General features: G+C 45.1%; 2 protein-coding genes across 3 annotated transcripts; one reads left to right on the plus strand and one right to left on the minus strand.

Annotated features, from left to right (window-relative positions):
* Positions 1 to 38,243: 38,243 nt before the first annotated feature.
* On the minus strand, positions 38,244 to 114,560 carry DNAJB12 (DnaJ heat shock protein family (Hsp40) member B12). 2 transcript variants are annotated; one of them, XM_088475734.1, is made up of 9 exons: positions 114,365 to 114,560; positions 61,042 to 61,201; positions 59,717 to 59,862; positions 51,309 to 51,488; positions 51,007 to 51,086; positions 49,047 to 49,156; positions 43,644 to 43,816; positions 41,922 to 42,073; positions 38,244 to 38,854 (listed from the first exon to the last, which is right to left on the minus strand). In XM_088475734.1, exons 1-8 carry the CDS (start codon positions 114,495 to 114,497, stop codon positions 41,952 to 41,954), a joined length of 1,104 nt encoding a protein of 367 aa, XP_088331860.1. In that variant the 5' UTR covers positions 114,498 to 114,560; the 3' UTR covers positions 38,244 to 38,854; positions 41,922 to 41,951. The 2 variants fall into 2 exon arrangements, with proteins under 2 accessions (XP_088331860.1, XP_088331859.1); XM_088475733.1 differs by lacking the exon at positions 114,365 to 114,560 and adding an exon at positions 114,174 to 114,256.
* A 17,006-nt stretch (positions 114,561 to 131,566) lies between these two features.
* DNAJC9 (DnaJ heat shock protein family (Hsp40) member C9) lies at positions 131,567 to 138,891 on the plus strand. The gene is made up of 5 exons (XM_088475735.1): positions 131,567 to 131,881; positions 134,990 to 135,130; positions 136,183 to 136,437; positions 137,358 to 137,444; positions 137,535 to 138,891. Exons 1-5 carry the CDS (start codon positions 131,699 to 131,701, stop codon positions 137,658 to 137,660), a joined length of 792 nt encoding a protein of 263 aa, XP_088331861.1. The 5' UTR covers positions 131,567 to 131,698; the 3' UTR covers positions 137,661 to 138,891.
* Positions 138,892 to 144,179: the final 5,288 nt, after the last annotated feature.

Genomic DNA, 144,179 nt, shown 5'->3' on the forward strand with positions numbered 1-144,179 from the left:
GCAACATGCCTGCGCTTGAGTCGCCATCACCCCCCATTGCCACCCACAAACGGTCCCTGCCTGTCAATCAGTTTGCGAATAAATCCTCACTGCAAGTGACATTAGTAATGAAAATTGATGCATACGCAATGCGACTCAGATGCATGTACAGACCATCGATAATCGCTCAACTGTGTAACATCGGCAATGCGTCCATCTCTGATTCAGACCCGCTGTGAGGAAATGGCGTCTCCATTACAGTCACTTTAGGCTTGTACGTGGCAAATGTAAAGATGCTGCCAAGCATCTCATGTTCTGTTAGGGTAAAATTACTTTTTTACATATGTATTGTTAATTATTACAATATCCGTTTAATAAGCTAATGTTAGATTTAGAGGTCATTTAATGGATAATTCCTCCCAAAAGACAGACTGGGGAATAACTGTTAAACCTTCTTAAGAGTAGAAAATCAAACAATTTGAGAAGTTGCCCATAGCAACCAATCGGCTTCTGGCTAGCATTTATCAAGTACATTCTATAAAATGATGGGTAGAGGCTGATTGGTTGCTATAGTCAAATTTTCCACTTCTCCACTCTTTAGAAGCTTTGATACATCTCCCCCAGAATTTAAGATACTTGTAAATGTTGATTTACCAGCTGAAGCTTTTGTTATAAAGTTGCGCCATTCTCTGATTTCACCCTGCTCCCTTGACGATTTGAAAGCTCTAATGGCTCAATGGCTGCCATCGTTGACACTTGCTGTTTAAGTTGTGAATTGGATTTATTGGGTGTTAACCATCCCATTGTGGCTGCTACGCTACTCAGTGTTATACAGCAGCAGCCGTCCATTACTTACACCTGCCTTCCTGAGCTTCCTGTCCTGGTGTCGTATCGTTCGCTCCCTTCAGTCTTCTGACCCTTCATATACATTCACTTTATACATTCATTGAGATTGCGCAGGAGCAATTTACTACGGAGGACTAAAGCTGCATACACACACAACGATTTTTTTAATGAACGATTTTAGTAAACGATTTTTTCCCTTGAAAAAATTTACTAAAATCGTTTACTAAAGTTGTTCATTTACTAAATGTCATGAACGATTTTTATGAACTACAAACGATTTTTGCATATTCCCTTAATGAAAATCGTTGAGTTGACAAGTCTGACTGAACGACAAACTACAAACGACAAACTACAAACGTGAACGCGCATGAACAATAATCGTTCATCGTTTGACTCAGAAAGTGAACGATTTTTGCAATCAATTATCGTTAAACGATATCGTTTAACGATAATCATTAAAAAAATCGTTGTGTGTGTATGCAGCTTTGGTTATTTCTGCAGTATTACATTTATTACAGAAACCACCATTCGATTTTCGCATACTTTACTATTTATATGATATGTCATTTTTATTTATGGCTGCCATTACTCTTTAACCTGGTAATACTCCTTTACATTAATTCTTTTAGGAAAAACAAAAAAAGCCTGTGTAATAAATATTCCAACTTCCTCTGCTACATTCCCTTAAACACGTACGGATAAATAGATCCTCGCATGTCTATGGATTGTATAGTGTTGTACTTTCAAAGAAAACACCAGTAATTATTATGGCTCAATGTTTGCAACTGCTGTAGGACAGTCTGGGTATTGTATGTCTAATATGTGAGCAGGGGCCCAAACAAGAATGTATTTTAGTCTTTACTCAACAACACCATGTCACGTAGCTCACACACTTTAATAAGAGCCAGCTGACAATGACACAAGTAGTGCTCTCACAGCTGGGGGCTAGTTGCTGCAGTCAGCAGAATTAAAGTGCTGAAAGTCATTGGGTGTTCTTTCCTGTGCCTAAGTGAAGTGGTTCTCCCTTCCAAATGTACGTGTTTACATAGCGTGTTTTAGAACCAAGGCACAGTTATTGTGGTGGTAATATGGCTCTGGATGCACATAATTGTAGCATTGCTCTGTACTCTATACAATCCACACACTATATAAATGTTTTTCACTTTCTATTCTCAATCAACCCTCTGACCCAAGACCAACAACGTTGTGTGACTGGATCACTCAGCCCACTAACTATTTTTTATCTTTGCAATCTGGCTCGACCAATATGCAACATATAGTAGGGCTCTCTTATTTCTCTGTCTGACTGTTAATAGTAGTACCCTGTCTCATTTTATTACTGTGCTTATTTCCAATTATAAAGTGCTACCGAATATGCTGGTACTATGTAAAAGAACTGTAAAAAATAAATTGTAAATGAATAAGGTAGAAAATGTCAATTGCATTTATTTTCTTAAAAGCTAATTGTCCCACAAAACTAGAAATTGAGCTAATACAGTATATTAGTTAACTACGCGCTGGCGTTCCATCCTATGTGGAGGGTCCCCTAATGTCTGCCACAGTCCGACAATGCTCACCTTGGTAATGCGAGCTGGGTGTTGGAATCAGGTGCAATGTTGGACCCTAGGTAAGGAATATTCTGCATTAATAAGAATAATTTTATATATAAAGTGCATTTCTCCAGCAGGATTCAAAGTTGTTTTACAAGCATCAACAGCATAGCACAGAGGTTTACTATTACAAAAAAAAAAAAAAAGAAAAGAAAACTAAACGAAAAAACAATGAACATAGGGCCTAATTCATTAGTGAACCCAAGTGCAATTATGCACGCAACGCACATCGTGCGAAAGTTTGCCATCATTGCATGTGTATAAAACTCATTGCGTGTGCACAGCGAACGCATTGCAATTACGGACGCAGATCGCAATCCATTGCAAAGTGAGTGACAGGTTGCCAGCATTTGGCGGTGGTGATCAGAAAAATGCAGACGTGTCTGTACGTTTGAACGCTGTTCCATGGGAATGCATAAATTAGCCACTGCGACTGCATACGCAGCATAAAAGTTCTCTGTGTGCGAGGAGACCTGCAATGTCTGTGGCTGGTCAGACCTGTTGTAACTGCTGCCTGACTGCCCGATGTGCGTCAGTGGTACCAATGTTTACACAGAAGAGTGACATTGGATGGATATGAGAAAGCTGTAGTTGGCGTCTCTATGCTGGCTGTGCTTTGGCAAGCATTAGCATATTTTCGCAGCTGTGTTCCATGCAAAATCGCAGCTGTGATCACAATTGCGATCACTGCTGAATTGAACAGGGCCAATGCACTTAATGTAGAGTTAATGCCAACTGGTGTCTGTATCCTAACCCTGTCGGGATGCCGGCGCCGGGATTTTGACCACTGGGATCCCGTACTCAACGCATCCGGTGTGTGCTAGGGATGGCCATCGACCATCAATGGTTAACAATCATCGAATGTTAACTACTGATTGCAGGACCGTAACTATCGTGGTGCAGCCGGTGCCACCACACAGAGCGCAGTATGCCCTGGGGCGGAACCGGCCGCCCGCCGCGATCTCTATTTTGCCGGGTGCCCGCTGCTGTGTATATCAGTAGCAGTGCGCCCCCTGGCACCTTTCTTCCAGACCTGCCTGTCAATTACAGCTCTGCCTCCCCCATGGCTCCTGCACTCTGGGAACTCCCTGTAGGGACGGGAGAACTGTGAACATACTCCCAGGAGTGGAAAGAGACTAGTGAGATGCTGTTGGGTGCGCAGAGGCAGCAGGGCTGGACCATTACGCGGCCACAGCTGACATGCTATGCCGTCACCAGTGACAGTGAGCCACTGGAACTCACTCAGTCCTCCGCCCGCCCTGGACACTGACTCCTCTTATTGGCACACAGCTCCATGTGACCCTCCCCCGGCCCTGTGCGTCTCCTGCTCTGTCCCAACGGCCGGCCTGCTTGCTGGGTTAGGCCTATTTCACACTTGCCGGTTTTAATGGTAAGAAACCGGCGTTGGCCGGACGAGTTTTTTCAGGTACTCAGTGCCTTTCGCAAGCAGCGGCTTTGAGCCACTTTTAATGTGTTGTGTTTTTTTTTTAATCTACTGTGCATGTGCAGCAGCAGCTAGCCCATATGTGTGAAGGAAACATAGGGCCTGATTCAGAGCCGGACGCAATTAGCGCTCGCTCGTCCAGAAAATAGGGGTGGCTATTCAAATGAACCGTTCGCTGTTTGCGGTCTGTTCACGCCTCTAGGTCTGAACGAGCGTACAAAACTTGCGGTCGTTTTTTGGGAAACTACGCCCCCTGGCCGCTCGCATCCTACGTCATGTCCGCTATTTATTAGATTAATCGAGTACATCGAACAGGGTATGAACTGCTGGCTATTCTTGTGGTTGGTTTTTGCTACCACAATTTTGCGAGCAGTTTTGGCTTAAAAAAAACCCGGTGATCAATGACGCTGCTGTTTTAAATATGCACACCCATAAAACGCCCGTTTTGACCTTTAAGCACGCCTGCGATCGGATCTCCACTCCCCGTTTTCAAGCACCTTCCCCTGTTACCACCCACATACGCCTCTTTCTGTCACTCAAATTAGCAGGCATTCGCTATTTTGCGAGCACATGAATTTCGGCCGCACTGACTGGTTCGCGCATGCGTATAACGATCCGTACGCATGCGCAGTTGGGAAACATCGCTCAGAGCGAACGAGCTGCCGCTTACGAGTGGCTTTGAATCAGGCCCATTGTTTCCTATACACCAGGCAGAGAGCTTGGGAAAGGTCACAGCAGGCCGTTTGTTATGTTGTAATGGCGTATTTGTAATTTTAATACTGTAGCAGCTTATCAGTTTCCAAAGTAAGTTTGGTCTCTTCTCATGTAGTTTTCCTTGCCATTTAAAATCTGCCTATTTATTTCATGCCATTCAGCCAATACATACCTTGACTGTAGATCAGGTGTTCAAATACAGGTTGAGTCTCTTATATCCAAAATGCTTGGAAGCAGGGGTATTTTGGAATTATGGCATGCTATAATGATATATTTTGGGAATGGGACCCAAATCTAAACACAGAATGCATTGTTCTATATACACCTTATACACACAGCCTGCAGGTAGTTTTATACAATATTTTCAGTCATTTTGTGGCTCAAAGTTTGTTTACATACATGAGATTCATTTGTGTTTCATAAAATCTTATACACACAGCCTGAAGGTAATTTTATACTATATTTTTAATAATTTTGTGCATTAAACAAAGTTTATGTACATCGAACTATCAAAAATCAAAGGTTTCATTATCTCTGTCATGCCAATATGGATATATATGGCTCTCCGCCATCGATGGCAAAACCACTGACAATCAGTCATATATATATATATATATATATATATATATATATATATATATATGACTGATTGTCAGTGGTTTTGCCATCGATGGCGGAGAGCCTTGGCACAGAGCAAGGCAATGCTCTTTTTTCCTTGAATTAATTCACTTTGTAGGAGATGCTGGCTCAGCTGGTACAGGGGGAGGGAGTGTTTGAGCAGTTTGTTCAACAGGATATTTAATGGTGAGGAAGTTGCAGCCTCACATTTGCAAAACAAACTTTCAATGCAGACTATTCTTGCAATGAAAAGCATCAGGTATAGAAGATGGAATTAAAGTACAGATAATAACATGCAGGAATCACACAGGCACAGCAAAAGTCATGGAACAACCCCTCAATCAGATTGAACCCCAGAGTCTGATATTAATCTATCTTATACCTCTCTGTTTTAAAGCCAGTCTGAGTGTTTTATGCTCCTCTCTACATTGTCTGAATTCAGGGTTGCCTAATCTTACCCAGCCAGTCTTGTGTTATGGTGGGGGCAACATATGGTGGTCATCATTTGCTTTCTCAGTTATTGTTATACCACACAACCTCCATAACTTTAGCTAATGGATGGATTATGTGTTACTCTAATGTGGAGATGCTTCAGGGACTCTTCATGTCTGACACTTGTTTCCTCAGCAAGTCCATGGGCTATAGGGCCTGATTCGGAGCCGGACGCAATTAGCGCTCGCTCGTCCAGAAAATAGGGGTGGCTATTCAAATGAACCGTTCGCTCTTTGCGGTCTGTTCACGCCTCTAGGTCTGAACGAGCGAACAAAACTTGCGGTCGTTTTTTGGAAACTACGCCCCCTGGCCGCTCACATACTACGTCATGTCCGCTATTTATTAGATTAATCGAGTACATCGACCAGCGTATGAACTGCTCGCTATTCTTGTGGTTGGTTTTTGCTACCACAATCTTGCGAGCAGTTCTGGCTATAAAATAACCCAGTGACGTGGTCAATGACGCTGCTGTTTTAATTATGCACACCCATAAAACGCCCGTTTTGACCTTTAAGCACGCCTGCGTTCTGATCTCCACTCCCCGTTTTCAAGCACCTTCCCCTGTTACCACCCACATACGCCTCATTCTGTCACTCAAATTATCAGGCATTCGCTATTTTGCGAGCACATGAATTTCGACCGCACTGACTGGTTCACGCATGCGTATAACGATCCGCACGCATGCGCAGTTGGGCAAACATCGCTCGGAGCGAACGAGAGGCCGCTTACGAGCGGCTCTGAATCAGGCCCATAGTCTCATGTCATATTTACCTGCACTTTCCTAATGTGGACAGCTTCAGCTTCATTGTTCCCACATCATGGTACAGAGCAGTGACAGTTTTCTACAGCCCCCATTGATTGGTTGGTTATTGTATGACTACATGTGCAGGATCAGGGGACAAAGCAGCATAATCACTTTATATAGACTTATTATACATGCTGCCCCTTCATTGGCCAACGCTTAGACACATTATCAAATACAGTGTTTCCCAACCTCGGTCCTCAAGGCACACTAACAGTCCAGGTTTTAGTGATATCCAGGCTTGGGCACAGATAGTTAAATTATTTTTATTATCGTTTATTTATATGGCGCCACAACTGTTTCGCAGCGCCTTACAAAGTACATAAATAGATTGATTTACAGTGACTTACAGTACAATACAATACATTTCAGGGCATGGATAATATACATTGCTGCATTCGCGACCATAACACCCAGATAAGCAACAATGCAAAGCAACCAAGTGTTAGGTGCCATGGTAGAGAGTAAGAAGTAGATGAAGGTAAAGTAAGGAGAAGTACAAGAGGGTAGAGGGCCCTGCTCAATCAAAGTAACTGAGGTACTAATTAAGACACCTGTGCTCAACTATGGCTATCCTCAAAATCTGGACTGTTAAGCTGGCCACACATCTAAAGATTATCTGTCCAACCAGCCAACTAGTTGATTGGTTGGAATGAAAATCTGGTAATGTATGGGAGTAACTGATGATCAGCAATTTGCTCCTAAATGCCAGAAAACAGATAAAAATGGTCGTTCAGACAAGTTTGTTAAATGTTTGATCTAAACAATTTGTTCAAACAACAGTTTCTGTCCATTTTACGGCGTTTGGGAGCAAATTGCTGATTGTCATTTGCTTTCATACGTTACCAGATTTTCATTCCAACCAATCAACTAGTTGGCTGGTTGGACAGATAATCTTTAGATGTGTGGCCAGCTTTAGTGTGACTTGAGGACTGTGGTTGGGAACCCCTGATCAAATACAATCATACTGGAACATTAGTAGTTTAAATATATTGTACAAATAATAGTATGGAATTTAAATATTATTTATTTTACATTTGTTAAGTTCTTGTTTTAAAAAAAAGTATTTTACTATACTCTGGATGATGTATATGAACCAAATAAACATCTGCACCCGCGCACGCAGGGGGGGTTTCCGAGTACCTAGAAACCCCCCCTGCCCGCCACTCCATCGCAGCCCAGCTTAACAATATATTTTGTTTTTGTGTAAAACATGCGAGCCCAGCAACTGTCCCTGGCTGAGCTGCCTGTAGGGGGAGCTGCAGCGCTTGCGCACAGCTCCTCCCGGGCAGTTCCCATAGAGCACAGCACACCAGCATTGTTGGAGGCTGAGTCATCGGAGCCTGCTGCGTGACAGTGACCAGCGCTCTCTCCGCACCACAGGTGGGTGTAATGTTTGACATGTGGGGGGAGGGTGATCTTTGTCAGTGTGTGTCTAGGCTTTGTCAGTGCAGTGTCTGTCAGTGTATATGTGTGTCAGTGTGTGTGTGTATAGGCTTTGTCAGTGCAGTGTCTGTCAGTGTGTGTCAGTCTCTGTGTGTGTGTATAGGCTATGTCAGTGCAGTGTCTGTCAGTGTGTGTGTGTCAGTCTCTGTGTGTGTCTAGGCTTTGTCAGTGCAGTGTCTGTCAGTGTATATGTGTGTCAGTGTGTGTGTGTATAGGCTTTGTCAGTGCAGTGTCTGTCAGTGTGTGTCAGTCTCTGTGTGTGTGTATAGGCTATGTCAGTGCAGTGTCTGTCAGTGTGTGTGTGTCAGTCTCTGTGTGTGTCTAGGCTTTGTCAGTGCAGTGTCTGTCAGTGTATATGTGTGTCAGTGTGTGTGTGTATAGGCTTTGTCAGTGCAGTGTCTGTCAGTGTGTGTCAGTCTCTGTGTGTGTGTATAGGCTATGTCAGTGCAGTGTCTGTCAGTGTGTGTGTGTCAGTCTCTGTGTGTGTCTAGGCTTTGTTAGTGCAGTGTCTGTCAGTGTATATGTGTGTCAGTGTGTATATGCTTTGTCAGTGCAGTGTGTGTATAGGCTTTGTCATTGCAGTGTGTGTGTTAGTGTGTCTGTGTCAGTGCAGTCTGTGTCAGTGTGTGTATATATGTCACTGTGTATGTTTGCGGTGCCGCCTTTTTATTTCTTCAAGGAGCTGAAAAGCTCCATATAAATATAGTCAAGTAGACTCCAAATAAAAAAGTTCAACACGCGGGGTGCAGATCCTAAGAACTAAGCAGACCGCTCAGTCTTGAACATACAATCACATGCAGGCAGCGCTCCTCAGGTACTCAGTAATCCAAGCTTGTTAATCCATTACTGTGCAACGTTTAAGATGCAATTATTACATATTTCGTCAAGGCATTGATGAAATATGTAATAAATTCATCTGAAACGTTGCACAGTAATGGATTAACATGCTTGGATTATTGAGTATTGATTATTGAGTACCCGAGAAGTGCTGCCTGTATGTGGTTAGATTTTTTGCCATTGGTTTTGTAACCAAGTATTGGAAACACAGTGACAGACCTTGAAGTGGAAGATCTATAGATGTCCCACATAACCCAGTGTGAAGTACAATGTTATCAGGGGGTTATGTCATAAAGCACTCAGGCAGGCACACAGATGAGATAGCATCTGTCCTGATATCATACACACACTGAGTGGTAGGGAGCTGTCAGAGCTGGGTTTTGAAGCATAGAGGGAACTAAGGAACTGTGGAAAAAAAAGTGACATTGCAGGAAACAGACACATATAGACTCAGGTCACTCGGTGACGCAAATCTCTGGCTCTTCTATCTGCAGTCTCAGAACTTGGTGATAGTATCAGTGTGAAGTTTAGCACTGTGATGCATTGAAGCTCTCTATAAAGCAATTGCTGTTTCCCTTTGATAAAAGTATTTGTTTGGTGTGAGGATGCCTGTGCAGTATGGCTCCCCAGATGGTTTTGAGGTACCAGGCCGAGCATTTTGAGAGACTGAGTTGTCATTCACGGACACCCGTTGCTCATACTTACTGTAGGCTGTATTCCTGATAGAAAGCAGAATTAGGTCATAACAAGTTGTAGAATTTAAATTTTTTTTAAATATTGTTCAGTGTTAGATCATCTTAAGGTGGGTACACACCTGACAGATATATCTGCAGATCGAGTGTATGGTTAGCCAGTTGGCGCATGCGCGGGCACCTTCTCACTATTATTTTTTACGTAAAATACAGTGAGAAGACTGCGGAGGGGATTCACAGGGACAGAGCTTTATTACATCCCTGTGATATTTCATAAATTCACAATGTGAATATCACACTACAACCACATTTTAAATAGAGATGTGCGGGTTCGGTTTTATTCAGTTCTTATCACCAAATTATCGCAAGTTCAGATTAGTTCGGATTTATCTTATTGGATATTCAAAACACGTGAGACCGGATAACCAATATAATACTGTTTTTTGAGATCCGTACATATCCGAGTAATTTTAAATACGAATTGTAGTAAATAGGGCCCTATGACTCATGCAAGTTCATATTAAATCCAGAGTTAGTCCTTTAAAGTGACCATATATATTAGTCAGCCCTCATGCAAGGGCGTAACGAGAACTTTGTGGGCCATATAGCAAGATCTTAAAAGGGCCTCCACAGAGGTAAGACAAACACATACAATTGCCCACACAGAGAGCCCATTCAGGTTATGCCACACAGTAGTAAACTTTATACACATTATGTCATGCAGTAGTAGTGCCCCTTATATGTCATTCCACACAGTAATGCCCCTTACACTACACAGTAATGCCCCTTGCACATTTTACCACACAGTAATGGCCTTTACAGTAGTAGTGCCCCATATAACATATTATTCCACACAATAGTAGTGCCCCTTACACATTATGCCACTATGCGCCGGTGCTGTCTGTCCATGTCTGCCAGTGCGCCAGCTGTGATTACCTGGCAGCCCGGTCCCAAATCCACATTTGCTGGCTGTTGATGCCACACAGGGGGAGGCGAGAGACTACTGGATGGACATGGGGAAGTGAGTTGCTGGGGGGGGATAATGTCTATGGGGCCGCCATGGACACCAGCAGACATGGACAGACAGCGCCGGTACAATTTGGGTCTGGTGCCAGTCGCAAGCCAATCAGTGCTCGAGGACCGGCAGCCAATAAGCAGCTGCAACTGCTGATTGCCTTGTGACCGCTGTCTCTCCAGCTAGTATTCACATAACAAATATTGAATAACTATGCATGATAAAGTAGGGGCTCTATTCCATTGATGTATTTTTATTTTCAGTGTAAAATCTGTGTCAGCTTGGGGAAAAAGTACTCTTTAAAAGTACTTTTATAATTATTCAGAAGTACATGAACATTTTCTGCATACATGGTCAGCCTCATTAGACACAGCAGGACAACATGCAAACAATAGGCATATTCTTTCCGATGCTTTCTAGGGGTATAACACTGCATAACCAGGCCCCATTGCATAATTTTTCAGGACGTCTGGAGATGCTGGTCTGCCTGCACAACCCTTGATCTGCTTTCTGAATTTGTGCAGTGAAGCCCCATTTGGGCTATTGGTTCTGTATTCACTGTGCATGTCTCAGAAATGGAGACCAGGGGCTGACAGACCACAAAGCCACACAGCTTTACCAGTTCTGTCACTGGTAGGGAAAGAGATAACTGTGTGTTTGTATGTTCAGAAACATTGTGTTTGATGTTTATTTAGCTTTTAAGATTAGTTGTTATCTGATTAATAAATACAAGGCCTTCTATGGCCTGTCCAACTGCACCATGGCTGGAAGACATGGAAAGCCTTCTTGGGAACGATGAGAGAAAATAAATGTATTACCCTCTGAGGTGTAGCCTGTAGTCATGGCATCCGGAGCATGTGCATTCCAGGATGAGATTCTTTCTACTTTAATACACAGTGATGTGTATCTAGACATCTCCACCAATAAATGTAAAATTCACAGGGATTAGCATCAACGCCCATTTGGCTTTATTTGAGTTGAGAGCATATAGGGCATATTTAGTTAGGTGCGAGAATAGCAAACATCCCGCACCTCCGGGGTTTTCCTGCAGGTGCAGGATTTTTGCTATTCAATTAGATGTGTTTTTTTTTTTAAGTTTTGGAGCGCTGAGAGTTTTTTTCCTGGCACCTCCAGAGCAAGTCTGATTTTTCCTAAAATCGTTAATTTTACGAAAAATCAGTGGAACTTGCTCTGGGACCCCGGTGGCAACTCCCCCTGAAGATTAATTAAGCAATTAGAAGTTTCCAATTAGCTTAAATTGTCCTTAATTACTCAACTTCCGCAACACTGTCTACAGCATCGGGAGCCCGGTCTTCTGGGGTGAGTATGTCAGTGTGAGTGTGTATAAGTGAGTGTGTGTGTGCGACCCCGACCCCCCCCCCCCCCCCCCATAGCCAGTGCTGGGAGAACTACATCTTCCAGCAGCCCTTACAACCCTCGCAGCCTACCAGAGAAAAAATTGAAATATTAGTCTGTAATTTTATTTGATTACACGTCCATATAATTTTATTTAAGAAACACCAAACATTTCAATTCATTATGTTAATTATTGCCTCTGAGAAAGCTGTTTAAGACAGAGAAACACGTTAGACAGAGGATCCTGCACCCCTGCTACAGCACTGCCACTTTTGTACCAGAGACAGACCTTTACCGGGGATTACTAGATTATCAGCAAACACAATTGTTTGACTGACAGCGCATTCACCCTGAGCGAGATCCAGATCCAGCTTACACTCCGAGGACTCCCTCCGTGACACTAGCGTGATGTGGGCGTATTGAGACCAATTGGGCCAGCGACGGTCGGTGTTTCCCTGGGATAACCACATTACCAGACATCACATTCCACCGACAAAGAACAGGATATCAGTGCACCTCCGGCATTATCCTCCGTGTTACCTATACATGTCAAGCTGCGGGTGAGTTGGAATACAAACACCACCCACTGACACTTCTTCCCGGAGTGGGACATTACAATCTTGCACTGTTTCACCCAAATCGGTGCTGAGAGAGACATTGCCGCATCACACTCCTTTTCAGTAAATGTGAGTTATAACCTACCGCACACCGTTAATGACATTTCCATCACTGCTGAGCCCACATTGTCCCATTCACGGAGCTACATTTTGCAATACTACTTCCACTAATAAAAATACCATCGGCCACCACCGTCTCCATAGTGGTTGTATTTTATCCATTCAGTCATCTGGACATAAATATTGAACTGAATGAGGCAAAAATTATACTGATTGTGTGTGTGATCTCTGGTCATTTTATTTTAAGCTACATTAGTAGCTAAATTCTACCTGAATAGGAATTTTTATATTGTATCAGGATTGTAGCATGTGCATGGATCTTAAAGTTGCAGTACACTGATAAATGTTGTGAAGTAATTCCAGCTGTACCAACACATTTTTCTATATTGTGGTTTATTATATACAGTATGTGTATTTTTAACATTTTATGTGAACAAAATCAAAAACATTAATGATAAACATCTACACGGCTCTTTTTAGTTAGTTCTCTAGTCTTGGATTAGGTCTGTTCCCTATATTTCATTTCTTATTTATATTTCAACAGGATTGTGTAAACTTATACCACCACTATTTATGTGTTTTTTCGTGTTCATTATTGGGGTCAGATAATTAACATTCCAACTCGACACGAGCGCGACGACAGCTGATCCGAAAATCAGCTGTCTCCCCGAGCCTTTTCACGGCTCCTTTCAGAGCAGGGAAACTAGTGCACCTGCATGACCTACAGGTCACGCAGGAGCACAAAGGCCCCGATGTCTGGCAAAAGGAGCCGGACAGGGGCGGAGGGATTGGAAAGGATCCCTCTTTGTAACCTGGAACTCCTTCCCATATGGAAGGAGCAGGTTGTGGGAGCAAACGCACCTGAAGACGGCGCATGCTCCCGCAGTCAAGCTCCGAAAATATTGAGTCGATGTTGCAACTGATGGGTCCGATCTCCCCTCCATCAATGCATCACCAGCACACTTGAGCATTGCTCAGATGTGCAAAGTGGGCGTCGCAGGGTTTGCGTAGTCCGCCACAAGGAAGTACACAAGAGTAATGCTTAAACTGGCATTGGCATATTTTTGCACTTGCCAATCTATGAGAAATCTCAGTCGCACATGAACTGCATGCACCCCTGAATCAGGCTCTAAGTTCCCTAGTAGCCATTGATGGATAAAGCAACAAGGTTCCATTTTATCCAGGTTAGTATAAGGGGACTTCAGTATAAAAAATGATAAAAAATAGTAAAATAAGAAAGAAGAGATCAGGTTAGTTTTGTGTTGTATGTTATCAGGTAAATATCTGTGTAATTATATAGCCTGTCATCTTGCTTGTTGTTCAAATACAGTTCTTGTAACAAAACTACTATTTATGGCTTAAAGTGATACGATCTATACAGTTTATCTGTACATAAGTAGCTGCAATATTAGTGTATTGTTGTATTTCCATGATAGATAAAAAGTGTATAAATAATATGTGTGTGTGAAGGGGAAGGTTGGGGGCAGCCAGAACATCTGGTCACATTTTGTACTTTTTTGTTAGATCACAAAGGGGCATAGTTATCACAATCCGCATTTTAATGCAGATGTGATGAATATTTTTTGCCTCAATTTGCAATGTAAACATTTATATTTTCACACAAATATACAAAAAAAGCTCTAGCTGGCAGACGGGCTCCAATAAGAGTCTTTCCCAGCAAAGAGCTAGAAGCAGAGTGATACTCAGCGGCGCCCCCCTGCAGTGTGTTTTATGTGCCACAGTGCCTGTGGCTGGTCAGAGCTCCCCCTGCTGGCTGGTGTGACTCTCTGATTGTCAGTCTGACTGCTGCTCACTCCTGGTGCTAATTTATAGGTGAGGAGGACTGAGAGGGGGAGGGAGGTACAAATTATAGTATGCGATTAGCCAAAGGAACCAGTCCTGTCCTTAGTATTTGTGGGTATCCCCCGAAAATGGGTGTTTTCGGGGGACAACCAGCATATTGTTTAATAAATATGCCCCAAAATGAGAATAAACATCTGAAGAGTCACTACAATCATTTGCTGCACTCACTGCTAGTATTCGTCTGCTTAATTTGTACCACAATCATTTCACAATTGTGACTCCTTATCACACTTTTATTAACAGCATATAAAATATTTGCAAATCTATGAATAACATACAAGCCATGGGTATGCTCATTGCACACTTTATTAATGCAACCATTTCTTATGTTGGTTCTGAGTCTATAGAACTTTTTTTTTTTTTTAAATAATAATTTCTACTTTTTCACCAACTGTTTAAGAGGTTTTGTAGATGATTAGCGTTTCATGCTGAGCTGTCTTTCTACTCAGACTTGTACTTCAGGAAATCTCCTGATATATTTGTACACCCTCCCCCAGTAATCCCTGGCTCTTTCAGCAAGAAGGATGGGCCGGGCTGTTTACTTATTAGAACTAGTTTTGGCCGCTTCTGACTTATATTGGAGGCTGCCAGAGTTGGAGTCTGTATGGTAACAGTTAGAATAAACTCACCCATGGCAAAGCTGTCATCAATCATCTGGAAATGTGCTGAATCTGCAGTTATGTGATCCCCAGGCCACTGAGTGCCGGAGAGTTTTCATATTGGAAGTGATAAAAGATGTCTATTAGTGATTCCACAGATTTTGGTGCTCGCTAACTTCAACTCTGCTACTTACATTAAAATTGGGGCTTATTTGTTGTACATTTTAGCATAGGTTGCATAACAAATGGTGCTATCACTGGGGCTCTGCAATCTGTGTACAGCATACATACATACATGCATAGGTACGGTCAGGCGAAATAATGGTTTTACATCTAATTAGTCACTTATTAGCAAAGACAACAATTTACCAGTTCACACCCAAAGCCTTTTATTTTATTCATCCTGCCATATAAATACCCATCGATTGTCTTATCTGTCTGTGGGCCTAATTCAGAGTTGTACGATATTGCACAGCAGCCGCAGGGAAGCGTACACCTCGTGTAAATGCAGCAGGAGGTGTTGGTGTGAATAGACGCCTCCTGACTGCATCGCAGATCCCAGTGCAGTGTCCCAAGAGGGTGCATGGGCTCTTCTGCGATGCCATCGGCAATCTGAGTAACCCTGAGGTTACTTAGATTTTCCCACGCAGCTCCGGTGCCGAGGCCAGTAACTCTGCATCGGAAGACGCAGACCCTGGCCTCAGCAATCCCAGAAAACGGGGGTGATACACCCCAATTTCTGGGACGGAGGCCGGCACCACCCACTCCACGACCCCTAAACGGACAAAGTCTGCAGCTTAGGGAAACATGCACATGAGCAGTACAGATCCTTCCCATGCGCAGCTCTCCCAATCGGAGAAGTATGCAAACAATACTACTCTGAATGAGGCCCTGTGTGCGTATGTCCAAGATCATGAGATGTACCAATGATCCCAGCATTTTGCATGCATACATCCATTCTTGCAGAGCTGCTAATCATGCATTTACATACGGCAGATGCTGAATTCTTAAGGCATGAGTAGCGTGGATTTTATACCAATTTCACTTTTATCATTATTATGTAGTTTTAAAGGGGGTGTAATCAAAAGGTCGACAATGACAGTGTCGACGTTCATAATGTTGACAGGTGTTATGTCAACATTCTAACATGTTGACATTTTATCATTGATTAAATATGTCAATATGGTCAACATCGACATTCTTATGTCAAGTTGATTAATTTCAACATAGTACACCCATTTTTAGGTTACAGTAAACGCAAAGGGTTTAGGGCCCCATTTACAAAGGAAAAGAAACCCCTTTAGCGCTCGCTAAAGGAGTTATGCCGCTTTTCTGTATTTAGATGGCGAGAGCGATGCGGTCCTCATTGCCAGCAATGAAGACCTGGCGGTGCCTTTCTGGCTTCAGCGAAGCCTTCCAGGTACTGCCGGGTCGCCGTGCCAGGCACATGTGCAGACGGAACGTCGCGCATGACACTGGAGCCCCGTCACAGGCAGCGTTAGGGTGCCAGCAGCCCAGCAGAGGACCTCGTCAAGGACGAGGATTCCACTGGACTTCGCAGGACCTCGCCGGTGGGGTAAGTATTACTAAATACCAATGGAATTTTCGTTTGTATCACAGTGATACTAAACGAAAATTGCCGCTGGTATTTCCCTTCGTTTGTAAATGGGGCCCTTTAATCTTTTAAAAAAAAGTTGTTTTCTATCTTTGATGTTGGTTAGCTCTACTCTAGAGCTGGCGAGACCTGATAGGCCGGCTCTCCCAGAAAGGTGTTAATCAAAGTAGCCAATTCTGCATCAGTCCCTGCCCCAGGGGAACTTACCATCTATATTCCCTAGCACATGTACAGTATGTTTTTAGATTGTGGGAGGAAACCGGAGCACACCTGAGGAAACCCATGTTAAAACAGGAAAAACATACCAACCACAGACAGATAGGGCCTTAGATGGGAATCCAACCCAAGACATCAGGGCTGTGAGGCAGTAATTCTCAGAACCGTAACTAGGGGTGTGTAAGTGTGCCATCGCCCAGGGCCCGGGAGTGGGGGCGACACCTTTGCTTCCCCACAGCACCTGCATTTGGCTTGCAGGGTGCGTGGAATGGCAATCTACAGCCAGTAGTGTTGCTGCAGTGCTACCCAGAGCATCCTTTGGACACTTCGGGCATGCACGCTGCAGGGCAGCACTGTACTCTCCGGTGCTGGTGGCCCTGCCCCCTCCACGTGACGTCATTATGTCTCTACGCCATTCTTGCTGCCCCGTAATGTTTCAGTGCTGATTTCTTTATAGAGCAATATATGAATAATTAATAAGGGTCAGTGGGCATCACCCTTCCTCCACAAAGAATCTTTCTAATAGTTACCTGTTAGTGCATGCTATTTCTCACTGTATAAGTGTGATATCTTCTGACACTGGAAAAGTACATGAGTATTATACCCCTGTCTGTAAACATTAGTTACCTTTATTGGAGACATCACAGTCCATAAACATGAACCTTTGTCTCCATAGATCTTGTTTCCAGATTACACACAAACCTACTGAATACCCCCATTCACTGGTTTATCAACCTGTGTTCAATTACAAAGATCCTGAACACCTGCACTGTTGGTGGTCCTCAGAGACTGGAAATATGGAGCAACTGGTCTAAATATTAGCCTTGTGTGCTGCTTTTCTGGAAGAGTGGGTTACTTTGTAATCATGTAATGTATGGATTAGAATTTATCACAGTCCCATATAATGGAGAAAAAGTATAGGAATCAGCAGATGGAAGTAAATTGTTGTTACTGCAAAGTGATGTTACACATACTTTACATATATTCCTACACTTTTAGGGGCCTATGTCTCAAAGCTTGATGAGAGATAAAATTGTGAGAGAACAAGTATTAACCAATCAGCTCCTAACTGTCATTTTTCAAACACAGCTTATAAAATGTGAGTTAGAAGCTGAATGGTTGGTGATTTATATCTCACAATTTTCTTTCTCATCAAGCTTTAGTACATAGACCCCTCAGCTTCAATGCTGGTAAAAATGGAGAACATGTACCTAAAATATCAAGTTTAACACTTTTTATTCTACCACAATATATCCATGTTTGATATTAAAGGCTCAACATAATGATTTTGAAGCACAATGATGTTGGAGCAACCAACAGCCTTCAGTGGGACACTGTTCAGCTACCCCAATTTCTTTTTGTTGATAAATTGCGGTAAAGAAGTTTTTTTTTATGGGGAAACAGGCCCTACTTTGTTGGAGGGGCCTGGGTCAGCTACTCAGGGGGACAAATATCCCCCTTTGCAGTGCGCGGCACATTGCATAGTATTTTTTTTTGGAGGGGGGGTCAAGGTCACATCTACCGTATTTGGCCACGCTCCCCAGTACCCCTGACAATGAGTAGCCAGTGAAAAATGTCTACAAAATGCGCTTAATATAGATGGCTGCCAGCATGTGCTATTGTGCAGGGTGAATCAGCTGACACCTGGTTGATGATGGTGGTAAACACTGTCTAACTATTGTCCCACATTATCCCGTAAATAAACGTTTTATTGGGTTGAGATCTCGTGCTTGAGAGGGACATGACATCACCAGCTACTACACCTACACTTGCAAGCATTCATGAAGGGGTGTTAGCCCACAATAACCTCTCTGCTTGCATCTTTGCTCTTTGGTAATGACACAATATCAGTTTGATGCTCGTTGAACCATTGTGCAATGTTATCATGGAAAACAGCACTCCTGCCTTGGAACAAACACTGCAGCATAATGTGAAGAAGATCACTCAGTATAATTAAGCATTAAGCAGCCATTAGTAGTGACCTCTGTTGGAAATGATGTGTGTGCAGGTGCTGATACTGCAGAGTTATGTAGGCGCGCACACAGCAGATGACTAAAACTATGAACAGCTCAGTTACTGTACTTAACCAGTGGTGTTGGTTTATTGATAGATAACAGGTACAGCCGTACACAAAATTACATGTACACTGGTAATGGAGCGAACCTTGAACAGAATGGAGTCCCATACAGCTCACCTGCCTGTGAGGTTTCTCACAAGCTAAGCAGGAGACTTCTGTCTCCCACCATGTCATTGTACACAGTACTAAAATGGCTGCAGTCACATGTGCAGAAGCACATTAGGTTGGAGGACGGATCTCCCTGCAGACTCTGGGTCCTAGTGCCCAGAATTTTTGCACAGTGAGGAGTGCAGGAGCGTTATGCTTCCTAACAACCTTATGTCCCAAGGGATTGTCCGTCATCTAGTTCACAGGTTCTCAAACTCAGTCCTCAGGACCCCACACAGTCATACTTGCCAACTCTCCCTCATTGTCAGGGAGACTCCCTGAAATAGCAGCAATCTCCCTATCTCCCTGAAGAGTCTAGCAATCTCCCTCATTTCATCTTACCCCCATTATGACACTGTTATATTAAAGAAAAAACAGATATATACATTCAAATGGGATCATTAGTATAATTTCCCTGCATTGGTTATAAGACACAATAATCGCTATGGTTACATGCATTTTCTGAGAAGTATCAGTGTGTTTTCATCAACAAGTAGATCTTACTAACTGCTTTGGGGCTCATTTACATGTGGATGTAAATCAATGTTATGACACGTCTCTCAGATGTAGCAGGACATGCCCACTTTACCGCTGCGCTCATAGGTGCTGCTTTCACAGTCTCCCTGAAATGCTTTTTCAAAAGTAGGCAAGTATGCACACAGTGCAAGTTTTCCAGGTCTCTTCACAGAATAAAATGTGAAATAATTAGCTCCACCTGTGGATCTTTTAAAATGTGTCAGTGAGTAATGACTACACTTGTGCCCCTGCTAGGTGACCTCAAAAACGTGAACTGTTTGGGGTCCTGAGGACTGAGGGCCTGATTCAGAGCCGGACGCTCTGACCAGAGCGCTCGCTCTGAATCAGGGCCCTCCTCCATGAAAATGGAGCGGCCTCCTGGCCGCTCGTATAGCTGTGGGTGACCACCCACAGCATATGCGAGCGGCCAAAAAGATGGTCGCGATGGTCAAGACCGTCGCGATGGTCAAGACGGAGACCCTACGGTAGGGTCTCCCTGCCACAAGCCCTGGAGTGATTTTAGCTCTATCAGAGGCAAAATCACTCCCACTGACATCACTAGTGATGTCAGTGGGGCCGGCTTCAGACGGTAGGCGTTCCCATGGGAACGCCTCCGTCTGGCAGGCACGCCCACCAAAGGGGGCGTGCTGTCAATCAACATCGACAGCACGCCCCCTTTGGTGCGAGACCCGGAGCGATGGAAAGCCCGTCGCTCCCCGGGTCTCGCGCATGCGCACGATGGAGCTCCCTCCGTTGTGAGCATGTGCAGTGGGGAACATCGACCCGCTTGTGAGCGTGCTGCTGCTCGCGAGCGGGTCTGAAATGACCCCCTGAGTTTGAGAACCATTGATCTAGTTGATATTACTAAAAGAAAGAACCTGTGTTGAAATTGTTTCCGAATGTTTTAACCAAGCACAGCTCAGATTGGTTCTATAGTAAAATAAAGAAAGCATGCTTTGATTGGTTGGAGTGATGCATTATAATGTTTCCTCCAGTATGCACAGCAGGCCTGCCAATCTTCCAAGACAAGCCTTCAAACTGCAGTCTGCTCTCCCTCCATACGTAACAGCTCTCCTTGTATGCATTCTTCAGGAAGTTTGTCTGGAAGCAAGCATGGGGTGCTGAACAAATTTCTGTTTCCTAAGCCAAGGCACTAGCAAATAAAAAAAATAACATATTCAGGCATTACTGTAAGTATAAATATCATCCAGTGCTATCTTGGGGAGCGTGAAACAGACAGGAGGTATTTTTTGGGAAACAATGAGAGTAATAGAAGTAGTTCATATGACTGAACAGCTGCCTCTTGTGGCAGACAGTAATGCAAAAAGTGGGTCAAGACATTTTCTGCAGTATTATTTATTTAGCATAGCAACGTAACAGGAATCTAAGGAATATATAAAATATGCAGTCAGCGGGTCTCTAAGGTTTTCAATCTAACAACACTAAATATAAGTGCATATGTTATAGCAGTGTGTGTAACCCCTATGTATTGTCCAGTCCAAAGTGTAGTTAAAAAGGTAACCAGATCTACAATGAGCAGCTATTTATCATATAATGCAAAGCTGGCCAGTTATGATCACAATAAAAAAAGATGAACTGAAACATGCAAGACCCCACTTCACACCCTAAAATAATAATAATATAATATATATATATCTATATATATATATATATATATCATTATATATACATATATACAGTCAGGTGCATAAATATTGGGACATTGACAGAATTTTAATATTTTGGCCTCTATTCACCACCACAATGGCTTTGAAATGAAACAAACAAGATGTGCTTTAACTGCAGACTTTCAGATTTAATTTGAGGGTCATTACATCCAAATCAGGTGAACGGTGTAGGAATTACAACAGTTTCTATATGTACCTCCCACTTTTTAAGGGGCCAAAGGTAATGGGACTATCAACTCAAAAGCTATTTCATGGACAGGTGTGGGCTATTCCCTCGTTATTTCATTATCAATTAAGCAGGTAAAAGGTCTGGAGTTGATTCTAGGTGTGACATTTGCATTTGGAATCAGTTGCTGTCGACTCTCAATATGAGATCCAAAGAGCTGTCACTATCAGTGAAGCAAGCCATCATTAGGCTGAAAAATCAAAACAAACCCATCAGAGAGATAGCAAAAACATTAGGTGTGGCCAAATCAACTGTTTGGAACATTCTTAAAAAGAAAGAATGCACTGGAGAGCTCAGCAACACCAAAAGACCCGGAAGACCAAGGAAAACAACTGTGGTGGGTGATAGAAGAATTATTTCCTTGGTGAAGAAAAACCCCTTCACAACAGTTGGCCAAATCAAGAACACTCTCCAGGAGGTAGGTGTATATGTGTCAAAGTCAACAATCAAGAGAAGACTTCACAAGAGTGAATAAAGAGGGTTCACCACAAGATGTAAACCATTGGTGAGCCTCAAAAACAGGAAGACCAGATTAGAGTTTGCCAAACAACATCTAAAAAAGCCATTACAGTTCTGGAACAACATCCTATGGACAGATGAGACAAAGATTAACTTGTACCAGAGTGATGGAAAGAGAAGAGTATGGAGAAGGAAAGGAACTGCTCATGATCCAAAACATACCACCTCATCTGTGAAGCATGGTGGTGGTAGTGTCATGGCGTGGGCATGTATGGCTGCCAATGGAACTGGTTCCCTTGTATTTATTGATGATGTGACTGCTGAGAAAAGCAGCAGAATTAATTCTGAAGTGTTTCGGGCAATATTATATGCTCATATTCAGTCAAATGCTTCAGAACTCATTGGACGGCGCTTCACAGTGCAGATGGACAATGACCCGAAGCATACTGCAAAAGCAACCAAAGAGTTTTTTAAGGCTAAAAAGTGGAATGTTATGCAATGGCCAAGTCAATCCCCTGACCTGAATCCGATTGAGCATACATTTCACTTGATGAAGACAAAACTGAAGGGAAAATGCCCCAAGATCAAGCAGGAGCTGAAGACATTTGCAGTAGAGGCCTTGCAGAGCATCACCAGGGATGAAACCCAGCGTCTGGTGATGTCTATGCGTTCCAGACTTCAGGCTGTAATTGCCTGCAAAGGATTTGCAACAAAGTATTAAAAAGTGAAAGTTAGATTTAGGATTGTTTAGTTTGTCCCATTACTTTTGGCCCCTTAAAAAGTGGGAGGCACATATAGAAACCGTTATAATTCCTACACCGTTCACCTGATTTGGATGTAATTACCCTCAAATTAAATCTGAAAGTCTGCAGTTAAAGCACATCTTGTTTGTTTCATTTCAAAGCCATTGTGGTGGTGAATAGAGGCCAAAATATGAAAATTCTGTCAATGTCCCAATATTTATGCACCTGACTGTATATATATATATATATATATATATATATATATCTGCTAGAAAACTCTTTTGATCAGATTTTTTGGGTATGAACGACAGTGTCCAGTACTCTTAATCCCCCCAGCACCAAACAAGCCTGTTTTGCCAGCCGTAGTGATGAAAAAAAAACTAGGTCTGCAATTACTGCTTCCTGCATAGCCTCTGCCAAGCTCTTTGTCTGCAGTCTTTGTGTTCCTACCATCAGCGAATGACCCTACTGAAAACAGCACAGACACACACGCTTCACCGCTCTGTCTTGTTTAATGGAACAGCTGAAATCTGTAGCCCTATTTCAGCATTAATTCCATGTATACAGTCAGCATTAGGTGGTGACACTGGACAATGCCATAAAGAAAACACAATTCTGCAGTGAACATGATGCGTATTGTAATTGTAGAATTGTCTCTAATGCATAAGTGAATTATCTGTTAATTTTGTACATTTAAAAAGATATTGTCCTGAGAAGGTATTAGGAAAACAATGTTTTGTATTACAGTATTCTGATTTAAACAATCCAGAAATGCATTTTGTAAAAAGATATGACTATTCGGCACAGCAAGCAGTTTGTCTGGTAACATCTCAGTGATAACTATAAAAAGAAGGGGATGTAGTTATGATCCCTGCGGTCAGAATGCCGGCACCAGAATCCCGACACCAGACAGAATCTCTGTGCCAGCATCCCGACCGCTGACATCCTGATGGTAAGTATGGGGGTTAGGGTTAGGCACTAGGGGGCGAGTAGGGCTATAAAGCTGCGGAAAGGGAGGGCTAAGCTGCGGGAAAGGAGGGTTAGGTTTAGGCTGCGGGCAGGGCTGTAGAGAGCTCTGCTGGGCCCAGGTACAGAGGGGGCGTGGCCTAACCGTGGGAGGCGTGGCCATGCCCCCTTGAAAAATAAATAAAAAGAAACAATTTTCCAGTGCCGCTTCACACGCCGGGGAGGGGGGTGCTGTGAGCCCCTCAGCCCAGCGCAAAGCCAGGCGGGGGGGGGGGGCGATCAGTGTGATCGCTCCCGTCACAGGCATAGGAGACTGCTGTGGCTGCTGCTCAGCAGCCACGAGCAGTCTCCCACTGCAGCTCAGCACACGCTGTGTGCTGAGCTGCTATGTGGGAGAGAGAAGGGAGGGGGGGGCGGCACCGGACCTGGGCCCCCGCCGGGCCCCTCCTGAAATCCGGGCCCGGGAAAATAGTACCCGTCCCCCCCCCTCTCGGCGCCCCTGGCTGCGGGAGGGGGGGGGTGTTAGGTTTAGGGGTAGAATTAGGGTTAGTGTTAGGATACCTTCCTGCAGGTGTCATCTAGCTTTTGTTCACAATATGTCCACAATCACTGCACACATAGAGAAGACCAAGTAAAATGTACACCGTGCTTGCAAATGCCGTTTATTTTACCCTGTAACAATATACCAGACTTTTTTTTAGTCTTTTAAACTCTTAATGCAATATGGTGACTATGAACCTGATGTCACCCTGTGCCATACTACAGCATGTCATCATACAGCAGAACCATGCTGCAATTAAATATTTGGGCACAAACTGGACAATAGATGCCCTTCTGCACCCAACTCAGATACACAATCTGGCAGCCCTGGCTTGCCTTGCCAAATGTGCTACCATTGTAAGCTATGCTAATATTATATATTTTATTACTACAAGACCCAGCTCAGTAGGGATTTCTATGTGCTGAATTTTGGGAAGAAGTATCGGAGGTGATAAGACCTTCTGGTCTGTTCTTGTTATGCTTAGGAAATGGATCTGTTCTAATCTACTGTTAGGAGAAAGCCCCATTGTTCCTGGGGAAATTAATTTCCTGGTTAGACTAGAAAATTAAAAAGTTACACCTAGCAAACATGGGTCTGGTAGTAGAAGTACATACCACGTTCAGTCATGAGGAGGTTAATGATACTTGATAAAACCTTTAAAATAATTAGTTACTGTAGATAATGGTGATTTAAATGTACCACATATTTTGCCTCCACCTTTTAATAAATAAGCATTTGTCAGGTGTGTTGGAGGAGAAGTAATTCTGGCTTGGAGAACAATGACTGGAGAGCGGGCTGTGACCACTTACCAAGCTGACTGCTCGATGTTTGTCTGAAAAGGTTAAGGCTACTCAGACAGTTATTTCCATGCTGGGCATCTCATTTTATTTACGAACAGTTATTTATAGAGCCCAGAAACAGAATTTTGCTGAGATTTAAAGAGAAAATGTTAGTCATTCACATGAGTCCTTGTCCCAGTGGAGCTTACAATCTATGGGCCTGATTCAGAGCCGGACGCTATTTGCGAACGGTCGTTCAGAAAAAGGGGCCGGCTATTTAAATTGAGCGCTCACTCTTTGCGGTCTGTTGACGCCTCTATGTCTGAGCGAGCAAACGAAACATGCGCTCGCTATTTTGTAAAGACGCCCCCTGGCCGTTCGCATCATACGTCATCTCCGCTATTTATTAGATTAATCGAGTACATCGAAAGGCGTCTGAACTGCTCGCAGTGCTTGTGGTAGGTTTTACTTCCCGCAATCACTGCGAGCAGTTCAGGCTAAAAGACAACCAAGTGACGTGGTCGATGACGCTGCTTTGTTAATTATGCACTCCCATTAAATGCCCGTTTTGACCATTTGGCACGCCTGCGTTCAGATCTCCAATCCCCGTTTTCAAGCACCTTCCCCTGTTACCACCCACAAACGCCTCATTCTGTCACTCAAATTAGCAGGCCCTAGCTGTTTTGCGAGCGCACGATTTCCGACCGCAATGACTGGTTGGCGCATGCGCATTATAACCCATATGCATGCGCAGATGTGCGAACATCGCTCGGAGCGAGCGAGCGGCTCTGCATCAGGCCCTATATTCCCTATCACATGGGCACACATAAATACTAAGATTATTTTTATTTTTGCCACCTTTTTATCTCAGCAGCTGCAACAATTCACAATTACAGAGCTTTTATGTTCTTCACCCAATCTGTGGAATGCCCTGCTTCGCACATTAAGACTTTTGTACTGCTTTCAAACATTCAAGTGTTCCCTGAAAACTCACCTCTTCATGCAATCTTATACCCCTTTTCCACCAAAATTCCGGGTCTGACCCGGAGTTGGAACAGAGTTCCTATCCTGATCCAACCCGGAATTTAGCCGGCACCTACTCGGGATATTCCCGAATTGGCGCCGCTCACACCGGAGTCGGGTCTGCATAGACCCGGCTTTCCCAGCGTGAAAGTGGACGCTTGGAGATAACGTCATCTCCAAGCACCACTGAAGCTGGACCAATCGGCCGGCTAGCAGCGCACTCCATTTCATCGTGACCCAGAGTGTGCTGTTCTCACGGGCTACGCCCGTGTTAAACCCTGCTATTTACCTGGGTTGGATTGCCGGGTCACTCGACCCGGTGATCCAACCCTCTCCCCTTTTACACCAGGGAGCTGCCCGGGTTAACCCTGCAATAACCCGGGTTTTAGCTTTGGTGTAAAAGGGGTATTATATTCCCAAACTGTCCTCTTAATCTCACTAGTCTATTATTTCTGAATACCACTGCTCTAAGTAGTTTACACAAAACTTACATGTGTTCTCTTTCTATAATCAAATAAGCCTCAGACCACCATTGCTGTGTGCCTGAATGCCCAATAAGCAATTATTACCCTTGCAATCTGGTTGAACCATTATGCTCTATGCAGCACTTAACTTCATGACACATATTGTCCTATACATTATAAGCTTGTGAGGAGGCGCCTCATACCTCTTTTTCTGGCTGTTAATACCCAGTCTTGTTTTATTACTATGTTTGAACATACTTTTATAAAATACTATGGGATATACTGGGACTATCAAATAAATAGATATATGATGGCTTACTACAAAGGGTAACCTGGCTTAAAATCTCTACTCTCCAACTCATGATGTACATTTTTATTTAAAAATAAAATATAGAACCCTCTTATATATTATACTTATAACAGTTCACTGGGGAAGAAAACATTTGTATTATTTTTAATGAACAAGTCACATCTGTGTAATCACACATCCCAAATTGTAATCAGTGAAAGGGATACATACTGTATCCCTAGGCGAGGATACATATGCAGTAGTGTTACATCCAGCCTTGTTCTATTGCCCACAGGCATTACACGATGCTAAAGGTTTCTTAAACCTGAAAGTGTTGTTCTATTAATCTTTATGAGGAATGTACTGCCCTAGACTCACTGCAGTTTATACAACCACAGGATACACCCTGGTCCATCCATCGTTTGGATAAAACTTAGGTAATACTGTACAGGCAATGCATGCCTCATAGTCATGCAAGTCAATGTAACATGTACGCCTGTCAAACTGCCCTTGTGTATGAGCCCTACATGTGGATAAGTGCAAACAGTGGTTTTTTTTCTATGAAGAACAGTATTTGTACTCACCAAATATACAAGATTTATAGTAGCTTCCATTCTTAAAAAATATATAAAAAAAGGGCTGTTTTGCACAGCATTTAGTTCCACCAGGAAAAAAACCCCAAAGCTGGGTACACACTAGACGATATCTTCAACGATTTGGCAGATTCCGACGTATCGGAAGACAAATCGTTCATATCGTCCAGTGTGTATGCTCTATCACAATGCTGATGTGCGTTCCCGAGGGTCGTCGGTCGCATCTTCAGATCTTTTGTACATGCAGGAAGATCTGTAAATCTCGTTAACGATTCCCATCTGATCATGCAGTGTGTACGCACTACCAAACGATATGTCGTTCCGACCTGGACGATGTGGGCGTCATTTGACAGGCATTCCCTGGACACTCTCCTCCACATGCTTCATGCTGGCAATATGAATTACATAGATGCATGCACGGTTCTCAATGATCTGTGTAGGTATCTGTGTGAAAATAGCTTGTAAAGTGTTAAGATAAAATAAAAAAATGAAGTGGGGTCCCCCCTAAATGCACAACCAGCACCAAACTTTTTCAGAGCCAGTCCTGGTTGTGAAAATACAGGGGACAAAAGATGTAGGGGTAGCCTGTATTTTGCTCAACCAGCACAGGGCTCAGTTGACTGGTCCTGCTGGTTTTGGAAATACAGGGGACAAAATGAGTAGGGTCCCTTGTATATTCCATAACCAGCACCAGGCTCTTTCTAGCAGGGGTGTAATGCCACAGTCAGGGGAACCCTTTCACTGGGTCCCCGGCCAAAGAATGACACCTAACCGCTTGTCAGCCAAAGTCGGGGATCCCTGGGGAGCTGGGGACTCCCCCAATAAAGGGGTTCTCCCTCTCCAGGGAACCCCAGGCCTAGGCTGAGCCCAGGGCTATCCCTGGCCGGTGGGTGCTGGGTTGATCCTGTAAAGTGTATGTAAAAAAAATAGATGTACTAATATTGTCTTTTGCTGGAGAACTACAGGTTCCAGCAAGCCTCCCCCGCTCTCAATTTTGGAAACATTTCTGTGCACATCTACTCATAGAAATAACTTAAAAAACACTGCATTCATGCTCTAGCAATAATGTACGCCTTTTGTTTTTTTTGTTTGTAACCACTTTTGAGAGAGGCATGCATGGACAGGCAAGCTTAGTCATGTATTGCACTGATCTGGGGGAGTTAAAGAAACAAAATGTGCACGCATGATAAATTATATAAGAGATAATCTTCCACTAGATTATGATTGGTGTACTGCGCTGTAGTAATATAATCTTGTATTGTATTACCAGAAGATACTATATTATGTGGTATATTATAAATAATGCATTCTGGAGTACTCAGTTATGTCTATCAAACAGTGTTAATTTTGACAGGATTTTAAATTTAGTTTTAGTCTAAAGCTGGGTACACACTAGATGTTCCCGCGGATCGGAGCAATATATCGGGTACATCATCTAGTGATGATGTGTACGCTCCCACGGGTCGTTAGCGACATCCCCGTTGGCCCTACTCAGAGGCGTATTAAGAGAGGAGGGGGCCCATGTGCAGTCTCCATCCGGGACTCCCTCCTCTCTCTCCAGTGGCTGCCAGCGCACTGAGCGCAGCGCCACAGCAGTAGACTCTGGGCACTAGTCTGTACCCAGAGTCTACTGAGCATGCACAGCTCATCGGGAAAATGGCGTGGCAGCCATATTCCCTGCGATTTCCCTACTGCACATGCTTAAAACATTTTTACAGCATCGATAGCGCAGCCATGGGACTCCGGAGAGGTAAGTATTAAAAATTTGGTGCAGCGTGTGCGTTGTGGGCCCCCCTGGACCCAGGGGCCCGTGTGCCCCACACACCCTGCACCGATTATAGATATGACCCTGGCCCTACTGATGTACACCCAGCTTTAGTTGCTTACTGCAAATTGTAGTTGGTTTATTTAAAGTCACATTTTAGTCTCTTTTTTTTTCTTGCTTTGTTTTAGTGAAGATTTAGTCAGTGGACCTCCGTTTTCATTCATTTTTGTTGCCATACTTTTTGCAAACAGTTTAATGATAGAGAAATGTTCTTCAGTAAAATCCATTACTGTAACAATTCCCTCGAGATGTTAGCATACCATTAACTATGTGTTTAGTAATCTAGGCTCAGTAGGCAGTGTTACATACTGACTTACCGTATTACTCCCATACATGGCTGCCATCAGAAATTTTGGGGCCCGGTACTGACAAAATAGGCAGGGCCCCCCGTGGTATAGGGCAGACTTGAGTGGAGTTGTGGATAATGTGGGTGGAGCTACTTCGGCGGTGGTGCATCAATTGGTGTATAAATCAGGGACAGCTAGACATAGTGAAGGGGGGGCACAGGGTAGAGAAGACTGGATAATAATGGGGGGCACAGGGCAGGGAAGGCTATAAAAAGCAGGTGCACTTGGCTAGGAAGACTGGATTGGGGTGGCAAAGAGCAGGGAAGACTGGTTTGGTCTGGGGGGTGGCAAAGGGCAGGGAAGGCAGCTGGACTAGGGGAGAGGCAGGGCAGAGAAGGCTGGCTAGACATAGGCTGGCTGCAATGGGGTGGTGGGCAGGGAAGGAAGGCTGGCTGGACTGGGGAGGTTGGCTGGTTGGACTCGATTGGGGGCACAAGACAGGGTCAACACAAATACACAAGTACCTGAGAAAGGGGCCAGGGTGGCAGCGGCGAGTAACGTACCGGGCGGCAGGCGGAGAAAAACTATCTGCGTTGCTAATTTGAACTATGGAGCCTGCCGCGAGCCAATCACAGCTCGTGGAACAGCAGCCACTTACTCGCGGCTGCTCCCGAATTGGCTGCCGTTCCTCAAGCCAATCACTCGCGGCCGGCTCCATAGTAGTTCAAAAGCCGCAGCACCGAAGCTCTTCCTCGCCGCTGCCACCCGGGCCCCCTCTCTCTCCGGGCCCGGGACAGGAGGCCCGGCCGTCCCCCCCGGTGGTGGCCCTGCTCCCATATATCATATACTGTACAAATTAATATCTTATCATATTTTCTTCATAGGTCATATTTATTTTCTGCAAACACCTAGAACACATACTTGCATAATGTGCATAACTGTATAAAAGACAGTATGAAAAAAATACAAATTGTCTGTTTACAGCCTAATAGCTAAAACTGCAAATAAAGAACATAAAATTTAGCTAAGCTATGATTTTCTTCACCTACAGTTTATGTAATACAGTTTACTTACCTCGGTTTAGGTTCTATTCGCTGCCTCCAGAGCTCTGGCGGTGTCAGCGGCGCGCATTGATCCTGGGCTCCAGAGTTGCAAATGACTCGATCTGGTTCTCCACGCCACAATCCATATCCCAGCATGCGCAGGCTGTGTGTCACGATGGCTTGGGTCACAAAGTGCTTCCTGGGTATACCAGTCACCCAACTATTGCGGTCTCGCAAAATCTCACGATGTGGAGGTCCGGGGCACTGGACTCACCTCACCTGGGCGGGGGGAGGGAGACTTGGGATGAAAGGCTGCGGGAGAGGATGGTTAGGGTTAGGCTGCGGGGGGGACAGATGGGGTTAGGCTGTGGGAGAGGACAGTTAGGGTTAGGCTGCGGGAGAAGGTTAGGGTTAGGCTGCGGGAGGGGACAGATAGGGTTAGGCTGCGGGAGGGGACAGATAGGGTTAGGCTGCGGGAGGGGACAGATAGGGTTAGGCTGCGGGAGGGGACGGTTAGGGTTAGGCTGCGGGAGGGGACAGATAGGGTTAGGCTGCGGGAGGGGACGGTTAGGGTTAGAATACTTACCAAAATCTGTTGGGATTTTGACCGTCAGGATGCCGCAATCTGTATACTGACCGTCGGCATTGTGATCCAGTACCCCACCAGTGGTCAGCTCTAGTAAATGGAGTTAGCAGCATTGGAAATACCACCATGGACACGCAAATGTTAGCGGGTGTCATTGTAAACAGTGTGTTTAATTTGCCATTATTATTGTTTATTCCCATAGCCGTTTACATGCTTTTAGTAGTAAAATAAATCTGCATTAGAAGCATGTACAGTATTCTGGCGCCAGAGATAAAGTGCTGTAATTAGTATTAGAGCCGGCACCATGCTCTGGGCTGATTCGGAGTCACAGGCAAAGTGGCTGTAGCTGCAGAAGCCAGATGTACTAACGTATGCTAATGTACATAACCCATTAGATAATGTGGGGGTTTGTGTGTGTGCAAGCGGAAACCTGTGCTGTCCATTGATTTTATGCTGCAAGTATCATTATTAGTATGTGCACGTGCATCAGCCCAATGCTAGATGCAAGACATACGTCAGAAGCAGCCTTCCCTTCCCTGTACGCATGGCTCAGAAGTGCACGGAGCTTTAGATAAATGTCCCTGACACTCCCATTAATCAGGGTGGTTACGTGCGATCGCTCTGCCAGTGCCCAGTACCCGCTCTGTAGCTCCCTATTTCCCGAAAAGACCAATTTGGTCAAGTTCTGTTCAACTCAAAATAAGATGGACAAACACAAAAATAAGTAGATTCACATCTGCAAATGCACTGTATGCAAAAACTCGCCATCTGCGTCCGTATAAAGAGATTCACCCAACTCAGAATCAGCCCCTCTATGTGCAGTGCATCATTGTTCCTACACCGACACATAGCAATGAATGGAACATCAGTAGTAGCAGCACGGCATAATCTCTATGAATAGTAACTTACATATACCCTTTTATATCACCGCAAAAACCTGTGTTATTGTCGGGTTAATCCGGGTCGCAGCTCAGTGTAAAAGGGTTAACCCAGTGACCCGGATATCCAACCCAGCTAGCTACCCAGGTAGGTCTAAGAAGGACCCGGGTTACAGGGCAATGTGATCGGGTAACCCGGGTTCCATTCACTGCATAGGGAGAGCCTCATTCTCAACGCTTGGAGATGATGTCATCTCCAAGCGCTGGCAGAGGTGAGCCCCGGCAATATGCCAGGTGCAGCCTGCGGTGTAAACAGGATTCATGCCGATGTGACACGGCTTAAAACCCATGTTCAGTGTCCCAGGATGGGCCCAGGAATTAGGTGTAAAAGGGTTATGTATGTGTCACTGGATGAAATCTGGTTTTGTTTTTTTATTTGCTGGAAAATCAAAACAAAAACTTTATTATACATAAATACAAATTGCACTATTTCTTGCATACTAATATTTTCCTACTCACATGAGGCGTCTGGGAAACATGAATTTCATGAATCATCCTGTCCACATTCCTAGTGAAACAGGCGGGATGGTTATGATGATGGGGTTACACCATCATGGGGATGCTCCCTCTGCAAGATACCTCAAACTGCAGCATTTTGCAGCGGGTATGAGGGCACACTATGAATCTCTCTTCAGTGATCTCTGTGAGGAAATCAAAAAAAGGTAGGCACGTAAGCCCTGCTTGGCATTGTGTTTTATGGGGAGAATAGATCATACTCATATTTGTTTAACATTGTTATACTTCTATAGGTCCTCTGAATGCATAATAGACTAACCGCTATTCACATTGTATCACAGGTACTTCGTTTTTGGAGTACAGCATAATGATAATAAACAATGCTCTTTATTAGACTTGTACCTGTATGTTTGGGGTTTAATGTGGGTGTATTTCTTTTCCATCAGTTAATTGATGATCGTCTGCCAACTGTCAGTAAGGTGTTGGGAAGAAGAGCCACATCATCATCATCATGTATAGTCTAAGCATATTCTATTTATGGTTATTTCATGTCAGGTGACTGAAGTCATTTCAAGAGCTGTAGAGCAAACACTAGATGCTCAGGTGGTGTGACTGTCTCCTTACCACCTCTCGTTCAACCACAAGTGTGGTTACCTCCTACACATGGAACTGTTCCAGCTGTATGTACAGTTACATACTTTGTCTCAAACGATTTTCCACTTGCTATATATTTAGGTCTCAAGCTTGAATTAATATCATGCAGTTCAAAGCATTTCAGTAAAAATAAGCAAAAATAGAGCCCAGTGTATTGCGTGGTCCCACTCCCTTTTGTGTTTTCACATGCAATGGTCATTAGTGTCATTGCAGTTACCTGGACTCTTTCTCCATTTCCCTGCATTCAAAAAGTCTATTCATATCAAGGGGAGCGGACTGGGAACATTCCCACCCTGGGGCTCATGCTGAGTTGATCAGACTCTGCATCTAAATCCCGCTTGCCTACTTTTTCATACTCCTCTCCGGGAAAAGCCAGGAGGGGAGATGCAGACGACCACTTTGGGGGCAGGGCCGGGCTCTTTAAGTTATTAAAGTACTGCAAATTGTGGTTTCATACGGAGCAGGGGCTAAAAATGGAATTTGCATAATTGTAGACCCACCCACTCGCTACGGACCCCCGATTCCTGGTATTAAATCCCCATCCTGCCCACTTCACGAGGAAGTGGGTAGAATGTGGGAAATCCACCCACTCTTCTGGGGTGCAGGGGCTACGCAAAAAATTGAGTCTCCTGCACCTCCAGGGAGAGTAGATATGGTCTTAATTGACAAAACAAAATAAGCCACGTTATAATTCACCTTTTCCTTAGCTTGCAAACCTGACTGTAAATGCAAGGGTAGCATATGCACCTCCTTTACGCCAAGAGATCGCGCACCTGGTATACGCCAGGTGTGGCTTCATACTGGTGATAAATGCTAGAAATACATTACACAATTCATACACAATATAGTTCATATTGGGACATTAATAACTGAATAAGTAACATTCACTCTGTAAAAGGAGACTAAAAACTTGGTATTATTAATTTTAGCTACATGTGATGCCTTCTGAAAGTGAAATATGCACTATTGCTGCAGACATATGCGATCATCACTGTAATAATGAGCTAGATTGCAGCACATTACTATATTATTTGCATAAATGGGAGGGATACATATGTATTCAGTCAATCAGAAACAGCAGATCTGCATCAGTCGCACCAGCAAGTGATCCGCCTCCAAACAGACATGGCCGTACTCTACTTTGGCTGCACTTGCATGTCCCCTCTACCACCCTCTAAGGCACGCGGGGTCTGTCCTGCTGAAATCACACATACTGTAGTATCCACAATTCAAATTACACCACAAAGCAGCACAATCTTATTCACATTACACTACATACAGTAGCAGTGTCCCTTATTCATGTTAAGACACACAATAGTGCCCCTTATACAATGCCCCCTGCAGTTGTGCCCCTTATGCAATGCCCCCAGTAATCGTGCCCCCAGTACTAGCTCCCCTTCCCAGTGCAGAACAGCCCGCCCACATCCTTGTGTAAAAACGTACCTGTCTTCACACTGGCACTGCTCCACGCCATCAGGGCTGCTGAGGCCCGCTGATGCTGCCTGCTGGATCCAGCAGGCGTGCACGCTCCTTACATCATGTACTGCATCCCTGGGTACGCTGGCCTCTGAAGCAATCAGAGACTTCTTTAACCACCGCTTCAGAGGCCAGCATTCCCAGTTGCTGTGATTAAGTTGGTCACGAGCTACCGGTTGATTGCAATCGTCATTTTGGCCGGGCCTGATCTACATGAAAAAAGTCGACAATTTCTAGATGGACACCAGATGTTAGACAGACAATAGGTCGAGAGTGACAAAAGGTCGACATGGAGGAAGGTTGATGGGGGTCAAAAGGTAGACATGAAAATGGTAGACACTATTTTTTAGGGTTAAGCACGTACCCCTACAGTTAGTGTTAGGCACCATGAGGGAGGGTTAGGCACTAGAAGGGACTGTAATGGATTTGTTGTCAAATATGAACGATAACGATTTTAAAAATCGTTCAGATCTGAAAGAAAATCTGACATGTGGGCCTGCAACGATGAACGATGCGTGTTCCCGCATGTCATATAACGATATCTGACATGGTCTGTGTTTGCAGTCAGATTTTGACGATTTCATTCATTTTGATACTGTCTAAAATCGTTCAGTCGTTGGTAAAATCGTTCAAATGACTGGTAAAAATCGTTCAAATGACCGTGTGTATGCACCATTAGGGTTGGGCACCAGGAGGGAGGGATAGGGTGAAGATTAGTGTTAGAAAAAAGAAGCATGTGTCAACCATTTTCATGACAACCTTTTGACCAGTCAACCTATTGTCTGTCTAACATCTTGTGTCTATCTAGGCATTGTCGGCCTTTTTCATGTAGATCTGTGCTATCACACCTGTTAAATGCATTTGTCAAAATTAAGTTTATTCTAATAAATATTTATTTAGCAATGGTACATTCAGGGACTTGTACACAAAAATGGATTAAAACAACTTAGTGATTCAATATTTCAGGTTTAATAAACTTTCTTCTGGAACTTTATTTAAACTGAAACATTGGGTCACAAATTTGTATAGAGTGCCAACTCCCCACAGAGAAAACTACAATCATTCCCTTTATATATAATATTGTTATTCAGTATTGAAAAATGGCATTTGTGCATCATAGGACTTATCAAACATGATGCAGCTTCTGGTACATTTATAGAGATTATTAGATGTATGTTATCTTATTGGGAGATTAATATGTTCCTTGTAGTAGGCAATATCGCAGTATATCTGTCATTTAGACAAGAGGTTGAGAGATGCACAATAAGAGCCAGTTTGGGCCACAATAGTGATCCACATAGCCTTCTACTGTAATGCCACCAAAGTACTGGGCCACTTCTCCATACCGGCCCCTGGATCTCTCTTTTTTTGACACCATCAATCACACTGTTCCCCTTCACTCCATAGGCCTTCCTTCTCTGCGGTGTCATGGCTACTTAAAGCTCAACATGCCAAAAACAGAGCACGACTTTCTGTCCCCAGCTACCATTAATTTGCCCTCGTTCTCTCACCCCCATTTCAACCACACTGCATTTGTGTCACACATTACACCACCCTCTGCTTTATGCCTCGCATACAGTCTCTTGCAATCCTCTCTCCTCCATCTTCAAAATATTGCTACAATACACCACGTTCTTACCCAAGGTGCTGCCAACACTCTTATGGGGCCTATGCACTACACGAGTAAAATTAGCGATTGAACGATTACAACATCATCACTCATTAATCGTGCAGTAATTATGCCAGCAACGACCAGCGATACGCGTTCCCGCTGGACGTTGTCAGCATTTGTCATTGCCTGAACATGAAGGCCAAGTTGACGAGATCATCAGGTTGTGCATATTCGGGGATGAGGGAGGGTGCCTGCACTGAATGACATATCGCTCAGTGTGGGCAGATTATCCACTGCACAGGACGATGATGTAATCGTACAGTCGTTCCACTCTCGTGTAGTGAATACGCACCTTTATCTGTTATCTCAAGATCCCAAAGACAACTGTGAAATTTCTTGGTCATAGTCCTGCTTTGCCTGGGAGAAGCAGGTCTTACACTGCAGTGCAATATATGGTTCTCTCTGTCTCTCTCGGATATGATCACTAACCAAATATTTCACGGTTGTACAAGTATTGACATAGCTTGTCTATTGTAGACATAATAAGTATTATTCTTTCAGGAGCTTTAAGGAACAAGACATTAGAAAACTTTAATATATACGAAAAAGCAATTTCAGTATCATTAGACCTGATAGATTATTTTCTTTTCTTTTAAGAAGGCTGACATTTCAGAGGATAACATATTATTACTAGCCTTGTAGGGAGGTTTTCACAATAACGCAGTCTAAATTAGAATACAAAATAAATACAATGGTTATAAATAACTTATAATAGAGTGAGACACATAATATCTATGATTCCACGGGGGGGTAATATAATAAAAGTATCTGTCATTTTAGTTTTTGCCACTAATAACTTTTATTCTGGGCAGCAAAATTGGAAGGCGCAAAGAGCATATGCGTCCAACTCTATATGCGCCACGCTGTATTAGACATAAGCTTTCATCTGTGGTTTTACCTGTTATTAGCAAAATATGCCAATTCCGCAGGAGGTGTCTGAAGGCAAGATACCCCCTGACAGCATCGCTGATCCCAGTGCTGCGTCCATAGACCCAGCATCGGATCACCAATCGGCCATCAGAGGACGCAGCCACTGGCCTTGTCACTTCCAAAAGACAGGGCCAACCTGCCCAAGTTTTAAAAAATGGATAGCGTCCCCCCCCAATGGGTTCAGGATGTGCTGCGCAGTGGGGGGGCACTGCATACCCAGCACCCATATGATCTAGTACTTACCTCTCTGAAGTCGTCTCAGCCCTGCACAAGATGCCAGAAAATGGCCAACGCTGCCATTTTTCTGGCATTTTGCGCATGCGCAGGGAGGAATCGCGGGGAAAATGGCAGTCGCGCCATTTCCCCGGTGACCTGCGCATTAGACTTTGGACACACTCTAGTGCCCAGAGTCTACTGATGCTGCAGTCGGCGGTCAACCGCCGGGGAGAGAATGCCCTTCTGCTCCACGGGAGGTTTCTGTCCTCCTTGAGCTCGCCTTAGGACACCTGCGTTCTGGTTTGACAGGTGTACCGCCCCAGTCAAACTCCCCACCTGCCAAACGGGGAATGAACACTGGTCCTCTCCTTTCTTAATATGCCCTTGCCGCCCCCAAACGGCTTCAGTCTGTCAGTCACTCAGCCTGCGGCTTCCCCTTACTCTGTAGCCGAGCACATTTATAATTTATACAAGATAATTATTTTATGTGCTATATGTATGTTTGTTTGGTGTGTTTTTGTAGCAAAAAGAGTTTTTTTTATTACCAATACTGGCCACATATCCTGGTACCAAACACATATCTACCCAACTAAATATGTACCAAAAACAGAGACAAACATAGAACCCACTCACCCGTCTCTCAGCATTGTCTACCCACCAGTCACACAAAATACTAGTATGCATCCCGGTACAATATGAATCCTGCTTAAAACCTTAAGTTCAGACAAAATGGTCGCTAAATGTTTTGGAAGGGTCGTTTTGCATTCCTACATTATATCTTAGTTACAAGTTAGTTTGACCTCGCACTGTAGAAAAAGCACACGTTCAAAGTGTCTCTAAATTTATTAAATATGTTCAGTCAGATGCAGTTAGTTATATTAAATATGAAAGACTCAGCGCTTGGCCAACACAGAGATTCACACAACAGTTTAAATAGAAGAGCAGACACTGGTTAAAGAGATTTAATCCAATATCTGCATAATTATTTATGTTTAAAAGTACAACATATATACAGCTATAAATTAATTCTAAATAGATTTTCTTCTTTAATTTCTTGTTCTAAAAGTCTTCTGATTCCAGTACATTTAAGTATAATAATCAGGCCAAAGTCTCAGGGGCTCCAGTGCAGAGAAGGCCAATTTCATCCCCAACGGCTGCAGAACTTATTATCCTACATGAGAGGTAAAAGTCCATGGGGGACACGGGGGAGATTGTGGGATGCAGCCGAGCAGAGGTTCAATCCTGCCGCAACATTGACCAGTGGCGATTAATGTCAGGAGTATTGTGCATTGACATTTCTGATTATGTAATCACATTGCTTTTGAAGAGTCTGTAGCACACTGGAGAACACTGCGCTCCAGGCCCCTAGCAGGAAACAAGTCCATATGTCCTCTTGGTACAAGGTGTATTTGCCAATGATTTCCAGCTACTTTGAGAATCTGCAAACAATGGAAAATTATAATTTCAATGTGACTTTATTGTTCATAACATAAGTTTTCCAAAAGTGTAAAACTAGTCTAGTCAAACTATCAATCACTTTTTAATCCATAATGAAAACCTGACACACATTTACAGACAATTTTTGATTTGGTTTATTAAGTATTAGTAAAGGTGTGATTTAGCCCCAGAAACACACTGATGTTCATACGTTTTGAATCAATTAAAAAATCAACATAGATTCAAATCGGGCGAACGCAGGCGTGCCAGAGCATCTCAACACTGTTGAGATATAGCCACTGCAATGCCACACGCAGCCTGAGGGCTCAAAGCGTGCGCTGAAGTTAGCAATTCCTGAGTGAGGTCTGACCTGCCTTAACTGTGTGTATGGGTCCGATGTTACTCAATGTTACCGATTAATACGATATATTGCCCAAGTATACGGATGTGTGTAAGGGGAAGTGGGCGTCCTTATGTTAGGCTGTGAACTCAATGCGATCGCAAACATTTGCATATCACCGCTGATATTAGCAATTGCATTGCGTGTGTATTAGGAGAATAGCGATCCTTGCTGAATCAGGCCCTATGTATTCTTGAGGTGTCCTCTTGGTTTTGTGGTGTTTTAAAATGTCAGTTTGGGTTTATTTATAAAGTGAATTTAATAGTAAAACACACATTTGTCAAAGCAAATAGGATCTTTGAATATATTTTTCTATTTAGTACTCGGCATCTTAAAATCAGGTTACTAGTGATTATATTTTCAAACATTACTTTTGAAGCATGGTAATAGCCTTGAAATGTTGTGTTGATGCCCAGTATGAGCTCTATCAGCACTAACACAAAAAGGGTCAGCTTTACACTTACAGAATTCTTCTCCATACTCAAAATAAAATTACCCTGAAGTTTCTGTTTTACTAATAAATTAGTTTTAGGATCACATCTCTCACTAAAAAGCAATAGGACATAAAATGGAAACCGGAGGGGGCAATTCATAGCTGGACGCTGCTGCAGAGGGAAAACATGGGACGCTGTGAGTCCTAATAATAAATGGTGGCTTGTACACTCAACAAAGCGGTGGAGTTGGTACACCAAACCTATGACCACTCTTTTTTATTACTACAGTCCAACGCCACAGTCCTGCCAGTCACAAACTAGTCAGTTCACATTTTTAATAGTTTCTCAGAACATACAAGTTTCAAAGCGCTGTGCGCGCTGGTCTGTCTCTCAAAAAAAGTAACTTTAATTTCAGGTTTAATGTTGATTTGTACTGTCCAGAAAAAGCATCTTTGTTAACCAAAAGGTTAAAGGAATATTATAAAGGGTTCACATGAATGTAAATAGTATTTAAGACTAATTAAGGGTCTATGTACTAAGCCTTGGAGAGAGAGAGAAAGTAGACTGAGATAATGTACCAACCAATCAGCTCCTGTCACTTGACAGTCTGTATTTGAAAGAAATTAAATTTAGGAGCTGATTGGTTGGTACTTTAAAGCATCCACTTTAACTCTCTCTAAGGCTCAACACATAGGGCCCGATTCAGAGCCCCTCGCAAGCGGCTCGATGGTTCTCCACTGCGCACGCGCCGCGTCCAGCGTGCGCGAGCCCCACTGAGCGACTGAAGATCAGTCGCTGCGGGGCTCGCAACAAGACAGGGCGGCTGTCGATGTTGAATGACACCTCGCCCCGTTTTGTGGGCGGGTAGGGGTGGTGGCCGGACAAACGCAGGCGTTCCCTTAGGAACGCCTGGCGTTTGTAGGTGGGGTTACTGATGTCACTAGTGATGTCAGTAGTGGACTTCCTGCTCTATTAGAGCAGGAAATCCACTCGTGCTTACAGCAGCAGAGACCCTACCCCAGGGTCTCGTCGCAAGTCCAATGGTCGCGGTAATCGCGACGGTCTGCAGCCCGCTCGCACAAGCTGTGGGTGGACACCCACAGCTTTGCGAGCAGCCTGGAAACAAAGAAAGAAAAAAAAGAAAAAAACGCCCACAGACCCTGCAGCAGCGAGTGGGTCTGAATCAGGACCATAGACCCCTAATTCAATGTGTAACGCAGATGAAAAAATAGGTTCTCTATGTGCCTAACAGTCCCAAACAGGAGATCCTCTCACCTCCTCGGTCAGGCCTGTTCATAGTAACAAGCAGGTTGTCAAGGCCCCTCCCCCATGAGCTTCCCATTCATACAATGAGGACACTGGAACAGGAGAGAGGATCTCCTTACACTAAACAATTCGGAATAAGATTTGGTATTGAAATTCACTTAATTCCACCCAGAAGTATTTAGTTTTGGCTGGAATTAGCCCTTTAATGTTACGTAAGTTTATAACACATGTTTAGGTACAGAAATGTAATTTTAGCATATTAACAGAAATTGTTCCTGTAGCAGTTTGCTTTCCAATTCTCCCATGTGGTGGTTCATAAACTGGGATGTAGTTAAAATGCAGACCATCGGCATGCCGGGTGACAAAATCCTGGCGCCGGAATCCCGCACCAGGGACAAGACACCGGCACCAGAATCCCGACAAGAGGGGAGATGCCCACGCCAGGATCCCAACAGCCGAAATGCTGATGGCAAGTACAGCGGGAGCCGCGGGGTGGGGTTTAGGCTTAGGCTACGGGAAGGAGGAGGTTAGGCTTAGGCTACGGGAGGGAGGAGGTTAGGCTTAGGCTACGGGAGGGAGGTGGTTAGGGTTAGGCTACGGGAGGGAGGTGGTTAGGGTTAGGCTACGGAAGTGAGGAGGTTAGGTTACAGACAGGGGTGGGTAGGTTTAGGCACTGTCTGGGAGGGCTAGAGTGCACAACAGGAGGGTTAGGGGGTTAAGGAGGCGAAGGTTAGGGTACTTACCTCTCCCCTGACGGGATTCTCAGCATTGGGATGCCGCTGTTGGTCTTTTGACAGCTGGCATCCCAAGTGCCGGGATTTCATACAAAACCCATAAACTTACATTGATTACATCAACAAACCGGTTACATTAGTATCTGATTAATAGGATAGGAAAAAACAAAAAGGTACGTAAAGTCTCAGATGTATGTGTGAGTGAGATCTAGGAGGGAATATGCAGTATGTATACCTGTGTTTACTCCAGTGGGTTAAGCAAGGACTAGCCATGCATTGAGGCTTGAACTTCTGATAGTCTGTTACAACTGGGAGTGCCCATCCTTTGTGCTCTCTGGTATAGTTCCTGGTCTCCAAAGTAACGTGCTCGGTATAGTAATCCTTCCTCTGGAAGGAAAGAGAGAGAAAGTAGTCACGGGCAGGAGTCAGAGTGCAAGACAAACACTAGCAGGAATCTCTAGTCACAAGTATGTACTTCCATGTCTCCTCGGCTTGAGTTACCACACATCCAGTCTGCTACAGCCCAGCACGTCACAGGAATCATCTATACAGCAGGTATGTACTGAATGCGCATCTCAGATGGCTGCTGTACTGGATGTGCCTTGTAAAACATTAGACCTACTCTTCCATTCAGTTTGATGGGTAAGCAAAATTCTGCACCATAGTTTGTTCCATAGTTACCACCAGTAAACAGCTAAGAATTTTATTAAAATGGGAAGTACATTTTATCAAGTGAAGATCTCCTTTAACAAACATTGATTTTTGATTATTATATCCCAAAATTATTCACTATTACTAGTTTGACATTACATTTACAGTGATAACTATATAGAGTTATCTTAAAAGGCTTGCACCAAAAACTAATCACAGCAGTTACACTGGCACAATAAACTTATATACCTTAGATAGCTCTGATTAGGTAACAGATTACATGGTATGTGGACACCCATTGTAATTAGGGGCAGTACAATTGGTGATGGTTAGCATTACTGCCTCAGGGCACTGAGGTCTCGGGTTTGATTCCCGCCATGGCCCTAACTGTGTGGAGTTTGTATATTTCTGCCCGTGCTTGTGTGGGTTTCCTCCTGGTACTCCAGTTACCTCCCACACCCCAAAAATATGCTGGTACAGTAGGTTAATTGGCTCCTTATAAAAATTAACCCCAATGTGTATGTGTGTGAGCATGTGGTAGGGAATACTGATTGTAAGCTTCACTGGGGCAGGGACTGATGTGAATGGCTAAATAGTCTATATTAAGCACTGCGGAATATGTACACTATATAAATAACTGGTAATAATAAAAATATTTTTTTTGGCTGCATAATTTGTTCGGTCAGTGCCACACAGAAAGTCTTCGGTACTCCCCATTTTACTGTTAATGTTTAGAGACTGCATCGCTGCTTAGCAATGGGTGCGGCAGAAATGGCTAAACACACTAATTAGAATTGGGCTTCCAGATACTTTTGGCTATGTATGTATGTACACATATAACTATGCAGAGATACAAATATAGATCAGACCCCTGCACTCAGTCTGTCTTCATTGGACCAAACCTGCGCTTTGCTCACCATGTAAAGGACATAGCAGAAGTGGCTCCTAAATTGGATATCCTGGACTACAGTATAGAATGGACTTTCAATACTCCTGGTGAGTTCAATGGAAATACAGAGTCATGCTTCAACTTATAAAAGCAACAAATAATTAGGAAACAATAAACAAAACAATGTGTTTATGTAGCCTGGAGACTGCAATGCAACTCCATGATAAGCCACAATGTGCATCTACGGCTGGCAAACAGGACAAGCAGCCATTTTGAGAACTGTAAAAATGGTCACACAGCCAATTCACTTGGAATTAGATGTTTGGTGCCTCAGGCACAAGGTCCCAAAATGGCTGGCTGTGGTGAAAGTAGGGAATGCGTACACTTAGACACACAGGGACTACACCATGTACTTACTCTGCTGCTTCTCCTTCCAGCAGTTATTCCTAAGGTTGGCTATAAAGTCTTCTTCTACACTTCTCTCCACATTTCTCAGATTGACGCCAGTATACTCCTCAGTAAAGCTTTCTGACACGAAGTAAGGGACCTTGAGGTGCTCAGTAACTCTCTTGTGTATGTGCCCCACAGACCTGTGCACAGAAGAACCACAATAATAATAATAGTCAGTCACCAGAAGCCTACACAGAAGCATTTTCCATAGTAGCTTTATGTACTTATAAATATGCACAATGTGGGGGATGAACCTGTCTGCATAGGGAGGTAACAGGAATCACATTTGATACTGTAAATGCAGCGTATTTATAGCAATGGGATATTATTAGTATGAAGGAAAGTGCTCATCCATGGAAGTATTGTGTGCTCGTTGTACAACTGTCAATGGCATTAAGAGCCAAATTATCATGTGCGCCATACACTACTAATCAGGAACCAACAAGGTTCTTCATCATACTAGTTAGCGTGATTGTCAGCCTATATGTTTGCTCCTGTGCTACTTTAAATATGGGGAAAGAAATTGGTTAGAACTTGAAAATAAAAATGCAAAATCTCAGGAATCTGACCATTGTTTTCCAATCAATGAAATGATGTGTAAGGTGAAATCATCTGAAAGACAGATTGCAAATTGATTTTTATCATCATTTACTTTTTATAGAAGTAATCGGCACTAGAACGGGTGCACTATATCACATTAAATCATTGTCACCTTACCAGTTTCCACTCTTTTTGAGAGATGCTTTGTTGAAAAGTTATAAACTCAAACTCTTTCCTTGGTAAGTTAGACACTGAGAGCTGCTGCATTTAACTCTAAATGTATTATTTCTATACATTTTAAAATTGTATCATTTTTACAATACTCTATATATTACAGGCCTAACCGACTAGAAGTCCCAGCTTTCCCTCCACCGATCAGATGGTAAAGCATGTTGTAGTTTCACAACTACAGCTGGAGATCCACGGGTTGGCCAGGCCCGATAGATTTGCTTATGCTGTACATTGCTGCGGGACAAGTTGGAGCAAGGGTAGGAAACGTGAGAGACTCCAGCTGCTGTGGAACTAAACATCTCAGTGTCAGCATGCCCTTACAATAAAACGGTGTCAGGGCATGCTGGGATGTGTAGTTGCACAGCAACCACAGTGCCACACAATTCCTACCCCTGAGTTATTTATAAATCAAGAATTATATCTAGGTTTAGCCTTGGTTGATCAAACCGTACAATTACGGCTTATGATGTTGGATGAATGCATCACATTAGACAAGGTCCCATGTAAAGGAACAGTTATAGTAAGAGGCCCGATTCCATTCTGTGCAAGGGCACAAATTTGCAGTGTTGATGGCGTACCAAAATGCACATCATGGCCAACAGAATTGCCCCACCTATGAGTTTTACTGAATATTTGTTAAAAAAAAAAAAAAAAAAGATTAAAACAACAGCTCTATTAAAAGATGTAAGATCTATATTAACAAAGAGGCTTTCACAGTGCTTGGACTGAGTTTATTCTGCCCATTATAACAATGCCCTGTTCACAGAAATGTTTAGCTCACAGTGGTAACTTGCTAATAACTCAGGCTACAAATGCAGCAAGCTTACTAGGAGAGGTACCTATAATTGTCTAACGCTATTTGGCAAATCAAGCTGAAGCACACAGTTGATGTTAGGAGCAATCTTCAGGTCACATGGGTAGCCTGCTCCCCCCCCCCTCCTAATTTAAATATTTTGAGACCTAACTCATTAACCAATCTTTAAATCAGTATTATCTAGGGTGTAGCCAGGGAGGAGTAGGTGACTATACTGCTCTCCACATAAGCAAATCCTGTAATGGTGAATAAACCGGCAACCCTAATTATTGTAGGAGAGAGTTACTGATAAATTAGGGGAGGTGCAATCCTAATACTGATTCATCTCAACCTCCACAAATAACGGTGCGTTTGGGGGAGGTAGGAATCTGTATCTCCACAGTAGGAGACAACTGCTCCTATGAAGGGTGATCTTGCTAATCTGGACGCCCAAGTATTGGCATATAGAGAAAAACTGTTGGCTATGGAAGGAAGGCTCAGGTGTAACAGTGTATAACCACAGTGTTGTCCAGCAGCCTGCAGCATAGCACAGTGGTTATACAATCCACAGTGGTTCACTCTTCTCCGACATAGCGATAAGAAATGTAGTTATTATTCAGGTTGAGCAAACACCGTGCTTTGGATTCACAGCATTATAAATGACAGTGGTCTCATTGCCCGAGAAGCCAGTAATTCACACAAGTACAGCACTGTCACTGAATGAAGGGCTTCCTTTCAATTAGCTTTTTAGACTAAACGTGTTCTTCTGCCAGCTAATATGGTGGGCACTCAGCACCACCAAGGAGAGTGATGAAGAAGGGGGCATGCAATTGTAATGGTGGGAACAGCAGTATACATGTTGGTGAGCATAGTATGTGTTGGTGGGTACAGGGATGTGTAAGGTAATGTTTGCACAAAAGAACCCCATTTTCTTCAGTACCCAGTACTCCGGGGGAACATGAGCCTGTAATGGGCATGGGGCAGTTATGGAGACAATTTCCATACAAGATTGAATATAATGTACATGGGAATGAGGTGTGGGATTATGGTCATCATTGGACTATCATGCACAGTACTGACTTTGTTCTGCATGTGCTAAAATAAAACATTATTTACAAACAACTAAATAAGGAATTTGTAAAGCACTAGGATTATATAGAGTTAGTGAAACGAAAAAAATAGGATAATAATTGATATGGTGTTAAAGGGTTTAGATGACAATCACTTTACATGAATTGTGGCTCCAAGCCATTCTGAGGTTGTGCTATTCCTTCATAATGCTTCCTGTGTGTGCGACATTCCCAGGTGAAGCACCTGCGACTGATCGCAGTATATTCCCCATAGGCTGCTGGATCTCGGTCTTTTTACAAAGCACTTTAAAGCAGTTGGTGCAACACAGCAAATGTGCCCTTTAATACATTCTACCAACGTTGATGCTTATATGACACAAAATGTGTGAACTTTATTGTAACTCTTATTTGCAGTCCAAGGGCAAAATTTACTAAGCGGTGGGTTCTATAACCTGTCAATTTCGCTAGCCACCGATTTGCAAAACCTCAGAGAAAGCACACTTTAGAATAGAATTAATCACAGCACCATCAATATTTTAGACCATAGAAAGAATAGAATAGAAAACCCTGATTTAACAAGCAGACATTTTGAAAACCGGCTCAAACAAACTCTCTTACCGCAGGCAGTTCTATTATGTGCAGCACTGCACAGATCACTATGATCTGTGCAGGCTTAGTTTTGTTTAAAAGGACAGAAATAGTAAAAGAAAATGTGCGGGGCCCTGGACGTCTAAGCCTGATCTGGTATTAGAAAATATGGGGGAAAACCGGTGTACAGTTTCCTTTATTTTTTTGTAACTAGCACCAGGATGAACCAGCCGTGGGTATAGCGCTATAGCAGGATGATACAGCTTGGGGTATCCCTGCAATAACCAGCTCCAAAATCTGGAATCCTTCAGAAAGTTGGGCACCCCCCAAAAAGAGGTCCCTCCCGAGGCTCTTACCCAGATAGGTGTGGGTGCTGGGGTAATGGTTAATAAAGAGTTAATAATATTGCTTTTTACGGGGAGACTACAAGTCCCAGCAAGCCTGTCTTGGCATGATAGCACTTGTAGAACTACAAGTGCCAGCATGCTCGGACATTAAGGGCCTGCTGGCACTTGTAGTATACCCTTGATACATACCGTTACGGGTATATGTCTTTCTTTGTGTCTCTTACTCCCTTCTCCCAAAGCAGATTCCTAATGCGCCAAAGTACACCCAGGCGCTGGCTAGCCACATTCTCAATGCTTCCAACTTCTCTATAGCTGGTAATTGGGAAAAAAACAGGGCCCTCCCACTACTCCCGCTTTGTTCAATTCCATCTAGAAAACGTATCACTTAGAATACATCACGGTACTTTTGCACAAACGCCCCCATAAACTCATTATTTGGTCTCCCTGGGTTTCTTACCATCATCAGGCCCCGTCTCGCTCGATTGCTCTTCATAGTTAATCCCAGCTCTTTCCACTTCTTTTTCCTCTCTCCCTTACTAACATCCCCCTATGCTCTCCCCTCCCCTCTCTCCCTTACTAACATCCCCCTATGCTCTTCCCTCCCCTCTCTCCCTTACTAACATCCCCCTATGCTCTCCCCTCCCCTCACTCCCTTACTAACATCCCCCTATGTTCTTCCCTCCCCTCTCTCCCTTACTAACATCCCCCTATGCTCTTCCCTCCCCTCTCTCCCTTACTAACATCCCCCTATGCTCTTTCCTCCCCTCTCTCCCTTACTAACATCCCCCCATGCTCTTCCCTCTCCTCTCTCCCTTACTAACATCCCCCCATGCTCTTCCCTCCCCTCTCTCCCTTACTAACATCCCCCCATGCTCTTCCCTCCCCTCTCTCCCTTACTAGCATCCCCCCATGCTCTTCCCTCCCCTGTCTCCCTTACTAGCATCCCCCCATGCTCTTCCCTCCCCCCTCTCCCTTACTAATCCCCCTATGCTCTTCCCTCCCCTCTCTCCCTTACTAACATCCCCCCATGCTCTTCCCTCCCCTCTCTCCCTTACCAACATCCCCCTATGCTCTTCCCTCCCCTCGCTCCCTTACTAACATTCCCCTATGCTCTTCCCTCCCCTCACTCCCTTTTCCTTTGCCCCTCCCCACCTTTTTCTATCCTACACCTACCTTCCCTTTTGTGCTCCCCTGGGATTACCAAATACCCTCTACCTTAAGACCATTCCATGGCTTGCATATATATCACAATGGATGTATAGTATTTTGTCTATTGTTGTAAAATCTCGCGCCTCGTATTTCCTCCATTCTGTGCCCTCCCTTTCCCCTATTTCAAAATACTAAATAAATACGATATCAAAAAGAAATAAAAAAAACCTCCCCCACAAAGCCCTCATTCTCCACCTTAATACTTCCAAAACAGGCAGGTCCACGGGTCTTTGAAAACAAAATAAAATCTGACAAACTGTACTCTTGCACTGTGTACAGGGCCGTGCTGCAGAATGACAGGTTACTGCCTGTTACTCAATAGAAATGAATGGGGAAGTGCTGAGAGCTTAGGGGCTACATGACACCAAAAACCGCTGCTTAGTAAATTTTGCCCCAAATCTGTAATAAAATGTTACATATACGGTAAGTTTATATTTCTCATCACAATGGGAGATACTATTTTTGTTTGAATGAAAAGAACGTTGTTTACATGAAATGACCTCTCTGAGAACACCATCAATTTCATTATAGCAAATCTGGGCGAGCTTACTACAACTACTGGTGAGCTCTGAATTAAGGTGCATCTACTTACAGTCTGTGGGTGAGGCTGTAAGGCGGATTGGACACCATCATTTGACTTAGGGCAGACACGATGATCAGGATCAGAATGGGCATCAACTGAACGAACATTCCAAGACTTCCCTGTACCAGTGGGGGAAAAAAAAAAACACACACACACAAAATTACATCTTTTGTTGTTTAGGTGTCTACTAACTAGCTATGTCCTGGTTATAAAGTATGTGCACTTTTAATGCATTTATATTGTAAACAATATACACAGTAAGCTACAGAACATGAGAATACTATGGTACTTATTCAGTTAGCCACAAAGTGTCAGTAGCAGCATTACGTTATGTGCAGTGCTGATCTCTGCTTGCACCTTACTAGAACCAATGGTTTTATTCCCGTAATAGCTAGAATGTGATAAGCAACTACTGAGCCTTGTGGCTAATTGAATTGGCTCCTAAATGCGTTTAATGGGATAGACAAAAATGATTCAGCCACACAATGAAGACAGAAGGCAACCTCTCAATCTGGCACACAAGCTGATGGTATACAGTATATTTAACCTGCTTCTAAAATATGAAAGCATTTTACATTAAAAAAAAAATAAACTTCAAATATTTTTAAAATTGTAGAATGACAAATACAAACTTGTTAAATAAAAGGTTTAGAAAATGACTTTGTATTAAAACAGAGTTGGACACTCTCTCACAGGTGTGCTCTCTCACAGATCTGTCTAAAAGGTGGGCACACACCTGACAGATATCTATCTGCAGATGATGGTCATTCATACACACTGAACGGCTATCATCTGTGGGTCCCTGCGACCAGAGGACGCCCCCCTCCTCGCGGCTGCCGCTCTGTGTGTACGGGCAGTCTGCAGACCACCTGTACACACCTGCCGATGGACAGATATGTCTGCAGACATATCTGTCCATCGACTGTGCAGCACAGCCAATGCGATATGATGGGCCAATGTATCTGTCAGTGTGTACCCAGCTTAAGGTGTATATTTGCTAAAAGTCGATTGTAAATAAATCAAAATTGATTACAATCATCGATGTTGTGTTTCTGGGGCTAAATCACACATTTACACAATTATTAATACGTAAAAAAAAATGTGTGATTTAGCCCCAGAAACACACTGATCGAAATCAATCAACATCAATCTTAAATCAAGTAAAATTGATCTTTAGTGAGCTCCTTCTATGGGCATGGAACACTGCAGTGTGTTTTCGCTCACAGATCTATGTGCCAGTCTAAAGGGGTGATACATCATTCAATCAATTCAGCAATCTAAAAAAAAAAAATAGATTCTGCGATTTTTTTTTATTTTTTACCTGATTTAAAGATTCCTCAAATCACCAATATGTACCCCCCATAACACTACAGATATTTTTCAGTGATTTGCAGATCATTTTCAGAAATCACAGATCTGCCAGTCGAGGAAGGCTCATAATTTACTAGTAGCAATCGATAAAATCGGCTGATTGTTTCCATACACTACTAATCTACAGCCCCGACTGATCAGTGAAATTCAATGTTGGATGAGCTGATTTAGAAATCTTGATCACTTTTTGATTGGAATCGGCAATTTGTGAACCCCATTGCTTATGGTGGCCTTAAGAGTTCCCTCTAGGGGCATCGAACACTGCAGTGTGTTCTCTCTCTCACAGATCTGTGTGCCAGTCTTAGCGCTCTCTCTAGGGCCATTGGACAATGCAGTATGTTCCCTCTTACAGATCTGCGTGCCAGTCTACGAGCTCCCTCTAGGGGCATTGGACATTGCAGTGTGTTCTCGCTCACATTTCCGAGAGCCAGTCTAAGAGCTCCCTCTGGTGGCATTGGACACTGCAGTGTTTTCTCTCTCACTGATCCGTGTGCCAGATTAAGAGCTTCTAATTGATTCACTACACAATTATTTAACATTCCAAGAGAAGGACTGATCAGTTTTGAAATGATCTAAATATAAAAAATATATTACTTACGTCTCCTTGATGTTCCCGTCGGTTTTGTCTCTGAGAATAAGTATAGTGCATTCGGCCATTGCTGTATACATGAACATTACCTGGGAGTGAGAAGTCGAGAATCAGTAATTGGGATTCCAAACTACTAATATATGGACAAAGTCTAACTGTAACATTACTGGCAATAGGTTTGTGTAATTGTTATAAATTAGTCAGGAACAAGCGAGCAGTGAACAACAAGCGAGCAGCAAATGTGAGCAGTGAACAACAAGCGAGCAGCAAAAGTGAGCAGTGAACAACAAGCGAGCTGCAAAAGTGCTTACTAGAAGGAAATCCTCCCCCAAAAAACATATTGAAGAGATCTTCGGGGGAGATGTCGGCCTCGAACCCTCTGTGGAAGTCTGAGTGTCCATGTCGGGATGTGTTGACTTTCTGATCTCCAAACTGATCGTACTGCTTCCTTTTCTCTGGGTTGCTTAACACTGCATATGCGTTCCCGATTGCTGGACAGGGGTAGAAGTAAAACAAATGGAATATACATGAATAAAGGATCAATAGTTTCTACAAATCTACCTATCAGAATCAAAGAAACCATGTTACACTTATAAATCATTTGTGTATCAAACAAAACTGCAGGTATTCCCAAGTTGGTATTGTCTACATGGACTAGTGCAATCGGTGCTGATTTTGCCTATGCAGCTGGTCTTCAGTATTCACCCTCACCACTGTGGTGATCAAATCATGTAAGACAGCATAAAGTCATATTGTTTGTCTCGAGTGATTATTCTCATGAGATTTAACAACAGAGACCGGAAATTCACCATAGGCTTCACTTGGTAACTCATAGAATAATTATATATATATATATATATATATATATATATATACATACATACATACATACACACACACTCATACATACACACACACACACATATATATATATATCATACGAAATCAATATAAAAAAGGTGCAACAAGCTTTTATTGATCTTTTGAGACTGCAGTAATTATATGAGACGTATCTGCAGAATTATCAGTATATGTTCTTATCAGCATCTAGGTTGTACTACAGAGCAATAAAACAGCAGATAGTTCCGAGTGGAGGGTGCCAGACACTCCCTACCTTGAACTTACAACCAACTTACTGTATGTGTCAGCTCAGCAAACTCACATGTGCCATTAAAGCTGCACTCCCGGTTACATGTTAAAGTTTAACTGAGCTACTCCTTCCCAATAGTGCACACTTCAAAGGTTCTCACCACTAAAAATGGGTGTGAGCAGGAGGACCAATAGGAAGATGCAAGTTCTGTGCATGTGGCTTCCTACTGGCTCACATGCTCATTCACACACGAACGCCATACTATGGAAAATGAGGAACCCAGGAAAATATGATTCAGAATGCAATTCCCAGGACTTTGCTAAAGAGACTAATATAACCTAGAACCGCTGCATGTGTACGGGCCTAAAATCTGATCAGATAATATTTATACTGTATCAGGCAGCAAGTCCTTGTATAAGGCTGCCATCTGACGCATCTCAGATTTCATCTCTCAACCAAACGATCATCTGTATGAAGTTGGTTTGTCCACCTCTATGAAAACCCACACGCTTTCAATCATAGTAACAGGATTTTTCTGGAACGGGTTTGGTTAATTTTGTCCAGATTACTTTGGATAAACCAGTGAACAGGCATCCAGTGAGGGTGTAATGACACCAGGCTAGACTCACAGATAAAGGAGGGAACCGTTGCAATCTGTTTAAAGATACAGATGATACAAAGCAGCTGTAATAAACTTTATAAATTAAAATACTGTTAATAGTAGATGTATCCTGACTAAATAAAAGTTTAGAAGTAGCTTCTGATCCTTTACTATTGGTGGGAGTCCTTTCATGACGGCCCTGCTGATTGCAAGGTCCAGCAGTACCCAGATCATATTTGCCTGTAGTCTACCGGAGAGTCAATACAGGACTCACAAAAACATGACTGACAACAATCCTCTATTATGGTACTGCTATCATTCTAACTGAGTGTTGGACATCTCCTCTCCTTCAGCCTTATACCTAGTAGGAGTACTCCATGCAAATCAGTACTGGAGCTTGCTGTACCTCGTACATGTGCTAGTCTGGGTTAGCAGCAATAAGCATTACCCCTGAAGGAGGAAAATACTTAAATAGGGTTCAATGAACCATTCATACAAGCGCTGTTGTGGATCATGGAAGCAAGACACTAGGACATGCACATCAATCAAGCAACGGACTGTGAACGCTGATCTGTACCGTTGTTCCATCCTTAAGAAGGTTCAATGATTCAAATGTATTGTGTCCATTAAGATGCATTCACCAAGTATTAAATACAGCTTATACGGATTATAGCAGGGGTATAGGGAACCTGCTAAGGGATGCGAACACTAGAACCAATGTTACATGAAAAATGATAAACTTGTGGCATTTGGGTCAGCAGTTTTCACCATCATAAATGCTGGCAGCCATGGACCTAACTGCAAATACTTTATTTGTGCCGTTCAACTACACTATAGCTGTCCAATGGCAACTAGTGTAGACATGTGTCAACATCTCCAGCTACACACTGCAGTAACAGTACATCCTAATGCAATGTGCTGGCGCTACATGCAAGTATACAGGTCAGTAATATATAGCGTGCACCTCTGCATTACAACCTTAGACAGAAATAAATGACCAGCACACAGTTGTTCCAAACCAATTCTAAGAAAAACCAGATGGTCATGTTTTTTAGGAAAAATAACAGGATACCATCATATGTAGCAAAAAGAAAAAAAAAAAGAGAGGTGGGCGAGTGTGCCTTTAACAGAATTATAACGGATATTACTGTAAATAAAGCTTTCAAATAATGAAACATAACATTTAAGCTGGGTACAAACCTAACATATTTGCAAGTGGTGGTTGTTCGTACACTCTGACCAACCATCATCTGTTACCTGTCCACGGGTACCACTGGCCGGTGGTTGCACCTCGACCCCCCTCCCCAAGTGTACGGGCGGACGGCTGATCCCCCTACACACAGCACGATGGCCAATATATCTGCCAGTGTGTACCCAGCATTAGGGGACTACACACTGTCTTTAGGAATAATTGTTAATTTACTATCCCTAATACAGAGCTCATTACATATGGGCAGCTACGTACAACAGCACATGCATGATTCCCAGGTACTTTGGTCAGACCTGTGGTTTACACTGTCAGCATGTAAACAGCGGGAGCTTGTGCTCAAAACCTTTATCATATCTCTTTCCATATTTAATGAGTGTCATCATTAAAAGTATATAGATAGAATAAATATATAACCAGTTCAAAAGTATGGTAATTTGTCATAAAACTATAAACATACTGTAGGACTATACTCACCATACTGTAAGGAGTGGCAAACCCTGAAATCAAACTGCTAATGTACAGCTCCTGCAATATACTAGTCTGGCAATGAGACACATATTGCTGATCCCTGTGCTGCATACAGTGCAACAAGCAAGTGCAGCGCATCCAAACCTGATAGCTAGAGCTGCCTGTACACGGTGCATGCACACAGCCTCAATCACCGGGGAGACACAGCCACATCACATTACAAGGCTCTGTCCAATCACTTTACATCTCTTCTTACCCCAATAGGGTGTATCATTTAATCCACTACCACAAACACCCCAACAACCACCTCCATTGATTTTCACACTTTTATAGCCCTGTTTTCTAATGATGCATAGTGTGAGTGTGTAATGAAATTACAAACTTGTAGCCAAGGTTTACAATAAAACATTTTTAGAAATCGTTTCATATTTGATGTCTCCCCTCCCCATCTGATTCTATTACATAATATCATTGTGCTTAAATCTGCAGTACTACCAGCTGAGTGTCCAGTAATCTGCTTTAGCCTGGACTTTATCCTATGATCATACTTGCCAGGAGCCGAGCGCTCATCCTGTGCAGAAAAAGCGACTGATCATAGGATAATGCTACAGGAAGACTGGCTGCCCAAACCAGATGGACTTCTGGAAGCATCGCGGAGACCTGCAGTTACTGCTCAGTGCTTGTGTTTGAGGGAGGTTAGAAGTAATATCAGTAAAAATCGTACTATCCAGAAGAACTAGGTCAGATGTTCAGTACAGGGTTTAGCAAGTACATTTCTACTTGGGAAAATAATAGAGCATACAGTGCGGTCTCACAGAAAAACAATACAGATGGCTGTTCTATTCTCAGTGCCCAGGCAGCACGGTTACACCACACAAGCACTACAGACTCAATATCTTAACTCAAACCGTAAAATGTGCCTTTTCTGCAAGTATTATTTCCGGCTTCCTGTCTTTAAAACTCATCACAAGAGCCTGACTGTTCACTCTTTAATCGGGCTCATTTATCATTAAATATTTGCAACATTTTCCCTGAAAGCACCAGTTTTCGGGGGATATCCACAAATATTAAGTATCCCCTAAATGTACAATGGAGGAATTGCAGCTGATCTCTCTGCTATCTGCTGCGGTCCCTCCATTTCCAACAGCAGCTGCAGCCCCCTTCTGACCTCTCCCCGGCAATGGCCGCTGCACATGGGTGGTCAGTAGGCCATGCCTGAGTCCTGAGAGAGGAGTGAAGAGACCCGCTGATGCGGTCACTTCACTCCGAGCAAATCGAAGGGGTGGGCTCCTTTCAGAGTCCCTGTATGTGCAATGTAATGTCATCTAATATCGCATACTGCAATGTGATCATGGGTGCTACTAATATCGCATACTGCAATGTGATCATGGGTGCTAATATCGCATACCGCAATGTGATGATGGGTGCTGCTAATATCGCATACTGCAATGTGATCATGGGTGGTGCTACTAATATCGCATACTGCAATGTGACCATGGGTGGTGCTAATATCGCATACTGCAATGTGACCATGGGTGCTGCTAATATCGCATACTGCAATGTGACCATGGGTGCTGCTAATATCGCATACTGCAATGTGACCATGGGTGGTGCTAATATCGCATACTGCAATGCGATCATGGGTGGTGCTAATATCGCATACTGCAATGCGATCATGGGTGGTGCTAATATCGCATACTGCAATGCGATCATGGGTGGTGCTAATATCGCATACTGCAATGCGATCATGGGTGGTGCTAATATCGCATACTGCAATGCGATCATGGGTGGTGCTAATATCGCATACTGCAATGCGATCATGGGTGGTGCTAATATCGCATACTGCAATGCGATCATGGGTGGTGCTAATATCGCATACTGCAATGCGATCATGGGTGGTGCTAATATCGCATACTGCAATGCGATCATGGGTGGTGCTAATATCGCATACTGCAATGCGATCATGGGTGGTGCTAATATCGCATACTGCAATGCGATCATGGGTGGTGCTAATAACGCATACTGCAATGTGATCATGGGTGGTGCTAATATCGCATACTGCAATGTGATCATGGGTGGTGCTAATATCGCATACTGCAATGTGATCATGGGTGCTGCTAATATCGCATACCGCAATGTGATCATGGGTGGTGCTACTAATATCGCATACTGCAATGTGATCATGGGTGGTGCTACTAATATCGCATACTGCAATGTGACCATGGGTGCTACTAATATCGCATACTGCAATGTGACCATGGGTGGTGCTAATATCGCATATTGCAATGTGACCATGGGTGCTGCTAATATCGCATACTGCAATGCGATCATGGGTGGTGCTAATATCGCATACTGCAATGTGATCAATGGTGGTGCTAATATCGCATACTGCAATGTGATCATGGGTGGTGCTAATATCGCATACTGCAATGTGATCATGGGTGGTGCTAATATCGCATACTGCAATGTGATCATGGGTGGTGCTAATATCGCATACTGCAATGTGATCATGGGTGGTGCTAATATCGCATACTGCAATGTGATCAATGGTGGTGCTAATATCGCATACTGCAATGTGATCAATGGTGGTGCTAATATCGCATACTGCAATGTGATCATGGGTGGTGCTAATATCGCATACTGCAATGTGATCATGGGTGGTGCTAATATCGCATACTGCAATGTGATCATGGGTGGTGCTAATATCGCATACTGCAATGTGATCATGGGTGGTGCTAATATCGCATACTGCAATGTGATCATGGGTGGTGCTAATATCGCATACTGCAATGTGATCATGGGTGCTAATATCGCATACTGCAATGTGATCATGGGTGCTAATATCGCATACTGCAATGTGATCATGGGTGGTGCTAATATCGCATACTGCAATGTGATCATGGGTGGTGCTAATATCGCATACTGCAATGTGATCATGGGTGGTGCTAATATCGCATACTGCAATGTGATCATGGGTGGTGCTAATATCGCATACTGCAATGTGATCATGGGTGGTGCTAATATCGCATACTGCAATGTGATCATGGGTGCTAATATCGCATACTGCAATGTGATCATGGGTGGTGCTAATATCGCATACTGCAATGTGATCATGGGTGGTGCTAATATCGCATACTGCAATGTGATCATGGGTGGTGCTAATATCGCATACTGCAATGTGATCATGGGTGGTGCTAATATCGCATACTGCAATGTGATCATGGGTGGTGCTAATATCGCATACTGCAATGTGATCATGGGTGGTGCTAATATCGCATACTGCAATGTGATCATGGGTGGTGCTAATATCGCATACTGCAAAGTGATCATGGGTGGTGCTAATATCACATACTGCAATGTGATCATGGGTGCTAATATCGCATGCTGCAATGTGATCATGGCTGCTAATATCGCATACTGCAATGTGATCATGGCTGCTAATATCGCATACTGCAATGTGATCATGGGTGCTAATATCGCATACTGCAATGTGATCATGGGTGCTAATATCGCATGCTGCAATGTGATCATGGGTGCCAATATCGCATACTGCAATGTGATCATGGGTGCTAATATCGCATACTGCAATGTGATAATGTGATCATGGGAGCCCAGATCGCATTGAGTACACAATTATTGATAAATGAGGCCCTAAGGGTTGAAGGTATTTATCACATTAGTGACCAAACTTAATTCCACATTAAATATAGGGGAGAATTCAGGGTGAAGTGCAGCCACAGTGTATAGCTGAGCACTTCACCATGTACCTACTGTAGCCATACATTGCTAATATGGGGTGCAAGGGATAAAGTGTCTTCACCTCGCTGTTTTGGAGGCAAATCGTAGCCATCGTGCTGAACCAATTCCCCATAAGATGTAAGCCAGGACTCACTAACCAATATTATCTCTGGGAATACCCAGTCGTGTTTTATTACAGTGTTTGTTCTGAATTGTGAAGTATTGCTGAGTATGCTGGTGCTATGTATTATATAAACCATTATTACTGTTGTGTGCAACAGGCCATGACTACTTGACATTATAGGTTGATTTATTATTTTTGTGATTGATAGATCTTTTAAAAGCTAAACGTTGTAAGTAGTAGTAAAGTATAAAAAAATATTTGAAAGCTTCTATCATACCCTGTCTTACCTCTATGCCCCAAGCTATGCTTATGGAGACACTGGATACATTCTGTGATTTAGGACAACACTGTTCTGGTAATCTCAGATTTATTCGTCTCTCTCTATAGAGAATGTCTCCAGTACTGGAAACTGTACTCTAGGGGTCGGATTCAATTACACGCAAGCTGCCATAGGCTGCGAGCAGTGCAAAGTACTTCCGTGAGGTAATGTGTATAACTGAATTGGCCTCTAGGTGTAGTCTCACCGATGACCTATATAGTGACATCTCTGCCTTTTCCTGCTACTAGTATTCTCTGTAACATAGGGGGGGGGGGGGAGCCTTTATGTATCACATCAGCACACTATGGACCTCATTCAGAGGCGCTCGCAAAATACGAGCGCTCGCACTGAATGAGGGCGGCCGCTTCCATTTTCTGAGCCAGCCTCCTGGACACTCACTAGGCTGTGGGTTACCACCCACAGCTTTAACGAGCGACCAGGATGATAGTCGCGATGGTCAAGACCATCGGGGCTTACGACGAGACCCTTGTGGTAGGGTCTCATCTGCCGCAAGCCCCAGAGAGCTTTCGGCTCTAATAGAGCCGGAAGCTCTCTCACTGACATCACTGGTGATGTCAGTGGGGCCGCCCACAAACGACAGGCGTTCGCTTGGGAACGCCTCTGTTTGTGAAGCGACCCCCCCCCCCCCCGCCAGGCCTACAAAACTGGGCGAGAATTTCTCTCTCGCTCCGGGGCTTGCGCACGCGCAGTGCGGCCGCTCAGCCAAACATCGACCCGCTTGCGAGCGAGTCTGAATGAGGACCTATGTTTCTACAAAACCTCTCTGTGGACTTTTTATTACATTGTTGTGCTAAGACATCCTGCATCGCTGTGCTCAGTGGCACTGCAGGATGTCTCAACGCAGAGACTGTTGTTGCAACGCTTCTCTAATCTAATTGGATCATTCATGATTTTGGCTCATTCTCTTGGGGAATCTATTGTTACCCATCATTGTGTTGTCTGCAAAAAGGCAGATTTTCCAGTCACTACCAGTAGTATAGTTCACAAATAAAAGGTATTACAGAGGTTTGGTCCAATTCAGATCCCTAGCATACCCCCCACCGGTAGCCTCTCCCTCTTCTGAATGTATTCCGTCTGCTACAACTCTCATAGGATTTATATTCTATTCACGCTGCTCATCTTACAAGGGAAATCAAACATCCATATACCTTTAAAGGCTTCCGTGGCACCAGGAGCATGGTTTTTATCTGGATGAAATTTTAATGCTAACTTTCTGTAAGATTTCTTCAAATCTTCTTCTGCGGCTTCTCTGGTTACACCCAAAATTTCATAGTAGTCTTTACATTGTTTTATCCTATTCAAAGACAAAAGTAGACAATTCAAAAAGTATTAGTGTTGATTTTACTACTGTACAAAGTACCTGACCCAATGAGCTTACAACCAGGCTGCCACAAAGCCGTAGTATAACATCATCAGTGACGACTGGAATAGTATATGCATATGATGTACTGCAGTGTGAGACAGAATGGGGTCAGCAAACAGTTGTGATTTGCTTTAGACAATAGGTGAATTGTGCCGCCTTGTCTCCAATCATTCCTCAATGCTCACTGCATATATGTGAAGCACGCATTTCAGTTTTCTGATTTCCCACATAAAAATAAAGACTTTAGTGAAGGAAATTACATATCTCTATTCAGTTTGATAGCTGCATTACCACCTAGGAAATATTCTCCTAAGGTGGCCCCTTGCTTAGTACATGCAGCCACGTCCCCCGGGGCCTGGCTTGGAAAACATTAATTTGCTTTCATTTAATTAGATTTAATAAGTGGACAAGTGCTGGTGTTGCCCATAGCAACCAGTCTTATTTGATATAATGTACTATATAAATGATAGCTACAATCTGATTGGTTGCTATGCACAATACTGCACCTTTAGTTGTTCTGTTAACTTCCCCCTGGGGGCTTTGAAAGACATCAATTGATGCCTCTATTGTGCAATATCAATATACTTTAATGCGTTTACAGAAGAACATTACACAAAATTCTAGTCTTAGTTTATACTTTTGCATTTAATAATGCTTAGGTAGCATCCGGGTACAGTAATGTGGTAGAAATAGGCCTGATTTCATCTGTAACACTGCTTACTGACAACCTTTTCACAAAACTTGTTTTTATGTATCTAACCACAAAATGTTCTTTTCTCAGCGATATGCAGCAACTACCGCAGTATCCTCCGCCTACACAATGTACTGCACTGTACTGTGTAATCTGCTGTGTGTACACGTGAATTAATGATAGTCACACTTGCACAGTTAATGAATAGTGAAGCTACGTAAATCAGCCTCATTAAAAAATGAATAGTAAACACAAAATAAGACGCATGCTAAAAAAACAGAAACCAAGTTAAAGAAATAAGCAGCCTACAAACAGTCCACAGTATTTGCACACATCTGATGATCAATAGATCACTTTGCATCTCCATGAGAAACAAAACGGTCCTAGTTGACAGAAAAGGTGTCCATCATGTCACGCACCTCTTTACAGCTTCCACCTGGTCTGGTGTGTAGCTCTTGTTAGTTTCCCCACCAGCCTCCCCGTTTGCAGATGGCGTTTCGGCTGCATTCTTCCGGTGACAAGGTTTTGTAGGCTCTGTGCCGTTAGACTGGCTGTTTTTTGTGAGGGATTCAATGAGCTCTACAAGAGAGACAAGCAAGTCAGAACAGCACATATGAGTCTATCGTATTACATCTTTGCAATGGTAGTATAGAAAGTTGCCATCTGCATTTAGCATCCAGCTTCAAGGAGGCACATCTGTACTGCATAAAGAAAGCTGAACTGAGAGCTAACTTCATAGAATGAAAGCTGGTGAGAAGGGCCCTCTCACCTCTATGTCTGTTATTACCAGCCTTGTTTGATTTTGGTTTGAATAAGTAACTAATAATAATAATAAAGACTCAATTACACAGGGTCCCTTAATGGTCTTAAGGTGCCTGTCCACTAGAAGACAGGCAAAAGACTGCACGATTACGACATTGCAATCGTGCAGTCGTTTGTCAGTCTGTGATGTGCCTGCACTGAATGAGCAGTCGTTCAGTGCAGGCACAATCAATCATCTGCAAACATGCTGAACCTGACGTTATCGGCAGGTTGATCAGCATGTTTGCACGAAGATAGATGTCTAAAAGACCAATTTTTTAAAATAATTTTCAAACGATTCTCAAAGGATTATCGATATTGTTCAATCGCTCATTTCAATCATCTAGTGGATAGGCACCTTAATTATACACATTAATTAAAAACGGAGAAGACAGAGTAATATTAGGCTACGTAGTAGTATACCACAGAAGGTCCAAATCATAAGCTACAACTTGAAGTAAAATGGTTCTTGGTGCCAATTAATCAAATGCATTCGCTTTAAAATAAGAACCTACATGTGTAACTAGCCCAACTTTGCCCTAAACCCTTCTTTGTAAAATGTATAGCTGAGGGGACTGTGGGCCGGATTCAGGGTTGCAAACTATTGCAAAGCCGCTGCAACTTTGTAGGTTAATGCCGCAGGAGGTGTCTTGTGTAAATAGACGCCTCCTACCGGCCTCTGTGATCTGCTGCTGTGTCAGAGGATGCAGCATCAGATAACTGAGTGAAAATCGGTCATCTGAGTAACGTTCATGTCACGGCATACATACCTACTCTCCCGGAAGTCGCCGGAGGCTCACGATTTTTCGGGTAACCCCTACACCCCCGGAAGAGTAGGCATATCTCCCGCATCCTGTCCACTTCCTAGCCCCCATACATACTTACGGGAGCATCCTCTGCTTTGGGTGTTTATACCACTGATTGGACACCAGCAATAATAAAGTTCCATACACCGTATTGCAAATTTCTTGTTTAAAAAAACTATTAATTTATTATTTTCCTGGCCTTCATAATAGTCATATTGCACCTAATGTTCTCCTCATCGATGTGGCATATAATACTGAGCAGAAAAAGGAAGGGACTCATCAATTACTACATAAATATATGGGTCGGGTTCTCCTCTATTCTATCCTTCCTGACAGTCATTAAAAAGACACCTACAGAACGGCAGACTGAGCCCAGCAGTTATGGGTTTCTGCACAGTATGGAATTGGAGTTCACAGGTCTAAAGAAGGAGCTCATTACTGTCAGCATTGCCTTGAGAAACAAACATAAATCGGATATTTTCTGCACACTAGCAGTTCTTTCTGGGTCAGCTCTGTAATTGCAATTTGTAAGACATTTCCACATAGACAAAGTGTGCCTTAAACAAAAAAAACAAAACAAAAAAAAAAAAAAAGGTTTTTATTTAAAACTGCTAAAGATGAATTATCGAGGACAAAAAGTTTGACTGTATAACTAATATAAACACTGACATTTAGAAGGTGTCATTTTATAATGGCATCCATATGTAGCCAAGCCTGGAATCTAGCATTGTGGCTAGGAACATCATCATTCAGTTACGGACAAGCAATCCTTACAGTGGCTGCGCAGTACATGTTATTAGTTTCATTTTGCACAGTTAAATTAAGCCGCCAGGCGTGAAATGGAGCGCGCCTTGTATAAAAGTATTAAAAAAAGAAGAGATATATATTTACATACCCAATTCCCAAAGGACAATTGTGAGTAACACAGCAACAACTAGAACGAATGTAAAAGAGGGGGACCAGTGTTTGGAGCGGTTGTGACCCAGTTCCGCATGTGAGAATCAGAGTGCAGCAGTGCCGGGAACCCTGCAGTGCTGGCAGAGCTCTGGCAGCAGGGAGAACGCTACACCAGGGTAAGGCTACAACCAATCTGGAGAAGACTTCATCTTGATTGGGGTGCTAGACCCTGGAGCAGATTGAATGGAATATACTTTGGGTGGGAGTTATATATATATATATATATCTCCCAGTTCAGACTTAGCGGTACAAGGATGGAGAGGGAACGGAGCTTACCCACCCTGCCTAGCAGCAGATAAGGAGAGAAAAAACATGCCACTACCACCAAGTGTAACGTTATACGTATAAACTAGGACCAGACTGATTCACGTGTGAAATAAGTGAATAAACCTAGACTGGTTAAAAGGGACAGGGGGCTGGATTACCCCCTGTAAATCTGTGTGTATAAACTGTATAAAAAAGCCGCAAAGCCTCAGGTACAGTGTAGGCCTATCTGATTGTGTGTAACAGTTCTTTTAAGTTATTTTTGAGCAATAAGCTTTGTTCTTACTAAAGAATCTGCTCTATTCCTGCAAGACTCCTATTATATGCCGAAATACTGAAATTTAAAGAAGAGAGCTACCATTCTTTTCTGCGTCATGGTTGCCCTGAGCTGAATCCAGAATCTTGTGTCAAGACTCTGCCTGCTACCCTGCAGTCCTGATCCAAATTAAGCAGGCAAGAGTAACCAGCCACAACCACCAGAGCTGGATTTAGACCTCATGGGGCCCTAGGCTAGATACCAGTTTGGGGCCCCATCCCCCAAACAATCCATTTTTTAAATTTAACAAGTTATTCCATAGAAGACAAGTAGAGAAACACCAAAGTAAAAGGAAAAAAAAAAATACATACACAATCTCCGCTACAAAAAAAAAATGTACATAATGTTCGCTATAGAAAATAAAATACACACTATATTCACCACAGGAAAAAAAAAAAAAGAAAAAAGGACACAAACATTGTCTGCCACAGCAAAAGAAATAAACACACTAAGTCCGCCACAGGAAAAAAATATACACACTATGGCCGCCAAAGAAAAAAAATATACACACTACGTCTACCAAAAGGAAAAAAAATATACACACTACGTCCTCCACAGGCAAAAAATATACTCACTACGTCTGCCAAAGGAAAAAAAAAATTAAACATTGTCCGCCATAGGAAAAACAACACACACATACATACACTGTCTGTCAAAGAAAAAAAATATAATTAAAACACACATTTTCATTGTCCTCACATGAAAAAATATAAAACATGCATTAATTCATTGCACCCCATCCCTCCCAGAAAACTGAGTGACCTCACTTCACAAAGCTGCAAGGAAAGTTTCAGGAGGACCTCCATGATGACCCATAGGATCGGTGATCCGGGCCCTCACTTCACTTTAGCCCGCCGTAGCTCCGATATGCAGCAGCAGCCACAGTGATTACTAGTCCGTGGCTGCATTTGCACTGTGTGCGTGGGTGGGACAGGACAGGGGTGTGTGGCAGCGTGATCTATGATGTCACGTGGCCCCCTTTAATCACATGCACAACACAGTAGACCAGCGATGTCTCCTGGTCAGGGCCGGCAACAGAAATCATGGGACCCAGTACACCGATTTCTCTGGGGCCCCCTTCCACCCATCCCTGAGGGAGGCATAAAATATTTTATATATATATATATATATATATATATAATACTGACGGCGGCACTCACAAGAGTTCTATAAATTACCAATCGGTCATATTAACTGCCCTTTCACTATTGGTGATTTCTTGAACCTTTTAAAGTCCTGTGAGTGCCGCCATCAGTATCTTGTTAAACAGTGGTTGGAGTCTTTCACCTGGGGAGGGCACCAGGGCAAGGTATATGTTCTCATTCTACCAGTGGAGTACTGGATATATATAGATATACACACACACACACACACACACACACACACACACACACACGTGTGAGTATATATATATATCCCCATTTTTACATAGTATTTATTTGGATAGCAAAAGAAGTTTCAACAAAATGAAAGTAAAAAACAATAGGCTAATTCACCTCACAACTGTCTATTGGTGAAGGCTCAGGCTGCTGATTTGCCAGTCACTCTGGCTCCTGGGGGAGACTGACATCCAGGGAAGGTGTTTGTAGGAGAGATGCAGGCCTGCAGCTTTATGCTGCCATTAATTTTTGATGGGGGTCGGCACCGACGATTACTCCCTTCTCCGTGGCTGCAGTCTTGCTCTTCTAGCTTTCCTGGGGACCGGCTCCTGGGACAGCATCATGCGTGATGACGTTGCGCGTCGCGATGTCATTCATATACCCATTGCCCAGAGTACCGGACCAGACCAAGTGACAGCACTAGCAAGGGGGAGGTGTTGGGGCTGCATAATACATTTTTTGGCCTATTTGTGCAATGCGCTGTTCGGGCAGCTGGACCATTTAGTTTGCCAGGGCCCCATTTTGTGCCCCTGAACCTCGGGGCCCCTCTAAACATCGGGGCCCGGGACGTGTGTAGCCCCCTGTCACCGGGCCTTCTCCTGGTCCTGGAGCTGGCACCCATCAGGCTGCTTCCGCCTGCCGGAGTTTTCAGCTAGCCAGCTCAGCAGCGAAGTGCGCTGTGCACTATTTGACACTTCCTGTGGAGCGCCTGATCCCCAGTTAATATCCTCCACACAACCCTGGTAACGGGCCCCCTGGGAGCCGCTGGGCCCTAGGCGGGTGCCTTTGTTGATGAGTGGGAAATCCGGCCCTGACAACCACCAGCAAAGAGGAGCTGCAGCTACACACACCGCCTAGAAGCAAGCGGTTCCAGATGCCAGTGAAGGAGTTTGGTTGCGTTAAGGACTAAAACTGAGCACACTGAGGTGGGACACAGATGACATGGTCAGTAAATGTCTAGTGGCTGAGAAACACCAGTAAGAGTGGTTAGTAACAGCCGGTTGTATCCCAAGACAAATCTGTCAGACTGTCACACAGCATTCACATGAAACAGACCAAGAACAGTTCTCCTACAGTATATAAAAATCACAATATCTGAGTCTGCATAGAATCAAACAGTAGGTTACACCGATCCAATTAGTACGGACAACAGGGAAGATCCATTAATGTGATTGTATCCCAATGCCAGTCCTCTCACAGTAAAGGCTTTAAGAATGTCACTTAGGGGGGAGATGTATTATCATATCACTTATATTTGTGCCAAGAGACATCCTGCATTGCCGCGACGCAAGATGTCTTCACGCAGCTATTCATTAAAAAAGGAGTCACCGTAGAGGGGTTACAATAACCTACTCCTCCGGGGATCTCTGTCCAGTCTGTATAACATCAGCCTAGTGCTGATGCGATAAATAATGGATACTTGACGGCTGCATTGTGCAAGATCTAACTGCGACTGTATGGCGCATACTCTAGGACGTCCGGAGATAGTGGCTGGACATGTATGCATGTAACCACAGCACCATTCTTAGCTTTTCCTCACTTAGTAAATTGGCCATCACACTTTGGCACCGCATCTGGCAGCGGCATTTTATGGAGAAGCTGGAGAAATCTTTGATCATTTTTTACACGCAGTGATAACTATTTTTAGTGAACACAGGAGTGTCACAAGTCTCGGATGGATTATGGATGCGAACCGTGTTTAGGGAGTTGGCTAGACCTATGCCTGAGGTGCGGAGTCTAATGTGCCGGTGGTATTCACCAGGGACCCTCGCAAGAAGGTATGGACTTGGCTGCGTCTGAGACACAGGTCGCAGCCCTCAGGATAGGTTCCCTTATACAGGTGCTGGCAAACTCTGGATGGAGTGGAGAAGACGTATTGCTTAGTCGACAGGCCGGGTCAGAACCAAACGGACTAGACGGTACCAGGGAGCAGGCGAAAACAGGTCACAGGGATTAGCCGAAGTCAAAACCGGATATCAGTTCAGATGCAGTACCAAGGATCAGGCGAATTCAGGGTCACAAACGATGCCAAGGTCAGAAACAGGTAATGGAACACAGGAACGCTGGAGTATGGTAAATGAGCTTATACTCTGGCACAGAACTGCTGCCAGGAACTTCCTTAAATAGGCAGAGCTTGAATTTGGCACCTACAGTGATGTCTCCGCAGACCAGCGCCATCGGACCCGGTAAGCGGGTGTCGGAGTCCGGCAAGCTGTGACAAGGAGTTACCACCACATGCTCCTATGTACCTCACTCATTGTGTTTCTGTCACTATCAACTAAAGCACACATAGTTAAAATCTGGTCTGTTGGCGGGTCGGGGAGCTTAACTACTGAAGACCCCTTCAACAAACAATATGGCCAGGCCACCTTTACCTTCAGTTTTGTGTCATTATATGTCATTTGTTTGCATCATGATCCCCTCACAGTGCAGCTCTGCGTTATAGGTCAGTGCTTTATAAAGGTAATGATGCGCTCTCATTGATTCCAAAACATTACATTTATCATTTATTTTGTAATGTTAAAAATTACTCTTTTTAAAAGAAAAAAAAAACTATTTTTAGGATTGTGTCTCTTTAAAGGTTGAATGAAGTTAATTCTACCGTATATTTAAACTGATCCATCGAATTTAGAAATAAAAATAAATTACTACAATAGCACAGCAAGTGTTAGACACAATATGACTGCAACATGAAAGGCAAATAATATAAAAGTTGTAATGGGGTTGTCAGTAAACAGACTGGTCTAGCAGAGAGAATATGCTGTGATGTACACAAAGTACAAACATACATGTCCACAGGGATCCAATTACTACAGCGGCTATGTTCTCTAATGTTGCACAGTTCAGCTTAACTGGTCACACATTGATGATTACACACACACAGAGAGATATAAAACCTAGCTTAAGGATGCCCAGCCTGTGGCACATGGGGCCACTACATTTTCTTTTTCAGATTTGGGATGCAAACTACAAATCACTGGCACCAAACTTTTGAGAGTAATTTCTGTTCCGGTCAATGGATCTTCCGGGCTCATAGATGTCACATACTGGCTTCTGAAAACAAATGATAATGTATTGGCATGGGCGGATAAAACTATTTAGTGTCCTGCTATTAGTCATACCAAGCTAGGAACTGTAATAAGGTCAATAATTTGAATATAGGGTTTTAAGCTGCTGGACACTCCTCCTTGTCCAAAGTGTGTTTCCATGAAATGGGAAATAAACCTATAAAAAGTAGAACATGATCCAATATGAAAACACCTCTAGGAAGACTCAAAAATGTGCATTACATGTTCTAGTAACATAATCGGTGTTTAGTATTACATGAAACCTGATTATCTACCAAGCAGCTGTTAGGTCTTTCTGGCTCAGAATGATTCCGTGATTTGGGACCCATGTATTCATAATTGCAGGACTGGGGGCATGGCCTGACAGAGATCCTGTTCAAACGTGCTTTACCCAAGCTCTCCACTGCTCTAGGCTAAAAGGTTGCTTTTGGGGGCTATACATACCTGCTGGCTCCCCTAAAGCTGGGTTCACAATGAGACAACGGGTATTCGTTCCGACATCGGAACGAATGCCCTTGAACGGGGATTGCCCGTCCACACTGACCATTGGTGGCTAGCGATGTCAGGTTTGATGTGCAGAACATCAAACCTGACAACGTAGCATGCGACCAAGGGAGTGCACATATTGAGCGCACACACACTGGGCGAAGTAGACGATTTGTCATTACGAAACTGTAAAACCGCCAGACATCGTTCCAGTGTGTACCAAACTTAACTGTGTATCAACCGTCCATCTACACCAGGGGCTCCCTCTGCGCTGATCGCAGGACAGCTGCTCTCCTCCATCGCGGCCTACTCCTGGCGGTGAAGCTGCAGGCTCAATTTGAGGACCACTAGCAGTGAACTCCAGCTGCTGCCACCTGGAAACCACTTATCTTGCGGCACACACGGCGACTACTGCCCCAACTCTAGCCCTTGGCTTCCGATCGATCTGAAACCCAAGTGCGGCTCTGGGATTGCCCTCCCTACTGGAAGATCCGCCGCCATCTTGAAAGCTGCAATGCAGCAATGCCTGTCCCACTGCTACCTGGTTGTCCTATCCCCATCTCGTTACTTCTAGGCCTGGTGGGTCCCGGTAGTCCTGTTCTCTCTGGAGTTTCCATGCTATCCTAATTATTCCTACTGCCTGCCAGCCAGCACTGCCTATACTGACAACTCGGTATATGCCTGGCCTATACTAACTTTCTTCCTGGTCTGCAACTACACAGAGGCTCTGTGGCCGGTCCTGGAGTCTGTGTGGTTGATGGTCAGCCTTTGAGCCAGAATGTCAGTTTTTGCTGGTTACCGCAGCATCATTTGAGAATTACCCAAGGCGCCTTCCACTATTTTGCCTGCCATGTTGTTTGATGGGAGTGATGTGACAAGTATGTACCCATTTACTACCACCCGTGTTTTCAAGATACAGGTTCCAGCTCACATGGGGTGTTAATACCTACCCATTATAGCTTTCTCCTCATGCCTCTCTTTCATTAACACCACCCCAAGAAACCCTGGTTTACCTAACCAGATTTGTGGCCTTTATTAAGTCTCGCTCCTTCCTATTCCCCTCTCATTATGCCTCCAAGATCCAAGAGGTCCAAGATTCAAGTTCCTCCACAGGTCACCTTCAGTGGACCAAAGGCCACATGGAGTGCTAGCTCTTGAGCCTCTGTAACTGATTGACAACCTATCGTGGTTCAGTAATGTGCGCTGAGGTAAGGCAGAGCCTTTCCTGTCATACTTGGGTATACTCCATTGTTTTGACTATAAAAATAAGAAAAATGTTAAGAAAATATTATAAATATCTTTATATTATTCTAATAATTTTTATAGTCAAAACTCTGGAGTAAAAAGTGCATAGCACGTGAGGCACTGCCTCCCCTGCCTACCTTTTCCGCACATCCCTGATCAAAACACACCAAATTTCCAGCACTATATACTGCTGCACATTTGTATAATGAACTCATGAACCCTCAGGTTCATATATGTATCTGTACATCTGGCTCTGATACTACCCAGTGCATCCCCAGCCATTTTCCTCACCGCACGTCACTGATGTGGTCTCTAGTCCTACGCTAGGTGGGACTTCTAAACTATTGGACGCTGGTGTGGGTCCTAACTCTAATGCTCCACTTATGGTTAAAACTCTATGGCAAGTGATGTCGGCCTTCAAGACGGACCTTACTCAGGAACTCATGGCAGCCATTTGGGAGGATAAGTCCAACTTGTCCGCTATTAGTAGCAATATTGAGGATTTGGGCCGAAAGATGGAAGTACTAGTCACATTACACAATGACCTTATCATGGCTCATGACCACTTGCAGACTGAGATGGAGGTATTTTGAGACAAAATGGTAGACATGGAGGACTGATCACTGAGAAGAATATCAAGATCCATGGAATCCCTAAATCGGTTTCCAATTAAGAACTGCAGGACTACGCTCTGTCCTTTTTTGGTAAATGCTTCCCAATGCGGAGGATAGGGATATTCTAATAGACCGTGTAACACTGCCTTCCCAGACCTTGGTCGGTCTCAAGTTCCCTTCCCAGGGATACCAATCCATACCGTTGCAATGAAGGAACGCATCTTACAATTAAAATTTTTATGGTCCGTAATTATAGTGACCGGAAATTTGTCTCTCTCCGGGAGATGTTGCCATTCCTCTAGTGCCAAGCGAATAGTCAGTAACTCTTGATCTCCAATGGCTTGGTTTTTTTCTGCAGGAGAAAATTTTATGTGAGAAAAACATGGATGAGTTTTCCCATCTTCGGCGGTCTGAGATAATACCGCTCCTACTCCAACATCAACTTCCACAGTAAACGGTTTATCAAGCTGTGGTTGACTGAGGATTGGTGCCGTAGAGAATTCAGACTAACTCTTGGAAGGCTTGCACAGCCGGAATAGACCAATGAGAAGGGTTAGCTCCTTTCTTAGTGAGAGCCGTGATTGGTGAAACAAAAGTGGATTTGGAATGAACCTCCTGTAACAATTTGAAAGTCTTAGGAAACGCTGGGTGGCTTTTAGTGAACAAGGCTGAGGCCATTCGGAAATGGCTTTTAGTTTGCCAGAATCCATCTGAAGAGGTTTTCCAAGAGATAATGTGACCCAAAAATGGCACAGATGTTTTATCAAAAAGACATATAGAGAGCTTCCTGAAAAGACTGTGGTCCCGGAGACAAGAACACCTCCCGCACATGGAGTCGATGAGTTTGTAGGTTTTCAGAAAAAATTAGAATGTCTACATAGAAAACTACAAATCTAGAGAGAATATCCCGGAAAATCTCATTTACCGTTGGAGCATTACTCAACCCGAAAAGCATCACAAGGTACTCAAAATGACCATCTCTTGTATTAAATGCAGTTTTCCATTCATCCCCCTCTTTGATGCAAATTAAATTGTAAGCTCCGTGGAGAACTAACTCTGAAGACATGAGCACCACAGACCTTATCGAAAAGGTCGGAGATGAGAAGCAAAGGGTACCGATTCTTTATAGTAATTTGATTGAGTCCCCGATAGTCAATGCAGGGTCTGAGTCCCCCGTCCTTCTTGCCCAAAGAGAAGAAACCCGCACCGGCAGGTGACGTGGATGGCCAGATAAACCCTTGGGCCAAATTCTCCTTAAAGTATTCAGCCATGGCGTCTGTCTCTGGAACTGAGAGCAGGGTAAATGTGGCCTTGAGGGGGCATCTTTCCAGGAAGCAGTTCTATACCCCAGTCCCAGGCACGATGCGGGGGTAGTTTATCTGCAGCTTGCTCGCAGAACACATCCGAAAAATCACGGTAAGCCTTTGGTAGACGAGAATAAGAGGAAACTTCCAGATCTCCAGGTATAGGGGTTTTAACAGCCGGACTGGCTATGTCAGGAATTACTTGAGATATACATCCATGAAAACAGTTTGGTCCCCAGGACAAAATCTGCATACTGGTTCGAATCAAAAGTGGGAGCATTTCTTCGCAACCATGGCAGTCCCAGGACTAAATCATATGAGGTTTTTGGAAGAACAAAAAAAAAACCCTCAAGCATTTCTTGATGCAGGCATCCTATTCTGAGTGACACTGGGTGGGACATGAAAGAAATAAATAGATTCCCCCAGAATGGTGTTGCCATCTACTCCAGAGAGTAAGAATTTGTTGGGTAATGGGGTAACTGGAAGGTCCAAGATTTGAACTGGGGCTTCAGAAATAAAATTTCTGGCAGCTCCGGAATCCACCAAAGCCTTGACTTTCTTTGTCCTAGACTTGTGGGAAAGGGATACATGTAAGAGACTATCCATTAATTGGAAAGATTTCAGCACAACCCCCAACTGAACGCTCCCAACTTCAGTTAGGGTCTCAACTTTCCAGCAAGGAGAGGAATATTTTTGAGTACATGCTCAGGCACGGCACAATACAGACATAGTTTATTCTGAAAGCGCCGATTACGTTCAGCCGTGGTCAACCTGGACTTGTTAACCTGCATAGGTTAGTCTGCTGGCAGATGGAGACGAGGAAGGGCCACCCAGAGATGGTCGGTCATGGGGGCGTTCACCTCGCACTCTACTAGCCCAATGCTCCCTATGACATAGATCAATTTTAATACACAAAGAAACAACATCAGCAAAGGATGCAGCAATATCCCGGGAGGCCAGTTCATCTTTCATTCTCTCGGAGAGCCCATGAAGGATGGGCAGCTTTAAGGGCTTCCTCGTTCCATTTTTGTTCAGAAGCGAGTGTCTTAAACTGCACCACATAATGTCCAACCATGCAAGTCCCTTGTTGGACTCAAAGTAAATCCGAAGAGGCTGAGGCGGAGCGACCAGGCTCATCAAAAATTCTTTTGAACGATAAAATATATTCTTCATAGGTGGATACCAAGGGATCAGCTCATAGCGGGGAAACCCAGTCCAATGCACCTCCGGTTAGCAGGGGAAATCATGTATGCCACCTTAGACCGGGAGGTAGAGAAATTCTGGGGTAAGCATCGAATTGTATCTCACATTGGTTAATGAACCCTCGACACTGTCGAGGATTACCATCAAATCATTCTGGAGTCGCCAACTGGAGACGAGATGTAGCCCCCTGAGGCAAGACCGGAGGGGCTAGAGAAGCTGATGCTGCAGGAGTGGGAAGTATAGATGCCAGAGTAGTGTGGATAGATAATAGCTGTCCAGAAAGCTCCTGTAAGTACTGCGCTACTTGGTGTTGTGCTGCCTCCTGATTATCCATACGAGAATGTGAGGTTTTGTAATGCCCCTGCATCCTGGGGCTTCCATTGGGCCTGAACAAACTGTCACGCTTGCCACTGAGGGGTTGAAAGCAGAGGTCCGAGGTTGGGGGAGAAATCGAAGGCAAGGGGCTTGAATGTATGATCTCCTCATCCACAGAGTTTGGACGTTAACGAGACCTTATCAATGGTGTGGAATCTATCCTGCTGGGAGGTGTTCACCAGTGACCCCTACCAATCGGGATATGGGTTTTAGCTGCACCCAGCAAGCAGGTCACGGTCCTTTGATCTGGTAATCAAACCCCGTGGGAATAGAAATACGCACAGACGGTAGTCCGAGGATTATGCCTCCCGGGAGATGGTACTTGAGGTACCCACAGTAGAGGCGTATAGATGCACTATTGCATCGGAAGGTAACACCAAGTTGCACACAGGCTGAGGTGGGATGACGCACTGCTGCTCAGGAAGGTGACGCTAAGTTGCACACAGGCTGAGGTGGGATGACGCACTGCTGCTCAGGAAGGTGACATTAAGTTGCACACAGGCTGAGGTGGGATGACGCACTGCTGCTCAGGAAGGTGACACTAAGTTGCACACAGGCTGAGGTGTTAAGATGCACTGTTGCGCTAAAGGTAGAACAGAGTTTGCACATGGGCTGAGATGTTGTAATGCACTGTTGCACTGAAGGTAGCACGGAGTGGGCACACTGGCAGAGATGGTATTACAAAGTTGCACACAGGCTGAGGTGGTATGACGCACTGAAGATAGCACACGGTTAGCACTCTGGCAGAGATGATCAAACACACTAGAGAAGACATGGATGAAATCTCAGAGGAACTTGGAATGAGGACACAGATAGCTTACACTAGGAATGACAAACATTGTTCAGGTAACTTCCTGGAGTCAGTTATATACCCAGGGGTAGCAGTTGACAGGAGAACAGCGTCAGCTGACCGAGACCATGACCGACACCATGCTACCATTGGTTGGAGATACTGTCACATGTGGACTGTCATGGCGGCGCCCATGATGGGAACCACGATCCCCAAGACATAAGGCCGACCATGGAAGTCCGCAAGCGCCTAAGGCAGAATACTCAGCGCATCACCCGCCGCCGCACCAGAAGTCAGGGGAAGCCAGCACGGAGGTAAGAAACGGCCGATCCTAGGCTGAACCCTGACACTTATCAGGGAGTATGAAACTTCCCTATTACTGTGCAAAGCTATGCCAACATGGCACTTTTTTGGTAGAAAACAAATGTATAAAATGCCAACAGTATCATTATGGGGGCAGGGGGAACTCCCACATCACAATTGTGCGAAAGCATCATCACCTGCACGTAATGAATACTGGGTGGGGAGTGTGGAGAACATGGTTGGTAGGAAGTGGATGGTGGAATATTTTGGAAGGAGGAGGTGGGTGGGGGAGCAGGATGGTAGGAGGATGGGGGGGTGGGAGGTTGGTAGATTGTGTAGTAGTTTGGTAGGAAGAGGTGGATGGGGGAAAAGGTTGGTTTGGCAGGTGGTTGGGGGAGGAGTTTGGAAGGAGAAGGTGTGTGGGGGAGCAGGATGGTAATTGGTGGAAGGTATGTTTGTGATAAATAGTAGGTGGGTGGCGGCGTGGTGAGTGCAGGGGGGGTGGCAGAAACTGCTGTCCGGGTTAGAATGGTAGCGTCCGGTGCCAGTAGAAAGTTCCGAGCTTTGAAGAGGAGTTTGGACGTCAGTCTTTCACACTGGATTCTTTGGCCTTGGACCATTCCTCTGAGCGCAGGGCTCACATAGGCAGCAAAGAGGTCATATTCATCTTGGGGTTTTAATAGGGCTTGTCTGGCCTGTCGAAGTAGCGGGTCTTCTTCCTCCTGTGTATTTTTTGTTTTTTGCCTTTGTTTTTTGGATACGGGGGAGGGGGGGCAGTTAGAGTCACCACACTTTCATCTCCACCTGTGGAATAGGTCCAGTGTGCTGGGGATGTCAGAAGTTCCCTACAAGCACGGAAGAGTGGTTAGCCAATGGGAATGAGTTTGAGAGCCGTTGGCATTTACATAACTGCGGGGGAGCCATCGACGGCAAGCATATTAGAATTACCACACCGGCCAACTATAAAGGGTACTTCAGCGTTGTTCTGATGGCGGTGGTAAACGCCATACTAAGTTCCTAGATGTGGGGAAGAACGGACGTTTTTTTTAAATAAATAAATTTAAAGGTGGAGAAGATTGACTGGGTGGTCACAACTTCCTGCGCAAGAAAGCCACCCAGCAAAAGGTTATTGGGCACAGCTGCAGTGGAAGACCTAGACCATCCGGAAGAGGTTGCTCAGTTCCCCTCAGTGGCGGTATCACCAGTCATGGAAACCAGGAGTTCTCTGGATAAAAATGTACTATACTTAATAGCTTAATGCCATATAGTACACAACAACATTATTTGGGGAACGCTGGGTGAAAAAGCACATTTGCACAGCATCAGGCTTCAGGGCCCAAAACAACCCCCACTATGCATATACAAAACCTTGGTGGGCAGTGGGCTTGCTGGGCAAACATTGGTAGCCAGTGGGCATTGCAGAGTAGCAAACATACTAAGGATTCTGCCTTTGAACCTCTATATACCCCTGCCTGTACCTTCTAATATCCTGCCTATAAAACCTCTAAGGATGACGCTAATTTGCATACGCAGTCATACAGTAAATAAAGACTCCAGACCTAGAACCTGTGGTTCCAAAGCACAAAGTATTATTCAAGCAAAAGTACAGCAGTTACACGCTATGATCCTCATATAATCTTAGCCCAAAGAGATTATACAGACCCAAGTACAATTATACATACGCAGCGCTCTCTGGTCCAGATGTTAGGCATCAGTAAGAAACCCCTCGTCAATCAGCATTCAGCACGAAGACTAGGAACCCAGGGTCAGAGCACACATATTTATACCCCCCAGAAATAAACACAATAGAGAAGTTTGTTGCTAATACCATTGGTCCTAAAGGAGAGGGCATATGTTACAAGGCATTTAACAGGTTGGTTCAAATGGACACGATCCAGGCTCTAACAACTGGTGGTCTCTGGTTTCCCGCCCCATGTAAATCCTAACAGTTGTTCATATAATGTACATTTTGCTGCTTGAAGTCTCTGCGGTCCATAAGTTGAGAATGCATGTTGCGATCTCTCCATCGATATTACCGGAATACTGTAAAATGAGTCCGCATCAGTACAATACCAAACATGGCTTACTTATCACGTATAAAACCTTAGTTACGAAAACAGGAGATATGGTAAGAACTTACCTTTGTTATCTCTGTTTCTACGAAGTCCATAGGGTCCACAGGGTTGACCTTGGGGTATAGCGGGATCTGGATCCACGGGCACCACGTAGTTAAAGCTTCGCTGCTCACAGGATGCACTTGGGTCCGTCCTACTCTATACCCCGCCCCCGAGGCACAGGCACCTCAGTTGGTAAGCAGCCAAGGCCGGAGGAGGAGACTAAACAGAGAGAAGGAAGACTGGAACACACAAGAAACCATACTCACAGAAATGGGAGACGGAAAACCGGTGACCAGCCACACAGCCCATATGAAGCCAGGTGCGTCAGGGCGGGCGCCCTGTGGATCCTATGGACTTCGTAGAAACAGAGATAACAAAGGTAAGTTCATCCCATATCTCCTGTTTTCTATTTCAGGGTCCATAGGGTTGACCTTGGGGATGTCCCAAAGCAGTTCAACTATGGGTGGGGACGCTCCTGTGCTGAAAGGAGCACCCGGCGCCCAAAGGATGCATCCTGAGAGGCGAAGGAGTCAAACGCATAGAACCTCAAAAACGTTTGAATTGAAGACCAAGTGGCCGCCTTACACAGCTGAACAGCGGAGGCGCCACGTCTAGCAGCCCAAGAGGGACCCACAGAACGAGTGGAATGAGCCTTAACAGAGGCTGGCACAGGTAAACCTTCCTGTGCATAAGCCTCACAAATAACTGAACGAAGCCAACAGGCTAACGTTTGCTTGTTGGCAGGCCAACCCCTCTTGTGAAAACCGAAGAGGACAAACAATGAATCCGACTTCCTAACCGAAGCAGACTGGTCCACGTAGATTCTAAGTGCCCGGACTACATCTAAGGAAGCCTCACCAGCTGAAAGATCAGGTGACTGAAAAGCTGGCACGACAAGCTCCTGATTAATGTGGAACTTTGAGACCACTTTGGGCAAAAATTCAGGACGAGTGCAGAGCACCGCTCTGTCCTGGTGAAAAATCAGACAAGGGGGCGACAGGAAAGCGCCCCCAACTCGGACACCCTCCTGGAAGAAGCAATCGCCAGGAGAAAAACGGTCTTGAACGTCAGCCACTTGAGGTCCACCGACTCAAGAGGCTCAAAAGCAGGACCCTGCAAGACCCGTAGCACCACCGCCAAGTCCCAAGGAGCCACAGGAGGCACGAAGGGAGGCTGGATCATGAGAACACCCTGGAAAAAGGTGTGAACATCCGGTAGTGTAGCAATCCGTCGCTGAAACCACACGGACAAAGCAGACACATGAACCTTCAGAGAGGCCAGGCGTAAGCTGAAGTCCAAACCCAATTGAAGGAACTCCAAGATTCTGGAAACCCGGAACACCTGAGGGTCATAGTTTCTGGATAAACACCACTGAAAATAAGTGCGCCACACCCTGTGGTAAATCCGTGCGGAAGCAGGCTTGCGTGCCCTAAGCATGGTACCAATGACCGAACTGGAGAAACCCCTAGACCTCAAGACGGCTGTCTCAAGAGCCACGCCGTCAAAGACAGCCTACCCAGATCCGGGTAAAGGCAGGGCCCCTGAGACAACAGGTCCCGATGCTGAGGGAGAAGGTACGGAGCGTCGATGGAGAGGCACCTCAGATCGGAGTACCAAGGACGTCTGGGCCACGCCGGAGCTACCAGCACGAGCGTGCCGCCGTCCTGCTTGAATTTCCGCAGAACCCGAGGAAGTAGGGATATTGGAGGAAACAGATACGCCAGGTGAAACGTCCATTTCACCGACAGCGCGTCTACCAGACTGGCGCCTGCGTCTCTTGTCCTCGACCTGTAAACGGGCAACTTGTGATTGTGATGGAAGGCCATCAAATCCAGCTCCGGCAGCCCCCACCTGTCCACGAGTAGCTGAAACACTTCTGGGTGAAGCGACCATTCCCCGGGATGCACGTCGTGACGGCTGAGGAAGTCCGCCTCCCAATTGAGGACTCCGGGAATGAAGACTGCCGAGATCGCTGGAATGTGACACTCCGCCCAAGCAAGGATGCGAGACACCTCCAACATCGCTGCCCGACTGAGAGTTCCTCCTTGGTGGTTGATATATGCCACCGTGGTGGCGTTGTCGGACTGCACCTGAACCGCCCTTCCGTAAAGAACGGGACCGGACGACTGCAGGGCCCTGTATACTGCCCACAGTTCCAGAATGTTGATGGGAAGAAGAGCTTCTTCCGCAGACCAACAACCCTGAAGTGACAACGAGCCGGTCACTGCCCCCCAACCCCGAAGACTGGCATCCGTCGTGAGCAGGACCCAGTCCGGGATCCAAAAGGGGCGCCCCTCGACCAGATGAGCTGTCTGAAGCCACCAAGCCAAAGACTGCCGAACCTCCGGGGACAACACCAGCAACTGAGAGCGGATCCGGTGAGGTAACCCGTTCCATTCCGATAGAATCAGCCCCTGCAGGGGCCGGGAATGGAACTGGGCAAATTCCACCATGTCGAATGTCGACACCATGGAGCCCAGAACTCTCATAGCTGAATGGACCGACAGGCGGCAACTGCTCAGGCAACTGTGTATCCGCAGCTGCAGGGAGGAGACTTTCTCCGGGGTCAGGAAGATTCTTTGCTGACGAGAATCCAGCACGGCTCCCAAATGAACCATCCGCTGAGATGGAATCAGGGAGGACTTTTTCCAATTTATCAGCCACCCGTGCGCTTGCAGGCAAGCGATCGTCAGGTGGAGATGTTGAAGCAGTACCTCCGGGGAGCTCGCCAGCAACAGGAGGTCGTCCAGATACGGCAGCAGCCGTACATTCTGGTTCCGAAGATGTGCGGCCATGACCGCCATAATCTTCGTGAACACCCTCGGTGCCGTGGAGAGACCAAAAAGTAACGCCCAGAACGGATAGTGGTGTTGAAGGATAGCGAACCTCAGAAACCTCTGGTGCGAAGGTGCTATCGGAACATGGAGGTAGGCGTCCTGGATATCCAGGGACACCATGTAATCCCCCGGTTCCATCGCCAGAATGATGGAACGTAACGTTTCCATCCTGAACTTTGGAACTCTGAGGAATTTGTTCAGAGACTTCAAGTTGAGGATAGGGCGATGAGAACCATTGGGTTTCTGCACCAGAAACAGAGAAGAATAGTACCCCGTCCCTCGTTGTAATTGAGGAACGGGAACAATGACCCCTGTTTTCAGCAAGGATTCTATAGCTACCTGAATCTGTAAGGTCTTGGTCGTTTCCTGAGAAGGACTCGTGCAGAAAAACTGGCGGGGCGGTCTGTGCCGAAAAGACAGGGCGTACCCCTGGGAGACCACTTCTCGAACCCAGGCATCCGTTGTGGTATCGTGCCAGCACTGGGCAAACAGAAGAAGTCGGCCTCCCACTCTGGGGTCCCCCAGAGGGAGGCCCGCCCCCATCAGGCAGAGGGTTTATCCTCCTGCTTGGAAGAAGGGCGCCTGGCACTCCAGGCCTGCTTCTTGGGCTTAGACCGCCTCAGGAAGGACTGACCTTTTGCCTTGCTCTGAACCCGAAAGGACCGAAAGGCAGAGCTCCGTACCTTGGGAGGAAGGCTGACTTAGACTTAGCCAGCGTATCCACAATTTTGTCCAAGTCTGGACCAAAAAGCAACTCCCCATTAAAAGGTAAGGCCTCCAGGCCCTTTTTGGAGTCCGCGTCCGCTCTCCAAGACCTCAGCCACAAGGACCGACGCGCCGACACAGCTGCAGCCGACACCCGAGAGGTCAGCAGGCTCGCATCTAACGAAGCTTCCCCAATGTAGGAAGCCGCATCCCTCATTTGTCCTATCAACGCTCTCTGGATCTCCGGAGCATCTTCCGGAAAGGTATCCTCCAAAGCGTTGGCCCAGCTCTCGATGGCCTTAGCCACCCAAGAGATGGCCATGGACGGACCTGGGAGCCGGCGCATCCTCCTCAATATGAAGGATGGCCCGCACCGCCCTAACCAATGCCGGCACATTAATGGAGGACTTAGCCTCCACCTCCTGGGCCCCGGCATCCGAGTCAGAGTCTTCATGGATCTCCCTGTCATTCGAAGACACGTCCGTGTCCGTAATCTGAGCCGCCAGTGAAGCCGGAACGGGTCGCTTGGACGCCCGTGGGGGCAAATCACTGTGCAACATAGATTGAAAGGCCGATGACGAAGTCGCCAGGCTCTGAACAGAGCTGGAGGGGACATCCACCCAGGGAGGGGGCACAGTTTGAGGATACCCCTGAAACGGCACCATCGACTGCTGCCGCACCGTGGGAGATTGCACAAATACAGGCAAACCCGCATAAGGACCCACAGTCTGAGACCCGGGAGGAGACTGCACCAGATGCGTCACACCTGGGGAATGGGGGATGGTAGGCTGGGGCAACGCCCTAGAAGGGGCCGCAGTCGGGACCGCAAGCCGGTCCGCTATCGATGCCAGCACTTGCGTAAACATCGCCCACAGAGGATCCTGCGCCACCGGGGATTTAGAGGGACCAGGCACCAGCTGGCACCGCCCGCATAGACCGTCCCGAGACAAATCCGCCCGTCAACCCCTGCCGAACAGCGACGGCAGGAAAACAACACAGGAGCCTCGGAGCGCTCATTCTCCTCATCAGACATCACACAAACTTTTTGCAATAAACGTGTATCACCGAAACGAGGTAAGGCGTATAACACCCACGCACTCCCAAGTATGCAACACAAACAGCCCACAATCTGGTACTGAGTAGCACACCGTAGTATGTGACGGACTTCACAAATACGTTGATCTATATAAGTGAGGTACACAGAAAGAACACCCCTCCCCCACGCACCTTCGGGCCGTAGGAGAAGGAAAGGGATAGGTAAAAAACTGACAGTAAGTAGAAAAAGCACAGACAGCAGCACTAGCAATAGTCACATACCATGCAGGAAGTTATACTCACTGCACCTTCAGCTACAATCAACCTCCCAGATTCAGTGTCTGGGAGGGCTATAGCGCTGCGAACACTGTCCTGATCAGGGGAGCGGTACGCAGGGGAACCGGTCCACTGGAAGCCTGCCTGGGAGCTCTGCGTTGCTGCCTGGGAAGATGGCCGCCGGAGAGCTCTGAGGAGTGGCCGAGAGAGCACAGCCCAGTGACGCCAGCACGCTTGAGAGAAGGCACGCTGGGCTGAGGGGAGGAGCCGCTCAAGCAGGGAAGGCTGCCTCTCCTGCTAGTAATGGAACCCCAGGGACGCCGTGTCCCTGCCGGCCTTACACCCTGGTGGTCCAGCGGACACGCGGGGTATTCCACAGAGGGGGGAGCCCGCCGCCGCTACTAGCGCCGCCGGTCTGTCCCCAGAGACCGGCGGCATAAAGACTGCATAACTTCCTCCGGGCGCAGCGCGAAGTGCTGCACGCGGCTTACCTGGCCCCTTGTGTCCGGCAGCAGTCTGTGGGAGGTCCCGGAGCCACGCTAGCACTGACTCCGGGGTCCTGCTGCGATCCCCGGATCAGTACCGGCGTTGCAGCGCCAGCGGGGCTGTAGGAGCGGCAGCGTGGACGTCCAGACGGACAGTCTGATGCCGCTCTGAAGAGTAAAAAATAAAATAGTAAAATCTTCCATCTTCTTTAAAAATAAAGCTATGGGGCTGCTTATGCAGCCCCACCGCGCCAGGGCGACCCGACTCCGGCCGGGCACCAACTAAAAACTGAGGTGCCTGTAGCTCGGGGGCGGGGTATAGAGGAGGACGGACCCAAGTGCATCCTGGGAGCAGCAAAGCTTTAACTGCGTGGTGCCCGTGGATCCAGATCCAGCTATACCCCAAGGTCAACCCTGTGGACCCCCTATGGACCCTGAAGTAGAAATAATCTTTATTTCATAGCAATTATAGTAAATGTGCATACTTGAATCTTATACCTTATGGAACCTTGTATGTGAATATGTAATGTGTGAGTATGTGGGGTTTGATGTAAAGACGCTAGTTAACTTGGGACAGATGCATGTGCATGAAGCTAATATTCAGCGTTTTCATACAGGATCTTATGCATTCGCTAATATGAGACTAGTTAACAGCGCAATTGTGCGTATAAATGTGTGTATGAGAACACCTAGCAGTGTGGAATGCTGAGCATTATAGTTCCTTGACTTGCTCATGCCCCAGCAGCCCCTACCCTTTTCAGGCTCCAAAATACTGGTCTTTGTTCTCCCAGGGCCTGTGTGGATGCAAATTAGCACAGCTACAAGACCCAAACACTCTTGGCTTTGAAGGTTTTTTATTGTAGGAAGCCTGCTAATGTAAGGTGCTACAAACGACCCTCTTGCTGTATTCGAGCAGGGCCACCTGGAGTGAGAGCAGACGTTATGTCCAGGAAGCTTGTCTACACAGGCTAGTTGTCACGTGGCCATTTGCTCTGTTTAGCTAATGTAATCCAATTTTGACATACTGTACAGCCATTTCTGAAATCTATCCTTTAGGGGAATTATAATAATACACACACTTTATCCAGAGCACCCAAACTACGTAAAGTCATGAAATGGGCTTTTGATGAATCGCCATAACTTATGGCGATGGTCACAGATGCAATCGCAATATCGCCACATGTACTAAAGTGTGAGTTTATCTAAAATGGCGCTTAGGCGGCCATTCGCAAAATGGCGTCTTGCGATCTCATTTCCAAGATGGCGTCTTGCGGCCAGTCGCAAGATGGCGTCGCTGTGATCCAATTTTAAACTGATCTTGTCTCAGTCAATAATCCAGCTTCGACACATACATACCTGCTTTTGAAACACCACACAATCGTGTCTGCTGCTCCTCTACCTTCACAATGCCGCTGCTGCTCCTCTCACGAAGCTGCTGTTTGGGGTGACGTAGACTGGAAAATGTCACTCAAATGACGCCGCTCGGGTGGTTGGACGCACGATGCATCGCATGCTGAAATACACGGCACGATCAGCATACGATTACGACGGATAATATGGGCTGCACATCTAATTATACGATATGTTTTAAGAGCGGCGGGAGCACGCATCACATCGTATCCTACCTTAAAAACACCACAATTTCCACACGAATCATTAGACGCATCGAAAATCGGCCGGAAATTTAACTAGTGTATGGCCAGCATAAGGTGCCTTATTACTATTGTGTCAACTCAGGAAAGGAGACCTTGATGGTGCAATTAGAGGCAATAAGCATTAACCAACCCAGCTCAAGTTAATACCACCTGCAGCAAACCTACTACGATTTATTTGCGAATGCACTGCAAATCTATTCATGTCACTGCCATAATAAAATATGCATCTGTCAGAAAAAATAGACAGTCAGTGAATCTTACTGTATCATTTAGAGCTTTAAGTGGAAAATAGACTGCCAGCATCTACAAATAGTTAACATATTGCTTCACAATGAAGAAATACATGAAATATCCCAGAAGGAACGCTCTATAGATCAGAAAATCCCAAAGGAGATCCTCTGTAACCAGTCTGCCTGACAGAGGAACATGTACCGCATGGACTGATGTGATGTATACTTCTATAATGGATGTAGGAGACTAACTTGTGTGGTCCAAACCGTATAGAGCTGGTCATCATGAACTGGATCACAAGAGCCCACATACGGGATGATTGGGCAACTAATCAGAATTAACAAGTTAAAAAAAAAATTATTATAGATTCCAATTGAATATTTTTTTGCCCTTGCCACAAACTGTGCAAAAATTACACATGTGCCCAGAATAATAAATCATAACCTGAAAATTCATCCAACTTTGGGCTATGTCTCATTTATTCTTCTTAAGGAAAATAATAGTGATCATTTTTCAACTTTAGAAATTAAAGTAAATTTCATTTAAAAAAAAAAAAAAGGACCATAAAAAAACACTTATCTTGATGATTAATTATTTTTAAACAGCAGAAGCAGCCTCCCAGTTTCTATAAAAAACAGCATAGCATATAAGACGCCATATTATTATCACAATGTCAACATGCAATATATGGTTTACCAAAAATAGTATGTATGTATGTTATATATATATATATTTTAAAAACACCTTATGAAAGAACAAATAACTTTAAAGATATTCGGGGTGACACATTAAACCCTGCTTGTAACTTTGGAGCTCATTCAGACCTGCTCGCAGGAAGCTTTTGTTCACTCCCAGCATATGCAAATTTAACGCACGGCCAGCAAGGCAGGCAATCATACGGCAAGGCATTAGCACGCCCACTATGTCTTGGTGTGCGATCACTTTGGGTATGCAAACGCCCACCAGCCATTCATAAGACGCCCACTTGCACACATCATCTCCTGGAAGTGCATGAAAACATTGGTACATTGAGCACTACGATCACTTCAGTGTGAAATACAACTAGATGACGTGTACTAGAACGCTGCCTGCTAATTATGCATGCCGCTGAAACAGCGTTGAAACGCTCAGGCATGCCTACGTTCGTACCTCCACTCCCCCGTTTCTAGTGGTCTGCCCCTGTTACCACCCACAAACGGCTTCTCCTGTCATTCATTCAACTGGGCTGTCTATGCTTGACGAGTGAGTGCTTCTCAATCTTTCGCAGTGGTTCGCGTACGTGCATTGCGATACATACGCATGTGCAGATCGCAAATATCGGCCAGCTACGAGCGATCGCATCCTAGCAAGCGGGCCTGAATCAGGCCCAAAATCCCAATGCCGGCATCACAACAGGGTTAGGTTACTGACACCTGTTGGTAGGTATGCTAACCCTAACCATTCCCTCCCTGGTACTTGAACCTAACCCTCCCACTAGTGCCTAACCCCTAATACTAACCATCCCCTTAACTCCGCTACTTACCTTCGGGATTCCAGCGGTCACGATTATGGCCGCATCAATTTTCATCTATGTAGATGTTTAATAGTACTAGTATTGCACATGCACTAGAGAGTAAATAATAATAAATACTAGGCATGGCTGAGTTGCACATATGTGACATATCAGGGTGGCCATACTTTATAACGTAAAATATGTGCAAAATATGTGCTCCGTCGTGCGGGCATGCTGTCGATGTTGAGTGACAGCACGCCGCCTTTGGTGGGCGGGCCGGGGGCGTGGCTGCCCAGACGGAGGCGTTCCCATCTGGAGCCGGCCCCACTGACATCACAAGTGATGTCGGTGGGAGTGCTTTCGGCTCTGTTAGAGCCGAAAGCACTCTAGGGCTTGCAGCAACGAGACCCTACCACAAGGGTCTCGTCGCAAGCCCGATGGTCGCGATGGTCTTGACCATCGCGACCATCTTCCTGGCCGCTCGCTATAGCTGTGGGTGGTCACCCACAGCTATGCGAGCGGCCAGGAGGCCACTCTAAAAAAACAGAAGGCCGGCCCTCATTCAGAGCGAGCGCTCTGTCAGAGCATCCGGCTCTGAATCAGGCCCTTTGACCACTGAGACTCCAAGCGCCGGCATCCCGTACCCAACCAAGAAGGAAAATACCAAATTATTATTCACAGCGATCTTATTTTTCTTTTATTGTTTCGTCCTTGAGGTCTGCAGTATTCTCCATGTAGAGCAACAATTGTATGCCTTTTGGCTGTATTATTTACGTGTTAACATTTACTAATATAGTGCTAGCAGGGCAACATTGATATTTTAGGCTATTTTCCTATTATAGTTATAAAGGATCCACATAGATCAGAGTAATTCCGTGTCAAATGGACCAATTTTGAAAATCGTCCCCACTTGACCATCTCAGATTTTGATGACATTTTGCACATGAAGTTTGGTATATATGTAGAACTAACTTTGGTAAAGTTTCAGGTCACAGTATGCAATAGTAGTGGAGTTGTGGCCCTGGTAGTGAACCTACGGATCACAATCAGCAACGTTCAAGTAATTGCTGTGGCAGATCTATGAGAGCAAAAAGGTGTGAAAGTGCACATGCTTATAGTGCTCACTCTAGCTCCGGCGGCAGGCAGGGCAACCGAAAAGGGGGCGTAGTCATGAAAAGGGGTCGTGTCTATAAGACGCGTCCCCTTTTCGTCATACTTGGGGGCGTGCCCGGCGCTAACGGACATGCCGGGCAGCTCCCAAGCGCTGCAGAAAGGGAGAATAGACGCCGGGTGCATGCGCCCGGCGTCTATTCGCCGGCGGTGACCGGGACGTCACCGCGACACCGCATGTTTCTCCACCCGCGGGACACTGCGTCCCGCGGGTGAGAACGGCACCCACAGGCTGTGAGGGCAGGGCGCTTTTTGCCCTCCTCCTGGAGGGCAGGGTGCTTTTTGCCCTCCAAAAGGAGGGCAGGGTGCCACGCCCCGCTAAAACAGCCTAGCGGGAACGCTATGCTTATACAACTTTTGAAGCAGATTAAAAAAAAAAAAAAAAAAATCGCTGCCCCAAGGCTTACTTTGACAGTGTGAGGCCATGGTAGGGCAGAAAATCCATTGTGTAAAAAAATTTCTGGAATTCAGCTGCCCATATCGCCAGAAGGAAAACATTATTTTAGAATGACATTAGTATAGCTAACTATCCAAGTCTACACCAGCACAATCATAATCATAACAGACTTTACAGTTACTTCATTCCTGTGAGGAGGTCATCTAAACTTGCTTTCACAAATCTAATACATATATTATCAACCTTCAAACAAAATTTCAACAAAATCGGAGATGGTCAAGTGTGGGCCCCTGGTCCACTTAACATAGAATGACCAGCCAGTCATAAGAATCCCCAACAGGTCATGTTTTCAGGAAGAAACTAAATCACCAGAGCATAATTACATAAATCCTGAAATTATGAGCGGTTGGGGGTACTGGAGGATTGAAGCTAGAAAAAAAACCGACATAGACCTATTTGAAACTTCATCTATAAATGATACTAGTTGGAGCATGCACAATACAGGCCCACAGATGCATGTTCACTACATGTTCTACTTTATCCAATATGGTGCACACATAAATAAGCATTCAGTCAGAAGCGACTGCACGCCCATGAGGAAGTCCTAGAATGGCTGAAGCACATGGTAATATCCATTTAAACACTACAATGAATCTGGATATTCCTTGGAAAAAAGGTTTCTACAAGCCATTTCCTATTGTTACCAGGAATATCTTCAACATTTTGGCTTTACAAAGAGGAAACAAGCAGCTCTTAGGTTATTCAGATAAGATTATTATTATTATTCTATTTATATACATGTAATTGCTACATGCTTATAGCATCTGTACAATACTATGAACACTTTGGAGACAATATCCTCCAAAAAGATAACACTGTGGACTTCATTAATTACGGATATGCCCAATTCTAATACATTGGTATGCAGCACCTCTATACTCGTGTACTATACTTGATTGCTGCACTATTTCCTGAAACAATAGACAACACTATTAGGCGCTTCCAATTATCTCTTTTCTTTACAGTATTATAGAATTGATTTTACAAGAATACATATTAATCATTTTCTGTGCACTCAACACCCGCCATCCACATTACACAAGCATCATGGTGGAACTTGTGATGCTAAGGCTGAGATTGTAGTGTGGCAGCTTAATGGAAGTGAGGCCTCATTCTTGGCTCCAAAATGCTGATTACATGAGTGGCATTTAAAAAAACAAGTATCATAGCCCACAGCTAATAGAGGTTTGCTTTTATTTTGTAACCTAAATTACTAATAGGAGCAACACCACCGTTTTTCTCTTTGTCTGACTGCCCAAATCCCTGGACCTAGAAACATGAAAATCGGGGAGTATATTCCTTCCATGACGTAGATGCCCACTATGAAGGGATTTTTTTGAAATTCAACTGCTAAGGGGGTGAAAAGGGCTGAAATGTTTCCTCTGGACAATGTCCTGCCTGACTGTCTCATCGTGGCTGCAGCACAGATCATATTCAACCACCAACTGTCACCCCAAGTGCTGCCACACATCACTGGCAGTTGGTGTGACACCCCTACTTGAATAGTCAGGGAAGAGTTTTACAACACGCACGAGGGAGGGGAATTTGTTACTACAGGGGTGAGTGAGGGTAATGTCTTACTACAGGTGTGAGGGAGGGATTGTATTTCTACTAGAGATGAGCAGTTAGTTTCTACTTGGATATGTTCGGTTCTCTAAAACAGCAGCATATTGGCTATCCGGCTCTCACGTGTTTTGTATAGCCAATACAATAAATCCGAACTTGCGCTAAATTTCTACACAAGTGAGGGAATGGCGTAGGTGTTACAACACGGACGAGGGAGGTAAAGGTGTTACTACAGAGGTGAGGGAGTAGAATGTGTTCGTACACAGGTGAGGGAAGGTAATGTCTTACTATAGCAGTGAAGCATTACTATAGAGGTGAAGGATTAATGTGTTACTGGAGTGGAAATGGAAACAGTAAATATCTAAGGAATACCTGGATGAAACCGGGTACATCAGCTAATATATATATATATATATATATATATATATATATATATATATATATATATATATACACACACACACACACACACATACACACATACATACACACACACACACACACAGTATGTGCAAAAGTTTTAGGCAGGTGTGGAAAAAATGCTGCAAAGTGAGAATGCTTTCATAAATAGAAGTGTTAATTGCATTTTGTTAATTGATAAAAATAAACTAAGTGAATGAACAGAAGAGAAATCTAAATCAAAATCGATATTTGGTGTGACCACCCTTTGCCTTCAAAACTAGCATTCCCGCTAGGCTGTTTCAGTGGGGCGCCGCGCCCTGCCCTATTTCTGAAGGGCAGAAAGCACCCTGCCCTCCAGCGCGGTGCCCCGCTGAAACAGCATGCGGGATCTGTCCACTCCCGCGGGTCACAGTGTCCCGTGGGTGGGAAAAACTGCTGTGCAGCGGTCACCGCCGGTGAATGGAGGCTGGGCGCATGCATCCGGCATCCATTCACAGTGACCGCAGAGCTTGGGGTCCGTAAGTGCCGGAAACGCCCCCAAAAATGACGAAAATTGGAAGCATCATAAAGACAGGCCCCCTTTTCCTTGGCCATGCTAGAGTGAACACTACAAAACAACAACAATTCTTCTAGGTACACTTGTACACAGTTTTTGAAAAAAGAACTCTGCAGGGAGTTCGTTCCAAACATCTTTGAGAACCGGATGTAGGCTTGCTCAAATCCTTCTGTCTCTTCATCTAATCCCAGGCAGACTCAATGCTGAGATCAGGGCTCTGTGGGGGACATATCATCACTTCCAGGACTCCTTGTTCTTCTTTACGCTGAAGATAGTTCTTAATGGGGATGTAGTGGGTATGCCGACAACTGAATCCCGCCGCCCAGCAAAATACAGATGCAGCTATCCCGAAGGGGATCAGGATACCGCGTCGGCATCTTGACCATCGGAATCCCAGATGGATCTGGGTATGTATGCGCAGTTTGCAAGGGGAAGGGGGGGGGGGGTTAGGCTTAGGCACCCCCTGGGGAGGGTTAGGCTGCGGGGAGGGGGGTTAGGCACCCCCCCCAGGAGGGTTAGGTTTGGGGTAAATGAAGAAGGGGGTTAGGGTTAGGCACCCCCCAGGGAGGTTAGGGTTAGGCACCACTAAGGGAGGGTTAGGGTAGGGAGAGGGTTAGGCTAGTCAGCCGTCGGTATTTCATACCCAACCCTTCTTAATGACATTGCCTGTATGTTTGGGGTCATTGTCCTGCTGCAGAATAAATTTGGAGCCAACCAGACGCCTCCCTGATGGTACTGCATGATAGATAAGTACCTGCCTTTATTTCTCAGCATTGAGGACACCATTAATCCTGACCAAATCCCCAACTCCATGTGCTGATATGTAATAAACTTGCAAGAAACCTTCACCATGTTCATTCACTTTGCATTTTGTATATTTTTATCAATTAACTATTAAAGCTGCATACACGCACAACGATTTTGTTACCAACGATTTTATGAACGATTTTCTGTCTGATTTTTTAAAGTGTAATGAACGATTTTTTGAACTACAAAAGGTTTTTGTAACTTCCCTTAATGTAAATCGTTCAGTTGGTCAGTCAGAATGAACTAAAAACGGGAACGCGCATGAACGATAATCGTTCATTGTTATAACTCAGAAACTGAACCATTTTTTCAACGATTGAACGATAATTACGTTGTTAAAGTTAAAGTGTTCAAAAAATCGTTACGCGTGTATGCACCTTAAGACATCTATTTTTGAAAGCATCCTTACTTTGCAGCATTTTTCCCCCACAATAACTAAAACTTAAACAAAACTTAAAACAAATTGCCTTAAATAAAATGGTTGGGCAACATTATTGCAATACAATGCATGAATTCCAAAATAAAATAAAAAATCCTGGTTATTAATTAGTTGTTCATAAAATCAGTTACTTTTTTTTGGCAGAATAAAAAAACAGACCTGTGCAAATTTTACAGTATGCAAACAGCAATTACTACATCAACCTTTGGTTTAAGCAATAAAAATAGGTTAAAAAAAAAATGTTGTGCAGGAAGCAGAATTAAAAAAAAAAATTCCTTGAGTTCCAAATTAGAATCTGCTTCTTAAATGAAATATTTGTAGGTCACATGATGGAATGTGCACTGCGATATAGCTGGCCATTCCAAAACTTAGTAGGCATTTATTTGGCTGACTCAGGAAAGACGTTTGCAATCCCTGACCAAACAAATGTCCAGGTTAATTATTCAAGGCACTGACTGTGATATTTTCCATTTACAAAATGGGAAAAAAGACAAACCTTACAAAAAACTTAACATTTTTCAAAAGCTATTAAAAAGGGTGAAGTTACAGATATATGACTTGAATGAGTCAAAACCTTTCAGTTTAAAAGAAACAGAATGTGAATTTAAGAACTGTGTGATGTCCTGGTTCCCTGGGTTGTTCACTTTCCCTATGATTAAGCATACCAGCGAAACGCGCGTCAGGAGACACGCGGTGCACGCTGTTTAATGTGCACTGTGTGTTTGTTTTTAATGTATGTCACACTAAAAAACAAATCGATATGTCAATGAAGGGTGTCTGTTAGCCGTTGGGACGTTAAGAACAGGCGCTTGGGCTCCAGCACATGCTGTACATACTAATGTGGACAAATGGTCACAGTGTATTCAATACACTTACAGGGGTATTCAATATGGGAGCGATAAGTCCGTTTTTGCGTTAATATCGGAGGTATGACGTCATTATCGCAGGTTTTACTTTTACACCGTATTCAATTTCAGAGACTTATCACAGTTTTGAAAAGTCTTTGATAAAAAACGGGGATAACTTTTCACCACTGAATAGGTGGCGAAAAAAAGTGCAGAATTGAAGTTTAGGGGTGCAGGCTTAAAAAAAATAGCCTGCACCCTTCAGAATGACCCCTTGAAACGATCTGCGTCAAAAAAAAAAAAAAAAAAAAAATCGGGAAACACCAAAAAAAGCACTTTGAATTTGGGGCCAAAAAAAAAAAAATGTTGGGGAACAAAGTTAAAAAATATCAAACTTGACTCTGGGGGGGTCCCCAAGTATGCCCCAGGTGTTTTTTTCATTGCAGCTCCTTGCGCAAGTAGGTTTTTCACGATTTTTTCAACTCTCTTTAGCAACTTTAAAACATGCTGACCCCCATTTTCAAGTACCCCAAATTTGCTGGGCATAGTTATTTTTCACAAAACTAAAATTTTAAATGCTCTTCTGCACCACTTTCTTCAAAGTCGGATTTATGCACTTGCCACGGCTATTAGAAACCCCGACTTCCTTCAGGAGTTAAAAATGGGGGTACCCATAGTGATTCCCCATGTCTAGACATCATTAGGGGGGTCCCTAGAATATTTGCCAAAAATTCCCGTTTTTTTTAACCTTTAAAAAAAAAAAAAAATTTGTAAAAATTTTGAAAAAAAATGACATAAGGTCCCCCCCCAAAAGCCAAACCAGCCCCAGGCTAGCCAGCCAGTGGTGGTTTCTAAAAATACGGGGAACAAAATGTGTAGGGTTCCACCGTATTTTAGAAACCAGCACCAGGCTGCAGGGACTAGTGCTGGTTTTAAATATTGGGGGCAAAAACGACGTGGGGTACCCCCTATATTTAAGACCAGCACCAGACCCAACCGACCAGGTTGCAATGCCACAGCCTGGAGACCCAATCACCGGGGCTCCAGGTCCAAAGCATTACACCCCAAGTCGGTCAGCGCAAGCCGGTGATCTCGGAGGAGTTGGGGACCCCCCAAAAAAGGGTCCCCCCCCTCTCCCGAGCACCACAGGCTTACGCTGAAGCCTGGGGCTCATCCCCATACCCCTGGAGCGGTGGGTATGGGGGTAATAGGGGGGCCAAATAATGTAAGACTATTGTAATTTACAGTGGAACTACAAGTGCCAGCATGCCTGCCATTTTGCACTTGTGGAACTACAAGTGCCAGCAGACATGCGGCACCTGTAATTTCACTGTAAAATAAATAGTTAAAAAAGACAAAACACACACACCGTGCCCAGTATAAGTTTATTACATACACCTACCCATTCACACATACTTGCCTATACCAGATGTTCGGTCCCCTTGTCAAGTAGAAATCCATGGTAGCTGGCCCTGCAAGAAAGATTTCATACTCACCTCCATCCAGCGCTGGTCTCCGCAGTAATCCATGGGTGTTTTAAAACAAAAAAACGTGTTACCCGATCCACACTACAAGCTATCTGTATGTGTGACAACACACATACAGATAGCTTGTAGCGTGGATCGGGTAACACGTTGTGTGACAACACACATACAGATAGCTTGTAGCGTGGATCGGGTAACACGTTGTGTGACAACACACATACAGATAGCTTGTAGCGTGGATCGGGTAAGACCTTTTTTTTTTTTTTTTAAAACACCCAAGGATTACTGCAGAGACCAGCGCTGGATGTAGGAGAGTATGAAATCTTTCTTGCAGGGCCAGCTACCATGGATTTCTACTTGACAAGGGGACCGAACATCTGGTATAGGCAAGTATGTGTGAATGGGTAGGTGTATGTAATAAACTTATACTGGGCACGGTGTGTGTGTTTTGTCTTTTTTAACTATTTATTTTACAGTGAAATTACAGGTGCCGCATGTCTGCTGGCACTTGTAGTTCCACAAGTGCAAAATGGCAGGCATGCTGGCACTTGTAGTTCCACTGTAAATTACAATAGTCTTACATTATTTGGCCCCCCTATTACCCCCATAGCCACCGCTCCAGGGGTATGGGGATGAGCTCCAGGCTTCAGCGTAAGCCTGTGGTGCTCGGGAGAGGGGGGACCCTTTTTTGGGGGGTCCCCAACTCCCCCGAGATCACCGGCTTGTGCTGACCGACTTGGGGTGTAATGCTTTGGACCTGGAGCCCCAGTGATTGGGTCTCCGGGCTGTGGCATTGCACCCCGGTCGGTTGGGTCTGGTGCTGGTCTTAAATAATATGAGATATGGTAAGAACTTACCCTTGTTATCTCTATTTCTACGAAGTCCATAGGGTTCCACAGGATACCTTGGGGTATAGGTGTGACGTCAGTCGCAGGGCACCAAAGAGTTAAGCTTTCAGCCTCCCAGGATGCACTAGGTCCCCCTCCTATACCCCGCCCCCGGGCCAAGGCACCTCAGTTAGTTACCAAGCCATAGGCCGGAGGAGGAGAAGGAAGAGAGAGAACAAAGATCTGGACACATACAAGAATCACATTCTCACCAGAGGGAGACGGAAAACCGGTGACCAGAGCAAAGCCCATCTGCAGCACAGGTGCGACAGGGCGGGAGTCCTGTGGAACCCTATGGACTTCGTAGAAATAGAGATAACAAGGGTAAGTTCTTACCATATCTCATATTTTCTACTTCAGGGTCCATAGGGTATCCACAGGATACCTTGGGGATGTCCCAAAGCAGTATCCTTTAAGGGTGGGGACGCTCCTGTGCAGAAAGGAGAATCCGCCGCCCGAAGGAAGCATCCTGAGAGGCGAAGGTGTCAAACCTGTAATACCTCACGAAGGTATGGACAGAAGACCACGTAGCAGCCTTGCAGATCTGAACTGCCGAGGCACCACGTCGAGCTGCCCACGAAGGACCCACAGACCTAGTGGAATGAGCCTTCAGAGAAGGAGGGACCGGTAGGCCTTCATGAAGATAAGCTTCAGAAATAGCCATACGGATCCAGGCTGCCAAAGTTTGCTTTGAAGCAGGCCAACCCTTTTTACAGAAGCCATAGAGGACAACAAAGCGTCCGACTTCCTAAACAAAGAAGTGCGGTCAACATAAGTCCTTAAGGCCCGCACAACATCCAAAGAGGCCTCACCCACGGAAAGACCCGGTGATTTAAAGGCCGGAACAACTATTTCCTCGTTAACATGAAACTGGGAAACAACTTTGGGAAGAAACTCGGGCCGAGTGCGGAGCACTGCCCTGTTCCCATAAAAAACCAAGAAAGGGGGTCTACAAGAAAGAGCCCCTAACTCAGAAACACGTCTGGCCGAAGCAATGGCCAGAAGGAAAACAGTCTTAGCTGTTAGCCATTTAAGATCCACTGAGCCCAGTGGTTCAAACGGCGGTCCTTGGAGAGCCCTCAGGACCACAGCCAAATCCCAAGGCGCCACAGGTGGAACAAAGGGCGGCTGAATGCGGAGAACACCCTGCATAAAGGTGCGCACATCCGGGATTGTAGCAATCCTACGGTGAAACCAGACAGATAGGGCCGAAACCTGTACCTTCAAAGAAGCAAGGCGAAGCCCATGATCTAGTCCCGCTTGCAGGAAGGCGAGAATCCGAGACAGACGAAACTCCCGCGGTGCATAACCTCTCGGTCGACACCACTGGAAGAACGTATGCCACACGCGATGGTATATCCTCGCGGAAGATGGTTTCCGAGCTCGTAACATGGTACGCACCACAGAGCTGGAAAACCCCCGGGACCTCAGCATGGCCGTCTCAACAGCCACGCCGTCAAAGACAGCCGAGTCAGGTCCGGGTGAAGGCAAGGACCCTGAGACAGAAGGTCCGGTCGTAGCGGCAACCGCAGAGGAATGTCCACGGACAGACCCTGAAGGTCTGAGAACCAGTGCCGTCTGGGCCACGCGAGAGCTATCAACAGGAGCGTCCCTCCTTCCTGTTTGAATTTCCGGATTACCCGTGGAAGAAGGGAGACCGGAGGGAACAGGTATGCGAACCGGAACGTCCACCGGACGGACAGAGCATCCACCAGAGACGCCCCTTCGTCTCTTGTGCGAGACCCGTACACCGGCAACTTGTTGTTGTGCCGGGACGCCATGAGGTCGATTTCTGGAAGACCCCACCTGTCCACCAGTAGTTGAAAAACGTCCGGGTGCAGGGACCATTCCCCCGGATGAACGTCCTGGCGACTTAGAAAGTCCGCCTCCCAATTGAGCACTCCCGGGATGAAGACCGCTGATATGGCCGGAAGATTGCGCTCCGCCCAAACCAGGATCCGAGAGACCTCTACGAGAGCCGCCCGACTGCGAGTTCCTCCTTGCCTGTTTATGTAGGCCACGGTGGTAGCATTGTCCGACTGGACCTGCACCGGGCGACCCTGGAGAAACCGCTGTGCCTGCTGGAGAGCATTGAAGACCGCACGGAGTTCCAAGATATTTATTGGAAGCTCCGCTTCTGTCGGCGTCCACCTGCCCTGGAACAAGTGTGGACCCGAAACTGCTCCCCAGCCCCGAAGACTGGCGTCCGTTGTCAACAGGACCCAATTTGGAACCCAGAACGGACGTCCCTTGTTGAGGTGGGTCGTCTGTAACCACCACGTAAGGGACAGGCGAACCTCCTGGGTGAGCACAATCGTCTGGGACTTCAGAGACTGAGTCAGCCCGTTCCACTTGGACAGGATCAGGTGCTGCAGAGGTCTGGAGTGAAACTGGGCGTATTCCACCATGTCGAACACCGACACCATGGAGCCCAGTAACCTCATCGCCGAGTGTAAGGACACCCGGCGGCTGTGCAGACAACTGCGCACCCTTGACTGTAAAGCAGAGATCTTGTCCTCCGTCACGAAGATCCTTTGCTGTCCCGAGTCCAATAAGGCTCCAAGATGCAGAATCCTCGGAGACGGGATTAGAGTGGACTTCTGCCAGTTGATTAGCCAGCCGTGCCGTTGCAGCAGTGCAATGGTCAGGTCCAAGTGGCGTAACAGGAGCTCTGGAGATCCTGCCACCAATAACAGGTCGTCCAAATACGGCAACATGCGGACTCCCTGCAGCCGCAGAGAAGCCGCCATGACCGCCATCACCTTGGTGAAAACACGTGGTGCTGTTGCCAGGCCAAAAGGTAACGCCCGAAACTGGAAGTGGTCGCTGCTGATTGCAAACCTGAGGAACTGTTGATGGCGCCAAAGAATAGGGACATGCAGGTAAGCGTCCTGTATGTCCAATGACACCAAGTAGTCCCCAGGTTCCAGTGCCAGAATGATGGACCGTAGGGTCTCCATCCGAAACTTCGGGACCCGCAAAGACTTGTTGAGTGCTTTGAGGTTGAGAATCGGACGATATGACCCATTGGGTTTCTGTACCAAAAATAGATTTGAATAGAAACCCTGGCCCCTCTGGGAGAATGGAACCGCCACTATAACTCCAGCCTGGAGCATAGTGTGCAATACCTTCCGCAGCTCCGTAGCCTTGTTCCGGTCTGATGGGAGACCCGTGGTGAAGAAGCGAGCCGGGGGTCTGTGCCGGAAGGAGAGGGCGTATCCGTGGGAAACCACCTCCAGAACCCAAGTGTCTGTCGTAGTGGTCGACCAACACTGGGCGAACTGTAGCAGGCGGCCTCCCACCCTGGGATCCCCCAAAGGGAGGCCCGGACCGTCAGGCCGCAGGCTTGTCATCTGGCTTGGGGGCCGGACGTCTGGTACTCCATGCCTGCTTCCGGGGCTTGACCGATTTCTTAGGGCCAGCCTGTCGAGGAAACGACTGTGGTTTGGGCCTGCCCTGGGCCCTAGATGACCGAAAGGACGATGGTCCCGAACCAGAAGGAGCAGCGGCCGACGGGAGACAGGCAGATTTGGCTGCCGCCAGCGTGGCCACAATCTTATCCAGATCCGGACCGGAGAGAACTTCTCCGGTAAACGGCAACGCTTCCAGACCTTTCTTGGAATCTGCGTCCGCCTTCCAGGATCGCAGCCACAAGGTGCGACGAGCAGCTACCGCTGCTGAAGAAATTCTAGACACCAGAGTACTAATGTCTAGAGCCGCCTCGTTGATGTAGGTGGCCGAATCACGGAGATTGCCAATCAACTCCGCCTGATCGGCCGGACAGTCAGATTCAAAAGAAGCCTCTAATGAATCCGCCCAGCGCTCCATCGCTCTGGCAACCCAGCAAATGGCCATAGCCGGCCGTGCTGCCCCCCCTGCAAGGGAATAAGCGGACTTCAGGCAGATTTCTACCTTGCGGTCCGTAGCATCCTTAAGGGAGGACATGGATGGCATCGGCAATGTGGCACTACGGACAAAACGGGTCACGTGAGAATCCACCTGTGGAGGGGATTCCCACTTAGCAAAATAATTATCCGCGAACGGATAAGCCACCGCCAGACGTCTCTGCGGCTGGTATCTTTTGCCAGGTTGTTTCCACGCCTCCTCTAAATGGTCCACCAACTGACCCGAAAGAGGAAAGACTGTGGCATCGCCCTTCACATCTTTGAAAAAGGCATACTTAGATTTAGCCGCTGGGGGAACTTCGTCCTCAATCACCAAGGCTGTGCGGACCGCCCGAATAAGTCCAGGAATATATACTTTGGACTTAGCATCAGCGTCCTTAGTATGGAGAGGTTCCTGATCGTAAGGATCTAGAATCTCCCCATCATCAGACGTCCCTTCGTCATCCTCATAAGGAGCGGACAGAGACGCCACCGGCCTTTTATGAGACCGCATCACAGACTCCCCTTGCAACACATCCGACAAGTGCTGTACAGAACTCGTCAGGGAGTTAACCCACGCTGGCTCCTGAGAACCCGGGAGCGGGGAAATAGGGAGACTGTGGGGTACCACCAATTGTCGTGGGAACCCCTGCATGGGTGACGACACCACAGACTGCTGGGACAAACCCATCGGAGTAAACGCGGGCTGCGGAGCTAACTGGCCCACTAAAGCTGTTAACGCCTGAGCGAAACAAGCCCAGGGCGGCTCCTGTACCGGTGCTGTAACCGTAATAGGCCGCGCCATGGACAAACACTGCCGGCAAAGGCCCTCCGCGCTACCCTCCCCCTCCACTAACGGTACTTTGCACGTGGTACACTGTAGCCGGAGGGGAAAATCACTTTCAGACATGATGGCACCACGTATGTGACCTCTCTCACCAATTAAGTATTAAATAGGCGAGAGACCACCCTGCAGCACCGCACCGCAAGGGCTTTAGCAGAAAGAACAGGGACAGTAATAAAGCTGACAGTTTAGAGAAGAAAAGATTACAGGCAGCAGCGCTAGCACAGTCACATACAATGCAGAAAAATAACAATTCCTGCACTAACAGCGCTGATCACTCAACTACACAGACACAGGGCCTGGTAGGACACAGCGCTGCATCCACAGACCTGACCACAGCGGAGGAGAGGTATGCGGGGGGACCCAGACCACGATGCTTCCGTCCAGCGCTTCCAGCAGCGTTCACCATGCGTTCTGGAGAAGATGGCCGCCGAGGAGCAGAGAGGAGGCTGGCCTGGGGGAGGAGCGCTGCCACAGGACCAGTCGGCAGCATGCAGAGAGGGCTGTGTGCAGCGGGGGAGGCGCCGGCTGTGAGACAGGGAAGGCGCGCTCCCCTGGCATGCATTTAACCCCTGGGACGCCGCAGCGCTACCGCTCTGCTGCGGTCCGCTGTCCCAGGGGGTAGTGGAAGCGCAGGTTGGTCGCCTGGCTCCACGCTGCAGCCAGTCCCCAGGGAGCCCCCTGCCTGGGGACTTAGGACCATGTGATCAGCGGGGACCCACCGCGGGACCCCGCTGCTTACCTCTGTCCCCCTTGAATCCGGCCATGGTCCGGAGCATCTGGGGTCACCGCTAGCTGTGACCCCAGACGCCCACCAGCATCCCCGGATCAGTACCGGCGTTCTGGTACCGGCGGGGTGTAGGGAAGACAGCATGGACGTCAGGACTGACTGTCCATGCTGTTCATCCAGTTGTGCAGCCACAGCTGCATGAAGAATAAGCTTCAGGGGCTCTTCTAGCCCCCACTCCAACAGGTGCACCCGACTCCGGCCGGGCACCAAACTAAAACTGAGGTGCCTTGGCCCGGGGGCGGGGTATAGGAGGGGGACCTAGTGCATCCTGGGAGGCTGAAAGCTTAACTCTTTGGTGCCCTGCGACTGACGTCACACCTATACCCCAAGGTATCCTGTGGATACCCTATGGACCCTGAAGTAGAAATAGGGGGTACCCCACGTAGTTTTTGCCCCCAATATTTAAAACCAGCACTAGTCCCTGCAGCCTGGTGTTGGCTTCTAAAATACGGTGGAACCCTACACATTTTGTTCCCCGTGTTTTTAGAAACCACCACTGGCTGGCTAGCCTGGGGCTGGTTTGGCTATTGGGGGGGGGGGACCTTATGTCATTTTTTTTCTAAATTTTTACAGATTTTTTTTTACAGGTTAACAAAAACGAGAATTTTCGGGAAATATTCTAGGGACCCCCCTAATGATGTCTAGATATGGGGGATCACTATGGGTACCCCCATTTTTAACAACTGAAGAAAGTCGGGGTTTCTAATAGCCGCGGCAGGAAAAAACACCTGGCAAAGCTATTTAAAAACACGACTTTCTTTTGCAGGCAAAAACGGGGTTACCCATAGTGATCCCCCATGTCTGGACATCTTTAGGGGGGTCCCAGGCATATTTCCCGAAAATTCCCGTTTTTTTCCTTAAATGGGGTCAAGGGTCATTTTTAAAAAAACAGGGATAATTTTTCAAATCACTATAGCAAGTGAAAAAAATGCAGAATAGGGGTTTGGGGGTGTAGGCTTATAAAAAATAGCCTGTGGTTTTGGGAATGTCCCCTTAAAAGGAAATGTTAAAAAAAAAAAATGTCCCCAAAAAAATCGGGACACCATTAAGAAAAAAAAAAATTTTGGGTTAAAAAAAAAAAAAATTCGGAAAAAAAAATTACCAAACTAACGAAATTATTTCTGGTGGGGCAGGTGTTTTATTCATTGCTCAAAGTAGCGGCAGGTGCATTTTTTCAGAGTTTTTAAAAATTACCTTTAGGGACTTAAAAATATGCTAGTATCCATTTTCATGTACCCCAAATTTGATGGGACCACTTAAAAAAACGATAAAAAAAAACCTAAGTGCTCTTCTGCATCACTTCTTCAATGTCGGGAAAAGACTTTCTTCTGCAGGCAAAAACGGGGGTATCCACAGTGATCCCTGAGGTCTGGACATCTTTAGGGGGCTCCTACAATTATTTCCAGAAAATTCCAGTTTTTGTTCGCCGATCCAAGAATCGCGGGGCCCCGTTTTCGACGATTTTAAATTGAATACGGGGATAAGCGGGAGCGCGCCCAATACTTTAACGCAGGTAATATCTCCGATGTGAAACGTAAACTTCGACAGCGAAGTTTACGTTTCATATTGAATACCCCTCTATGTAACTTAATTACTTTTATGACTAGCGCAGCAGCTATACCTGCACCACTATCAATGTAAAGTACCAATGCTGACACTGATGTTAATTATCCCCGGTCTCTGACAGTTGATTTATGGATTATAGAATCAGAATATTATCTGGTATATGTCACAAAATAAATATGAAAGACATATAATGTCAGTTCATTGTTGGGAATGTACAAGATGAGGGATATGACTAGTATTCATTGAACTAATAGTAGTGCCCTTTTATATTGAATTTAACCCCTTAATTTGTATCTAATTTTTGTGACAAACATACCAATAATTGGTGATTTGTGAACCCAGTTTATTGATAGCGGATTTCTGTACCCAGTTAGCGCTATATTAATTGAGGGGTTTATTATATATAATCCATTACCGTTTGATATATAACTGTTTATTTATGATTGTCTGCACACCTGCTATATGCCAACGGTCTATTTGATATAGATCATAGTATATAGTACGCCATCATTATGGTTTTACTATTTGAGCAATACAATAGTAAACATATTGGGTAACATCAGTAATTTATTGTGAATTGATATTAATATATTATATATACACAACCCATAGGCAGATGTGCATGAATAAATATTAGATGTATTGCAGTTGATGGACTAATAATATCTGCACAAATACTATTAGGATTAAATATAAGTAATAAAGATCAACAGCGTGTGTGATACTTTTTATAATACTCTTGATATATTTATCATTTGCATATTGTGCATGCAACAAGTTATAAAATATATGTCCCTAGTATACAGACACCCGAGAGTTATTTATAACATGACGATGTTATGAACTAACGAAAGAAATTACATCTGAATAGTGTGACAATAATTTTAATAGTAGGTTTACTATATATTAAAATACAAATATTTCGCTCATTTATTTTAAGGATGTATTAAAGGTTATATTTTAGAATTATCACTGCTAATGAATTGTTGTTAGTATTTGTAAGGATATAAAAATATGAGATATGGTAAGAACTTACCCTTGTTATCTCTATTTCTACGAAGTCCATAGGGTTCCACAGGATACCTTGGGTATAGGTGTGACGTCAGTCGCAGGGCACCAAAGAGTTAAGCTTTCAGCCTCCCAGGATGCACTAGGTCCCCCTCCTATACCCCGCCCCCGGGCCAAGGCACCTCAGTTAGTTACCAAGCCATAGGCCGGAGGAGGAGAAGGAAGAGAGAGAACAAAGATCTGGACACATACAAGAATCACATTCTCACCAGAGGGAGACGGAAAACCGGTGACCAGAGCAAAGCCCATCTGCAGCACAGGTGCGACAGGGCGGGAGTCCTGTGGAACCCTATGGACTTCGTAGAAATAGAGATAACAAGGGTAAGTTCTTACCATATCTCATATTTTCTACTTCAGGGTCCATAGGGTATCCACAGGATACCTTGGGGATGTCCCAAAGCAGTATCCTTTAAGGGTGGGGACGCTCCTGTGCAGAAAGGAGAATCCGCCGCCCGAAGGAAGCATCCTGAGAGGCGAAGGTGTCAAACCTGTAATACCTCACGAAGGTATGGACAGAAGACCACGTAGCAGCCTTGCAGATCTGAACTGCCGAGGCACCACGTCGAGCTGCCCACGAAGGACCCACAGACCTAGTGGAATGAGCCTTCAGAGAAGGAGGGACCGGTAGGCCTTCATGAAGATAAGCTTCAGAAATAGCCATACGGATCCAGGCTGCCAAAGTTTGCTTTGAAGCAGGCCAACCCTTTTTACAGAAGCCATAGAGGACAACAAAGCGTCCGACTTCCTAAACAAAGAAGTGCGGTCAACATAAGTCCTTAAGGCCCGCACAACATCCAAAGAGGCCTCACCCACGGAAAGACCCGGTGATTTAAAGGCCGGAACAACTATTTCCTCGTTAACATGAAACTGGGAAACAACTTTGGGAAGAAACTCGGGCCGAGTGCGGAGCACTGCCCTGTTCCCATGAAAAACCAAGAAAGGGGGTCTACAAGAAAGAGCCCCTAACTCAGAAACTCGTCTGGCTGAAGCAACGGCCAGAAGGAAAACAGTCTTAGCTGTTAGCCATTTAATATCCACTGAGCCCAGTGGTTCAAACGGCGGTCCTTGGAGAGCCCTCAGGACCACAGCCAAATCCCAAGGCGCCACAGGTGGAACAAAGGGCGGCTGAATACGGAGAACACCTTGCATAAAGGTGCGCACATCCGGGATTGTAGCAATCCTACGGTGAAACCAGACAGATAGGGCCGAAACCTGTACCTTCAAAGAAGCAAGGCGAAGCCCATGATCTAGTCCCACTTGCAGGAAGGCGAGAATCCGAGACAGACGAAACTCCCGCGGTGCATAACCTCTCGGTCGACACCACTGGAAGAACGTATGCCACACGCGATGGTATATCCTCGCGGAAGACGGTTTCCGAGCTCGTAACATGGTACGCACCACAGAGCTGGAAAACCCCCAGGACCTCAGCATGGCCGTCTCAACAGCCACGCCGCCAAAGACAGCCGAGTCAGGTCCGGGTGAAGACAAGGACCCTGAGACAGAAGGTCCGGTCGTAGCGGCAACAGCAGAGGACTGTCCACGGACAGACCCTGAAGGTCTGAGAACCAGTGCCGTCTGGGCCACGCGGGAGCTATCAACAGGAGCGTCCCTCCTTCCTGTTTGAATTTCCGGATTACCCGTGGAAGAAGGGAGACCGGAGGGAACAGGTATGCGAACCTGAACGTCCACCGGACGGACAGAGCATCCACCAGAGACGCCCCTTCGTCTCTTGTGCGAGACCCGTACACCGGCAACTTGTTGTTGTGCCAGGACGCCATGAGGTCGATTTCTGGAAGACCCCACCTGTCCACCAGTAGTTGAAAAACGTCCGGGTGCAGGGACCATTCCCCTGGATGAACGTCCTGGCGACTTAGAAAGTCTGCCTCCCAATTTAGCACTCCCGGGATGAAGACCGCTGATATGGCCGGAAGATTGCGCTCCGCCCAAACCAGGATCCGAGAGACCTCTACGAGAGCCGCCCGACTGCGAGTTCCTCCTTGCCTGTTTATGTAGGCCACGGTGGTAGCATTGTCCGACTGGACCTGCACCGGGTGACCCTGGAGAAACCGCTGTGCCTGCAGGAGAGCATTGAAGACCGCACGGAGTTCCAAGATATTTATTGGAAGCTCCGCTTCTGTCGGCGTCCACCTGCCCTGGAACAAGTGTGGACCCGAAACTGCTCCCCAGCCCCGAAGACTGGCGTCCGTTGTCAACAGGACCCAATTTGGAACCCAGAACGGACGTCCCTTGTTGAGGTGGGTCGTCTTTAACCACCACGCAAGGGACAGGCGAACCTCCGGGGTGAGCACAATCGTCTGGAACTTCAGAGACTGAGGCAGCCCGTTCCACTTGGACAGGATCAGGTGCTGCAGAGGTCTGGAGTGAAACTGGGCGTATTCCACCATGTCGAACACCGACACCATGGAGCCCAGTAACCTCATCGCAGAGTGTAAGGACACCCGGCGGCTGTGCAGACAACTGCGCACCCTTGACTGTAAAGCAGAGATCTTGTCCTCCGTCACGAAGATCCTTTGCTGTCCCGAGTCCAATAAGGCTCCAAGATGCAGAATCCTCCGAGACGGGATTAGAGTGGACTTCTGCCAGTTGATTAGCCAGCCGTGCCGTTGCAGCAGTGCAATGGTCAGGTCCAAGTGGTGTAACAGGAGCTCTGGAGATCCTGCCACCAATAACAGGTCGTCCAAGTACGGCAACATGCGGACTCCTTGCAGCCGCAGTGAAGCCGCCATGACCGCCATAGCGTCCTGTATGTCCAATGACACCATGTAGTCCCCAGGTTCCAGCGCCAGAATGATGGACCGTAGGGTCTCCATCCGAAACTTCGGGACCCGCAAAGACTTGTTGAGTGCTTTGAGGTTGAGAATCGGACGATATGACCCATTGGGTTTCTGTACCAAAAATAGATTTGAATAGAAACCCTGGCCCCTCTGGGAGAATGGAACAGGCACTATAACTCCAGCCTGGAGCATAGTGTGCAATACCTTCCGCAGCTCCGTAGCCTTGTTCCGGTCTGATGGTAGACCCGTGGTGAAGAATCGAGCCGGGGGTCTGTGCCGGAAGGAGAGGGCGTACCCGTGAGAGACCACCTCCAGAACCCAAGTGTCTGTCGTAGTGAACGACCAACACCGGGAGAACTGCAGCAGGCGGCCTCCCACCCTGGGATCCCCCAAGGGGAGACCCGGACCGTCAGGCCGCAGGCTTGTCATCTGGCTTGGGGGCCGGACGTCTGGTACTCCATGCCTGTTTCCGGGGCTTGACCGATTTCTTAGGGCCAGCCTGTCGAGGAAACGACTGTGGTTTGGGCCTGCCCTGGGCCCTAGATGACCGAAAGGACGATGGTCCAGAACCAGAAGGAGCAGCGGCCGACGGGAGACAAGCAGATTTGGCTGCCGCCAGCGTGGCCACAATCTTATCCAGATCCGGACCGAAGAGAACTTCTCCGGTAAACGGCAACGCTTCCAGACCTTTCTTGGATCTGCGTCCGCCTTCCAGGATCGCAGCCACAAGGTGCGACGAGCAGCTACCGCTGCTGAAGAAATTCTAGACACCAGAGTACTAATGTCTAGAGCCGCCTCGTTGATGTAGGTGGCCGAATCACGGAGATTGCCAATCAACTCCGCCTGTTCGGGCGGACAGTCGGATTCAAAAGAAGCCTCTAATGAATCCGCCCAGCGCTCCATCGCTCTGGCAACCCAGCAAATGGCCATAGCCGGCCGTGCTGCCCCCCCTGCAAGGGAATAAGCGGACTTCAGGCAGATTTCTACCTTGCGGTCCGTAGCATCCTTAAGGGAGGACATGGATGGCATCGGCAATGTGGCACTACGGACAAGACGGGTCACGTGAGAATCCACCTGTGGAGGGGATTCACACTTAGCAAAATAATTATCCACGAACGGATAAGCCACCGCCAGGCGTCTCTGCGGCTGGTATCTTTTGCCAGGTTGTTTCCACGCCTCCTCTAAATGGTCCACCAACTGACCCGAAAGAGGAAAGACTGTGGCATCGCCCTTCACATCTTTGAAAAAGGCATACTTAGATTTAGCCGCTGGGGGAACTTCGTCCTCAATCACCAAGGCTGTGCGGACCGCCCGAATAAGTCCAGGAATATATACTTTGGACTTAGCATCAGCGTCCTTAGTATGGAGAGGTTCCTGATCGTAAGGATCCAGAATCTCCCCATCATCAGACGTCCCTTCGTCATCCTCATAAGGAGCGGACAGAGACGCCACCGGCCTTTTATGAGGCCGCATCACAGACTCCCCTTGCAACACATCCGACAAGTGCTGTACAGAACTCGTCAGGGAGTTAACCCACGCTGGCTCTTGAGAACCCGGGAGCGGGGAAATAGGGAGACTGTGGGGTACCACCAATTGTCGTGGGAACCCCTGCATGGGTGACGACACCACAGACTGCTGGGACAAACCCATCGGAGTAAACGCGGGCTGCGGAGCTAACTGGCCCACTAAAGCTGTTAACGCCTGAGCGAAACAAGCCCAGGGCGGCTCCTGTACCGGTGCTGTAACCGTAATAGGCCGCGCCATGGACAAACACTGCCGGCAAAGGCCCTCCGCGCTACCCTCCCCCTCCGCTAACGGTACTTTGCACGTGGTACACTGTAGCCGGAGGGGAAAATCACTTTCAGACATGATGGCACCACGTATGTGACCTCTCTCACCAATTAAGTATTAAATAGGCGAGAGACCACCCTGCAGCACCGCACCGCAAGGGCTTTAGCAGAAAGAACAGGGACAGTAATAAAGCTGACAGTTTAGAGAAGAAAAGTTACAGGCAGCGCTAGCACAGTCACATACAATGCAGAGAAATAACAATTCCTGCACTAACAGCGCTGATCACTCAACTACACAGACACAGGGCCTGGTAGGACACAGCGCTGCATACACAGACCTGAGCCACAGCGGAGGAGAGGTATGCGGGGGGACCCAGACCACGATGCTTCCTTCCAGACTTCCAGCAGCGTTCACCATGCGTTGCAGAGAAGATGGCCGCCGAGGAGCAGAGAGAAGCTGGCCTGGGGGAGGAGCGCTGACACAGGACCAGTCAGCACAGTGCAGAGAGGGCTGTGTGCAGCGGGGGAGGCGCCGGCTGTGAGACAGGGAAGGCGCGCTCCCCTGGCATGCATTTAACCCCTGGGACGCCGCAGCGCTACCGCTCTGCTGCGGTCCGCTGTCCCAGGGGGTAGTGGAAGCGCAGGTTGGTCGCCTGGCTCCACGCTGCAGCCAGTCCCCAGGGAGCCCCCTGCCTGGGGACTTAGGACCATGTGATCAGCGGGGACCCACCGCGGGACCCCGCTGCTTACCTCTGTCCCCCTTGAATCCGGCCATGGTCCGGAGCATCTGGGGTCACCGCTAGCTGTGACCCCAGACGCCCACCAGCATCCCCGGATCAGTACCGGCGTTCTGGTACCGGCGGGGTGTAGGGAAGACAGCATGGACGTCAGGACTGACTGTCCATGCTGTTCATCCAGATGTGCAGCCACAGCTGCATGAAGAATAAGCTTCAGGGGCTCTTCTAGCCCCCACTCCAACAGGTGCACCCGACTCCGGCCGGGCACCAAACTAAACTGAGGTGCCTTGGCCCGGGGGCGGGGTATAGGAGGGGGACCTAGTGCATCCTGGGAGGCTGAAAGCTTAACTCTTTGGTGCCCTGCGACTGACGTCACACCTATACCCAAGGTATCCTGTGGATACCCTATGGACCCTGAAGTAGAAATTCAATTTGTTCTGTGAGTGCCCCGATATAGGAATACTTTCTTTCTTTCTCTTTTTTTGCATATCTATTTTTATTCCTGGGTGCACCCCTCCACCATTAATATAATAATAGAAAATAATTCAATTAAATATTTTTAATTGCATACACTAGGAGGACGAACTCCAAATAATAAGTATAGTTCTGTGCGGTAGAGCATTTTTTTCTTGGTATATTGTTCACTTTCCCTGAAGGACCCCCAAAATAAGCCTTTCCTTGTGCGAGTAACCATGTGTGAGCAGAGGTTAGAATATGGGAAGGGTAACAAGTAAGACACACCATCTAGTACATCAGAAGGATATATATGTATAGATTATGAGAAGGGTTCATCTTGGGGTGCCTTTAGAGAAGCCAGATTGTCATTGCAGAGCATTAAACAACAAGCTCTATAGAGTGAGTGGTGAAATTATGATGGACTTCAAAATTCCACTAAGGGGTTAATTTGGAGCAGTTCTGCACATACGCCACCCTTATGGTAACCCCAACGTCACATTTTAATATACAGCTCTAGGGGGCTGCAAACAAATATCTGATTACAGGGCTTCTTGGAGTGCCAACGGCGCAACGTGGGTATCACCCGCAATTGAAATGAGCCCTAGTAAGTTTAAGTAAGAAGCTTAGACAGCATTTATAAAGGGTGGAACAAACAACATCTTGTTTTATATCCATATGCCCAGTTTTAGCAGAACAGACACCAAAGAGAAATACTGATCCATCTATAGAGGATCTTCTAGACCTGTTTCCACCACGCTCTTCACTCTGTGGCAAAAAAAGTCACTTCATCCAGTATAACATTGTTACTCCACAAACACAGAAGACAGCTTCCCTGGTCATAACTGCACAACAATTTTTTTATGCTACACACAATGTTGCTAATTTCATCCATTACTTCCCCAGCTTGGTACAAGAATAAATGTTTTATTATCTTCATACGTAGTCATAATATTTCGTGCCCCAGAAGTCAGATCATTCCTTCAAAGTACCAACCTGCTGACAGCAGCATGCACTGCTGAGACTAATTGGCCCAAGGCAGACACAGGAAGATTTTAGGTCTTCGTAAAACTAACATTTTCTGCTATGACTACTGGATCTAACATACAGTATATGCATGTAAACATGACAGTCAGTAGCAGAATACTGTGAGAGACTGAGGCAGATCTTTAGACTTTCAGGAATACAGGACCCACAATCGTTAGTTGCAGCCTTGGTGAATGGCCTCTTACCATCTTTCTAGACCCAATTTAAAAGGATTTCTGAGGGTTGGTAAAAAGATGTCTGTATGGGAATGTGTTTTGCTAATAGTTTCTATATATGCAGGATGGGTTGAAGCTTAGCTGAGTGCAAAAGCTGATATTACACTAATAAATGCACATTTCACTGGACAATTAACACACAGAGGGGACTTCAATTAAGTAAGAGCTGACACACACATTGGGGTCAATTCAATTACCTGCGGATAAGTGCGGTTTTATGCCGAACTTACAGTAACACTGGACTTGAGGATTTTTATTTGCAGCCCCCATAGGGCTGCAAGTACAAATGTGGGAGTCTGGTATGATTCCGGGCCGTGAGGGGCACGAGTCGCGTTTCTGGCAATGGCGTGGAAACGCTGTTGCAAGGTCAAATCACACTCTTCAGGGGTAAATTAATCGACCCCAATGTTTTGATGTGGCAGGAACAATTTAATTATTAGTCCTGCAATCAGTTCATTGCAATCAAAAATGAGGGATGTTAAATCTTATTCCAGACGTGATGCCAATCACAGGACTATAATTGACAATGTGTGAGGAAACTCGCATATAACGAGTCAAAGTTTGTAAACCTCTAAATCACACATAAATTGCATGGCCTATATTACTTTAAGCTTAGAAGAAATAGTAAATTGTATTTAAAAAAAAATATAAAAGTTGCCAGATATGTAAAGAAACCAGGTAGCATTACCATTGCTCTACTGAGCACACAAGGAATCACAGAGCGAGGCCTTGATACAACCTATGATATTACCATAATCTCTACCAGTATCTTTATCTCTCAACTGAATGAACTGTATCCTGGAATATTGTAAGGAACTCAAATTGATTGTCTGATCCATTTACATGGCCATGAGACGCTAGGAATTGGACCTGACCAGCAATGTCACATCAAAGTGCATTCCATGAAAATCTCCCCTGTACATAGGGCTGACTGGACCGAGAGTTACTGACCATGCACAGAGCAGTCAAATACCAATAACAATGCAGTCCCTGCAGTCATTGCAATAACAATGCAGCTCTTCACCCAGTCAAGGCTCCAACACCAAGAATGCGTGTGCCAATTTGAACCCTGGTACTTTATCTTTTGCAGAGATGTCTACCCTTTTGAAATATGCTAGTAAATCGGTAGGCTGTGTGTTTTATGCAAAAGGTACATTTTGTTTGGGAACAGTGTAATGTCCCTATCCTAACGCCACGAGTCAGGAGATGTGATGAGGACAAGCACGCATCTTATTTAGTAATCTCATTAGAAATCACTTATGTTCAAAATAGCCACTGATTCAGTATGCGAAATACTTTAACCAAACTAATGGGGAGATTCAATGCAGCATGAATTGAATAGCGTCGGGAGGGAGCTCCTGGAGCTATTCAATTAACCGCGCTGTTTAGTCCGACTAATGATTTCTCCTCGCACTCTCTTGAGTGTGCGAGGATAAATCCAGCTAAATTGTCGGCAGCGAGGCTGTTTGCCGGCCTAGCACGGCGCGCCAACAGCCTCGAGGCTGGCAATTTAGTTGGAGAATGCCGATTCTTGCGACTAAAACACCCTGCTTCAGTCGTGAAAACCGGAGACACCTTTGCCTGTTTGGGACGCGAATTTGTGCGTCCCCGCATTTCGCCCTAATCAATTGCAGAACATGCGAAAACGCAAATAAGCGAATGCATAACAGGCGGAAAGTACTGAATACATTGGGGGAATCAGTCTGTACCCCAAAATAAGATGCACTGACACTGCAAATCATTACAGATGTGTACTATTAGCCCTAATAAAGTACTTTGTATCCTTAATTTGTGTTAAAAGCTTTCTTGGAGCATATTTGTAAAAGTGGTGTAGAATGATAGAATACAGTATTTTTGGGTGAAAATAAATAGTGCAGTCAAATTTGGGGTACTTGAAAATGGGTCCTAGCATATTTTTGAGTCTCTAAAGTGCACTTTAAAAAAAAAAGTGAAAAATCCAACTGCAACCCTAAAAACACCTGCCCCATCCATACAGTCCCCCAAGAAACCTATTTCGTTAGTGTTTATCCTTGTCCCCCCACTTTTTTCATTTTCGCCCCAAAAATGACATGTCTTTTTTTGGGTGTTCTGAGGTAATTTTTTGGCTGATTTGTCCTTTGGGGGGTGTCCAAAGGGTTCTAAATCAATTCCCCACATTTGCACCCCAAACTAGAGATTTTGCACTTTTTTCCGCCTGCCATTCATTGGAGAAACTTTTCCGCCTGTTACAGTGCATTGAGTTTCCGCGTAGGCGAAAAACGTCCTGGAATTGAATATGGAGGTAAGCCAGTAACAGGCGAAAAGCGGCAATAGGTGAAACTTTTTCGACGATTACGGATTTTCGCGTCTAATTGAATTCGGCCCTTAAGTGCTTATCCCTGAAATATTTTGTGACGCAAAACTAATTATAAAAGAATATGGATCGTTACATCAAAATGATTCTTGGAATGTAATGGCATGGTTTGGTAGATTACATTTTCAAATATTAAACAGTATTGCGATTTTTGATGTGTTATCGTAGGATTATATATACTTACAGTTTTCTTAATATGTTGCTTAGATATGATCACTGATAAAATCAATCACCGGGATGTACATTTGACACCTTATGCTAACAAAACCGAAAAGCTAGGATATGCCTAACGAGGCAGGAGAAAGGCTACATGAAAGTGAAAAGTATAAAATCGCAAACATGGAATATACTTCAACGTAACCCTTACAGTTTAGCACAATACTTTTACTATTATAATAGAGAGTTGAATAATTATATTGGAATAGAGTTAAGGCCCCCATACACCAGGCGACGTATTGTCCGATCCATTGATGTTCCGCGATCCAACGGAGGATCGGTGAAATTCTCAATGTTAAATTTCACCGATTTGCAAATCACGATCATATTTTGTGGGTGATCGACAAATCAGTAAAATCCAACTTGTTGGATTTCACCGATCCAGAGTTGCAGAATGCCAGCGATCCGTTGCTAGTGTATGGGACCCTTTAGTTTTAACTGCTGGACATGTTATTTTCCTTCTTATAATATCTAGCTAATAGCTGCACTTACTAAGGTTATGATGCACTCTGTATGAGTTATAGCACTTAGATCTACAAAGCTGCTGAAAGGTATATGAAGCCCTGTTTGTTGATTGTCAGGGTAAAGCTATCTAAACGTCGTGGGGACACTGTGACAAGTTATTTGCTCCTATTAAACAAATTGCTAATAGTTCCGCATTTTCTTTTCAATATTTACACAATAGAAAAAAAAAAACCCTCTTGTACTTTTAATGTCTCACCATTGCACAACCAGATTATCCACTTGGTGTCAGACTTTATAGAATACTGTTAAATATATTGACCCACCACTGGGTTTATTAGTGTGTGTGTATATAGGGGGGTATTTATCAAAGCTGGGAGAGAGATAAAATTGTGAGAGATGAAATACTAACCAATCAACTTCCAATTTACATCTTGCAGGCTGTGTTTATAAAATGATAGTTATGAGCTGATTGGCTGGTCATTTATTTTTCACAATTTTATCTCTCTCCTAGCTTTGATAAATACCCCATATACTGAACTAAACAATCACACAGATCACAAGTAAACAGAGCTAAGAGGCTATGATATAGTCACTGCTATACTATATATACATAGCATGTCACTTATCAAACAAAATGATAGCACACTTGACAGTAATATAGATTGTGCGACTCCATACATCAGACCCTGGTTACAGTCACATGTGCACTGTAAACAGCGCTTTTTCAGATACTAAACTAGCACTCATATTGTTCTACCCTGAACCACTGAATAGGGTACACTCATCCCATCACATCAACATCTCAGTATGACAGGAGAGCGTTATCCATTGCCTTCCATATGTCAACATTGAGCAATTTAAGCGCTATGACTTCCATCACAGTTCTTGCTCGAAAAGTGCTAAGAGTTCAAGGCTCCACCTGAATGAGACAAAAAAACTAGCTTATACCCATTTTCCACCAAAAACCCAGGTCAGATCCCGTTTACACTGCACCTCCGATCTTGGTTTTTCCCAGGTCAGCCTCATTCACGCTGAAACCGGATCTGCCCTGCTAAACTTGTGAGGTCATAAAAAGTGGGAGGTGACTGCTCCACAACCACCAATCAGCTCATTTTAGGCATGACCCAGTTTGGATAACCCAGGTCACGCCACGGTTTACACTGCACCATTATCAGCGTCCATTCTGGTTCCGATCCTGGGTTGGATCTACGGGTCACTTGACCTGGGTTATTTTTAAGGGACCCTTTTCCACTGAGCCACGAATTACAGCAAACAGCTAGGGTCCCAGCTGGCAGACAGAAACATTTCACAAGATTCTACTTGTTATGGTGACTTACAATTAGTGTAAATTACGTAAGGCCTCTCAAAGCAATCAGCATACTTGCTGCCAGTGACCCAACGTGAATTAAAGCACCGTTTTCAAACCCTCCAACGTGACCCCTTCCAGCAGGTACAAAATGCTCTAGTTTTGGACTTCCAACCTAATTTATGATTGTAGTCACCTTTGTTTAACTAGTTCATTGATGAGAAAAAGTGTTTAAACACAGGTGGGTGCAATCATAAATTAAGAGGGAAGACCAGGAGCAGAGCATTTTGTACCTGATGGAAGGGGTCATGTTGGAGGGTCTGCATTTTATACTACAATAGGTTATTTATCCATGTTAGCCAACAATGGTTGCCACAACGTTGCAGGTCCTTGTGGTGGATGAAGCCATCCTAAACAAGGACTAGTTATAGGTAACAATATCACATAGCACACTGCCTGGGCCTGTTACACACAATCATAGGCTGGTCATTTGCGGGCCACTGCTGCTTTAGGCTGACTGTACTGCTTGGCCGCGGTGCACTGTGGGAGATGCAGTCCGCTCCCATCTCGGATCAATATGTATGTCATATAACTACAGGGGAGGGGTTGGAATACTGCATGAAGGGTGTCTGGTTTTGTATTCTGGTAACACACAGACCGCTAACCTGCCGCACCCCTGCTACACCTAATATTTACACAGCTTTCCGTTATCCAGGAAAACGACATCTCCCAGAAGCCTTTTCGAATCTTATCCTCTAGACGCATGCGCAGCCGCCAGATGTGACGCAACAGCTTCCCCAGAGCCAGCTCCCCGCCCCCACCTGCCGATCCTCCGGTTACCGTCCATAGCCCTTACCTCGAGCTCGATCCGTGGGGAACAACTTCTGAGCCTTCTCCAGGAAGCGTAGGGCCTTGTCCGGGTTCTGGCTTTTGATGGCGCTCACGGCAATGCCTATACAGCGCTCCGCCTCGTCCCGGTTTGATTCCATTGCGGAATCACTGCAAATAGAAACTGGTAGGCGGCGCTCTCCCCTGGCGCTGGGTGATGACGTCACACCTCCTTGCTACTGTCAGCCAATGACAGCAGCGTATGCAACCTGTTAGCCTTGCTCTGTGACCTAATAATCTGCTTCTGCTTTTCCCATCTATGTGATAAATGCCTTAAGTGTTGTTAAGGATTTTTTTTTGCCAACTAATTAAGCACAATATATTGCATTTGGAAAGCAAGTGGGAAAATAGAGGCAGGCTAGTATCACTGTGACAAGTAATGTACAGTCTCAGCCTCCACTGCAGGGATCATTTTGTTCATATACGGTAGTATGTTAATGCAATTGCCTCAGCATGGAAAGCTTATTTGTATGTGTTGGCTGTGACAGAAATTGAAAAATAAATAAAACAACAGATTTAGGCATGACCACATACAAAATGCATTATTGTGCAGTAGAACAATGCAAATTAGTTTTCTAATATATACCCCCCACACACACAAAATGTTTTATTTAAAGTTTGACACATTTGCATCCAAAATACAGGCATAATATTGGTTCAGCAAAAAAAAAATTATATATATTTTGAATTGCACATATTTTATGATACGCGTGATTCAAAGCCAGCACATAAAAGCACAAATATACACTTTAGTCATGTAATGATGCAACAATATACTGTAAATACTATTCAAATTGATGGTGAATGGTGTTTTACTGTACTGTTAAAAAAAAAAAAAAAAAATGTTCCAAGCAACATTGTATACAGCCTTGGCCAGACCAAGAAATTGGATAGTCGCAGGAGTCTAACTGCAATGAACTACATTCATAAAAAAAAGTATAACAATATAGCTTATTGCGGTGATATCCCATGTGGGGTCTAACCTTACTAATCCATCAGAGAGGCTTACACTTTGACCAATCACACTTAAGCTCCTATGCATTTATTAATGACAGGCCTCTCAGCGACTCCACACGAAATAAGTCACCATATATTCAATGTCATTTTATTTCATCCCATTGTATTAAAAGACGTATATGCCAAGTTTTCCGAGGCTTGTTCCCGATAGGCAATGTCATCTATAGATGGCGTTGCCTATAGGCTTCTTATTGGAGACTTCCGCGCAAGGAATCCATTAGTATCCCTCAGGGCTCCCTACACTGCAAAGGACAGCTCTTATCGGAAAAGCTGTCCTTTGCTTAAATGTGCATGCATACGGCGTTACTAAACGCCACAATGCATGCGATCAGTGGCATCCAAAGTACGATGCTTGATTCATCCCACCCCTGAAGATAAAAGAGGATCCCATCTATGTAGTTAGGTGAATAATACATTGGTTAAAGAAGGATATGGGGGAGTAATTATTTAAATAAAAACATAATTTCAGTTTTTTTATGTAGAGTGCTGGCACTTCTTGTTCTCCAAATATCAGCATGCTCTAACAGCCACTACTACTTGTAGTTCTACAATAGTATAATGCTCGATATACATGGCGATATGTTGCTCGTTTTACCAACAAAAGATATATTGCGAGTGCATCGGTGGGTGTGTACACCTGAGATATTCTCTGAACGACATCGTTCACAGACATATCAGGTCGGCCCTGCAGCTCAGCCAATGCCGATTTCTGGCTGTGTGTATGAGCGACCCGCCGGCTGTCTGTACACTTGCTGCAGAGGACCGCCGACACTGACATCTCAACTGGGCGTGCAAATTTAAATACCCACACAGTAGTGATGTCAGCCCAGACACATGGATTGGTGTTTACACGATCCATTGTCAAAGTGTGTACCCAGCTTTACATACAAAAATGCTCTAAAGTCGGGTACACACTAGACGATATGACGTCTGATCCGGATAAGCCGCCTGACAGGCATATCTATGGCTGTGTCCACCTCTAACCAGGGTGCTATCTGGGGGACCACCAGGACTGTTGTCCCGGGCCCGGAGAGAGAGGGGGGCCCAGGTGGAAGTAGTGCGGATTTGCTCCTGCAACCAGGGAGAAACAGCCCCGGCAGTATTTCAAATACGACACCATCTTGCGGAACAGCAGCAGGAACAGCTAATCTTTATTTGGGGTTACTCACAATCACCTTAATTGCTGGGAAATAATTACATACAACTAATACTGCTGCTGTATGTAGTTGTGTCACACTTGCCCCACTCACTGTTGACTGGCCACCTGGAGCTGCCTTAGGTGCCCATAGGCATTCTAAAGTCATTCAACAATACCAAAGTTCAAAAGTACTTTTATTGTACACAAACACTAGAAATATTCTCATCCTTGAGTTCCCCCTCTCTTTTATCACTTACCTGGCCTGACCAAACCAGGCTGTTACCCTGTACAACCAATATATTGCATCCAACCTTCACTCATCCACCTCTGCCTCTGGGAGACTGAACCCCAACTCTTGTACTGCAAACTGACCAGATTCTTCCACTGCTGGGTGTCTGTGAAGGACTTAGCGATATTTTGCTGACTTTCTTCACTTCTTCTTATAGTTCTGCCCTCACCCTAGCTAAACAGTTCCTCTTGAAAGCCATAATTTCCTCCTAATCTTTCAATCTCTGGTGGCTTTTTTCCACCTTCAACTCCCTTATCTGTCTCACTACACCTCCTCTATCTACCTCCTCACATCCAAAATAGAATCCATCAGGCAGGAAATCTCCTGCCAGGACCCCACTCCCCTTTCTTTCCTTCCAACCTCCCTTCCTTGTGCTCCTTCCTAAGTAGGAAATGCAGTCTCTTCCCCCTGCTTGTCCCCCCTCTACCTGCTCTCTTAATCCAAATTCCTCCCACTTCCGACTGCCTACAGCTCGCCCAAGTTTACAACCATTCCCTCTCCTCTGGCATTTTCCTCTCCTCCGTTAAACATACCCTCATGTCCCCATCCTCAAAAACCCTCTCTCGATCTCACCTCTCTACGAAACATCCTTCTAATCTCTTTCCTTCCCTTTGCCACTAAACTCTTGAGAGGTTTACACTTGCCCCTCCACTTTTCTCTTAGCCAGCTCCTTCCTAGTCCCCCTCCACTTCCACTTTTGTCTCCTCCACTCTATTCAACCACCCTGATTCTAGTCACCAATGATTTCCTCTCTGCTAAAGTCATGGGTCACTTCTCTGTCCTCATCCTTCTTGACCTCTACAAAACCTTTGACACAGTTGACAATACACTTCTTTTCCACTCTCTTTACTTATTCGGTCTTATGCTGCATACACACGGTCAGATTTTGTTTCAGATATCAACAATAACGATTGTAAAAATCATTCATATCTTTGACATGTAGGGCATGCATCGATGAACGATGTGCGTTCCCGTGTGTCAGATAACGATCTCTGACATCGACTGTGTTTGCAGTCAGATTTTGACGATTTCATTAATTTTAATACTGTCAGAAATCGTTCATGAAATCGTTCAAATCATTGTAAATATCGTTCAATCGCTCATCAAATCTGACCGTGTGTATGCACCATTAGTTACTGGGTCGTCTCTTGGTTATCTTCCTATATTTCTGATCTTTCTCTGTCACAACTGCACCATCCCTCCTCCTTCTCCTGCACCCCCCTATAGAAGAACATCAAAGCTCAGTCCTGAAGTTACTTCACAATCATTTGAAATGTAAAGGATTTCCTGTCTGTGATCACAGCCATTTCTAAGCAACATACTCCTTAGTATTATCATAACCTGGTGAAAATTAGGTCCAATCTCTACATGGATAAATTCATGGCTCCGCAACCCACCCCCAAGGCAAATCGAGCCAGGGGTAGTAACAAACGTACAGATCAACCTACAGACTCTGTGGAAAACATGCCACATACACATAGTTCTGAATCCGCTACTACCCATAACACAATAGGCCCGGTTCCTGCTCCTCTCTCATATGCAGAGATAGTTAGAGCCATTAAAGAAACAGTGGAACCACTACTGCAAAATCAAGCGGATAAATTCATGGGAGCACTGGCGAATATTAAGACACAAATGTCTTCTATCTCACAACAAGTGCATGAGAATGAAAATAGGATCGGAGTCAACTTTCATGATCTTTCGGAAATAAAACAACAAGTTGCTATCATGTCGACCACTCAACAACAATTACTATCCAAGGTAGACGATCTGGAAAATAGGTCCAGACGCAACAACCTGCGACTTCTGGGTCTTAAGGAAACGATTAAAGGCACTGATCTCACTAAATTTCTTCAAACCGATCTCCCTGAGCTACTCGGCATCTCGGCTGAACTGAAAAATTTTGAGATAGAACGAGCACATAGATTAGGTCCCTTTCGAGATTTTAACACCACACGCCCTAGAGCTGTTATCTTCAAGTGCTTAAATTTTCGTCACAAGGATCTTATATGGTCAACTGCTCGACAGAAGGGCCCTCTTCAGTGGGATGGCCAACGTATCCTCTTGTTCCAAGACTACTCCGCGGAGGTTGCCAGAGCACGCAGAAATATGTCCCCTGTCTGTTCTCAGCTCATCCAATCAGGGACTCGCTTCGCTCTCCTTTTCCCAGCTAGACTTCGCATTTTCTCATCCCAAGGCCCTAAAGATTTCACAGAGGCTGCTGACGCCCAAGCTTTCCTTAACGAAGAAAAAAAGAGTCCTCAGATCCCTCCACGATGGATCATACTGACTGATTCAGGGAAGGTGTCCCATACCTATTTTGATGCTTTTATCACGTTTTACCTTACTCTTCAAAATATGTTTATAGTCCGATTTAGGATTATACTTATATATATATTTGTGATGTTGCTTTACAGTTATTATTAATATTACTGTTTTTTTTTTTTTTCAATAGGCTGAGATCAGTGACCATAGTTTTGGTTATATGTTTGCATTTGACTTGCAATCTTTGCACATATGTGTTTATTTTTATTTTCTTTTTACGTCTATGTCTATCTGTCTATTTGTTTTTTTACATTGTATGAATCACGAAGCTCATGACCTTTATAGCTTATTTATGATTCACACTAGGGCCGACATTCATATTATCATGAACCTGCTTAGTTCCAACCGGTATTATGGGGAGTACATTAACATTTATACTACACTTTTTTACTATTTGCATTATCTAATTTCCGCATCCTGCGATGCCTTCCCACCTTAGGTTTTGCACCTGGAACGTCAGGGGGATTCACTCACCAGTGAAAAGAAAGCGCATACTGACATATCTTAATAAGCTTAAATCCGATATCACTTATTTGCAGGAGACTCATTTAACTCCCACAGAACACGCCAAGCTAAACACACTACACCACCAGGTATTGGCGTCATCATCATATGGTTCGAAATCACGTGGAGTTGTAATCCTAATACGCAAGGGTATTCAGTTTGATATTCATTCTTCTGATGTAGATCAAGGGGGCCGATACATTCTTATGGATGTTACGCTAGACGGCACTAGATATTGTTTATGTAATGTTTATGGTCCCAATATATATGATAAATCTTTTTTCCTAGGATTGATTAACAAATTATATTCTTTTGCAGATTCTAAGATTATTTTAGGGAGTGATTTTAATCTGGTCGCTTCCCCAACCTTGGATAGGAAAACTCTATCTCATTTCTCCCCCAAACAACCAAAAATAGGTTTAAATTATATGGCCAAAGAATTGAATTTATTAGATGTGTGGAGAATGAGATACCCCACTGATCTGGAATACACGTACTATTCAGCCACTCATAACGCCTTTTCTAGGCTTGATTATTTTTACTTATCTAACTCAATATCCCCAATGATTATTGATACATCGATTGAAACTATAGCTATTTCGGATCATGCACCGGTGTGGGTGGATGTACAGGGGAAATTCCTTTTGGGTTCCCACTCCCAGTGGCGATTTCCGGCAAAATTAGCCTCATTTCTTAAATTTAAGTCGATGCTAGAGTCCGCTTGGGCCAGTTACGAAATGAACAACCAAATACATAAAGATAACCCAGGTTTATATTGGCAAACTGCTAAGGCGGTGATAAGGGGGGAAATTATCTCCTTTATGACAAAATATAAGGCTGAACAGGACGCCACTTATAGATCTGCACAGACGGCCTTAACATCTGCATTTCAAGCTCTAAGAGCTTCACCCTCACCGGTGACTAGAGCCGCATATGGTGAGTGCAAGTTACACTTTGACCAAGTCCTCACTCAAATGGATGATAAATATGTATATTCAGGTAAATTACATTTCTTTAGATACGGCAATAAACCTAGCCGACTCCTATCAAACATGCTGAGAGGAACCAAGCCACATAATAATATTGCAGCGCTCAAAGATGAAAGCTCTGTCATACAATTCAATGGCAAAGATATTGCGAATATCTTTTTCCGTTACTACCAAAACCTCTACTCCCAAGACCCAATAGATATCACTAAAAAAGAGGCTTTTTGGGATTCACATACTCTGCCACAGATTTCATCTGTACAGGCTGATATATTGATTGGCAAAATTACACATGAAGAGGTAGACCAAGCTGTTAGATCTCTCAAGACGTTTAAAGCCCCAGGCCCAGATGGTCTGAGTGGGGAGTTTTTCAAAATATTACGTCCCCAAATCACAGAGACTTTAACCAATGTATTTAATTCCATAATGGATAGTAAAATAATCCCTCACTATTTTAATTCGGCCATTATAAAAGTTCTGCCGAAGTCGGGTAGAGACCCCCTTATGCCTTCGTCATACAGACCAATTTCTCTACTTAACGTAGACTATAAATTATTGACAAAAATTTTAGCAGAGCGGTTGAAGTCGATTCTCCCGTCCATCATACACTCGGACCAAACCGGGTTTATTTGTGGCAGAAACTCTGTCACAAACATTAGGAAGGTCCTTACGGTGCTGCAGTCTCTGCATATGGGCGAGACGGGTGATCCCAAGTTCTTGCTGTCTTTAGACACAGAAAAAGCGTTTGATCTGGTAACCTGGGATCACCTGTTTGAGTCTCTGCATCGGTTCGGCATGCCCACCCTTTTTGTTGAGATCATACGATCCTTATATACTTCTCCCCTTACTCAGATTCTCACTAATAGATATTTGTCACCTGTATTTTGTACACAGGGACGAGACAGGGTTGCCCGCTCTCTCCACTTTTGTTTGCAATTGCGCTAGAGCCATTGGCGATAGCAATAAGACAGGAAACGGAGGTAAAGGGTATTACTATCAGAAACCAAACATGTAAATTGTCTTTATTTGCAGACGATATGATGCTTTTTATATCTGATCCCCTACGATCCATCCCTACACTTCTGGATCTAATTAACACATTTGGATCATTTGCAGGTTATCGCATCAATGTGAGTAAATCTGAATTGCTCCCTATTGATGCAGCTACATTTTTAGCCACATATCCCCACATAGCCTCTCTTTTCACAATTGCAACACATAAATTAAAATATTTAGGTATATTTATACCAGCCCAATTATCCTCTCTATATGCTTTTAATTTCTCTCCATTGCTAAATAGATTAAACTCCCAACTCCAGAATTGGAAAGATCTTAAACTCTCTCTACTCGGACGAGTAACTGTAATAAAGAGTGTGGTGTTCCCGAAACTAGCCTATCTTTTACAAACTTTACCCATTACTTTAACAAAGGCGGATGTACTGAAGTTTACGCAGATCTTCTTTAAATTTATTTGGCAGTACAAGAAACCCAGAATGCCGCGTTCCCGAGCTTATTTACTGAAAAAAAATGGAGGGCTGAGCGTCCCAAGCATCTCTGCCTTTGCAAAGGCTGCAATATTCCGATATATAACTGACTGGCTATTACATACCGACCACTATACTAATCCTGACTTGGAGGAAGCGTTATTTCACCCATATGCCCCAGCAGCCTTGTTACACCCCCCCAAAATACACATTCCTAAGATATTTCGCTCTAATATTTTATTCTGGGACACTTACACTACGTGGCTGAAGGTTAATACACATCTGGGGAAAAATCCTTTTTCGTCCCCGTACATCCCCTTATGGGGTAACCCATGTTTTCCCCCTTCACTTGACATTCCTCTTTTTAAAATGTGGAATCAAAAAGGAATCATGTCCATCAAAGATGTATTTGATCCGGGTGGCAATTTGTTCTCCTTTGTACAATTACAGGATAAATATGACATCCCTCGTACACAATTTTTTATGTTCCTACAAGTACGTCATTTCATTCAATCCTTAGATAATCCTTTATGGATCTCAGTTAACACAGACACAATGGGTCGCATTCTACTTTTATGTCGCTCAACCAAATTCAGAATAGCTCATTTATATAAATACCTGATTGAAATTCCTATACATGCTTGGGCAGCAGTTGCGGAGGCTTGGCACACAGAGATACCCGAATTGTGTGACTTGGAGCCATTTATTGTGAATCTGGATTGTGTTTTACCCTGCCTTAAGTCAGCGAGACTTCAAGAAATTCATCTTAGAATTTTAAATCGTACATATATGTCTCCGGCCCAACTGAGACATTTTGTGCCACTGGAGGAGGGAAATTGTGTGAAATGTGACTGCTCTAATGCCTCTCTCTCGCATAACCTCTGGTACTGCAGAAAGATCCATAGATTTTGGAATAAAATTTTGTACTATCTAAACAATACGATACATCTTAAATTATCCAAAAATGCGGCAGCTCTTATTTTCGCAGAATTTTCAATATGGGAGACTGAGTCCTCCTTGGACTCATGGAAACCTGCTCTGAGAGTCATGGTTACAGTAGCTAAACAACTTATCCTTAATTATTGGATCTTGAAATCAGCACCTACACTAACGGAATGGAAAACTGCGCTGCTGGAGGTTATTGATGCGGAGAGACGTATGGCTATCTTTAACATCGAAAGAGGGGTGCGGATTTTTTCCAAAAAGTGGGAACCATACATACAATGTTTACCGGTCCAGACTCAGAATAACATGGAAAGTCTTTGATCACACGGAATGGTTTATACTGAGAAGTATCACTTAAAATGATCCCTATTGTTGCTATTTATGTGTCTCTCTCTGTGAATCCCCCTAGACAAGGTATCTCTCACCTTTTGTTAGTGATTTCCCCTCTATTTCATATTTCACCTTTCTTCTGTTTCTTTTATTACTTTATTCTAACTCTCCCCCTTTTTCTAATATATTCCTACATTGATGTAGATTATATTGATGTAACGATTGACTGATATACCGAAGCTGATGTGATAATTTGGTAACTCAAAATTCAATCGCTGCTTATACTGGCTCTATAAGTTGTATAGTTTGAGTGACACCAATTGTATATTTACTTGCATTTCTATACGGTGTACTATATCGATTTTTTATACAGTATTTGTAATTTTGTAATTTTCTATATTATATTATATTCAAGTACTTTGTTTCTTTGTACTTTGACATAATTTCAATCTATATTTGTACTACTTTCTAAAAAAGTTTGAAAAGATTAATAGTAGTTTGTATATTGTTTGTTCCAAGAAACAGACTAGTCGCTTATCAGATAATTTTATTTTACTTAATTCTTGGATTGTGCAATGTATAATTGTTTTATTGCTGTTCAATAAAAAGATATTTAAAAAAAAGAAAAAAAAGCTCAGTCCTAGGCTCCATACTCTATTCACTCTACATATCTTCCACTGGTGATACTCCCAGCTCTTTCTGTCTTTATGCTGGTGACACCCAGATATGCCTGTCCTCTCTTGACCTCTCCCCTTCCCTCATCTTGCTCATCTCATCCTGTCTATCCACTATCTCCTCTTGGATGTCTCAATACGTTCTCAAGCTTAATATGTCCAAAGACTGAGCTCATTGTGGGCCTGATTCAGACCCGGTCGCAAGCGCTGAGCGCTCACAACAGGGTCGATGGTGGCCCAGAGCGCATGCGCACGACGGAGCCGGCTCTGTTGTGCGCATGCGCGAGACCCGGATAGTGACATGCAAGCACCAAAGGGGCTCTGTTAGAGCCTAACGCACTCTAGGGCTTGCGGCAACGAGACCCTACCACAAGGGTCTCGTCGCAAGCCCGATAGTCGCGATGGTCTTGACCATCGCCACCATCTTCCTGGCCGCTCGCTATAGCTGGGGGTGGTCACCCACAGCTATGCGAGCGGCCGGGAGGCCGCTCTAAAAAAACAGAAGGCCAGCCCTCATTCAGAGCGAGCGCTGTCAGAGCGTCCGGCTCTGAATCAGGCCCTTTGACCACTGGGACCCCAAGCACCGGCATCCCGTACCCAACCGAGAAGGAAAATACCAAATTATTATTCACAGCGATCTTATTTTTCTTTTATTGTTTCGTCCTTGAGGTCTGCTGTATTCTCCATGTAGAGCAACAATTGTATGCCTTTTGGCTGTATAATTTACGTATTAACATTTACTAATATAGTGCTAGCAGGGCAACATTGATATTCTAGGCTATTTTCTGTTTGAGCCGAAAGCTCTCTGGGGCTTGCGGCAACGAGACCCTACCACAAGGGTCTCGTCGCAAGCCCAATGGTCGCGATGGTCTTGACCATCGCGACCATTTTCCTGGCCGCTCGCTATAGCTGTGGGTGGTCACCCACAGCTATGCGAGCGGTCAGGAGGCCGTTCTAAATAAAAAAAAAGACTGTCTCTGGTTCAGAGCGAGCGCTCTGTCAGAGTGACCGTCTCTGAATCAGGGCCTGTGGGCCTGATTCAGACCAGCTCGCGAGCGCAAGCGGGTCGATGGTGCCCTAGTGCGCATGCGCACGACGGAGGGAGCTCAGTCGTGCGCATGCGCGAGACCAAAGGGGGCGTGCTGTCGATGGTGAGTGACAGCACGCCCCCTTTGGTGGGCGTGCCGGAGGCGTTGCTGCCCAGACGGAGGCGTTCCCATGGGAACGCCTACCGTCTGGGGCCGGCCCCACTGACATCACTAGTGATGTCAGTGGGAGTGCTTTTGGCTCTGATAGTGTCAAAAGCACTCCTGGGCTTGCGGCGGCGAGACCCTACTGCAGGGTCTCGTCGCAAGCCCGATGGTCGCGATGGTCTTGACCATCTTTTTGGCCGCTCGCATAAGCTGTGGGAGGCCGCTCCAATAATAGGTAGGACGGCCTTGATTCAGAGCGAGCGCTCTTGTCAGAGCTTCCGGCTCTGAATCAGGCCGTGTTCCATCCTTCTTGTGTCTCCACCTCTCCCTCACAGGCAGTATCAGCACCATTTCCTCAGTTCATTAAGTCCACTGCCTGAGCTTCAGCCTTGATTATATTCACTCCCCAAATTCAGTCACTTACCCACTCTTGTTGGTTCAATTTCTGGAACATCTCGAGAAGTTGTCCTGTCCTTTCCTTTCCCTCAATGCTACCAAAACAATTGTCCATTCCCTCATAATCTCTCTTCTTGACATTGCAACCTTCTCACTGGTCTCCCCTCAACTGCCTATATTTTCTTCAACCACTCCTTATTAATACTGCTGCTAAACTTTCTTTCATGCTGATCTGTTTTTACCTCTCCTGTTAATCCCTCCACAGGCTCACTGTCTCCTACAACATCCAGTTTAAACTTCACAACTTCAAAGCTCTTACACTGTTCTCTCTCTCCTACACCTCCAACTTTATTTCCCTTCACACCCTCTCCAGTTAGCCAGTGACTGCCACCTCTCATCCCCAGATTACCACCTCTCACTCCCACCTCCAAGACTCATCCTGTGCTGCCCCTAAAATATGGAATGCTCTTCCTTTTTCTTTCTTACTCTGCCCAAAATCCATTGCTTCAAACCCACCGTCAAAACTCACTTCTTCACCTAACCCTACCAGATCTCTGATGGGGTCTTCCCTCCTGTTCCTAGTGGGAAGTTTATAACACACGGTTATCAGTGAAAAATATCATGTGATTAGAGTAATCGCGCAACACAGCACAATGTATTTGCCTACAACTGTAATCATGTATATAGGTTATTCTGGGGATGCAACATAACACCGACAGTCGAGATGCCAGCGCTTAGAATATTGGCGCATAGAATTCTGTCACCTGTCAGAATCCTGGCGCCGGCATCCCGAACGTAAGTATAGGGATTAGGCAGTAGAAGGAGGGTTAGGAAGGTTAGGTTTAGGATGCGGGGGGTAGGTTAGGTTTCGGCACATTGTGGGAGTTTATGTTTAGGCAATGGGGAGGTAAGGGGAGGGTTAGGATACTTACCGACATGTGTCCTTACCGTGTGGGGATGCTGGTGACGGGATTCTGACCACCAGGATCCCGAGCGCCTGCATCCCGTTATAGTCTACGTGATGACTGCATGAAGCCAGAATCTACTGCGCTCAGTGCGCCAACAGAGAGGAGGGGGCCCAAATGGAGGTTGCACACAGGCCCCCTCCTCTCTTAAAACGCCCCTGGATAGAAAGGATCAATGCGGATATTTTGTATGGTCCTTAATGCAGACATGTCGGTGATATCTGCTGCATTACAGCTTTCATACATGCCCCCATACTCAAGTTCTGGTAATCATGCAGAAATAGCAGTTATCCATGTAAGTTTCAGAACAATTAGCAATGATAAATAGTCCCCTAAATCAGCAAACTACATTGTCCAGGGCAGTGACATTAAAAATACAGTTTCTTGATGTAACAAATGAAGGGCCTGATTCAGCAAGGAACGCAGTTGCTAATACGCACGTAGTTGATTAATTTGCACTGCGCATTCATCACAGTGCGCGTGCCAGACGCTGCAGTCAGAACTGTGTACGCAGACGCATGACAGAGTGATTGACAGGAAGTGCCATTTGTGGGTGGTGACAGGGGGGTGGCCGTGCGAATGTAGGTGTGCCAGTGCATTTCAACGCCGTTGCATGGGCGTGCATAAATTATCCACTGCAATACCAGACGCCGCCTGAGGTCTCATAGTGTGCGCAGAAGTTGGCAATTACTGAGTGAGGTCTGGGCTTCCTTAACTGTGCGTCTGGGTCCGATTGTCTCACTATGTTGCTCTAGTATACGGATGTCAGTAAGGGGAAGTGGGCGTTATGTCAGGCAACATTCGCAATGTGTATGCAAACATTTAAATAGCACCGCTGATATGAGCAACTGCGGTACGTGCGTATAAGCAGAATTGCCATCTGTAGTGAATCAGGCCCTAAGATTTGTGTTTTTCCAATACAGTCTGGCTGATCCAATTAAGCAGCTTAGCCTCATGTTTTTAAACTCCAATTGATGTTAAGATTGCGAGAAGGGTCCTCTTGTCTCTGTTATTGCCCAGTCTAATTTTGTTACTGCTTGTTCGTAATTGTAAATTGCTGTGGAGCTCCCAATGTTGACTCCTGTACAGCCATGGCCAAAAGTTTTGAGAATGACACAAATATTGGTTTTCACAAAGTTTGCTGCTTCAGTGTTTTTATACATATTTGTCAGGTGTTACTATGGTATACTGAAGTAAAATTACAAGCATTTCATAAGTGTCAAAGGCTTTTATTGACAATTACATTAAGTTTATACAGAGTGTCAATATTTGCAGTGTTGACCCTTCTTTTTCAAGACCTCTGCAATTCGCCCAGGCATACTGTCAATCATCTTCTGGGCCACATACTGACTGATGGCTGCTCATTCTTGCCTAATCAATGCTTGGGGGTCAATCCTATTAGGTGCAAATTGCAAGTAGTGAGCTTGTTTCTTGAAACTCGCACACTTCGCAGCGAAGCGCGCTCCTGGGAATTCCCCAATCCAATTAAAAATCCCTATTCGCACTACTCGCAGCGGAGGGACACGAATTGACTGCCAAATGAGATTTGCAAGAAATGCATGAAAATGTGGGGAGACCATCCTGGAACCCCCAAAATGGATAATTTCGTTAGCAGGACCGTATAGAAGGCTGTTTGTGGGAACTAAGAAGGTAATGTAGGTTTTTGGGTGTAGTAGGTATTACCGCCGGCCAAATCCCTACAGTGGAAGCCCGGCAGGGTTGAAGATCCCGAACGTCAAAAAGTAAGTATTAACTAACCCTATTCTACCCTGTAACCTCCCCCCCAAGTGCCTAACCCTAACCCCCCTCTAAGTAGCTAAACCCCCCTTCCCCGCAGCCTAACTTTATGTCTCCGGGGGGGTGCCTAACCCTAACTTCCCCTAGCCTAACCCTATGTCCCCCCCGGAAGCCCCTAACCTAATCCCCCCCCCCCCCCCCGCAGCTGTCCACGCCTTGCTTACCTTCGATCGGTAACGCCTGTCATTAGTACCTTGTCGGGATTAAAAAGTCGGGAAACCGGCGGTCGGGATTTAGACCGTCTGCTTTCTGACTACATCCCAGGTTTTTAAATGGTGTCAAATGGCTGATTTTTATTTTTTTTTGTAAATGCAAGAAAATTATAAAAAATAAAACCAAAACTTTTTTCATTTATACTCAAACAAATTAAAAATGCAAAAAAATATAGGAAAAAGGGTGATTTTGGGGTACTTTGAGGGCACCTTGAAAAATTGTAAAAAAATTCTAACAATTATTTTTCAACTAAAAAATAATTGTAATTAAATTTGGGGTTCCTAAACTATCAAAAAAAGTTGATTTTGGGGTAATTTGAGGACAATTTTTTAACCCCCAAAAAATGACATGTAATTATTGGACTAATTAAGCTAATTGGAAACTTCCAAATGCCTAATTTGTCATTAAGGGGGGTGTCCAAGGGGTTCAGCACAGTATTTTAACCTTAAAATAAAGATTATCATTTCTATCTCTCACCCTCAGGGAGGTGCGACTTGAAAGTTGCGAATTCAGTCTGACTGATTCAGTGCGAGTTGCAAAATGAATTCGTTATGCGAATTGGAAGTGAAAACAGCACCTCGCAATTCGCACCTAATAGGATTGACCCCTTGGAGTTTGTCAGAATTTGTGGGTTTTTGTTTGTCCACACGTCTCTTGAAGATTGACAAGTTCTCAATGGGGTTAAGGGCTGGGGAGTTTCCTGGCCATGGACCCAAAATTTCGATGTTTTGTTCTCGGAACCACTTAGTTATTACTTTTTCCTTATGACAAGGTGCTCCATCATGCTGGAAAAGGCATTGTACGTCACCAAACTGTTCTTGGATAGTTGGGAGAAGTTGCTCTTGGAGGATGTTTTGATACCATTCTTTATTCATGGCTGTGCTCTTAGGCAAAATTGTGAGTGAGCCCACTCCCTTGGCTGAGAAACAACCCCACACATTGTCTCAGGATGCTTTACTGTTGGCATGACACAGGACTGATGGTAGCGCTCACCTTTCCTTCTCCGGACAAGCGTTTTTCCAGATGTCCCAAACAATCTGAAAGTGGATTCATCAGAGAAAATAACTTTACCCACTTAGCAGTCCAATCCCTGTACCTTTTGCAGAATATCAGTCTGTCCCTGAGGTGAACCTCTCACCTTGAAGTTCTTGATGATCCGATAAATGGTTGATTTAGGTGCAATCTTACTAGCAGCAATATCCTTGGTTGTGAAACCCTTTTTGTGCAAAGCAATGATGACTGCACATTTCCTTGCAGGTAACCATGGTTAACAGAGAAAGAACAATTATTTCAAGCTCCATCCTCCTTTTAAAGCTTCCAGACTGTTATTCTAACTCAATCAGAATGACAGAGTGATCTCCAGCCTTTCCATGTGTTAACAGGAGAATCACTGACATGGTATCAACTGGTCCTTTTGTGGCAGGGCTGACCAGCAGCTAATGGGTGGACTACCCCAGGTGCTTGAACTACCCCCGCTAGTCCCCCGGGCCCCACAACTGTAGGGCAGACCGCAGGGAAAGCGGTCTGCCCTACACTGTTACAAACACACAGCTGAGAGATGGACTCTCATTGGCTACTGTGTCCACAGAGGGAGTCGGCTGGAGCTCACTCCGGCTCCCCCCACAGCAGATGATGGGAGAGACGTCATGACGTCTCTCCCATCCCATAGTGCAGAGCGAGAGCAGGCCCGGAGGAGTGGACGTCGGCAGGAGCGGGGATCAGGTAAGTTGCCGAGGGGGGAGTGTGGCTACTAGGGGGCACTGTGTAGGGGGTGGCCGCTACTGGGGGCACTTTGTGGGGGGGGCACTGAATAGGGTGGACTACTACTGGGGGCACTGCATAGAGGACTACTACTGGGGGCATTGCATAGAGGGGACTACTACTGGTGGCACTGCATAGAGGGGACTACTACTGGGGATACTGCATAGGGGGGACTACTACTGGGGACACTTCCTGAAATTTTGGGGGGCGCCAGTCCATTACCTTGCCAGGTGCGCTTGGATCCCTAGATATACCCCTGCTGAGCACCCCCCAAAGACAAAACACATATGCATAAAAATTGTAGTGGCTCCAGTAGTAACTCAAGTACACTTATCTAATAATTCAACCATGCAATATAAAAGAATTATAGCAGCTCCAAAAGTAAATCATCAGGTCCACTTACCTAAAAACTCAACGTGTTTAATATAAATGTACTATTTCTAACCCACGAGGTAGGCACTGCCCGCCAGCAGCTGTGGAAGTACTACTAGGCCTAGCAGCCTGAGCTGGCATAAACATGGCTGCTGGGACAGCTTAGTGATTCCCAACTTCGGTCCTTAAGGCACACCATAAAGGGGCACATCCACTAGACGATCTACTCCCTGTCCAATCTCTAAACGATTTCCCCTTGAAATTTTATCTTTCAGTCTTTAAACGATTTGCAAACTATCTTTAATAGATCAAGTGAAATTGACCTGCATGTTCAGTCGACTGATGAGACGATCAAACGACCAGCGGTAATGCGCATCGTTGATCGTTAACGACCAAACACTGCACAATTTATAAACGATTTTTAAACGATTGAACGATAACGACGTTATCATTCAATCGCCTGCTAAAATCGTGTAGTGGATGCCCCCCTTAACAGTTCTGGTTTTAGTGATATCCATGATTGTGCACAGATGGTTAAATCCAAATAACTGAGGTACTAATTAAGTCACTTGTAAGGCTATCCCTAAAACCTGGACTGTTGGTGTGCCTTGAGGACCGTGGTTGGGAACCCCTGGCTTAGAACCTCTGCTTGCCGTATTATTATCACAGTCAGCATAAATAATAGCACTGCTATCAGGTACTGAGCGATGTCCACTCTGTTTGCTCAGCTCAGTGCTATGTTACACATGAAGCTGTGTGAGGGAGCAGTAGGCGGATGTGACGTATAATTACCAGCCAATGGCGACGTTACCGCTGAAAACCCGCCAAATCCTGTCATCCGCAGCCGGTGATTATTGTTATTATTAGTGACTGAGCGGCCGCTGCTGTCCCCTCTCCCGCTCACAGGCGCAACATGCCCGGCCTGCTGGACAGCTGCGAGCGCCACTTCGGCAGCTCTGACCTCTACACGGTGCTGGGAGTGCGCAGGACGGCCGGGGAGCCGGAGATACGTCGCGGCTACCACAAGACCTCCCTGCAGGTGCATCCCGACCGGGTCCCGGAGCATGAGAAGGCGGAGGCCACGCTCAAGTTCCAGGTACCATCACCGAGTATACTACACTGCGTTGTATGCCTGTACCCCGGTCACTGTCCATGCTGCGTGTGCGTCACCAGCTGCCGTTATCCCGGCCTACTACCTTCATGCCAATAGCTGATCCCCCGCCCGCGTCTGGTGTCATTGGGAGCGGGCGCATTATGCTAGGGGAGAAGGTGTGCAGCTTGTCTCCTTCTGGCCCCCATTACCGCATCATACGTGTATGCGCAATATATACATATATACACCACCTAGCACCCTAGTTCAGTGGCAAACGTGTCCAACGGTGCCGATTTGATATAAAACCGGATGAAAACAAGCAGCAGCACTCGTTTCTAAAATAAATAAATAAATAAAATATATATGAATGATCCATTGGGCTGGCACTCCCTCCAATGCACAACAAGACACTGTGGGGCCCATTTATTAATGATCGCATTTTGCAATGCGATCAGGGCATGCAGTACCGCCTCCTATCTGCCGGATGTATTATCCGCGACATGCAGGGAGACGGGCTCCGAAAAGAGCCCGTCCCTGCGATGTCTCCGGAGGGCAGTCGGGGCTTCTGTGCATGCGCGGTCCCACGGACTGCACATGAGTGGCGCCCATTGCCGGCGGAGGGCTGATATGCGGTAAGTCCCCATAGACTACAGTGGCTATCTTTAGATAGTGTTAGCTGCTGGGGCCAATATCGGGAAAGCTTCGCATTCCCGATATTGATACATTTTGCAGCATCGCATCCCCCATAGAAACCTATGGGGGAGGCGGCTGCTGCGGTCCCTCCTTTATACATCCGGGGGATACTTAGTATTTGAGGTAAACCCCCGAAAACAGGTGTTTTCGGGGCATTTACCTCAAATTCACTTTGATAAATGGGCCCCTGTGTGTGTCTCTATTTCTACTTGGAAATCCGATGAGTGCTGCTGCCAATGGTGGTGTGTGTGTGTATATATATATATATATATATATATATATATATATATATAGAATTTTTTTTTTTTTTTTTTACAGTAAGGTACTGAAACAGCGCTCAATCCCATATGTTTCTGTGTAAATGCAATTACTTTATATCAATATGAATATTATGATCCACTATAATCCCGTTTTTGTGGTGGCAGCTGTATGTTCTCCAGAAAAATCAGTAGTTGTATGATCCCGGAAATTTATGGAAAACAAAAGGTGAGAACAAGCGCCTATATAGTGTAGTATTAAGTAAAAAACAACCTTGTTGGAATCTAGAAACAACCCAGCGGACACCCTGAGGCAAAGCTGTTTTATGCTGATTATCTATTTCCGGTTGTTCTCTCTTCTTAAACCCTATATTTGGAGTATATAACCAGCTGCTTGTGGGTATATAAGAGGACCAACCTGGTGAAGCCCGAAAAAGGACTTATAAACAAATGCCGCCTGTTCTGGGTCATTATGGTATGCATGCCATTTTCTGAGTGTGCTGCATTTTTTACTTACTACACTATATAGGCGCTTGTTCTCACCTTTTGTTTTATATATATATATATATATATATATATGTGTGTGTAGATAGAGATATATATATATCTATCTATCTATCTTTCTATATAGGTATAGATATATGATGGACTGTTCAGCATTACACACACAGACGACAGACACACTGATAGGGCACTCACAGACTACACATACACACACAAACTGATAGACACTCAAAGACTACACAAACACACACTGACAGACATACAACACACTCCTTTCACTTACAAACATGAAAGCAGGCAAACTACTGCATCATTTAATATAGAACCCCTCCCCCTGGCACCCACTCCTTCACCTGCAGCTCCAGGTGAGAGCACCGGGAATAGTCAGCACCCGGCGGCAGCTCAGTTTCTCAGCCGCCTCTCACAGTGCCCCATCATAACTGCCTGGGAGGAGCTGTGTGCTGCCGCTGCAGCTCCCCCTACGTTCAGCCAGCAGCCAAGCCCCAGCTAGTTGTAAGCTTAACGCCCGGCCCGGCTGCTCCTTCTCTTTAGTAAAAAAAAATAATTCAGCCGGGCAGCAATGGAGCAGCGGCCAGGGGGGGGGTTTCTAGGTACTCGGAAAACCCCCCTGCGTGCGCGTATGTATTTAGGTGATTGTGTTGTGCTCTATGATCTCAAACCCCGTTTATACTAAACAAAATGTTTTTCCGTATGCTACTAAGAGCCATATTTACTTCAAAAGTGTGAATGTTCTCCCTCCCTCCATCAGCTGGGATCCAGGCGGTCAGAATCCTGACAGGGTTAACATGCTGACACTTTGTTGTCAGTATGCTAACCCTACCCCTGTCCTTATCCTCACCATCCCTTCCTGGTGTCTAAACCTAACCCTCCCCCTAGTGCCTAGCTCAGTGGTTCACTAACAGTCCTGTTTTAGTGATATCCATGATTGTGCACAGATGGTTAAATCAAAATAACTGAGGCACTAATTAAGTCACTTGTGCTCTAGTATGGCTATCCCTAAAACCTGGACTGTTAGTGTGCCTTGAGGACCGTGGTTGGGAACCCCCTGCTCTAGGGTGACGTGATTTGAAAAAGTTTGGGAACCACTAGCCTAACACCTAACGCTCCCCCCAACCCTGCTACTTACCTTCGACATTCAGGCGGTCAAGATGCAGGCACTGGAATTCTGACCAGCGTTGGAATTCTGGCACCAGTAATGCAAGGGTCGGCATCCAGACCACCAGGATGTTGAACGCATACCATACACACATCCATCAAAAATGTATTCCTGATAGGATATGGCTGTCGAATACTTTTAACATCGATGGCAGAAAACCAATGGTTCTCTGCCATCGATGGACTAGTGGGAGCCGATTTTTTTTTTTTCTGGATGGAGCATAGCCCCGCCCCTGTTCTTTATTGGCCCATTGTTCGACACTGCAGCGGTGGCCATTGAGGGTTGCAAACATCGTTGTTTCACCATAGATAGTTTGCCACCAATTAACCCATCGATGGACACTCCTCCGATGGCCATTCCTAATTCCTGGAGAAACCAATATATCTCCAAAATATAAACTCGAGTCCAGGTCTGAGGGGGCTTAGCATGACCCCCATGCCCTCTATGCTTTACCAGCTGTTATTTTTTTCCCTCTCTCAGACACTTGGAAAAGTTTATTCCATTCTCAATGACAAGGAACAGCGAGCTCTGTACGATGAGCAGGGAATTGTTGACGAGGAGTCAGATACTGTCTGTCAAGACCGTAACTGGGAAGAGTATTGGCGCTTACTGTTCAAGAAGGTAATTGTGTTTACTATCTAACTTTAAGTGGAGAGCTTCTGTCAAAAGGAGTTGAAGAGTAGTCATTTAGCTTGTGGATCTTTAAATTACATGGGTGTGCAATTCCAGCCTGCCTACCTTACACCTCCGTATGGCAGACCCCTTGTTTTAATCTGCAGGGCAAACCCTTTTCCTGCCTCCCAGGAATGTCCAGACTAAAGAATTTAAGAGGAAGAAAATGCATCGAAAGGTACAAGTCCTAGTGATGGGTGAAAATGAGTTCTAATATGTATGTTACATATAATGTGCAGTTATAAAAATGACACACACCCAGGTAAACTGAATCCATTTCATAAATAACTATAGAGGTGATGCACAGCATATTTTTATTTTCAAACTTTAAATTTTTTTTGTACAGCTAGAAGCTATATGCAGATGGGGGATGAAAACATGGGGTAGAGGGAAAATACTTTTTATTAAATGCTACAGAAATAAATCAATGAACAAAAGCATCATTATGAAAGTGCTTGGGTCTACCACTGCTCAGTCCATGAATGGGGCTAACTTGAAATTGTAGTGAACAGGCCATCCTAGCATATATACAGAACAATTATGGTGCTGGAAGATTTCTGTCAATCTGAAGCTCACACACAGGCCGGTATCCAATTAGCCCCTCAAAATTTTCGAATGCGACTAGCAGGAATTTTTTTGCGATTTTTACCAGATGTCCTTTTTTTCGGGCTATCCAATTAGCTAGAAAAATTTTCCTATTTTTGCCCAGAAACGCATAGAATCTATGATAAGTTCATGGACCTATGTGTTTTCGTGATCGCGGCAGGGAAAACATGGCACTAATCGGAGATTTCCTTTTGGGACCTTGGAAAACATGTCCTGGAAAAACAATCCGCGATAAGTGCTGGCGTTGCGGGGCTAATTGGATAGCCCCAGAGGATAACGGCCATAGAACTTACTAGTTTCTCTTTTCCTAAAAGATTTCTGTGTGTATGTGTGTATATATATATATATATATATATATATAATATATATATATTTATATTTATTTTTTTTTCCAGATAACTGTGGAAGATATAAAAGCATATGAAGAACAGTACAAAGAAACAGAAGAGGAGAAGGCAGACATCATTCAAGCATATTTAGACTATGAAGGAGACATGGATGACATTATGGAGCATATACCACTTGCTACTTTTGAGGATGAACCAAGGGTCAGAGAGATTATTCAGGCTGCCATTAAAAACAAGAAGGTTCAAGTTTATGATGCTTTTGTAAAAGAGTCCAAGAAGAAACGGGAACGGCGCCAGAAAAGGGTAAGGACTACGAAGGTATCGGCTATTGGAATAAAGCATAAATGGCGTTTAGATTCTGATTGGTCCGTCCTTAAAAATTCCTCCAGTTTTTTGGCAGGGATAGAGTGAAATTTAGTGGCATTTTTTCATAGATATGCTGCAGGTATAAAACATGAGCTAAGGATAATTAAATAAAAAAAATTATTCGTATCTAACAGCTGCTGATTATTTGTTCATAGTTATTGAATTTCAAACATTGAAAGCAGGGAAGATGGTATTTTAACAGCAGGAGACTTATACGTGTATAACAAAAAACAGCCATGTAGGGAGACCTTTGTTAGGTATATTGTATTTATATATTACACAATCTTACAGTGGTTGTATGCTATTACATCTTCCTGAGTTTAGGATGCTAAAAGACAACCTCTCAATCTTGTTGCCTCTGTTGTAAGAAGTGTTACTTGAGAAAAAATGTAATTTACTACTGCTTTAGAGATGTTTAAAATGTCTTGCTTTTTGAAGCAGAGGAACATCAGGGCAATGTCTCACTGATTACACTGAAAAATAAGGAAATAAACAGTAAATAGACTGTGGATGGGAAATCTAGTTTTTAGAGCAAAGACAGCCACACACATACATATCCAGCTGATAACATGGGGCGTAACTAGGGCATGACATTTGCGCCTTTCTGGACACAAGTTGATTGGGAACAACCATTTGTGGCCGCCTTCAGAATCGCAGTGTGCAACCATAGCAAAAGTAAACAAAAACCAAGTGGTGATTGTTCTGAAACTGCTTATTACAGGTTCTGTGTATAGTGTTTATTTAATGAAGGCTTGAGATTGTATTTTATTTGTAACATTTGTACCCTTATGCAGACCTTTATGCAACTTGAAAGCAGAGCTTGATCTAAATATGGTTAAAACTATTGTCTGTTTCAGGCTCATGAAGAAGCTAAAGAAGCTGAGGCACTGATGAAGGAAAAGGGGCTAGGTGATGGGGAAGATGACTTAAAAGCTTTGATTCAAGTAAGAATGACCCCAGCTCAAACCCACGATCTGTGGAATTTGTTTTCTTCTATATTGTTAATTTTTAATGTATTTTAAATCCCCTTCCAGAAAAGACAAAAAGATCGAGAAAAGGACATCGATGGTTTTATGGCACAATTGGAAGCAAAGTACTGCACCAATAAACCCAAAACAGGAGGGAAAAAGTCCACAACAGCAAAGCGAGGAAAAAAGTGAAAATGTTACCATGAAACCGGATGTGTTCTAATGTACAGTAAATGTCAATTTGTCTTCTGTTTTATAGCACTTTTCCATTATGTCTGGGTTATCTCCAGTGGCTAACTATATATGGATAGTCACATTATTCCAAGATAATGTGTTTAGAAGCCAGTACTGACTGCATATGTGTCCCTCCTGTACCCTCTTTGCTGGATGTAGGCTATGGATGACTTGTATGTCCAGTAAACTAAACTCTAATTTGGAATAACTGGAAAACAGATGTGTAGGGTGGTCTGGTGTTTGGGTCACATGATGGTTTCAATATTATGATATATGTAAATAATAGAGAAGGTGCGTACACACTGGGGTGATAAAGTGGACGACTGAACGATATCGTTTAGTTGTTCACTATATTGTCCATTTTTTTTTTTTTACACCAAAAACGTTGAACAATAACGATGCGCGTTCCCGCGGGTCGTTCGTCATTGTCCATCGGGCAAACATGCAGGCCGTCAGGTTGCTGCATGTTGAGGAATGGGGGAGAGAGCTGGGTGCTGAACGATATCGTGAATATCATTCAGTGGGTGTGCTCAGTGTCATGAACGACATTGAGCACACCCTGCCAGGGACACACTAGACGATATCGCTCTGGGAGCATATCGTCTAGTGTGTATGCTCCTAGAAAGAAAACCGCATAACACAGTGGGCTTGGATTAACACTTATTTTTAGTCCAAGAGCTAAACCTATATTTCTTTCCCATACGAATGCTACGCCCGATATACTTGTTATAGCTAATGCCCCATTCTACCACCACAACAGAATTCAGTCAAAGCGGGAATAGTTTGCCATATTTATACTTTAAATTCTACTGCATAATGGGCCGGTCCAACTTACATCACCAGAGCATCTTTCCAGTTAAGAGAAAGTGGTTTCAGAGACCTGCTGTAAGAGCAACACACACATATTTATTACCAGCAACTTGTAAACTAATCTGGTATATTGCAAAATATAACTATAGAAGAAACTGTTGTTGGTTAAAGACATTTCATTAATGAAGATAATTTGGCATATACATTTATTTATTTTTATTTTTTTTCAAAGCCATACATTTAGGAAACTCCCAAAACTGTAACTGGAAGAAAGTAGTTTTTGTACAACCTTTAGTGTATTTGGTTATTTGTAAATTTCTTATGTGTCTTTACCATTGTCCTTCAGCGAAGAAACCAATATTAAAGTCCTTTTATTGAATGCAAGTTATTTATTTTAACAAATAAAGATCTTAAGTGATATGGCAGTACTATTATAAAGCGGTTTATTTCTTCAATTTTGAGATACCAAAAAAGAAAAAAACCTGGCACTTTTGAAAACTTTCAATGTGATGTGGCTCATAAATCAGCCAACTTAATGACTGCTTTGGCTTTCTAACTAACTTTTCTAATAGACTAGGAACGGGTTTGTATAAGCGAGAGCTTCCCAAACTCTCTCCTTAAGGCACCCTAATGGTCCAGGTTTTAAGGATAACAATGTTTGGGCACAGGTGACATAATTATTACCTGTCTTTTGCTTTAACCATCTGTGCTCAACCAATATCCTTAACACCTGGACTGTTAGGGTGCCTTGGGGACCGTTTTGGAAACCTCCGGTATAGGATATCTAGCGTTTTACAAACTGTCATTACAGTCCTGGTTTTAAGGACATCCATGCTTGAGTCCAGATGGTTAAATAAAATTGCCTGAGGTACTAATTAAGTCTCATGTGCTCAAGCATGGATATCCTTAAAACCTGGACTGTAATGGCGGAGCTTGGGAACCTCTGGGCTATATAACCTTCTATATCAGGGGTTCCCAACCACGGTCCTCAAGGCACACTAACAGTCCAGGTTTTAGGGATAGCCATACTTGAGTACAAGTGACTTAATTAGTACCTCAGTTACATTGATTTAACCATCTGTACACAGTCATGGATATCACTAAAACCAGGACTGTTAGTGTGCCTTGAGGACTGTGGTTGGGAATCACTGTTCTATATACTGCTTCTTGCAGAAATGTTTTCAGAGGCCTCCCAATATCTTTAGTCAAGTGCAACTACACTTGGTTCTTTCTGGTTTGTACATTGCTTTTCAATTGCTAAAGCTCATTAATAGAATCGCACTAGGTCACACATTTAAATACTTACTAGTAAACTGACAGCTGCGGGGGGGGAGGGTTAGGTTTAGGGCACCCTGGTGGGACTCAGAGTTAGACACCCCCCTGGGAGGGTTAGGCTAGGGGCAGGGAGGGTTAGGCACCCCCCTGGGGAACTTTGGTTTAGGCAGCGGGGGATTAGGGTTAGGCACTTGAAGGGCGGGGTGGTTAGTCAATACTTATTGACGATCAGGATTTCCAGCGCTGTCGGGCTTCCGCGGCCGGGAACTCTGCTTTGGTCGGCCAGGCGCTGCCGGGAATCCATACAGATTCCCTGTGAATAACTACTCACAATGGAGGTGTGTGTGTGTCCAGTTAGGTATGTAAAACTGAAGTTCTGAGGGTGGCAAATTCTTACTACCTCCCCAACCACCCTTGAACTTTTACTCATACCACTTTCAGACATACGACTCTGGAATTTACTGGCTCAGACCCAGGTTCTTCACCTCCGCGAAAACCTGTTTTTTGTTTTTTTTTCTTCAGGCTCCACAGGGAGACCTTGGGGAGTAGGTGATGGATAGGAAATCTGGGCACTATGTAGTTAAATTTTAACTCCCAGGATGCATCGGGTCCACTCTCCCTATACCCCGCCCCCGAGGCACCTCAGTTTCATTGGTGCCCGGGCTGCAGTCGGGTCACTGTAAACGCAGGGGGCTGCAGCCCTTAAAACTTTTCTTACTAATTTTTTTTCTAAAAGCTCACAGCAGCAAACAGTCCATAGGACGTCTGCCCTGTCGCTTCACCACCCCTCTGGGCTGCGACCCCAGTACTGATCTGGGGCTCTTGGCAGGTGGCTTGGGGGTAGAACGGCGCCCACGCAGACAGACTGCAAACTGGATTCAGGGGACAAGGTAAGTCGGGTCACCGCTCACAGTGACCCACACATTGTGGCAGTTAATACCTTCGGTCTCGGGATAGACCGGAGGTCCTGGAGGTGGATGCAGGCTCCAGCCATCGTGCTCCACTGGACCACCAGGGACATAAACTGTGTGGGAACCGGTGTCCTGGGGGTTAATAACCAGGCGGGAGGTAGCCTTCCCTGTTTAAGCGGCTCCTTAGCTCAGCGTGCATTTCCTGCGAGGTCTGGCTTCCCTCAGCTGCTTTTCTCCTCTGGACATGCCCCCTCTGAGGACTCCGGAGGCCATTTTCTTGCAAGTGGAAAGTCGCATCTCTCTCAGGACATTGTGGAATATGGTCCCCCTGCATACCTCACCCTCTGGTCACAGCGTATGTAGCACTATAGCCTACCAGACACTGAGTCTGAGTAGATGAATTGTAGTGCAATTGTGCAGTTTATTTCTGCATTGTATGTGACTTGTGCTAATGCTGTCTGTGTCTCTCTACTCATACTGTCAGCATATAACCATACCTTTTCTTTTTTCTAATGCCCTAACAGTACAAGGTGTTGTCAGGGTGTTTCTGATACCTCACATTTATTATATAATATATTTGTGTGGTTGGTCACATACTGGGTGGTTGCACTGTGCCATATTTGAGCCTGTGTTCCTGCAGCTTCCCCAAGCATCAGGAGCAGTATTTTGTCCTAGTATCAGATATACTAAGTGGTTGCATTATACTCTGCTATATTGTGTGATTATTTCTCTACCATTATGTCTGAGAATGATAATGATATACACATTTCTGCGCCCATCCTGCTAACGTGAAGGTCATGTGCAGGTTTAAGTGAAGGGGAGATGGTACAAGATGGACTTTGATTGAAGTGCTATAATCCTCCAGGCCCTCCTAATGTCTCGGTCACCATGCAGGAACCCCCTTGGGCTACCTTTTCTCAGGTACTGACATCCATTATGGGCCGTTTGGCTGTACCAGCTGTTTTCCCTCCTATGGGGTTACCATAGCAGTCTGTTATTCCCTCACAGGGATTGCCTTAACAGGTTACAGCCATGCATGTAACTCCACCATGGGTAGATGTTCCATCTACCACAGCGCAGAGCTTGGCAGCCCACCTATACTGCCCTCCAGGCCATATTACGGGGTGAAAAACCCCTTAAGCCTGCTAAGCGTCATATGCCGTCATCTCAGTCCACACTACGCACCGAGTCTGAGATGTCATCTGATGACTGAGAAATTCTGGATGCCTCTGACTCTCCTCTGTAGGAGGTAGAGACTCAGACTAAGATTAATATTCCTGCTCTGATACGAGCTGTCCGTTCTGCCTTAGTCATGGAGGAAGAACAACAGCCAGCTCCACGGCCTAAATATGCTATGTTCAAGCAGATAAAGGTTGCGTTTGAAGAATTTCCTTTATAAGATCAGCTAGTTGATCATATGGCGACGGCATGGCAATTGCCTGGGAAACGATACCAGCCACAAAGACTCCTGGCTTACTGTTACCCTTTTCCAGAGGGACATTTTACTAAATGTTAATCACCGCAGGGGTGGATTCTCCTGTTACGTGCTTAATTAAGAGTGCTACATTGCCTATGCCCTCCATTTCTTCCCTTAAAGATCCTACGGATAGGAATGTGGAAGTTTGCCTGAAATCAATAAACTCTCTTTCTGGAGCTGCTGCCCGGACGTCCATGGCTATCTCATGGGTGGCCAAGGCTATATGGAGCAGTGGGCTGATTCGGACTGCTTCCCTAACGATGTTTCCAGAAGTCAGGTGACACTGGTTGGTAACAGAGATGCAGCCGCATATATTGGCCTGACTTCCGGAGTCTCGGCTGCTGCTGTGTCGGCTCACCGTTTCCTGTGGCTGCGCTATTGGAGGGCAGACACTGATTCTAAGAAGGGTTTAGAAAAATAGTAATATGTTGTTCGGTCCCGACTAGATTGTAGACACATTGGCAGCAGCTAAGTCTGCTTTTCTGCCTTCAGCGTCTACTTCTACAAAGCCATGGGCCTCTTCCTTTCGGCCCCAAGGAAAGCCTAAAGGACAATCCTTTCCTAGGCAGTCAGCCCCCAAGACGACGGACAAGCCCAAGAAGCCGACCCGGATTACAAGACGTCTGGCTTCCAAGTCCGAGGATAAGCCCTCAGCCTGACGGGACGGGCCTCACCCTAGGGGATCCCAGGTTGGGAGGCCGACTTCTTCAGTTTCCTCAGTGCTGGTATCAGACTACCACGGACACTTGGGTAAGAGAAGTGGCCTCCCACGGGTACGCCCTCTTATTTCTCAGAAGGCTTCCCCGCCCTCCCTTGCAGATCCAGAAAGCCATACAGTCCTTGCTCCAAGAAGGGGGTCATAGTACCGGTCCCGTTATCTCAGAGGGGGACAGGTTATTACTCTTTCTTGTCCAGAAGCCAAACGGATCCCATCAGCCTAACCTCAATCTCAAATCCCTGAACAAATTCCTCAGGGTACCCCGGTTCAGAATGGCAACCCTACGCTCCATCATACTGGCTATGGAACCTGGGGATTTTATGGTTTCGCTGGATATTCGGGACACGTACCTACATGGAGCGATTGCTCCCTCTCACCAGCGTTATCTCCGGTTTGCTGTACAACATAGCATTTCCAGTTTCGGGCTCTGCCTTTTGGCCTGGCTACTGCACCACGGGTGTATACCAAGGTTATAGCCATCATGGCGGCCCATCTGCGGTGGCAGGGTATCCGACTGCTACCATACCTGGACGACCTCCTGTTGTTGGCAGGGTCTCCAGAGGTACTCCACCATCTGCAGCTAACTATTTCTGTTCAGCAGACAAGATCTCCAGTTTACAGATGTGAGTAAGCAGATGTCTCCACAGTCGCCAGGTGTCAATCCACTCAGCAATGCAGGTTCTGGGGTCTATGGTGTAATATGCTCAGTTTCCAGGTCTCTGCAGAAACTGATCCTCTCCAGGTGGAACAGATTACCCCATCAGATAAAAGCACTGATGATGGTGCAGTGATCGCGGTGAGTGACAAAATATGTGGGTCCCAGGGACCCTCCACTTTAAAAATAAAATAAAAAATGGGGTCCTACCTGACCGTTTCTGGGTCCCATCATAATTTATGCTTTAGAGCTCCCCAAATACCTCTCAGACCTCCCCTAACCCCTTACAAATGATGCCGCACATTAATGCCCTTTACACATTATGCCGCACAGCAGTGCCCAGTCTTTACACATTTTGCCACACAGCCATGCCTGGCTTTTAAACATTGTGCCGTACATTAATGCCCGGTCTTTACACATTATGCCATGCAGTCATACTCCTTACAAGTGATGCCAGACAGCCGTGTCCAGCCTTTACACATTAATGCCGCCTATTAATGCCCTTTACACAAGCCGCACATTAATGTCCTTTAGTCCCCCCTATGCATTGTCCCCAGTAGTAATCCCCCCCTATGCATTGCCCCCAGTAGTAATCCCCCCTATTCAGTGCCCCCAGTAGTTGACCCCCTAT

Source organism: Taudactylus pleione, unplaced genomic scaffold (assembly GCF_031769625.1).
Source record: "Taudactylus pleione unplaced genomic scaffold, aTauple2 ptg000016l, whole genome shotgun sequence".
Taxonomy (NCBI): domain Eukaryota; kingdom Metazoa; phylum Chordata; class Amphibia; order Anura; family Myobatrachidae; genus Taudactylus; species Taudactylus pleione.

Bases quoted from the DNA above. Each gene is read 5' to 3' on its own strand.
- DNAJC9 (XM_088475735.1), top strand. From the start codon at position 131,699: ATGCCCGGCCTGCTGGACAGCTGCGAGCGCCACTTCGGCAGCTCTGAC. The intron at 135,131-136,182 runs GTAATTGTGTTT...TTTTTTTTCCAG, and splicing joins GGCGCTTACTGTTCAAGAAG to ATAACTGTGGAAGATATAAA. The intron at 136,438-137,357 runs GTAAGGACTACG...TGTCTGTTTCAG, and splicing joins GGGAACGGCGCCAGAAAAGG to GCTCATGAAGAAGCTAAAGA.
- DNAJB12 (XM_088475734.1), bottom strand. From the start codon at position 114,497: ATGGAATCAAACCGGGACGAGGCGGAGCGCTGTATAGGCATTGCCGTG. The intron at 61,202-114,364 runs GTAAGGGCTATG...TCTCTCTTGTAG, and splicing joins CCCCACGGATCGAGCTCGAG to AGCTCATTGAATCCCTCACA. The intron at 49,157-51,006 runs GTAAGTAATATA...CCACTGGTACAG, and splicing joins GACGGGAACATCAAGGAGAC to GGAAGTCTTGGAATGTTCGT.